At 51.4% G+C, this 144,179-nt stretch overlaps 1 protein-coding gene across 1 annotated transcript; it reads right to left on the reverse strand.

Annotated features, from left to right (window-relative positions):
* Nucleotides 1-8,084: 8,084 nt before the first annotated feature.
* On the reverse strand, nt 8,085-92,143 carry WDR18 (WD repeat domain 18). Its single transcript, XM_085639176.1, has 10 exons — nt 91,674-92,143; nt 89,762-89,872; nt 75,037-75,170; nt 52,368-52,509; nt 51,550-51,693; nt 44,211-44,275; nt 40,108-40,232; nt 29,064-29,230; nt 12,112-12,180; nt 8,085-8,899 (listed from the first exon to the last, which is right to left on the reverse strand). Exons 1-10 carry the CDS (start codon nt 91,887-91,889, stop codon nt 8,774-8,776), a joined length of 1,299 nt encoding a protein of 432 aa, XP_085495302.1. The 5' UTR covers nt 91,890-92,143; the 3' UTR covers nt 8,085-8,773.
* Between the last annotated feature and the right edge of the window lie 52,036 nt (nt 92,144-144,179).

Genomic DNA, 144,179 nt, shown 5'->3' on the forward strand with positions numbered 1-144,179 from the left:
GCTGAGACAGCCTCAAACTAGAGCGAGCAGCTGCTGAGATGCACAGCCTCTGCTACTAGAGGGAGCAGTTGCTGAGACGCACAGCCTGTTACTAGAGGGAGCGGCTGCTGAGACAGCCTCTGTTACTAGAGGGAGCAGCTGCTGAGACAGCCTCTGTTACTAGAGGGAGCAACTGCTTAGACAGCCTCTGTTACTAGAGGGAGCAACTACTGAGACAGCCTCTGCTGGTTACTAGAGGGGGCAACTGCTGAGACAGCCTCTGCTGGTTACTAGAGGTAGCAGGACATGTAACACCACTGCTGCAGATTACTAGGTAGCGGTCAATGAGACACCCACCTCTGCTGCTGATTACTAGGGGTAGCAGTCAATGAGATGTACCACTGCTGCTTGTTACTAGAGGGAGCAGTCAATGAGACACAGCCCTCTGCTCTGCTTGGTTACTAGAGGTAGCAGGACATGTGACATACCACTGCTACTGGTTACTAGAGGGAGCAGTCAATGAGAGACCACCTGGGTACTAGAAGTAGCAGTCACTGGGACACAAACCATTGCTGCCGATTAACAGAGGCAGTAGTCACTGAGGTGCTGTTTACCAGAGGTAGTCACTGGGACAAAAAACACTGCTGCTCTTTAAGAAAGGCAGTCGTCACACAAACTTGTGCTGCTGTTCAACATATTTGGGCATGCCCGCAGGACCTGGTCCACCTGGGGCCCGATTAGAAACCAACCGTGGCAGAAGGCGCTTTTTTGAATAAAGAAAAGTTATATGTATGGGATTTGCAAATCCAGCTCAACTCCTGCCAAAAATGTAAACAATTTTTTTTTCTGCCCCTGCTGAGTAACTGTGGGACACCCCATCTCCCAAGAGGCCTAGGGGGTTAGGGGGTTTCTACCTGCCACCTTTTCTTCACAAAAAATGTTTTCTAGGACTCGTAACCAAGTCATAAGATGGCTGCCAACACTTCACACCAGGAAGTGTTGGCAGCCAATCAGATCTCAGCACAAGAGGTAGCGGTCTCTATATATGCAGAACTGGAAATTTCTTTAAACTTCTCTGCAACAACTGAACGGATTTTCACCAAATCAACACAAGGCACATCCCTGAACCAACATCTACCTTCCTGCCAAATATGGTGCATTCAGCCGTTCGAGCAGCGTCTAAAGGTCCTATGGGAATTAATATGGAGAAAACATTACCCTACTTCTCACCCCCTCTTGACAGATGCAGGAAGTTTCAAGATAGCAGCTGAAGTGAGCTTTGGTGCCAAAGTTATTGGCAAAACAAAAACACTCCTTTATCTACTCTCATTCCATTTCTTCCCTCCCCTTCTCCGCCACCCTCCTCCTTCCATCTCTGCCTCCCCTCCTCCATCCTTAGCCCTCTCCTCCCCCTCCATCCTCTGCCCTCCCCTCCTCCTTCCATCCTCTGCCCTCCCCTCCCCCTTACATCCTCTGCCCTCCCCTCCCCCTTCCATCCGCTGCCCTCCCTTCCATCCGCTGCCCTCCCTTCCATCCGCTGCCCTCCCTTCCATCCTCCATCCTCTGCCCTCCCCTCCTCCCCCTCCTCCATCCTCTGCCCTCCCCTCCTCCCCCTCTTTCATCCTCAGCCCTCTCCTCCCCCTCCATCCTCAGCCCTCTCCTCCCCCTCCATCCTCCGCCCTCTCCTCCCCCTCCATCCTCTTACATCCTCAGCCCTCCCCTCCTCCATCCTCTTACATTCTCTGCCCTCCCCTCCTCCATCCTCTGCCCTCCCCTCCTCCATCCTCTTACATCCTCTGCCCTCCCCTCCTCCATCCTCTTACATCCTCTGCCCTCCCCTCCTCCATCCTCTTACATTCTCTGCCCTCCCCTCCTCCATCCTCTGCCCTCCCCTCCTCCATCCTCTTACATCCTCTGCCCTCCCCTCCTCCATCCTCTTACATCCTCTGCCCTCCCCTCCTCCATCCTCTTACATCCTCTGCCCTCCCCTCCTCCATCCTCTTACATCCTCTGCCCTCCCCTCCTCCATCCTCTTACATCCTCTTACATCCTCTGCCCTCCCCTCTGCCCTCCCCCATCCTCTGCCCTCCCTTCCATCCTCTGCCCTCCCTTCCATCCTCCGCCCTCCCCTCCTCCCCCTCTTCCATCCTCTGCCCTCTGCCCTCCCTTCCATCCTCTGCCCTCCCTTCCATCCTCTGCCCCCCCTTCCATCCTCTGCCCCCCCTTCCATCCTCTGCCCCCCCTTCCATCCTCTGCCCCCCCTTCCATCCTCTGCCCCCCCTTCCATCCTCTGCCCCCTCCTTCCATCCTCTGCCCCCTCCTTCCATCCTCTGCCCCCTCCTTCCATCCTCTGCCCCCTCCTTCCATCCTCTGCCCCCTCCTTCCATCCTCTGCCCCCTCCTTCCATCCTCTGCCCCCTCCTTCCATCCTCTGCCCCCTCCTTCCATCCTCTGCCCCCTCCTTCCATCCTCTGCCCCCTCCTTCCATCCTCTGCCCCCTCCTTCCATCCTCTGCCCCCTCCTTCCATCCTCTGCCCCCTCCTTCCCCCTTCCATCCTCTGCCCCCTCCTTCCATCCTCTGCCCCCTCCTTCCCCCTTCCATCCTCTGCCCCCTCCTTCCCCCTTCCATCCTCTGCCCCCTCCTTCCCCCTTCCATCCTCTGCCCCCCTCCTTCCCCCTTCCATCCTCTGCCCTCCCCTCCTCCTTCCATCCTCTTCCCTCCCCTCCTCCTTCCATCCTCTGCCCTCCCCTCCATCCTCTGCCCTCCCCTCCATCCTCTGCCCTCCCCTCCATCCTCTGCCCTCATCTCCATCCTCTGCCCTCATCTCCATCCTCTGCCCTCATCTCCATCCTCTGCCCTCATCTCCATCCTCTGCCCTCATCTCCATCCTCTGCCCTCATCTCCATCCTCTGCCCTCATCTCCATCCTCTGCCCTCATCTCCATCCTCTGCCCTCATCTCCATCCTCTGCCCTCATCTCCATCCTTTGCCCTCATCTCCATCCTCTGCCCCCCTCCTTCCATCCTCTGCCCCCCTCCTTCCATCCTTCCATCCTCTGCCCCCCTCCTTCCCCCTTCCATCCTCTGCCCTCCCCTCCTTCCATCCTCTGCCCTCCCCTCCTCCTTCCATCCTCTGCCCTTCCCTCCCTCCTTCCATCCTCTGCCCTCCCCTCCCTCCTTCCATCCTCTGCCCTCCCCTCCCTCCTTCCATCCTCTGCCCTCCCCTCCCTCCTTCCATCCTCTGCCCTCCCCTCCCTCCTTCCATCCTCTGCCCTCCCCTCCCTCCTTCCATCCTCTGCCCTCCCCTCCCTCCTTCCATCCTCTGCCCTCCCCTCCCTCCATCCTCTGCCCTCCCCTCCTCCTTCCATCCTCTGCCCTCCCTTCCTCCCATCCTCTGCCCTCCCTTCCTCCTTCCATCCTCTGCCCTCCCCTCCTCCTTCCATCCTCTTCCCTCCCCTCCTCCTTCCATCCTCTGCCCTCCCTTCCTCCTTCCATCCTCTGCCCTCCCTTCCTCCTTCCATCCTCTGCCCTCCCTTCCTCCTTCCATCCTCTGCCCTCCCCTCCCTCCTTCCATCCTCTGCCCTCCCTTCCTCCTTCCATCCTCTGCCCTCCCTTCCTCCTTCCATCCTCTGCCCTCCCCTCCTCCTTCCATCCTCTGCCCTCATCTCCATCCTCTGCCCTCATCTCCATCCTCTGCCCTCCCCTTCCATCCTCTGCCCTCATCTCCATCCTCTGCCCTCATCTCCATCCTCTGCCCTCCCCTTCCATCCTCTGCCCTCATCTCCATCCTCTGCCCTCATCTCCATCCTCTGCCCTCATCTCCATCCTCTGCCCTCATCTCCATCCTCTGCCCTCATCTCCATCCTCTGCCCTCCCTTCCATCCTCTGCCCTCCCTTCCATCCTCTGCCCTCCCTTCCATCCTCTGCCCCCTCCTCCCCTCCTCCTTCCATCCACTGCCCTCCCCTCCTCCTTCCATCCACTGCCCTCCCCTCCTCCTTCCATCCTCCCCTCCTCCCTTCCATCCTCTGCCCTCCCTTCCATCCTCTGCCCCCTCCTCTCCTCTCCTCTGCCCCCTCCTCTCCTCTGCCCCCTCCTCTCCTCTGCCCCCTCCTCTCCTCCTTCCATCCTCTGCCCTCCCCTCCTCCTTCCATCCTCTGCCCTCTCCTCCTCCTCCCATCCTCTGCCCTCTCCTCCTCCTTCCATCCTCTGCCCTCTCCTCCTCCCATCCTCTGCCCTCCCCTCCTCCCATCCTCTGCCCTCTCCTCCTCCTTCCATCCTCTGCCCTCCCCTCTTCCTTCCATCCTCTGCCCTCCCCTCCTCCTCCCATCCTCCCCTCCTCCCTTCCATCCTCTGCCCTCCCTTCCATCCTCTGCCCTCCTCCCTTCCATCCTCTGCCCTCCCTTCCATCCTCTGCCCTCCCTTCCATCCATCCTCTGCCCCCTCCTCTCCTCAGCCCCCTCCTCTCCTCCTTCCATCCTCTGCCCTCCCCTCCTCCTTCCATCCTCTGCCCTCCCCTCCTCCTTCCATCCTCTGCCCTCCCCTCCTCCTTCCATCCTCTGCCCCCTCCTCTGCCCCCTCTCCTCCTTCCATCCTCTGCCCTCCCCTCCTCCTCTGCCCTCTCCTCCTCCTTCCATCCTCTGCCCTCCCCTCCGCCTCCCATCCTCTGCCCTCTCCTCCTCCTTCCATCCTCTGCCCTCCCCTCCTCCTCCCATCCTCTGCCCTCTCCTCCTCCTTCCATCTTTTCCCTCCCCTCCTCCTTCCAGCTCTGCCCTCTCCTTCCAGCTCTGCCCTCTCCCTCCAGCTCTGCCCTCTCCCTCCATCGCGCCCCTCTCCAATGTTATCCTCAGCCTTCTCATCCCTCCTCCATCTCTTTCCGTCACCTCAATCAATCTCCCCCTTGCCCCCACCCTTCTCCTCCATCACTCTCTCGCGCCCTCCCTTCCATCCTCTGCCCTCCTCCCTTCCATCCTCTGCCCTCCCTTCCATCCTCTGCCCTCCCTTCCATCCATCCTCTGCCCCCTCCTCTCCTCAGCCCCCTCCTCTCCTCCTTCCATCCTCTGCCCTCCCCTCCTCCTTCCATCCTCTGCCCTCCCCTCCTCCTTCCATCCTCTGCCCTCCCCTCTTCCTTCCATCCTCTGCCCTCCCCTCCTCCTCCCATCCTCCCCTCCTCCCTTCCATCCTCTGCCCTCCCTTCCATCCTCTGCCCTCCTCCCTTCCATCCTCTGCCCTCCCTTCCATCCTCTGCCCTCCCTTCCATCCATCCTCTGCCCCCTCCTCTCCTCAGCCCCCTCCTCTCCTCCTTCCATCCTCTGCCCTCCCCTCCTCCTTCCATCCTCTGCCCTCCCCTCCTCCTTCCATCCTCTGCCCTCCCCTCCTCCTTCCATCCTCTGCCCCCTCCTCTGCCCCCTCTCCTCCTTCCATCCTCTGCCCTCCCCTCCTCCTCTGCCCTCTCCTCCTCCTTCCATCCTCTGCCCTCCCCTCCGCCTCCCATCCTCTGCCCTCTCCTCCTCCTTCCATCCTCTGCCCTCCCCTCCTCCTCCCATCCTCTGCCCTCTCCTCCTCCTTCCATCTTTTCCCTCCCCTCCTCCTTCCAGCTCTGCCCTCTCCTTCCAGCTCTGCCCTCTCCCTCCAGCTCTGCCCTCTCCCTCCATCGCGCCCCTCTCCAATGTTATCCTCAGCCTTCTCATCCCTCCTCCATCTCTTTCCGTCACCTCAATCAATCTCCCCCTTGCCCCCACCCTTCTCCTCCATCACTCTCTCGCGCCCTCCACCCTCACTCCCCATCATCTCTTGGCGGGGTCCTCCGGTTTGGCGCCTTTTACCGCCCGTGCTCCCCGGAAGAGTCAATGCAAAGGATGGATATTCATCGACGCGTCATTCATCTTGGCCCCCCCCCCCCCCCCCCTCTCCGCTGCCTTTATCCTGGAGGTTAATAAGGAGGATTTCCCTTAATGGCACCGGGGATTCAGTGCTGTCTGAAAATGGGGGTGGGGGGGGGGGGGGTATGGGGGGGGGGAGTCACTTCTTCACGATGTTGGGTCTCCACCTGTACAGCAAACCTGCTACCTAGAAGGGAGCCTGCAGGGAGAGCAGGGTACAGAGAGGGGTCTGCAGGGAGTACAGAGAGGGGAGCCTGCAGGGAGAGCAGGGTACAGAGAGGGGGTCTGCAGGGAGTACAGAGAGGGGAGCCTGCAGGGAGAGCAGGGTACAGAGAGGGTAGCCTGCAGGGAGAGAAGGGAGACTAACGTGAGAGAAAGGAGCAGGCCGGGAGGAGTGGAGTAAACACTCACTGGTGAGAGGCAGGGAGGAGAGGGGTAAGGACAGGGCTAAGGACCCACCCTGGGGAGAGGCAGGAGGAGGCAGGGAGGAGAGGGGTAAGGACCCAACCTGGGGAAAGTCAGGAGGAGGCAGGGAGGAGAGGGGGAAGGACCCACCCTGGGGAGAGGCAGGGAGGAGAGGGGTAAGGACCCGCTCTGGTGAGAGGCAGGGAGGAAAGGGGTAAGGACCCACCCTGGTGAGAGGCAGGAGCAGGCAGGGAGGAAAGGGGTATGGACCCACTCTGGTGAGAGGCAGGGAGGAAAGGGGTAAGACCCCACTCTGCCCTCTGGTGAGAGGCAGGAGGGGAGGAGAGGGGTAAGGAGCCACTCTGGGGAGAGGCAGGAGGAGGCAGGGAGGAGAGGGGTAAGGACCCACTCTGGGGAGAGGCAGGGAGGAAAGGGCTAAGGACCCACCCTGGGGAGAGGCAGGAGGAGGCAGGGAGGAGAGGGGTAAGGACCCAACCTGGGGAAAGGCAGGAGGAGGCAGGGAGGAGAGGGGGAAGGACTCACTCTGAGGAGAGGCAGGAGGAGGCAGGGAGGAGAGGGGGAAGGACCCACCCTGGGGAGAGGCAGGAGGAGAGGGGTAAAGACCTGCTCTGCACTCTGGTGAGAGGCAGGAGGTAGCAGGGAGGAGAGGGGTATGACATTTTGTAAAGTAGTAGGCGTTTTGGTTAACATGAGATTGAAAATGCAGCATTTGTGGAGAGAATAAAAATGTACTTTTTTCACCAAACAGAAATCCTTCCTAAGGTCGATGGCTTTGTTAAAGGGCTGAGACCGCGAGCCCCCCTCCCGAAGGCTGACACCATGTCACAGACACGACGCCCCCTCCAAACACAGACTGCTCTGTACAGACCCTAATAAAAAATACATTAAGTAGAAAAAGACAGGTGTGCTGGGAAGATGTGGACCAGTTGGAAAGGGCGACACGGAGCGCTCGTGGAGGAAGCAGCGTAGACAGATCCTGCAAACACGGTCTCTCATGGAGTGCTTAATGAAAAATAAACAAGTAGTCCCCTAAGAGAAGTGGAAGGATGCAAGTCACCCAATCAAAAGGATGGTAAAGGGGCTCTGCTCCAGGGGAGGGGGCAAGCATAGCATGAACAAGGAAAAGCTATTGGCTACAATGAATTCAGCCAATGGAAGCCGTGGGCGGGTTCCCAGCACACTATAAGTTCTTGGTAAGCCCAGTCTTAAACAAGCAGACAGGTATCGCCGTCTGTACGCGAGGCCTAATGATCCGTCACTCAAGTGATCATGTTTGCACTGTGGCGCTGCAGCTCGCTCTGGGGACCTCAAGGCACCTGTGCAATGTGTGCTTGGAAGCCTCAGATGACCAATTGTTTTCAGATTTCTAAACCCAGGCAGTGGATGCCTCCAGTTTGTCACATTACAGTGAATTAAAATCCTGAAAATAAAGAGAAGCCGTGCCTTTTACGTAGGCGTATAGGAAATAAGAGTTTGGAAAAAAGATTGTGTTATCGCAGGTGGAATTACTTAGCGTTCACAAATATACGCAACAACTCTTCTCTGTGTAGCTGAACAAGAGGAAGCAGCTCGCTGTTTGGATACACAGGTCAAGACTGTATCCAAACACTGCCCAGTGTATGCGAACAAGGAGGTAGCAGCCGCCGTCCATACCCATCAACTCTAGCTCGATAACAGCCCCTGTACCAAGCAGTCAAGCCCCAGCTCCCCGCAGACCATCTGAGATCAGAATACACTACAACGCGGTGTGAGCGCCGACACCCACAGTCTCCGGTCTACATCATTTTACTGCAAGGTCACATATTTTCAATTTTCCTTTATTAAAAAAAATATATATACCCATCGGTGTTTCAACAAGTGTACCAAACATTTGCTACCAACAAAAAGATGAACAAACGACATGAAAGAAAACATATCGCCAATCCAGGAACTCCCTGGAGAAGCTGCCTTTGACGGGGGGCGGTTCCAATCCAGGTCTGACGGAACGCGAGGGCAGCCGCTTGGATGGCATGAGAGGAGAGGCGAGCTCAGTGCGTGTGGGTGCGTTCACACAGGGGCGAGTACACGAATCTCCGTGAAAACTATTCATAACATATGATTAATACAAAAAGATGCCTGTGGGTAACCTGCAGAGGGACGTGTTCACAGGCGGATTCTTTCCTGGGTTGGCAACACACAAGCATAGATGACTGCGTGTATAGCTGCTACAGCAGGCAGGAGCAGGTTGAGAGCTGGCAGGTGTGTGCACGAGGTGTTACAGGCTGCAGGTAACACTCGTAAGGTCCAGCTCGGAGTAGAATCAGATGTCGGTCCACTGCCCGGCGGTAATGAAAGCTGAGCGAGAGACTGTCCACTGTCAGTTATATGAGGCCCACGACAAGTTTCCGGTACAGGAAGGCACACTGTGTGGAGGGGGCAGGTCCCATGTAGCAGTCCAGGCCTGAAGTGACGTGCTTCGAGTATCACTGGCCGTACGCAGCAGTCGTGGGATTACAGCCGGGTGATCAGGCGGGCGGAGAAGTCATACAGGTCTTTGTTAATCTTTCTTAAGGTGCTGACCTCATCCTCGAGCTCGGTCACTCGAACCTTCAGCTGCTCCGAGTCACCGAGGTCACTCTGTGAAGAAAGAGGAGGGACAGAGCTGAGCTGAGCCAGGCAGAACATCTGACGACCAAAGGAAGAGAGGGGGATGAGGAGGTGGGATCCCAAGACCAGAGGAGGGCAGTGCAAGAGGGAAGGTGGGTGCCCAGACCAGAGGAGGAAAGAGCAAGGGGGAAGGTGGGATCCCCAGACTCGAGGAGGGCAGGGCAATAGGGAAGGTGGGATCCCCAGACTCGAGGAGGGCAGGGCAAGAGGGAAGGTGGGATCCCCAGACTCGAGGAGGGCAGGGCAAGAGGGAAGGTGTGATCCCAGACCAGAGGAGGGTAGGGCAAGGGGGAAGGTGGGATCCCCAGACTCGAGGAGGAAAGAGCAAGAGGGAAGGTGGGAGCCCAGAGGAGGGTAGAGCAAGGGGGAAGGTGTGATCCAAGACCAGAGGAGGGCAAGGGGGAAGGTGGGATCCAAGACCAGAGGAGGGCAGTGCAAGAGGGAAGGTGGGTGCCCAGACCAGAGGAGGAAAGAGCAAGGGGGAAGGTGGGATCCCCAGACTCGAGGAGGGCAGGGCAAGAGGGAAGGTGGGATCCCCAGACTCGAGGAGGGCAGGGCAAGAGGGAAGGTGGGATCCCCAGACTCGAGGAGGGCAGGGCAAGAGGGAAGGTGTGATCCCAGACCAGAGGAGGGTAGGGCAAGGGGGAAGGTGGGATCCCCAGACTCGAGGAGGAAAGAGCAAGAGGGAAGGTGGGAGCCCAGAGGAGGGTAGAGCAAGGGGGAAGGTGTGATCCAAGACCAGAGGAGGGCAAGGGGGAAGGTGGGATCCAAGACCAGAGGAGGGCAGGACAAGGGGGAAGGTGGGATCCCTAGACCACAAGATGGCAGGGCAAGGGGGAAGGTGGGATCCTCAGACCCGAGGAGGGCAGGGCAAGAAGGAAGGTGTGATCCAAGACCTGAGAAGGCAGAGCAAGGTAGGATCCAAGACCTGAGAAGGACAGGAGAAGGGGGAAGGTGTGATCCGAGGAGGGTAGGGCAAGAGGGAAGGTGGGATCCCCAGACCCGAGGAGGGCAGGGCAAGGGGGAAGGTGTGATCCAAGACCCAAGGCGGGCAAGGCAAGGGGGGAGGTGTGATCCAAGACCACAGGAGGGCAGGGCAAGGGGGAAGGTGGGATCCAAGACCGGAGAAGGCGGGGGAAGGTGGGATCCAAGACCTGAGAACACAGGAGAAGGGGGAAGGTGTGATCCAAGACCAGAGGAGGTAAGGGCAAGGTGTGATACAAGACCGGAGAAGGCGGGGGAAGGTGGGATCCAAGACCCGAAGAGGGCAGGGCAAGGGGGAAGGTGGGATCCCAGACCCGAGGAGGGCAGAGCAAGGGGAAGGTGGGATCCCAAGACCACAGGAGGGCAGGGCAAGGGGGAAGCTGGGATCCCAAGACGGGAAGGTGGGATCCCCAGACCCAAGGAGGGCAGGGCAAGGGAGACAGTGGGATCCCCAGACCCGAGGGCAAGGGAGACAGTGGGATCCCCAGACCCAAGGGCAGGGCAAGGAGGAAGGTGTGATCTTACACCTGAGGAAGGCAGGGCAAGGGGGAAGGTGGGATAGAAAACCAGAGGACGGCAGGGCGAGGGGGAAGGATTGGTCCCAAAGATTGAGGTGAGAAGGGCCAGGGAGAAGGTGGGATCCAAGATCTGATGAGGGCAGGGCAAGGGGTAAGGACTGATCCTTAGAACCATGGAGGAAACCCCATGAACCACAGAGGTCAGGGCGAGGTGAAACGTTTGAGCACAAGATCCGAGGAGGGCAGGGTGAGGGGAAACGTTTGATCCCAGGGTGGGAAGGGCATGGGGTAAGGATTGATCCCAAGACCCGAGGTGGGAAGGACAAGGGACAAGGATTAATACCAAGACGTAAGTGTTAAAGTGAGTCCACAAGAGGAGAGCAGGGCAAGAGGGAAGGCGAGACCCCAAGACCCGAGAAGGAAAGAGGAAACCTCCAAAAACACAGAGGGCAGGGAACATGTGATACCAAGATCAGAGAACGGCAGGCAAGGGGAAAGGTCTGATCCCAAGACCCAAGGAGGGGAAGGCGATGGGTGAAGTCGAACAACAAGACCCACAGAGAGGAGGACGTGGAGCAAGGTGTGACCCCAAGACAAGAGAGCAGAGCGAGAGGGAAGGTGAGACCCCAGACCCCAGGGAGGTCGAGGTGCAATGAGTGATGCAAAGAAAGAGTGAGGGGGCGGCGAGACCACAAGTTCTGAAGAGGGCAGGGTGAGGGGGAACATGTGACGCTAAGACCAAAGGAGAAGAAGGCAATGGTAGGTGGGATCCCAAGACCAGAGGAGGGCAGGGAGTGGAGTAAGGTGTGGACCAGAGGAGGAAAAGGGGAAACCAAGGACCACAGAGGGCAGGGCGAGGAGGAACGTGTGAGCCCAAGTTCCTAGGAGGGCAGTGCGAGAGGATAGGTGTGATCAAGACCCGAGGTGGGAAGGGCAAGGGGTAAAGTGAGTCCACAAGAGAAGGGCAGGGCATGAGGGAGGAGTGAGACAATAAGATCTGAAGAGGGCAGAGTGAGGAGGAAGATGAGATGCCAAGACTAGAGGAGAAGAGGGCAATGGTAGGTGTGCTTCCAAGACCAGAGGAGGGCATGGCGAGGGGAAGGGGGGACCACAAGATCCGTGGTCAGAGCGAGGGGAAGATGAGATTATAAGACCAGAGGAGGGCAAGGGGAGGGGCAGTCCAAAGACCAGAGAAGGGCAGAGTGAGGGGATAGGGGATCCTGGGACCCAAGTACAGGAGGATGCCAATCAATTGTGATCATGGGGACTCCCCACTCAAGGGAAGATGCTGGGCAGGTGTCATGCTGGAACCCTATCAATTGGAGGATGATAGGACCCCATGGATGGGAGAATGCTGGGCAGGTGTGGGGGATGACTGGCAAGCTGAGTGCCGCACCCCTCGAACAGTAAGCAGGATGATGAAAGGTAGAAACCCATGGCTCCAGGAGCGATTGGAAGGACTAGTCTTGCAGATACTCATTTATTAAATGCAGCTCGGGAACTCTTCCTTACAGCTCATATTCACTCTAACAGCTTGTGCCATCAAGGCTCTGCCCTCCTCCGCCCCTGGCTCCCCATCAAAGCCTCAGCAACGCTCGTTCCTTTCGCTGTCACAGAACATGGAAGTAGAACCTCACCTAGAGTGGAAGTAGGAAGGGATGGGGCTGCAACAGTACTTACCTTATCCAGGGGGTCGCACATCAGGCCATGCAGTCGCTCTGCTTTCTGTAGGTAAGTCTCTGCCGAACCCTGAAAGAGACAAGAGATTAAATCAGGAGACGTAGAGCCAGGCTATACTAGGACCTGGGGCGAAGCACTCTGCTCCAAAGAACATGGAGCCGGTTTGCCTTAACAAAAGTCCGTTGGGTTTCAGACACCTATACCCTCTTTATTTTAACCCAATGTTCTGTTGGCCACTTGTTTCATGTATTACAGAAGACACGTTGTGTCAAGGCGTGAGAAAAGTGGACATGTGAAAGCATCCTTTGCCCCTGTCCAAGGCCTCGGCGGGTCTGTTATTTGCAGCCAGGAGATCATGTTTACAAAACTCTGATCCCACATCCAGCCCCATCACTTCATCTGGGAAGCTAGCCTTCCTTTGTGCACAGCCTAAGGAAGCTTAGCTACAATAGGGCACATATCCTTTATCCTTCCAGCATCGCCACAGGAGAAACTGTGGGCTGCAGCTTTAGTGCACACAGCCTTTATCTGGCCAGCATCGCCACGGTGAGAGGGCGACTGAGCATTCGCACCAGTGCACACAGCCTTTACCCCAGAAGCATTGCGACAGTGAGAGGGCAACTGAGCAGTCGCGCCAGTGCACACAGCCTTTATCTTGCCAGCATCGCCACGGTGAGAGGGCGACTGAGCAGTCTCACCAGTGCACACAGCCTTCACCCGGGAAGCATCGCCATGGTGAGAGGGAGACTGAACAGTTGCACCAGTGCTCACATCTTTTATCCGTCCAGCATCGACGTGGTCAGATGGAGACTGAGCAGTCGTACCGTGCACACATTCTTTACCAGACAGGCATTACCGCGGTGAGAGACTTAAAAAGCCAATGGCCTGAGTAGCCGCACTACTGCACAGCCTCTGCCACCGCTCTGTGCAGCAGATAGGATGTCCTGTGCCTCACTGAAGCAGACTGGTTCTTACGCCCAAGTTAACATGTATGACGGAAGTCAGCAGGCTGGGTCCTGCCCATCATCTAACTTGCCACTCAGTCCTGGCTGCAGCTTCTGCCAATGTGACGTGCATCAAGTAGTCTGCAGGCTGTGCACAGCCCATTTTCTGATGTGTCACTGAACCTGGCGGTGGCTTCCGCACTATGTGATGTGCATGATAGAAGTGAGCAGGCTGGAACTGCCCATGGTCTGATGGGTCACTAAACCTGCTGCAACATCTGTCAAATGTGATGTGCATCATAGAAGCCGCCAGAAGGCTGGGCACAGCCCAAGAGGGTCAGGAGTCGCAAGAGTGCTGGGCAGTGTGGGTAACTCTGGAACCTATCACAGGAAGCCCAGGAGCGACAAGACCGGTTTCAACATCAACCTCAGTGGTAATGACAACAAAGGTGCAGATTCTTGGGGTGACTGCACGTGGAAATTTACACTGCATCATCTTATCAAACTGTATCCAAGTAGATATTCTTCCTTGCAGCAGACAGCGAAGCAACGCAAGATTATCATGCGGTTAACATTCGATCACAGACTACGAAAGGATGAATGTTTCAATAAAAGATGTATACGTCCACAGTGTTCTTTACATTTTGTGGACTCTACGCTATCACCTGCAGAACTTGAACATGAAAAGTGTTTAGCAAAAATATTCTGGCTTCAATAGACAGTCATTTTTGCAAAATTAATGTAGAGATGCACACAATAGTTCAATCTGGGACATGTAAGGATACGAGGAGCATTAAACGGGACACCAAAGCAAGCTAAAGCAGAATTCCGCTTATTAACTGTAAGGAGATGCCTCTTTTTGTATGGTTACCAACACATTTTTGGACTGATGCTGCCGGTCTTTCGACTCGGAGTGCAGTGAGGTCTGCTAAACAGACGCCTGTGCCCTTACCCTTAAACTGATATGCAGAATTGGCTTTTATCCAATTGGCTGAGCTAGCTTACCTGCAATTCATTAGTAAGTGGTACCCAGGGTACCCATAAGGTCGTTCTAAAGATTGCACTGGTTTTGCCACCCAGGGTGCGACAAGTAATTCAAGACTCCCATCTACCGGCTGGAAGAGCAGTTTAACTGCTGGCCCTACTTTGCCATTTAAAGCAATAGAAAAGCCAGGTTTCCCCCACTATATGTGTACGTCACCCCTATGGCTGAGTACAACATTCCACCAGCAGAACATGTAACTTTACATGTTTTGAGCTACGAGCTGACACCTCAGCTGTGCTAACTCCAGAACAGTGCGACCCAAGGTTGGTCATCCGAGGTATCAAACTAGTTACATCAAGCCAGACTTGAGTCTCAAAACGTGATGGATGGGATGCTCGAATTAATCTTAGCCACGGGTAATTCCAACACTTTTTATATACTTTAGTGTGCCACCTTAAGTAGGACATGGGTCCAGTGCACACTCACTTAAAACAAGCTGTACCCGCCTGATGTGGCCATAACTAGAGCGAAACCAGCCCTGGATTGCTTGTGTTCTGGGAGGGCCTGGCCTGACAGTTCGGGCTGGACTGTTCCGAGCAGTGTCAAGGCTGATTTGCATATAGCTGGGTCCAAACTGAGGCGGCGTGGTGTGCAAAATAATGGACTGGGATGCGGCCAGAGTGATTACCAGCGGCTGAGATTCATTCCAGCCATCAATGTTTTGTATATTTTAGTGAGACTGGATGCTCAGGTCGACATTAAAGTAACATGTTGCAGAGGCAGCTTCAGCAAAGGTGCCTCTTTATTGTAGTCAGTCCCCTGTGCTCATGCTGGTTGCACGCGGGGTCCTGCAGGAGACATCTTTCTGCTCTCCTGGAAAGACGGGCTAATGAAAGGATACAATAAAGTCCTGCTCTGGAAGGAGGTGTCATTTCCCTTCTGCAGGAAGTCACAGGTGTTGACCCAAAAGGTGAGCTTTAAAGGAGAAGCTGCGTTTGTAAGGTCAAATGGGTAACACTTGGGGGGGGGGGGGGGGGGGGGGGAGGGGCTGCTCCATTGTTCAGACAGGCTGGCATTTGGGACAGAAGAGGGGAGGGAAACCAATTGTCAAACCAGTTTTCCAGGGTCGTGTAGCCCCTTGGGTTGGGCTAGGGAGCTTCACACACGGCAGGGGAGGGGTCCTGCCATATTGGAGTTAGGCAGAATGGAGCATCCTCGGATGCTATACTTCGCAGAAGTAGTCATCCTGGCAGTACATTGGCTACCAACCGCATCCTGCCCTGCTAGCCATTTTCTGAGCTTAAGTAGGGCACCCCAAACTCCCATCTGGAATGGGCCTGAATGAGGACTAAAGAAGGACTGTCCTGCTGCACCGTGGATCCAATAAAGAGAAGCTGCATCGGCGTGGACTGCACCTGGTGGCTATCAAAGGAGAGGTGCTGTGCCTGCTGTGTGCTGCTCAAGGACAAGTGGTCTGCAAAGCCCAGTCAAAGCCAAGAGACTACAAGGGTCAGTGAGCTGGCCTCCTATTCATAGCACAGGGACAACAGCTGAGAAACCTGCTGGGGCAAGTTGGTAGCCCGAAATCTGTAAACCCGCCAGCAACAGCTGCAGTGTAGCACCAGGAACCAACGCACAAAGTTGCATCCAAGTTCGCTGAACCCAGGAGTGTTGTCAAAGTGCAGCTGGTACCCGCCACCCTCCCCTAGAGGACAAGTTATCGACCCGGGAAGAATTGGCCTGTGACAAAGATGAGCTACCAGTAGTCCAGTGTCGGACTGGGCTTCGGTCAGTACCAAGAGGATTTCATGGGACATGGACTCTGTGACCAGGACTCCAAACACCCTTTGTAGCAAGAACCCATCGACCACATCGCATCCTTTGAGCATCTTCAGCATCCTTTATCTGTTGCATCAGGACCACTTCCATAGGAAAGCCCCGCAAAGGAGAAATGCGCCTGGAACGGACTGAAGACTGATTCATCTGCTGAGAACAGTTTCCTAGAACCTGGCTGGTCCCCCTGACTGGCTCCCCACTGGAGTTGGTTGCTTAAAGTGACTGCATTCCAACTAGCCCGAAAATGTAGGGGGGAAAGTTTCTAAATGTCAATTTAATCAAATTTACCAATTCGTGATCACGGTTGAGTGAAATAACCCAATTTACTATATCTTGTAAATGTTATATCTCTGGAATCCTCCAGTGGATCTTTTTCGTTGTCGTGTCTAAAATCACATAAAAATAGGGTTTAATTATAAATTGGTTTTAGATTTCTTCTTCAATTGTTTTGTTGCTGTTTAAATGCTTTACACTTGTTCCTCTGTATAAGCCTTTCTGTTCAGAGCCACAGCTTCCCAGGGTTGAGATGAAGATTTGACAAACGAAACCCAAGGGTCCTAAAGGGGTTGATGAGTATTACACGGTGAGGCTGGCCAACCACACCATATAATATACTCCATTTCCTCACATTGGCCAAGAAGCAACAATCAATTCAAACCTGGCTCAAAGACTTGAACCCAGACAGATTAATGACCCAACTTGCACCCAATGACAAGTCACTGTCCCACCCTGGACACCGATCTCACTGGCAAGAAACAAATCACGAAGAAAGGAGAGATAGCGGCTCTCTAGCAATAACGTCCCTCTTATCAAAGGCTAAAGAAACATGATTGCGTCACCCCACCCTGACAGAACTCCACAGGCTCCTCTGCCAGCGGACACCATCTTCAAACCCAGCAGCAACACCGGGAAAGCCATCAGGACCGGCACCCGCACTATATGGTTGGAAAGCTGTCTCCCACTCCCAAAATAAAACAGCCAACCGTTCTTCTGTTACTACATTATCTGCCTGTCAAACCAAAGAGGCACATATAATCAATAACCTAGAATAATTAAAGGAAAGGTTTTTAAAAAGAACAAAAACACATGCATTGAAAAAAATCAAACAATTCATTCATATTAAAGATTTTATTTCTGATCAGAATAAACCCTACCAAGAGTGGATTGATCATACATTTGTCAAACTGTTCTCACAATCTAAATTCAGAATGATTTTTTGCATCCCATTGAGATATATTCACTTTCATCATAAAAGTCCGTGCGCAGCCAACGCGCGCGCAGCCTCCGCCCAGAGCAGGCACCACGCGCGCAGCCTCCACACCGACCAGGCATCCTGTGCAAAGCCTCCACACCGACCAGGCATCCTGTGCAAAGCCTCCACACCGACCAGGCATCCTGTGCAAAGCCTCCACACCGACCAGGCATCCCGTGCAAAGCCTCCACACAGACAAGGCATCCTGTGCAAAGCCTCCACACAGACAAGGCATCCCGTGCAAAGCCTCCACACAGACAAGGCATACACGCCGACCAGGCATCCCGTACAAAGCCTCCACGCCGACCAGGCATCCTGTGCAAAGCCTACACACCAACCAGGCATCCCGTGCAAAGCCTACACACCGACCAGGCATCCCGTGCAAAGCCTCCACAGCCTTCATCCTACACAGCTTGCCTGAGAGCAGACACCCCTCAAACAGCCTCAGAGAGCACAGGCCACCAGAGCGCAAACTCTAGGGTCATTAATAATATGCTAATTACAGCTTTCAAAAACCTGCACAATCTGAAAACTCTCCTCTAATCAAAGAAAAATATACTTAACCTTCAACAAAGGGTGAGAGTAGAGAAAATCTAAATCCCCCGCCCAACAAAATATGGAAAAAATCTAGCAAGGAACCTCTGGGGGCAGAACAACCTGTCTCCCGCTCCCCAAGTAACAAACAGCCAAACCACCACCCCTCACCTCCCTGTGATTTCATAGAGCATGGGAGGGGAGGACGTGCATAAACACACACATCAAAGGAACTCAGAGCAGGAGAAGGAACTAACTTGTCACAGCAAATGTGAAGCACTCAAGAGGACTCCACTCGCCACTTCTTCCCAAAAAACACTCGAGATATTCCACCACAGATCCACCACCCCCCCCCCCGCTCCTCCTCCTCCTCCCAAAGACAACTACTCCAGGTCTCCTTTCATCCAAGGGAACATGCAGCGCACAGAGCGGAAGGATCCCTCCAGCCACCTAAACACACAAACCCAACCACACCCCATATAAGAAACTCAAGGAGCAAAGCAGGGAAGGATCACTACGGCCCACCTACATACATGTACACATACATGTACACATACATGAGAAAGGGCCTCTTGACATGCTAAGCCCCCAATTTTTGCCTGATGTTTGATGTGGTTTCGACTGTAGTGCACAGCATCTGTCAAACAAGCCAGTTATTAAATATTGTAAGTGCCAGGCAAGCTTTAAGGAGCACTGGGTGGTGCCAAACAGCTCCATGTAATAAATCCACAATGATGCCAGTGTGAGATTTATTAAAACTTACTCAGAAGGCACCTCAGAGGTGTCCCCTGAAAACCCACCGACCCTGGTGTGGTCACCGACTGGCTTTAGGCAGCCTGCCCCACACAGACTCTTTGGTACCAGAAACAGTGCACATTCTGTGCAGAGGTGTCACACCTACTCCCCCAAAATACGCCCGGTGTTCAAAGGGGAAGCTTCAAAGGCCTGCCACCTTTGTAATGAGGCCCCCAGCCTCTGCTGCTAGCAGCAGATGGCAGCACCCATTTTACACACCTCTGGCCACGAAAAATCATAACAATGGCACTAGACCTGCAGGTCTAAAGACAAATCTACTCGACCTATTTGTAATGCTTTTTACCCACAAACTCGTTTCAAATGATGTGATCGTGAGCAAATAATGCAATTCATTGAGCCACCATTTTCTTTAGTGTCGCATATAAGAGTTAAGCAGGTCAGCTGTATAAAACTCGTTTGATTTAATAGACAACTTTTTCATTTATGATACAAATCTAGCCACATATAGGATACACATGACCCCTGACTCGCCTCTTAGGTCAATAACAACATTTTCATCAGGGCAGGAGCAGGAATGATTCTCAAATCATGTTTAAAAACTGTCACTTTTAATTACTACATACCTAAAGCATGAAGTGGTAGCTCACCGTCATTTGTAATCAGCAGATTTTACATTGAAATGACCACAAACCTTCCTACTGACAGGCAGCGTTTCTGATAAAACTATATAGTGTACAAACAATGTTTGGAAACAGTTTTTGCAAATGTGTCATTTGCACATCAGCAAGTAAAGTGTTGTGGTTTGTTTTGCTCCTATATAACTCTGTTTGCATCACACTTCTTAATTACAAAAATAAAGCTTTTGTAATTTCTGATACATTTCGAAATATTTGTAATATTAATTTAGGTTATTTATTTAAATGTTATGCGTTAGGAGAAAAATAACTGACATCTTCAGACAGTTCACTTGACAAAAACCTCCAACTCTAGTAAGAGAAAAATAAGGAATATGCTACTTACCAGTATGCATCTGTTCTTGGCATGTAGAGCTGCAGAGTTGTACACTTAGCATAGATCGCCATCTGGTGTTGGGCCCGGATGTTTGCAGTTTGTTTTTCTTCTTGGACAGTCTTTGGAAGTCACGAGTTTGGTGACTCCTCCTTCGGTCCGTACTGCGCATGGGCTTCGGCTCCATCCTCAGATTGTTTTTCGCCAACAGGGAAATGATGAAGCTTGGTAATCACAGTGAGAAACCCATGTGTGTTGTATCTAAATAAGATGTACTGGAACGGATACAGGTAGCCGGGGAGGCGGGTGGGCGTGTACAACTCTGCAGCTCTACATGCCAAGAACAGATGCATACTGGTAAGTAGCATATTCCGTTCGAGGCATATGAGCTGCAGATTGTACACTTAGCATAGATTATATAGCAGTACCCAACCTTAGCGGCGACCACCGGTATCCGTTGCAGTGGTTTGAAATAGTGTCTTTAGTACAGCCTGGCCCACTCTAGCTTGCTGCTTGGAATGCACATCTACACAGTAATGTTTTGTGAAGGTGTGCGGTGTAGACCATGTGGCTGCTTTGCAGATGTCATCTAAGGGTATATTCCCTAGAAAGGCCATAGAAGCCCCTAACTTTCTTGTAGAATGGGCTTTAGGCGGAACAGATAATGTTCTTTTTGCCTTTTGATAGCAAATCTGTATGCATTTTACAATCCACCTAGCTATCCCTGATTTAGAAATGGGGTTGCCTTTATGTGGTGGAGAGAAGGAGACTAACAATTGTTTAGTCTTCCTGAAGGGTTGCGTTCTTTGTATGTAGTATAGCAAGGCCCTTTTTACATCGAGTGTGTGTAAGGCCCTTTCTGCAACAGATTGAGGTTGCGAGAAGAAGACCGGTAATTCCACCGATTGATTGAGATGGAAGGGGGAAATGACCTTGGGCAGGAACTTCGGATTTGTGCGAAGTATGACCTTGCTGTGATGCATTTGTATGAAGGGTTCCTGTATAGTGAACGCTTGTATTTCACCAACCCTTCTAAGGAAAGTGATAGCTACGAGAAAAGCTGTTTTCCAGGTGAGAAACTGTAGCTCGCATTTATGCATTGGTTCGAAGGGCGGACCCATTAGTCGTGTAAGAACTAAATTTAGATTCTATACAGGGGGAAGGTGGTGCCCTGGGAGGAATTACTCGTTTAAGGCCTTCCATGAAGGCTTTAATAGCGGGCACTCTGAAGAGTGATAAATGCTGTCTGTTTTGTAGATAAGCAGCGATCGCTGCTAGGTGTAGGCGTATGGATGAATATGCCAGGTTACACCTGTGAAGATGAAGCAGATAGCATATGATGTGCTGTATGGATGCATCTAAAGGGTTGATTGTATTGTTACGGCAGTAAATAACAAATCTTTTCCACTTTGCAGCATAGCATGCTCTAGTGGTAGGACGTCTGGCTTCCATGATGATGTTCATGCAATCAGGGGGAAGGTTAAGGTATCCGAATTCTAAGATTTCAGGAGCCAGATCGCCAGGTTGAGCTGAGCTGGGTCCGGGTGCCTGATTTCTCCATGGTTCTGGGTTAGGAGGCATGGGGATAGGTGCAGTTTTTGATGTGGTACCAGTTGTAGTAGCGTGGTGTACCACGGCTGCCTGGCCCACGTCGGAGCTACCAGAATGAGTGTGAGGGAGTGCTGTTGTAGCTTCCTGACCACTAATGGAATTAGTGGGAGAGGTGGAAAGGCGTATGCAAATCTGCCGGACCAGTTCATCCATATCGCATTGCCCTTGGACAATGGGTGTGGGTATCTGGCGGCGAAGCTTGGGCATTTTTTGTTTTCGTGGGTGGCGAAGAGGTCTATCTGAGGATGCCCCCACTGTTGGAAGAATGGCTGAAGAACTTGTGGATGCAGTTCCCATTCGTGTAGTTGTTGCGTTTGTCTGCTGAGCAGATCTGCCATGGTGTTTTGTACGCCTGGAACGTGTTGTGCCAGGAGAAAGATGTTTTGGGGAATTGCCCATCTCCATATGCTCTGGGCTAAGCGGGAGAACTGGGGAGAGTGTGTCCCCCCCCTGTTTTTGGATATAATACATTGCAGTCATGTTGTCTGTGCGAATGAGGACTGCTTTGCCCGAAATCTGTTTTTGGAAAGATTTTAGGGCTAGAAAGATCGCCAAGAGCTCCAGATGGTTGATGTAGAGCGATTTTTGCTGTGGCGTCCATAGACCTTGCATTGTGAGGTGTAGGAGGTGCGCTCCCCAGCTGGAGAGCGATGCGTCCGCTGTTAGAATCACCTGAGGAACCGGGTCCAGGAACGGCCGCCCTTTGGAAAGGTTTGTGGTGTTCCACCACTGCAGAGAGTGATGTGTGCGGCCGTCCACCAACACCAGATCCGTCAGCTGACCCTGGGCCTGGTTCCACTGTTGTGCTAGGCACTCTTGAAGTGGACGCATGTGGAGTCTTGCATGGGGCACTATAAAGATGCAAGACGCCATCATTCCTATGAGCTTCATGAACACTCTTGCTGGAAGAGTGTTGGGGAAGGAATGTTTTGCGTAAGGCTTGAATGCTTGTGATTCTGGCTGAGTTTGGATAGGCAATACCTTTGTAGGTGTCTATAGTGGCACCGAGATATTGCTTTGTGTGAGATGGTATGAGGTGGGACTTTTGGTAGTTCACCGTGAAGCCTAGCTGGTGGAGCAGTTGGATGGTGCTGTTTGTATGCTGCACGCATTGGTGGTAGGACGCGGCTTTTATCAGCCAGTCGTCTAAGTAAGGGAAGACGTGAATGTGTGGACGTCTGAGGTGTGCTGCTACTACCGCTAGGCATTTGGTAAACACCCGTGGTGCGGTGGTGACCCCGAAGGGGAGAACCGTGAATTGGTAATGTTGCCCGTCCACCACGAACCTGAGGTATTTCCTGTGAGAGGGGTGTATTGGAATGTGAAAGTATGCGTCTTTCAGATCCAAGGTTGTGAGAAAGTCTCCCTGACAGAGGAGCGGGAGGACTTGTTGTAGGGTGACCATATGGAAATGGTCTGAATGTATGTAGGCATTTAGAGGCCGGAGGTCCAGAATGGGCCTGAGGGTCCCGTCTTTCTTTGGTATTAAGAAATATAGGGAGTAAACCCCTAGATTTTGCTGATTGATGGGGACCTGCTCTATAGCGTGTTTTTGGAGGAGGGAGAGTACCTCCTGTTTGAGCAGTGTGGAATGTTCTTGAGACATTGGACGGTGCCTTGGTGGGATATTGGGTGGGGTAGATGTTAGCTCGAGACAGTACCCTGACCGAATGATTTGGGTCACCCATTTGTCCGATGTTATGGACTCCCATGCGTGGATAAAGTTTTGTAGTCTGCCCCCGACCGGAGTGGAATGGTCTGGGGGGAGCGGAGGGAAGTCATTGTGTGGGCGGGGTGGCAGAACGGGTGGTGTTAGTTTTGCCCCTGCCCTTATTGTTGTTGCCTCTGTAACCACCCCTTTGGTTGCCCTTTGAAAAGGTATTTTGAGGAGGGGATTTGTAGGAGGTAGAGGTGCTATCGGTGGAGAAGCCTCTGCCTGTGCCACGAAAGGAGGAGCGTCGAAAGGAACGTTTAGAGGCTTGTGTTTTGAGTGCCCCCATAGACTTCGCTGTGTCTGTGTCCTTTTTCATCTTTTCCAACGCTTCGTCTACCTTGGGCCCAAAGAGAGTTTGTTGGTCAAAGGGGTGATTGAGTATGGACGCCTGGACTTCAGGCTTAAACCCTGAGATCCTGAGCCAGGCATGGCGACGAAGCAGGACACTGGTATTTATGGCTCTAGAAGCAGTGTCGGCTGCATCGAGGGCACACTTAATGGAGGTGTTTGTAATTAGTTTACCCTCCTGTATTAGCTCATGAGCCCTACGCTTGTGTTTCTCGGGAAGGTGCTGCATAAGAGCCTCAAGTTCGTCGTAGTGTGCTCTGTCATAGCGCGCAAGTAGCGCTTGTGTGTTTGCAATGCGCCACATGTTTGCAGCTTGAGAGGCGGTGCGCTTGCCAGACGCGTCTAGGAGTTTGGATTCCTTGTCTGGCGGTGGGGCTTCTCCTGAGGACTGGGAGTTAGCCCGCTTTCTAGCTGTAGAGACAACTAGGGAATCTAAGGGAGCAGGGCCCTTAATGTATGCAGGGTCTGTGGGTGCCGCCTTATACTTTTTCTCTATTTTAGGGTTTAGTACCCTGGCCCTGACAGGGTCTTTGAACACCTCTGCGGCATGCTTGGTGACACCCTTAAGCATGGGTAAAATAGAAGTGGATTTGTCCTGTATGTCAAATGTATCCAGTAAGAAGTCGTCTTCCACTGGTTCAGTGTGCATGTCCACCCCATGGTAGTGTGCTGCTCTCTGCACTAAATGATGGAACCCTAGGGAGTCCTCTGGAGGAGACGGCCTGGATGGGTATAGGTCGTCCTGAGGTATATCGGGTACATCAGGGTTATTGTAATCCTCCCATGGGTCTGGGGTCCCCGGTGGAGTGGAATCCATTGGGGCGTCCGCCGGGTAATTGTCCGGGTCCCCGTCATCCGGATCTGGGGACGGGGTCGGAGAGTAATGAGGTAAAGGTGGCGGAGACCTGGGAGGGGGTGGAGGAGGTGGAGGAGGTAGGGGAGGTGGTAGTGGGGAGAGCACTCTGAGGGGAGAAGTAGCAGAGTCCTTCCGTTTGGGCGGTGGAGGAGGAGCCGGAGTATCAAGGCGTCTTTTCTTGATAATTAAAGTCAATAGCCCAGTCTTTGGATCTTTGGACAGAGTCTTTTGTAAAGGGTCTGGTGTAAACAGAGCCAATGGTGCCGAATCGTCCGTCGGCACCGGTGATTTCGGAACCGAGGGCTTCGATGGTTTGTGTGCGCCATGCTTTTTTGGGGCCTCCGGTTTTTTCGGCGTCGAAGGAGTTTTCGGCGCCGGAGCGTCGGTGCCGACAGATGTGTTTTTGTTTGGTCGGCACCGAGAGTCCAGGCTTCGGCACCGGTGGCTTCGGAGTCGAGCTGGATATTACTTTCTTCGGTGCCGGATGCTGTTTTTCGGCACCTGGCGTCGGCTGGCTCGATCCCGAGCTGCCGTGAGACTTTGGAGGCTTCGACACCGGGCCCGAAGGTGGGGTGATAGAAGCTTTGGTCTTGGTTTTGCCCAGGCCGGCAGGCGAGGGAGTAACCTGAGTCTCTTTGGTTTTGGGCGCGGGGGTGGGAGGGGGCACAGTACTCACGATCCGCTGCGCCGGTGTGATGTCCTCCACGTCTGAGTCGTCGGCCTCGGAAGCGCTGACGACGTCTTCCTCCTGCTGGGTGTGTATTTGCCCCGAAGCTTCGGCGCCGTCTCCGAAGATGTCCGGTGGAGCTGCAGACGATGAGTGCGCCATGGTGCGTCGAGCTTTTCGATCCCGGATGGTTTTCTTCGATCGAAAAGACTTACAGGCGGGGCAGTCTCTGGCCTCGTGTTCTGGAGAGAGGCAAAGATTACACACCTGATGGAGGTCGGTGTGGGGAAATTTAGACCCACATTTTGGGCACTTTTTGAACGGAGTCCTTTCCATCGGCCGGGACCGGAGTCGAGGAGGGCCCGAAGGCCGGTGCCGATGTACGGGATGGAGAAAGTGCCGCTTCGAGAAATGAAGATGATGATGAAGAAACTCGAAGAAACGAGGATTTTCCGTCAAGGCTGGAACCGTAGAAGTTCGAAGCCGGAGCACGAAGTATCACATCCGAGCCCGATGGCGGAAAAAAACAATCTGAGGATGGAGCCGATGCCCATGCGCAGTACGGACCGAAGGAGGAGTCACCAAACTCGTGACTTCCAAAGACTGTCCAAGAAGAAAAACAAACTGCAAACATCCGGGCCCAACACCAGATGGCGACCTATGCTAAGTGTACAATCTGCAGCTCATATGCCTCGAACACCTAATTTTCCAAGCAGCAGTTAGTACAAAGACAAACTGACATTTGACTCTTTCCTTGAACAGACAGTAAATGTGTCAAGATTTAATGGCATCTTTATTGCTCAGTCACTTTCTGAATGAGTAGAACACCTTTTCCTTTCCAGCCTAAATTCACTCTCCAGATGGGACTAGTATATGCTAAAAATAGCTCGACCTGCTAAACTTTTACTCGCAAGGGGGTGAGTGGATTTTTCTAGGCCCGCCCCTACTTTGGGTGGGAAAATGTAGAAAAGCTAGGAGGTTTGCCCACCTTGCCAACTCCACTCTCACGTGGGGGAGGCGAAGTTAAGCACACTTTACAGTCCCCTCCATTCCCCCCCCCCCCTTATTTTAACTTTATAAAACATTTTATAGACATTTAAAATAAAGCAATAACATTCAATACACTGGAATATTATGGTGTTTAAGGAGGCACAGCAGGTTCTTCAAACTTAAAATGTTGCATAGATACATTGGAGACTGATCGGTATAAGATACATTACCTAATAAACAACTGTACCACATCTGGCAAACTGTACAAGTTATATCGCGATCATTCACTAATATCTGAGATAGAATCTTCATGCGGGGGTTCACGGATTGTCCCACTGTAGGTATTCCATTATCCCCCATATCCTTGACCATTTTTGGGGCACCCTCGATGTGTAGACAAACTTTTCCGCCACCATTGCCACATCCATGTCATTACATCACTGGTGAAGGGCAGGAGTTTGCCTAGATGCCCAGTGTTGTGCTATATTTCGCTTCGCCAATGTCATGCCCAGTGTTACCCAATCTCCATCTGTATTAATCTGTATTAATTCCAGTCCCTCCATTTTGACGATGAGGGGACTCCTCCAATCAGGGCTAGATCTATGCCCCCCCAACAAGAGGGTGGCATAATAGAGGGTGTAGTCACCCCAGGTGAGGTGCCCATTGGCCCTACCTGTTACTCCCTTAAAACGCCCCCTAAATCTAGTATTTAGGAGGCTCCCTCAGAACTTGAAGTTACCTGCGACCTAAGAAGGACAATGAATAAGCCGTGCAGCGGAGCCTGAAAACGACTGATTTGGCCCCAGCTTCTAAGACCTTGCAAGAAGACGACGCCTGTCCTGCCACCAGTGGCTTCCAGAGGAAGACTGCCTGAACTTTGAAAGACCAGAACTCCAGAGGACAGCGGTTCTGTGCCCAAGAAACCAACACGAAGAACTCCGGTGCCCTGCGAATCCGCGAGTTGTGCCCACACTGCACCCAATGCCTACGGCCCGTGTCCAGGTGGCCCAACGACACAGAACAGGTTCCTCTGCGATCGTGACCTCAAGTCCAGCATTGGCTGACCCCTCCAGGACTTGACGTCTGCAGCCTGAATCCAGAGGCTCCCCCCGACTGAGACCAGCTCCGGTGAGAAGACTCAAACATCGAAAGGCACACCTGCACCCGAAGGCCCTGCGCCTCAGTGAGATAAACCTACTGGGCCCCTACGACCGCCTACATCTCTACTTAACTCGTTGGTGTCCCTCCTGCAAACTCCAGTACAACACCTGCAGCCTGTTTGTTGAAAGCAGAATCTCCTTTGAAAAGAATGGGGGGCCTAAAGCTGAATTTGCACCCTGTACCCGGCCACCCCTGTGCCGATGATGGTGTATGTTTGGTGCTGCTTTGCCGCCCTCACTCTGTTCTTGACTGAACCCCCAAAGCTTGGCCCCTGCAACCGATTTACTTACCTGCAAGCAGTGGGGCTCAAGCACCCTCAATCTCCATTGAAATGCATTGGCCCAAACTGATTTTGACCTCTGCTCCTGGTCGCCCCTGTGCCGCTGGTGGTGCAGTTTTGGTTCGCACCCGACCCCAGCACCTTGCTGACTTCTGGTACAGAAGACTGGAACTGTAAGTTGCAAACTTACCTGTTTAACTGCATTATTGTTTTCCTCCATAGGATAACAAACTGTTCAGAAATTGCACCGTGTCGACTTTTGAAAGTCGAAAGTATTTATATTTAAAAACGTACTTGCCTTATTGCATAGATCTTGGTCTTAAAGTACAAAAAAAAGCTTTTTATTAAATTGGCGTGGATCTCCTTTTTGAGTCGCGTACCCATTATGGTTCGATGTTTTACAATAAATGCCTCCAACTCCTCTGTTACACATATAAGGCTGCTCTCCCACACTACTACTAATAGAGCACTTTGGGTTTTACATTGAGCCCAGTGCACTTCTGGGGTCATCTCTGGACTCTGCACGGTATAACCACCTAGTGGCATACCATTTACAAAGCCTGCTCCCTACACCCACCAAGACCCTGAAGTTGCAGAGGAGGGAACGATCCCTCCCACCCACCCTCCTACACACCCCTCCCCAAATCTAACCAGTCACCCACCAAGAACATGAAGTTGCACAGGCGGGGAAGAATCCCTCCTGCACTCCTACACACACACACCTCCCCTAACCCAACCAGTCACCCTCCAGGAACCTGAAGGAGCAGAGGAGAGAAGGAACACACACACCCACCCACCCACACGTCCACCAATCCAACTAGTCGCCCTACAAGAACCTGAAGGTGCAAAGGATAGTAGGATCTCTCCTGCAGTCCCACACACACAGACCCACCTATCCCAACAGTCACCCACCAAGAACTTGAAGGAGCAGAGGAGGGAAGGTTTCCCACAGTCTACCCACATACAGACACCAACTCACTCAATCAACCAGGGAGAAACTCAAGGAGCAGATGAGGGAAGAACAAGCTGCCCACCTGCACACACACCAATCCTACCAGTCACCCACCAAGAACCTTAATGAGGTTGCACAGGGGTGAAGAACCCTGCTGCTTCCTCCACAAAAGGACCTTAAAAACTCCCTATGGGAAGACCAACAGACCCCACCATCACTTTCAACAAGGAAGCTGCAGAACAAAGGAGACATAGTATCACCATAAAACATAGAAAAATGCCCCTCTGCCCTCTCACCATCAGTCCGGTATAGCCTCCAACTGGGGCAAAGCTGGCAGAAACACTGTGAAAGGGATTTGAACAGGTTTTACTTCTTGTCAACCAGCTAGCCTCAACTGTCTGTTGGTGAAAAGACCAACTGTCCGCTTACATCGTGCTTAGAAAAAGCTTGCGTCATTTTGTAGGCGCAGCCTTGCATGGTGAGAGCACCTCGAATTAAAAACACAAAAGCTTAGTTTTGTTGGCGCGCGATTGCAGGGCGAGCACGCCTCTGTAAAGTAATACTTAAAACGCATCATTTTGTAAGTGCGTGCTTGCCCGGCGAGCTACAAAACGATGCAGCTATCATAGTGTTTTCATTAGACAGATGGCACAGCACTGGGGATGTACTGCAGCAGGGCTAAAAACCACTGGTAAAGCCAGCAGGCACTAAAGGCAAGACCCACTGGGTTTGCCAATGCTCGTTTTATGAGGTTATCAGCTTGGAGTATGCCAGTAACATGAGTGCCACCAACGGAGGGCTTCAGGACGCACCATGACTGGGTGGCACCAGTACCCAAGAATGGACAGCACCAGTACCCACGACTGGCCAGCTTTACTACCCAAGACCGGGTAGTGCCAGAACCCCACAGGCTGAATGATGTGGAGTTGAGGCAGTTTCATGACTATATAGAACACAGGTCCACCATCCGCCACATGCCTCGCCCCTCCACAGAAGGCCATGTCCCTCGCTCAGACTAGGTCAATTTAGTTCAATGCGCCCAGTATGCTGCCATGTACCTGCTGGTGAAGGCCAAGTCGCAAGGTCACTCCGCCATTCCCTAGTTCATCGTTGCTCTCGGCCCCCTGCAGGTGTTTGCTGAACCGTGGAAGGGGGATACAGGGCCGGCTGTCTGTGCTGAACATGCTGGCTGGAGCAGGAATGATGACGGCATTCGTCACGGGGCCTGAGGCAAAAGCAAGCATAGCCGGTCAAATGAACAGTAGCGAAGAGACACCAGGAAGAATCCAGACAGAGTGAGGCTGGAGAAGACCGTGCAGGGCAAACAGTGAAGACAGACAAGAGACTGAAGTGACACTTCAGGGCAAACAGCGAAGAAAGTCTGGAGCTGGAGATGACCATGGAGGGCAAACAGTAAAAACAGACTGAATGGAAATGACCGCACACGGCACACAGTGAAGACAGACTAGGGATTTATATGACCATGCATCGCAAACAGTGAAGACAGACTATGGCTGGAGATTATAGTGCAGGGCAAACAGTGGAGAAAGACTGCCACTGGAAAGGACTGCGCTGAAAACAGAATAGGGCTGTAGATGGCAGAGCAAGTTAGGGAAAGCATAGTGGAGGTTTCAGCAGTTCAGACACTGAAGGCAGACGGAGGACCAACACTGGTCACCTGCTTAAACATGGAAGGCCAGGCAATCTCAGAGCAGAATTGAAAGAGAAGACAGACAAGGGCTGCAGTTCATAGATCAAGACAGACATCAAATACTGTAGGTTCCAGCAGGCTAAACAGTAGATACCAGACATGGCTCCCAGGCACAGAGCGGAGCAGACACGGAAGGCATGTAACAGCAACTGCAGCCACCTACCAGCTGCCCTTCAGCGCCTCACCGCTAGACATGAATATGCTACTTACCAGTATGCATCTGTTCTTGGCATGTAGGGCTGCTGACATTCATTTCTGTGCATAGATCGCCGCCTAGTGTTGGGTCCGGATGTTTGCACGTTGTTGTCCTGGAAGAGTCTTCGAAGTATCCTGATAGGTGACTCCTCCCCTGGACCACAGTGCGCATGGGCATCCTCTCCATCCTCAGATTGTTTTTCGCCATTGTGGCAGTGATGGAGTAGATACAGTAAGTGATGACCATGCTATACAGTAATTCTGAGAGCTGCAGCTGCTACAGGCGCCGGGGAGGAGGGTGGGCGATATGAATGTCAGCAGCCCTACATGCCAAGAACAGATGCATACTGGTAAGTAGCATATTCAGTTCGAGGTATGTGGGCTGCTGAATTCATATCTGTGCATAGAATACATAGCAGTACCTCCCATTAGCGGCGGCTACCAGTGCCAGCTGCAGCGGTCTGAAAAAGAGTTTTGAGAACAGCCTGTCCTACAGCTGCCTGCTGTGTTGAGTGTACATCTACACAATAGTGTTTGGTAAATGTATGTATAGTGGACCATGTGGCTGCTCTACATACATCATGTAAAGGAATGTTTCCCAGGAAAGCCATGGAGGCCCCTAACTTACGTGTTGAGTGGGCTCGTGGGGGAATCGTTAATGTGCGTTTAGCCTTTTGATAGCAAATTTGAATACATTTAACGATCCATCTGGCTATACCTGCTTTGGAGATGGCGTTGCCTTTGTGTTGTGGGGAAAAGGCAACGAAAAGTTGTTTTGTCTTCCTAAAGGGTTTAGTTCTGTCTATATAGTACATGAGGGCTCTTTTAACATCTAGTGTATGGAGCATTCTTTCAGCGACATTTTGTGGATTCTGAAAGAAAACAGGCAGTTCAATCGTTTGATTCATGTGGAACTGCGATATAACTTTAGGCATGAATTTGGGGTTGGTACGTAGTACGACCCTGTTTGCGTGAACCTGTATGAATGGCTCTTGAATGGTTAGTGCCTGGAGTTCACGAACTCTTCTCAACGAAGTGATTGCCACTAGGAAAGCTACTTTCCAGGTGAGGAATTGAATCTCACATGAGTGGAGAAGTTCGAAGGGTGGACCCATCAGTCGGGTGAGGACCAAGTTGAGGTTCCACACTGGTGCTGGTGGGTGTCTTGGGGGAATTACTCGTTTGAGTCCCTCCAAGAAGACTTTGATGGCAGGCACTCTGAATAAAGAGGTGCTGCCTGTTTTGGAGATAGGCTGCTATTGCGGTTAAATGGATACGTATTGAGGTGTAGGCCAGATTGCATCGGTATAGGTGTAAGAGGTAACAGATTATGTTTTGAATGGATGCGTCTAGCGGGTTAATGTCATTGTTATTGCAATAAATGACAAACCTCTCCCATTTGGCTGCATAGCAAGCTCTGGTAGTGGGTCTCCTAGCTTCCTTAATGATCTCCATACAGTCCGGTGGCAGGTTTAGGTAGCCAAACTCTAGGACTTCAGGAGCCAGATCGCCAGGTTCAGCTGTTGCGGATCTGGGTGCTGAATTTCTCCATGGTTCTGCGTCAAATGCGCGGGTTTGATCCGCAGCCTTTGATGCGGCACCACGGAAAGTTCCAGAAAGGTGGTGTACCAGTGAGTGTTGTCGCAGTTTGCGCGCCACCAGCGGTATCAATGGCGCTGGGGGAAAAGCGTACGCAAATCTGCCGGACCAGTTCATCCATATCGCATTGCCCTGCGACTGTGGATGTGGGAACCTGGCGGCAAAGCTTTGGCATTTTGCGTTTTCGTTTGTGGCGAATAGGTCTATCTCTGGATGACCCCACTGTTGGAAGTACGGTTGGAGTACTGACGGGTGTATCTCCCACTCGTGCATCTGGTGGCTGTGTCTGCTGAGCAGATCCGCCATCTGGTTGTCCTTGCCGGGGAGGTGTTCCGCCATGAGGAATATGTTCCTCTGAATGGCCCACTTCCACATGCTCTGAGCCAGATGAGACAACTGTGGAGAGTGCGTTCCTCCCTGCTTCTGTATGTAGTATATGGCAGTCATGTTGTCCGTCCGGATCAACACGACTTTGTTGCACAAGTGTACCTTGAAGGCTTTCATTGCCAGGAAGATTGCCATCAGTTCTAGAAGGTTGATGTGCATCTTCTTTTGTTGTATTGTCCATAGTCCCTGCACTGTGTAATGGAGTACAGGAGCTCCCCATCCCTGGAGAGAGGCGTCCGCCGTCAGTATTATTTGTGGAACAGGCTCTTGGAACGGTCGGCCCTTGCAAAGGTTTTGTGGATTCCACCAATGCAGAGAGTTGTATGCCCGACCGCTCACCAACACTAGGTCTTTTAGTTGCCCGTGAGCCTGATTCCATTGACGTGCCAAGCACTCCTGAAGCGGGCGCATATGTAGTCTCGCGTGCGGGACTATGAAGATGCAGGAGGCCATCATGCCTATCAACTGCATGAACACTCGCGCAGGAAGGGAGTGTTGGGGTTTGAACTTGGAGATCAGCATTTGCATGCCGTTGACCCTCACTAAATTTGGCTGAGCTGTGGCTGCCAGGGTGTTTATGGTCGCACCTAGGTACTGTTGTACGTGTGCGGGTTGGAGATGTGATTTGGGGTAATTTAGTGAGAATCCCAGACTGTGAAGAAGGTGAATGGTGCGGGACATGTGGCTGGCACATTGCTGGGCTGACTTTGCCTGAACAAGCCAGTCGTCCAGGTAAGGGTAGACGTGAATGTGTTGCCTCCGTAGATGTGCAGCCACAGTAGCTAGGCACTTTGTGAAAACTCTGGGTGCTGTTGTCACGCAGAAGGGAAGGACTTTGAATTGGCAGTGCTGGCCCTGAATAGTGAACCTGAGATATTTTCTGTGTGACGGGTGTATGGGTATGTGGAAATACGCATCTTTGAGGTCGAGCGTGGCTAGGAAATCTCCCTGTCTGAGCAGCGGGAGAAACTGCTGTAGGGTGAGCATGTGGAAATGCTCTGAGAGAATGTAGTGGTTGAGGGGTCTCAGGTCTAGTATAGGTCTGAGTGACCCGTCCTTTTTTGGTATTAGAAGTACAGAGAGTACACCCCTGTCCCTTGCTGGTGGACGGGCACGACCTCTATTGTGCCTTTTTGCAGCATACTTAGCACTTCCTGCTGTAATAATGCTAAGTGCTCTGAGGACATAGGACGGTGCTTTGGCGGTATTGTGGGTGGAGTGGAGGTTAATTCGAGGCAGTAACCGTGTTGGATAACATCTTTGACCCACCTGTCCGTGGTGATGGTATTCCACGTGGACAGGAACCGCTGGAGTCTTCCCCCGACGGGTGTTATGTGGTCGGGGGGAAGGGAGAGGGCGTCACTGTTTGTTTTTGGGGGAGGACCTGGTATTGCCGTAACCCCGTCCTCTGCCCTTGGTGCTGGAGCCACGATATCCACCTCTGGTGTTTTTATCGTAGGTACTCTGTGTGCCCCCTTTATTGTAGGTTTGCTGTGACCCCTGTCCTCTACCCGCTCCTCTATTTCCGGGGCGATGAAAGGAGCCACTACGAAATGTCTGCGTTTGCAGAGCCCCCATTGACTTTGCAGTGTCTGTCTTTTTTGATCTTTTCTAGGGTGGTGTCAACTTCTGGTCCGAATAAGTAGTCGGGGTTGACAGGCTGATTGAGGATGTTATTTTGAACCTCAGGTTTGAATCCGGAGATTCGTAACCAGGCGTGTCGTAGCATGACGCTGGTGTTTATTGCTCTCGCAGCTGTGTCGGCGACATCCAGTGCACACTTAATGGATGCGTTTGTGAGAAGTTGTCCCTCCCTGATGAGGAGCTCCGCTGCCTCTTTGTACTCGTCTGGTAGATGTTGGAGTAGGGTCTCTAACGTGTCATAGTGTGAGCGATCGTAGCGAGCTAGGAGCGCCTGTGTATTGGCAATGCGCCATATGTTTGCCGCCTGGGCTGCAATCCTTTTGCCGGAGGTCTCTAGCACCTTGGACTCTTTGTCCGGGGGAGGAGCATCACCAGTTGTCTGCGAGTGTGCCCGTTTGCGAGCATTAGCAACTACGATGGAGTACAGAGGTAACTGGCCTCTAATGTACATAGGGCCCCCAGGTGCGGGCTTGTATTTTTTCTCGATCCTGGGGTTTATTACCCGTGCCCTGGTTGTTTCCTTGAAAATGTCCTTTGCTGGCTTGAGGACACCTTTCAACATGGGCAGAGTCTTTACAGTCTTCTCTGAGGATGCGAAAGTGTCCACCAAGAAATCGTCCTCGATTGTGTCTGAGTGGAGTTGCACTCCATGATTGGCTGCGGCACGTTCAATGAGGGCGTTGAATGCAGCAGTGTCCTCTGTGGGAGATGTTTTTGCGCCATAAAGCTGCGTGTCCTGGGTATCCATAGCGGCACCCGGGTCTACAGGGTCATCCCAAGCTTGATCAGGGTCCTGCTGGCCATCAGGGTCCATATCCCTGGGGCAGGTGGTGTCGTCACCCATGTAGTCCTCAAAGTGTCCGTGTCGGAGTGCGTCGGAGAGAAGGACTGTGGATCTGGGTAAGAGGTGTGGAGGCGTTCATAAAGAACTGGTTCCGATTCTGCCGGCAGTTTTTGCTTCAGCGGGATTCTGTAAGAGTCCAAAGCCTGCTCGGAAGTGATCTTCCGCTTGCGGAGCATGAGCCTGCCGGTGTCGGCGTCGATGAAGTGGGACGGTGATGTCCCAGTAGGAGAGTGTTCAGTAGATGGGGACCTTGTGTGGGTGACACGAGTTCTGATCTCGAATAGTTTGGGCGCCGTGGATGGCGGCAAACCAAAGGTGATGTTGGTTGGTGCCGAAGGTGCCTTTTGAGCCTTTTTCGGCTCGGAGCCCGACGTGGGCTGGAGGGCTGTCTTTTCTCTGATACGTTGCAAGGACGCTGCAACTTGTCGCACCGAGAACTCCGACGGTTGTTTGGCGCAGAGTGGTTCTGTAGAGGTAGGTGTGGACGTCTTTGGAGCCACAGGGTCATCGAGTCGAGGAGAGGTAGTAGCTGCCGACGGCGTCGATGATTGGACCGTAGTCGCTGCTTTCGAGGTGGATTGCGATGCAGCGGCCATTTTAACCTTGGTGGTCGGTGCCGATTGTTTCGGTGCCGGGGGCCGAGGCGCTTTGGCGGTACCGATGGCCTTTCTCTTTGGGTCGGCGCCGACATCGGCTGCAGCGAGTTTGGCACCGAAGTCCCTTTTGGTGCGGTCGGAGCCGACGGTTTTGGCTGGCGTCGAAGGTGTGGTGGTCCTCGAGCCGACCATTGTTAGTTTCACTTTCTGTTTCTGTTGAACCGGTGCGACGATTGGTTTCGGTTTCGTGGAAGGGAAACCAGTCTTTTTGGGTAATAATGGCTCTCGCTGGATGTCCGAGGCCGGGCCAGAGGGCGGGGCCGAAGAACTGCAGAATTGATCTTGGGTAAGGCCCGAAGGCGATCCCTCGACCGGAGCCGTAGACTGACGCACTGTGATATCCTCCGTTTGGACGGGTAGGCCCTGCTCGTCACCAGAGCTACCTAGCTGTGGTACTGACCATTACCCAGTAAGAGGTGAATAAAAACAAGACCATGTCCTTAATCCTCCGGACCTTGGAAGCTCTGCCATCAGCAGGTCAGTCAAGGGCGCTGGACAGCCAAGGCCGCAGGTTAGCACACTGAAAGGGGACTAGGGGGCTTCCTTCAAAGGGGCACGGGGCAGACCCAGATAAGAGTAGAGCCAAACTCAGAAGGCACGAGTGAAGCTGCAGAGGTCTACCCCAGTCATGCACCACTGAATACCAGGAGCACAGAGCTACTTCCTGCATCAGTCATTGACGTCTGAGGATCGACTCTGGTGCGGTCTAAGCAGGGGTAATGAAAGTACATGCAGCGACCAGGCCACATGTATGACCCCGTGCGCAGTGCCAGAGCGGAAAGGAGTGGACACTGGTCTGGTGGGTATGTCAAAACACTCATTGGTCTGGTGAGTATGTCTAAACACTGTCAGTGGTCTGGTGAGTATGTCAAAACACTGTCAGTGGTCTGGTGAGTATGTCAAAACACTGTCAGTGGTCTGGTGAGTATGTCAAAACACTGTCAGTGGTCTGGTGAGTATGTCAAAACACTGTCAGTGGTCTGGTGAGTATGTCAAAACACTGTCAGTGGTCTGGTGAGTATGTCAAAACACTGTCAGTGGTCTGGTGAGTATGTCAAAACACTGTCAGTGGTCTGGTGAGTATGTCAAAACACTGTCAGTGGTCTGGTGAGTATGTCTAAACACTCAGTGGTCTGGTGAGTATGTCTAAACACTCAGTGGTCTGGTGAGTATGTCTAAACACTCAGTGGTCTGGTGAGTATGTCTAAACACTCAGTGGTCTGGTGAGTATGTCTAAACACTCAGTGGTCTGGTGAGTATGTCTAAACACTCGGTGGTCTGGTGAGTATGTCTAAACACTCGGTGGTCTGGTGAGTATGTCTAAACACTCAGTGGTCTGGTGAGTAGGTCTAAACACTCAGTGGTCTGGTGAGTATGTCTAAACACTCAGTGGTCTGGTGAGTATGTCTAAACACTCAGTGGTCTGGTGAGTATGTCTAAACACTCAGTGGTCTGGTGAGTATGTCTAAACACTCAGTGGTCTGGTGAGTATGTCTAAACACTCAGTGGTCTGGTGAGTATGTCTAAACATGGTCAGTGGTCTGGTGAGTATGTCTAAACATGGTCAGTGGTCTGGTGAGTATGTCAAAACACTGTCAGTATTAAATGGTGTACGAGTGCTGTACAGAGTGCCACGAATGGCGTTCGAGGTGGTGTGCTATAACTGTGTTAGGCCTTTAATATCAAGTGGCATGAAAAAGTAGTCGCTACACCCCACGTATGTCTGTTCGGGGGAGTGGGCATAGGTGGTGGTATTCATGGCGCTTCCAGGCCGGATAGTGCAACCAGGATGAGACCATCCAAGTAATAAGGCTCTGTACAGTGCTAGGGGTGCAGTTCAGGTAGATGCACCAACAGGGCTGTGAGGTCATTGTATAGGCATGATACTCTGTGTGGGAGGCAGGACTTGGCTAAGTGGGCATTGTTCTTGGTGAGGTAGGCGCCAATGGGCTGGGTTGGCATTAAGCTCAATGTGGGGGCAGTATAGGGTCGTGTAGGCATTATGCTCAGCATGGATGGCGGTAATGGGCTGTGTATTCATTGTGTAGGAAAAATGCTCAGTGCAGGAGGAAGTACTGGGCGATCATTGTGCTCGGTGTAGTAAGCGGTACTTGCCTGTGTAATCATTGTGCTCCGTGTGGGAGGTGGTACTGGGGTGTGTAGCCATTGAGTTTGGTGTGGTAGGCGCTATTGGGCTGTGGAGGCATTCTTGGTGTGGGAAGCGTTACTGGGCTGTGTAGTCACAGTGCTTGGTGCGTTAGATGCTATTGGATTCTGTAGGCATTATGCTTTGTGTGGGAAGCGGTACAGGGCCGTGTAGCCTTTGCGCTCGGTGTGGGAAGCGGTACAGGGCCGTGTAGCCTTTGCGCTCGGTGTGGGAAGCGGTACAGGGCCGTGTAGCCTTTGCGCTCGGTGTGGGAAGCGGTACAGGGCCGTGTAGCCTTTGCGCTCGGTGTGGGAAGCGGTACAGGGCCGTGTAGCCTTTGCGCTCGGTGTGGGAAGCGGTACAGGGCCGTGTAGCCTTTGCGCTCGGTGTGGGAAGCGGTACAGGGCCGTGTAGCCTTTGCGCTCGGTGTGGGAAGCGGTACAGGGCCGTGTAGCCTTTGCGCTCGGTGTGGGAAGCGGTACAGGGCCGTGTAGCCTTTGCGCTCGGTGTGGGATGCGGTACAGGGTTGTGTAGCCTTTGCGCTCTGTGTGGGAAGCGGTACAGGGCCGTGTAGCCTTTGCGCTCGGTGTGGGAAGCGGTACAGGGCCGTGTAGCCTTTGTGTTCGGTGTGGGAAGCAGTACAGGGCCGTGTAGCCTTTGTGCTTGGTGTGGGAAGCAGTACAGGGTCGTGTAGCTTTTGTGGTCAGTGTGGGAAGCGGTACACGGTCGTGTAGCCTTTGTGCTCGGTGTGGGAAGCTGGACTGGGCTGTGTAGCTTTTGTGCTTGGTGTGGGAAGTGGTACAGGGTCGTGTATCCTTATTGCTCGGTGTGGGAAGCAGTACAGGGTTGTGTAGTCTCAGTGCTCGGTGCAGTAGGTAGTAATGGGATTAGGCTGTAGAAGGCGAGCATGCGGGCTGTATTCAGTTGTGTGGCTTTCCTCCCAGCCCCTCTGCAGCAGCAGGGCCATTCATCAGAAGCTGTGACTCAGGAGCGACAGCCATGCACTTAGGGGCTGCAGTTAATTAGAGCATTAATTACGTTGCTTTGGAGGGCATGGGGCTGGGTCTGACAGGCACAGCGCTGGAGCTCTTTACCCCACTCTCAGCCACAGTGTAACAGAGTCTTGAGAGGGGACCTTTCAGCTGGGACATATAGTGAGTCTCTCCACGTGTCTCTGGAACGCACCCATGTCCCCAGAGAGGCTGGCTTCCTTTAGAAGCGAGCTGTGGGACTCTCTCCCTGCTAATGAGAGCCACAAGACCTCTCTGCCTTGTCAAGGCAGCCAAAAGCCTCTCTACCTCCCCATGGGAGATACAAGGCCCTTCACCTCCTTAGGGGAGCCATAAGCCTACACAAGGGAGCGCCTCCCCTAGGAAGCCCCTCCACGCTCCCCAAGGGAGCAGGGCGCCCCTCCGCCCTCTCCAGGGGAGCAGGGCGCCCCTCCGCCCTCCCCAGGGGAGCAGGGCGCCCCTCTCCAATGTAGCTGCGAGGCCCTCCACCTTTGCAAGGGAGCCGCAAGCCCCACTATGTGCACTCCAAAGGCAGAGGAGCAGTTGTCTAGGTTAGCGCAGTGAGACGGTCCTCTCCAGCTACAGCCTGCACAGGAGACACGCAGAGGATGCTATCGCAGGACTCCATCCGCAGCCACCTGGGAAGGGCACTTCAGCCTGCTGGAGGCAGTGGAGACTGCTACTCCAGGCGATCTCGCATCACACGACCAGGCCAATAAGACGGTCTGTTTACACTCCGTGAAGCGCGCCGGATCCCCTCCCGCCAGTGATGCCATCGACGACACATATCCACATCCATCAGCAGTACTGTGCCCTGTGCAGGCATGGAGGAGGAACGGAGAGTATGAAGGCTGTGTGACACTGGGTCCCACTGCAGAGGCTGCACTGGGAACTCTACGTATTATTAAGGCCCTGCTCGAGCGGAGAGGGCAGCGTCACAGTCAGGGAGCGCTATCACAGGCCTCCGAGAACTGACAGCGGCCAGATACTGCCTCGGGGTGAGCAGCAGCTGAGGGGTCACTCAAAGGAAGAAGGCTTCGTCTAGAATCAGCACATGGGCACTTCTACAGTTGTTGCTCTCCAGTGGCTCTGACTTATCCCCGATCACTAACAGAGGACTTCTGAATCGCCACAGCCCAGTCCCTTTCAGAGACTGAAGCACAAAAATAATGCAAGCACTTGAGACACACACCCCTCCTCCAAAAGAGCCGGAGATGGAGGCTCCTCTTTTACTGCGGTGCAGTGGCCTCCAGGCCAAGTACAGAATCAATACACTGGCGAGAACCAACCAACCCTCAGAAAGGGCCTGAACGAGCCTCCCCTCAAGAGATACATGGAGGGGAATGAAAGGCTGCCCTCCAGCGACGGAAGGGGCAGTGCCAGGAGAAAAGGTAACTTTCAGCTAAGATGTGAAGATGGAGACCCTCCGGGAACTGTATGGATCAAAGCGCCCAGAGCGAGCAGAACATTAACCCACTTACTCATTCAGCCCCAGATCCGCGGAAGAAGCAGAACATCAGAGCCCGCCCCAGGAGCCGCTCTCCAGAACTCTGCAGGCCGGGCTCAAGGCATCAGCCAAGATGCTCCTGGAGCCAAACCGGTCGCCTCTAAAGGGACCACCACCCAGACAGCGGTGCTGCACCCTTGGAAATGCAAAGACGCCACTAACCTGCCCCGACTGCGGCAGCGTGGGTTAGTGGTCGGATGCCAGGCAGGTACAAGGTTTACACACTACCCCGGGAGCGACAGCGCCAAGCGAGGTTGTATCTCTATACTGGGTTTAGCAGAGCACCCTGTTCTTTGCAGATACACAGCTCCTTGCACCCCCAGTGACCCAAGCAAGCTCCTGTGCTCTGGCAAGGTACTACACACACACACACACCTGACGCCCCCCTGCACTCCCCATTCACCTTTGTGCGCGACAGTCCGGAGACACTGCTTGCTCTGGATGTCCCACAGTCGGACGGTCTCATCGTGAGACCCGGACAGCATCAGGTGGCCATCCATGGACACAGACAGGCACGTCACTTGGCTCCTAGGAAGAAGGAATGGCCACAGGGAGTGAGCACAACACACCAGCAGCAGGAAGGTGGGTTTACAGCGCAGACAGAAAAAGGCAGCAGAACAGATGTAAACAAAAGGAAAAAACAAAACTGGTCAGAACTCAAGGGGAGATTTTAGAAGCTGGTCTCCTCAACACCCTTCTCCCAATTCATGCCCAACAAAAGTAGCACCGTGGGCGCCTCGAAAGTGCACTACACACATGCGAGACTACAAGAGAGGAAAACCCTCAACCGCTGCAGTAAAATACCGAAGCAGACAAACGGCAGGTCACTCACATGGGCAGCGCCCACTCCCCATGGCAGTTCCAGCCTCAGAGCCTTTCCTTCAGACTGATGGGGTGTCTGGGGCAGCAGATCGGAGAGAGAAAGCTTACCTGTCATCCCAGTTAACATCGTGAGATCTTCACTGACCACTTAGAGTCTCTTTAAATGACGACAACATGGCATTTGTGAGCATAGGTCCACACTTCAGCGCCAATCTGAGGCTAAACTTCACAGAATTTGACAATTTTGTGGTCAGAGGAAAAGAACTTAAAACAACATTGCAGCACAAACCCGAAACGCGCCGTCCAATAAAAAGCAGCAGAAACAGAATGCAACAGATAGGCGAAGCGGACCACACACACCGCTCCTGTGAGGAGCCCGCCGCTTCACACCCAGGCAGGCCTTCTTCTGGAGGCTGCCCCACTGCCTCAGATGATTGGGTCTCGCCTGACCCAGCGCATGCGCTGGTCTGGCGAGACTTTTAGTGAGGGCTCAAAAAATGCTACCATGGCCAGCCTAGAGCTACAGTGCATGTGCGCAGGCGCGCGATTAGGAGTAGAGGCACCATATGGCAAACCTCATCATGCTCATTAAGCGCCAGTGATCACTTTCACTTTTGACCTCGATCACTTTTGCAGCGCCCCTTTGATGGTCTCGTTCAAAGAACATGTGTTAATGCTTTGCTGCGCCTGTTTGACTTACAATGTGCTTTCTCTTTCCACAAACTCGATGTTTGTGTTCCTTTATTTTGATATGCTTTTAGTATTACTACCACACACACACACACACACACACACCCAACCACACACACCAAGCATTGGCATAGCCAATAGGTCTTGCCTTTGGGACCTTATAAGTGTTTAGCCATGCAACAGTTGATGTGGTTGCACCAAGCATATTGTGCTGCATAACAATTCTTAGAAGGTCCCAAAAGCGAGACCTATTGGCTCTGCCAATGCTTGTTTTTATTGGCTTACTGGATCCCGGAAGGAGTACATTTTTCCACCTCACATCAACATTAGCCAGGGATGAGGGTGGACTATTAAGGAATTCCACAAAGAGACCAAAGAGCCCAATGACTAGGATTAGAAGTAACTCTCTCACCGGGAGGATCTTTGCTGAAATGAAACGTCAGAATAGATCGGCACGCTTATCCCAGCAAACCAAACAGAGATGGCAAAAGACAACATGAAAACTGGGTGTAGAATTAAAATGAACCAGAAAGGTCTCTCAAAGGAGCTGTGGCACCAGCATCTAGGGAACGAAGGTGCGACGGTCGGCAGCCAGCTCCACGTGGTCGCATTGCATATTTCACCAGTGGACGCCAAGACGAAGGGATCCCAAAATAACTCCACTTTGACCTTTTAAATAAAAAAAATCTAATATTTAAAATTGTAGTAGATTGCATTTATATATAGTGCACCTTCATAGGTGACACGTTATGGTCTGACTGTCACTAAGCAACGTCTTTAACCAGCGAGTCAAAAAGATGTTGCCAGTGGTTTGATGTGACAAATATCCAGGCACCATTATTCCAGTTTTAACAGTGACAATGAATTTTGTCACTGCCTCGAAAAAGCTCATTGGGTGATCTCCTCGAACAAACCAAGTGCCAGCTGTGCTTGAGCAGAATTACACACCCCACAACCGTGAAAGACCAAGTTTATTCTGAAAAGGAAGCTGGGCTGTAGGAGGATGAATTGGAGTAACACATGCATAGAAAGCCTCCCCCACTGGGAATCTGCATTATCGTCACTACTGGTTACGATAGAACAGTGGCCTCCGCTCATACTGATGGGACAAAGGCCACCGACGCTGCACGCAGACGTGAACAGTGGTTTCCAGCACAGGTGCCGCCATGCATGCAAGCATGCACTGGTGCAAACTGAAGGGCCACAAGCTTGGCAAACGGGAATGCTCCTAAATAGGAGAAATGGCTTCAAAAACATAATGGATGCACCAAACAGAACCTTTTCCACTTGAAAGTCATTTTCAGCATCCTCGCTCCAGACTCCTCGCGAGGCTGCGCAGAGCACGCTGTATACAATTCTACTGTCAGTCCTTGCTCGTGATCAGATGGCTTTGTTAAGTGCTCGTTCCCTGGTTTTCAAATGCCTACCTAAAGCGCCCCCCCCCCCGCCGGACTACAGGTTGCTGATCCTTGCTTTCAAGTGGCTCGAGTGTAGCCTTCCCCTGCTGGTGCCTTGCTACTACGGTTTCTGTGTTTGTTTAATGCGGTTACTTGCTAAGCTCTCTAAATGAGTGCAGGTCTTGGTTTTCACTTTGATCCCCACCCTCACCACATCAATCCCCTCCCAGCTGATGCTCCTTGGAGGCGGACAGTGATGCTCCGCATCTCATCTTTGCCCTGCCTCTCATCCTGACGCTCCTTGGAGGCGGACAGTGATGCTCCGCATCTCATCCTTCCCCTGCCTCTCATCTTGACGCTCCTCCTCGCCCTGCCGGTGGCCCCTTGGGGATACCCTGGGTGCTTTGCACTACCCAACGATGCCCTGTCCATGATGGTCACTGTCACTGGCTTCGCCAATGCCGGAGGCATTCAAACTCGGCGGGCATCGACGCAGGCAGCAGCGGCCATGGGACAAGTCTACAGAGTAAACACCACACTGTTTACATCCTTTCAAGATGGGGGCCACCTTGCATGATGCGTCGTGAACTGCGTCGGCACGTCAATGCGCGATGACGTGGAAACACCTGTCACACACCGTGGTAGCCATCTTGAAAGTAAAGAAAGCAAAACATCCAGTGCTTTCTGTACAGTTGGCCTCCCCGGCCAGACTGATGGCGCCATTCACTCAACATTGAGAAACACCAACCACCAGCTTTGCCAATGCTTTTTTTATTTTATCTTTGTGACGTCAAAATCAGTCCTGCATTCCGCCGTCTCCAATGGGCAGTGCAACTCTTCCAAGAGGAGCACGCGATGGAGCCCCCAATCACTTTCCTAGCCCCCCATGCAAGAGCCCCCAAGCACTCCTACCCACCTCTCATGCAGGAGCCCCCAAGCACACTCCTAGCCCCCCATGCAAGAGACCCCAAGCACTCCTACCCACCTCTCATGCAGGAGCCCCCAAGCACACTCCTAGCCCCCCATGCAAGAGGCCCCAAGCACTCCTACCCACCTCTCATGCAGGAGCCCCCAAGCACACTCCTAGCCCCAGTCTCCGCGCACGAGCCCCCCCCCCCAAGCACTTTCCTAGCCCCCATGCAAGAGCCCTAAACACTCCTACCCACCTCTCATGCAGGAGCCCCCCAAGCACACTCCTAGCCCCAGTCTCCGCGCAGGAGCCCCCCAAGCACACACTCCTACCCTACTCTCCCATGCAGGAGCCCCCCCAAGCACACGCCTAGCCCCACTCTCACATGCAGGAGCCGCCAAGCACACTCCTAGCCCCCCACCTCCCATGCAGGAGCCCCCCAGTACACTCCTAGCCCCACTGTCCCATGCAGCAACCCCCCAATGCACCCTTTTAGCCACACACTCCCATGCAGGAGCCGCCAAGCACACTCCTAGCCCCCCACCTCCAATGCAGGAGCCCCCCCAGTAAACTCCTAGCCCCACTGTCCCATACAGCAACCCCCCAATGCACACTTTTAGCCACACACTCCCATGCAGGAGGCCCTCAAGCACACTCCTAGCCCCACTCTCCCATGCAGGAGCCCACCTGTGGCCTTTGAACACCTTGCTGCTCTCCTTCTCGCTCTGGAAGGCTCGGTCTCGCTGCACCGGCTGCAGGATGAAGAGGACATGAAGGTTAGTGCAGAGAAGACAAAGCCAGCTCATACAGGAGCAACAGTCGCCAGAGAAGCACCTGAAAGCACCCCAGATCCGCAGAGGACCCTCGCAACAAGGGAGAGAGTCAGGGAGCCGGGCAAGAGACCCCATTAAAGGGTCCCCGCTAGGGGGGTGGATGATGCTAAGAGGGGTCTTCTGTGACAGATTGAGGGCCCCAGCAGGCAGACCCTGGGGGAAGTGGGTGGTAGTTGGGGGACAACACCTGTGCTCAAGCAGAGTAAGCTAATAGGGCCCCTTTCAACAAAGAGGGCAGCAGGGAACCCTCCCTTCAGGCAACAACCAGCTCCGGATTTCCATCATGGGGAGTCTGTTGGGGGACTCCCTAAAAAATGGAAGAGCAATAAAGTCCCTCCCACTGACAGCATGCAGTTGGACACCCCCACACAAAGCAGCTGAGAGAACCAGGGCCCTACACAATGGGGAAGGGAGCTAGCAGGCCTAGCTGCAGCAGAGGAGGAAGCTAGAGAAGGCCACCATAAAAGGGGAGGGCCTGGCTGGTGGGCTACTAGAGGGGAAAAGGCAGCAGGGAGGGGAGGCACCTGCCATAGTGGCCAAGTTTATTTTTAACTCGAGCTTCTCATTTTGCATGTATTTTAAATGAGAAAAAAATCAGCAAGCGCTATCACTAGTTAAGCGCAGCAGAGCCTTTAAGCTGCCAGAAAGCATGTGTCAGCCATGAATCTTTCAAACAGACTAAAGTGAGGTTCTCCCACCTCTGCCAAGAACAGCAGCCAGAGGCCTCGCCAGCAGCTCCCGGCAAGGGGCCACTGACGCCAGCCCAGGAGTTTCTGCTGCAGCAGTGCGGAGTGCCTGAACTGCTGCAGTCCCCACCAGTGCTCAAGCACTACTGCAGCCCCACCTCACAAGCAACACTGGCACCAAGACACTCTGCAGTCCCCACCACTGCTCAACCACTACTGCAGCCCCACCTCACAAGCAACACTGGCACCAAGACACACTGCAGTCCCCACCACTGCTCAAGCACTCTACTGCAGCCCCACCTCACAAGCAACACTGGCACCAAGACACACTGCAGTCCCCACCACTGCTCAACCACTACTGCAGCCCCACCTCACAAGCAACACTGGTACCAAGACACACTGCAGTCACCACCACTGCTCAAGCACTCTACTGCAGCCCCACCTCACAAGCAACACTGGCACCAAGACACACCGCAGTCCCCAACACTGCTCAAGCACTACTGCAGCCCCACCTGACAAGCAACACTGGCACCAAAACACACTGCAGTCACCACCACTGCTCAAGCACTCCACTGCAGCCCCACCTCACACACAACACCGGCACCAAAACACACTAGTCCCCACCACTGCTCAAGCACTACTGCAGCCCCACCTCACACGCAACACTGGCACCAAGACACACTGCAGTCACCACCACTGCTCAAGCACTACTGCAGCCCCACCTCACAAGCAACACTGGCACCAAGACAATGCAGTCACCACCACTGCTCAAGCACTCTATTGCAGCCCCACCTCAGAAGCAACACTGGCACCAAAACACCCTGCAGCAGCAGCACCCAGACACACTGCAGCAGCAGCACCCAGACACACTGCAGCAGCATCACCCAGACACACTGCAGCAGCATCACCCAGACACACTGCAGCAGCATCACCCAGACACACTGCAGCAGCATCACCCAGACACACTGCAGCAGCATCACCCAGACACACTGCAGCAGCATCACCCAGACACACTGCAGCAGCATCACCCAGACACACTGCAGCAGCATCACCCAGACACACTGCAGCAGCATCACCCAGACACACTGCAGCAGCATCACCCAGACACACTGCAGCAGCATCACCCAGACACACACACTGCAGCAGCATCACCCAGACACACACACTGCAGCAGCATCACCCAGACACACACACTGCAGGAGCAGCAGCATCACCCAGACACACACACTGCAAGAGCAGCATCACCCAGACACACACACTGCAAGAGCAGCAGCATCACCCAGACACACTGCAAGAGCAGCAGCATCACCCAGACACACTGCAAGAGCAGCAGCATCACCCAGACACACTGCAGGAGCAGCAGCATCACCCAGACACACTGCAGGAGCAGCAGCATCACCCAGACACACTGCAGGAGCAGCAGCATCACCCAGACACACTGCAGGAGCAGCAGCATCACCCAGACACACTGCTGCAGCAGCAATATCACCCAGACACACTGCTGCAGCAGCAATATCACCCAGACACACTGCTGCAGCAGCAATATCACCCAGACACACTGCTGCAGCAGCATCACCACCCAGACACACTGCTGCAGCAGCATCACCACCCAGAGACACTGCAGAAGCAGCAGCATCACCACCCAGAGACACTGCAGAAGCAGCAGCATCATCACCCAGACACTGCTGCAGCAGCAATATCACCCAGACACTGCTGCAGCAGCAATATCACCCAGACACACTGCTGCAGCAGCATCACCACCCAGACACACTGCAGAAGCAGCAGCATCATCACCCAGACACACTGCTGCAGCACAACCACGCCATGCAGCGCACATTCTTGCGACAGTCATGACGTAGCTGTGAACTTGCACTATCTTCTCATGGGCTTCCCAAGCAGGACAAAAAGGACATTTTTCTAACACTGTTTTGACCGATGCACTTTGTCTAATGCTTTTACAAGTGTGCTTTGTCCCAGGGAGATAAAGGTCTGAGGGTGAGGAAGCATTTCATCCCCTCCAAATCTTGTCTTAAGTTTGAGGAGTACCCTCACAGTACCACCTAAATAAAGGGTGTATAAAGGAAACATTACATCCAGGTAGGGAAGGTGCTGAAAGAGTACTCTGCTAAAACGTTTTGATAATCAGAGGCTTGGGGCAGTGGGGGATTTAACCAGCACGAGAGAACCCTACTCCCAGGGGCAGGTAGCGTGCTTACTGCATCACTGCGTTGGTACAAACGATTTTTTTTTTTTTAAAGTCGCTGATAAAGCCATAAGCAAGGGACGCCAAGCCCACCTCCTGTAAAAAAATAAACAGGCCCTCGAACCAGAGAGGTGCTTATATGCCCCATCTCCAGCGAGCTCTAACTGAACTGGTAACAGGAGACGTGCAGGGCTTCGGAACGAGGCCAGGCTCTAACTGAACTGGTAACAGGAGACGTGCTGGCTTGGGAACGAGGCCAGGCTCTGGCTTAACTGGTAACAGGAGACGTGCAGGGCTTGGGAACGAGGCCAGGCTCTGGCTTAACTGGTAACAGGAGACGTGCAGGGCTTGGGAACGAGGCCAGGCTCTGGCTTAACTGGTAACAGGAGACGTGCAGGGCTTGGGAACGAGGCCAGGCTCTAACTGAACTGGTAACAGGAGATGTGCAGGGCTTTGGAACGAGGCCAGGCTCTGGCTTAACTGGTAACAGGAGATGTGCAGGGCTTTGGAACGAGGCCAGGCTCTAACTGAAATGGTAATAGGAGACGTGCAGGGCTTTGGAACGAGGCCAGGCTCTAACTGAACTGGTAACAGGAGACGTGCAGGGCTTTGGAACGAGGCCAGGCTCTAACTGAACTGGTAACAGGAGACGTGCAGGGCTTTGGAACGAGGCCAGGCTCTAACTGAACTGGTAACAGGAGATGTGCAGGGCTTGGGAACAAGGCCAGGCTCCGGTTTAACTGGTAACAGGAGACGTGCTGGCTTGGGAACGAGGCCAGGCTCTGGCTTAACTGGTAATAGGAGACATGCAGGGCTTGGGAACGAGGCCAGGCTCTGGCTGAACTGGTAACAGGAGACGTGCAGGGCTTTGGAACGAGGCCAGGCTCTAGCTTAACTGGTAACAGGAGACGTGCAGGGCTTTGGAACGAGGCCAGGCTCTAGCTTAACTGGTAACAGGAGATGTGCAGGGCTTGGGAACAAGGCCAGGCTCCGGTTTAACTGGTAACAGGAGACGTGCTGGCTTGGGAACGAGGCCAGGCTCTGGCTTAACTGGTAACAGGAGATGTGCAGGGCTTTGGAACGAGGCCAGGCTCCGGTTTAACTGGTAACAGGAGACGTGCTGGCTTGGGAACGAGGCCAGGCTCTGGCTTAACTGGTAATAGGAGACGTGCAGGGCTTGGGAACGAGGCCAGGCTCTAACTGAACTGGTAACAGGAGATGTGCAGGGCTTTGGAACGAGGCCAGGCTCTGGCTTAACTGGTAACAGGAGATGTGCAGGGCTTTGGAACGAGGCCAGGCTCTGGCTTAACTGGTAACAGGAGACGTGCAGGGCTTTGGAACGAGGCCAGGCTCTAACTAAACTGGTAACAGGAGACGTGCAGGGCTTTGGAACGAGGCCAGGCTCTAACTGAACTGGTAACAGGAGACGTGCAGGGCTTTGGAACGAGGCCAGGCTCTAACTGAACTGGTAACAGGAGATGTGCAGGGCTTGGGAACAAGGCCAGGCTCCGGTTTAACTGGTAACAGGAGACGTGCTGGCTTGGGAACGAGGCCAGGCTCTGGCTTAACTGGTAATAGGAGACGTGCAGGGCTTGGGAACGAGGCCAGGCTCTGGCTTAACTGGTAACAGGAGACGTGCAGGGCTTTGGAACGAGGCCAGGCTCTGGCTTAACTGGTAACAGGAGATGTGCAGGGCTTTGGAACGAGGCCAGGCTGCGGTTTAACTGGTAACAGGAGACGTGCTGGCTTGGGAACGAGGCCAGGCTCTGGCTTAACTGGTAATAGGAGACGTGCAGGGCTTGGGAACGAGGCCAGGCTCTAACTGAACTGGTAACAGGAGATGTGCAGGGCTTTGGAACGAGGCCAGGCTCTGGCTTAACTGGTAACAGGAGATGTGCAGGGCTTTGGAACGAGGCCAGGCTCTGGCTTAACTGGTAACAGGAGACGTGCAGGGCTTGGGAACGAGGCCAGGCTCTGGCTTAACTGGTAACAGGAGACGTGCTGGCTTGGGAACGAGGCCAGGCTCTGGCTTAACTGGTAACAGGAGACGTGCTGGCTTGGGAATGAGGCCAGGCTCTAACTGAACTGGTAACAGGAGATGTGCAGGGCTTTGGAACGAGGCCAGGCTCTGGCTTAACTGGTAACAGGAGATGTGCAGGGCTTTGGAACGAGGCCAGGCTCTGGCTTAACTGGTAACAGGAGATGTGCAGGGCTTTGGAACGAGGCCAGGCTCTAACTGAACTGGTAACAGGAGACGTGCAGGGCTTTGGAACGAGGCCAGGCTCTAACTGAACTGGTAACAGGAGACGTGCAGGGCTTTGGAACGAGGCCAGGCTCTAACTGAACTGGTAACAGGAGACGTGCAGGGCTTTGGAACGAGGCCAGGCTCTAACTGAACTGGTAACAGGAGATGTGCAGGGCTTGGGAACAAGGCCAGGCTCCGGTTTAACTGGTAACAGGAGACGTGCTGGCTTGGGAACGAGGCCAGGCTCTGGCTTAACTGGTAATAGGAGACGTGCAGGGCTTGGGAACGAGGCCAGGCTCTAACTGAACTGGTAACATGAGATGTGCAGGGCTTTGGAACGAGGCCAGGCTCTGGCTTAACTGGTAACAGGAGATGTGCAGGGCTTTGGAACGAGGCCAGGCTCTGGCTTAACTGGTAACAGGAGACGTGCAGGGCTTGGGAACGAGGCCAGGCTCTGGCTTAACTGGTAACAGGAGACGTGCTGGCTTGGGAACGAGGCCAGGCTCTGGCTTAACTGGTAACAGGAGACGTGCTGGCTTGGGAACGAGGCCAGGCTCTAACTGAACTGGTAACAGGAGATGTGCAGGGCTTTGGAACGAGGCCAGGCTCTGGCTTAACTGGTAACAGGAGATGTGCAGGGCTTGGGAACGAGGCCAGGCTCGGGAACGAGGCCAGGCTCTAGCTTAACTGGTAACAGGAGACATGCAGGGCTTGGGAACAAGGCCAGGCTCCGGTTTAACTGGTAACAGGAGACGTGCTGGCTTGGGAACGAGGCCAGGCTCTGGCTTAACTGGTAATAGGAGACGTGCAGGGCTTGGGAACGAGGCCAGGCTCTGGCTTAACTGGTAACAGGAGACGTGCAGGGGTTTGGAACGAGGCCAGGCTCTAACTGAACTGGTAACAGGAGATGTGCAGGGCTTTGGAACGAGGCCAGGCTCTGGCTTAACTGGTAACAGGAGACGTGCAGGGCTTGGGAACGAGGCCAGGCTCTAGCGTAACTGGTAACAGGAGACGTGCAGGCTTGGGAACGAGGCCAGGCTCTAGCTTAACTGGTAACAGGAGACGTGCAGGGCTTGGGAACGAGGCCAGGCTCCGGTTTAACTGGTAACAGGAGACGTGCTGGCTTGGGAACGAGGCCAGGCTCTAGCGTAACTGGTAACAGGAGACGTGCAGGGCTTGGGAACGAGGCCAGGCTCTGGCTTAACTGGTAACAGGAGACGTGCTGGCTTGGGAACGAGGCCAGGCTCTGGCTTAACTGGTAATAGGAGACGTGCAGGGCTTGGGAACGAGGCCAGGCTCTAACTGAACTGGTAACAGGAGATGTGCAGGGCTTTGGAACGAGGCCAGGCTCTGGCTTAACTGGTAACAGGAGATGTGCAGGGCTTTGGAACGAGGCCAGGCTCTGGCTTAACTGGTAACAGGAGACGTGCAGGGCTTGGGAACGAGGCCAGGCTCTGGCTTAACTGGTAACAGGAGACGTGCTGGCTTGGGAACGAGGCCAGGCTCTAACTGAACTGGTAACAGGAGATGTGCAGGGCTTTGGAACAAGGCCAGGCTCTGGCTTAACTGGTAATAGGAGACGTGCAGGGCTTGGGAACGAGGCCAGGCTCGGGAACGAGGCCAGGCTCTAGCTTAACTGGTAACAGGAGACATGCAGGGCTTGGGAACGAGGCCAGGCTCTAACTGAACTGGTAACAGGAGACGTGCAGGGCTTGGGAACGAGGCCAGGCAGAGAGCCTGCCTCTAATGAATCCTGCACACAGCGGCAGCCTGGGGAACGAACCTTTAAGGAAGACTACATTCAAACAGAGCCGACTCCAGGCCATGGGGTCCGGCAGTGGAGGGCAAGGATCCTGCCCTGGGTGACTGCTCCTGGGGCTGTGCCATGCACAGACCACGTGACACTGCCATCAGCAGGCGTGCCCGCTGCGAATGACACCCTGACATGCATGTCACAGCTGATTACATCTGCAAAGGGCACAAGTCACCCCCATGACATCTGCACACCCCTTTCAGCCCTTTCCCATGATGCACAGCCACCGCACCCTAGGATACTTACCCGAGCACAGAGATCAACCTGGAATATGGAGCCATCGCTGCCCCCACAGAACATGTGGTACTCCGTGGGGTCAAGGGTCACTGCCATGATCCTCACGTCAAACAAAATGGACATCAAGAGGTCCCCGGAGGAGATGGACCAGAGCTGTAGGGAAAGGGAATTCAGAAATCACTGAGTGAGCAGAAAAAGGATGAAAAGCGGCTAAGGTAGGTACAGGACGGAGAAGCAAAGAGCAAACCATTACCAAGGCAGAGAAGACAAGAACTGAGGTGGAACAGACAAGAGGAGGAACGGGGCCACACAGGCAAGGGCTAGAGGCCGCACAGACCAGAGCCAGAGGCCACACAGACCAGAGGCAAATGAATGAAGATAAACAACAACCTTGCAACAAAAGGGGTATGACAGTGAGACTAAGGCAAAGCAAGAGAGCGAGGTACAGTTTGACTGACAGCCACAAAGGAATGTTCTGCGCTCTCACACAGAAACCCATCCCACGACTCCGATCTGTAGGTTTCAGAACCCTTTCCACCACTGCTGATTACACACGCAGCATCCCCAGATACCGGAGCACCTTAGAGATACTCTGCAGACAGACCAACAACTGTGCACAAACCATCAAGGATTCGCAGATACCCTCTCCTGGTGAAGAGGGCCAGCACATCACATGACATGACTACAAGGAAGGAAGGGATATTGTCCATCCCTTAAGCGGAGGGTTCTAGGCACTCCACGGTAAGAAAGGACATCACCAAGAGCCACCAGCCCACCGTCGTGCAGCCCTTCACTCATCACTCATCCTAAGTGCAGACACCCCTTACCTTGGCCGTCTGATCAAGAGACGATGTGGCCGCTCTTGCCAGGGCTCCACCGGAGCCACAGTGCAGGTCTGTGATGGGAAGTGTGTGTCGAGCCCAGACATGGAGGGGCTCTGCAAGCTGAGACTGCTCAGTATTCAAGACACTGCAGGAGGAGAAGAAAAGACACACGTCACAAGAACAAGATGAATTCAGCAATTGCAAAAAATGCCATCTTTGGTGGGCAAGACTGCCCACTGGGAGAAACACTATTTTATTCTATCTGAACACGCCACTTGGGAATAAGCGGGCACCCACATTGGTGTCTTCCAGACCAAACCGCAACAGAAATCTGATCCCAGTACTGTGGAGCACAGCCCAGCCCAGGGTGGGATACCTCTCGTCCCAGTACTGCAAAGCATGTTGTGTGACAAATGTTGGCAGAGTAAGGCGGAGCACAGGGTGGAATAAATCTCGTCCCAGTACTGTGGATGGAGCAGAGCAGGGGTGGATAAGTATTATGGTACTTACCCTGTAAGCATCTGTTCTTGGCATGTAGTGCTGTAGATTCACATGCTTTGCACAAGTCCACCATCTGGTGTTGGGCTCGGATGATTACAAGTTGTTTTTGTACCAAGACGTTTTCTTCGGGTTATGAGGCCAATTCCTCCTCATGGTAATACTGTGCAACGCCATCTTCAGATTGTTTTGCCCTGGGTATGTGAGAATGTAAGTATGATGTATAATATCAAAGTGATGTCCATGAAGTAGCATGATACAAGTACATAAAGTGTATGACCTGCAACCTGCACAGGGTTTTTTGGGGAGGAGGGTTAGCACATGTGAATCTACAGCACTGTATGCCAAGAACAGATGTTTACAAGGTAAGTAAACTAATCCGTTTGAGGCTTGTGCTTAGATACACATGCTTTGCAAAGACTGTAAACCAATCCCTCTCTGTAGGAAGTGGTTAACCTATGGAGGTTGCAGTGGTTTGAAAAAGAGTTCTAAGAACTGCTTGGCCAACACTGGCTTGTTGATGTGCAAAGACATCCACACAATCTTTTGTGGAAGTGTATAGCCTGGTCCATGTTGCTGCTTTGCAAATATCAGTCACAGGAATGTCCCCTAAAAAGGGCCACACAAGCTCCCATCTTCCTAATGGAGTGAGCTTTAGGAGGAACAGGTAAAAGCCTTCCAGCTTTAGCATAGTAAGTTAGGATGCATGTAACTATCCATCTTGAAAGGACAGACTTTGAAATTGCCTTTCCCATGCAAGGAGAGAACAATTGCTTTGTCTTTCTGAATGATTAAGTTCTGTTGATAAAATACATTAGAGTTCTTTTAACATCTAAAGTATGTAAATTTATTTCCGCAACGGAATCCGGGCGTGGAAAGAAAATAGGTAAATCAACTGATTGATTACTATGAAAATTTAATAACACTTCTGGAAGGAATTTAGTATTTGTTTTAAGTATTAACTTGTCCCTATGTAGTTGGAAGAGAGGTTCTTCCAGGGTTAATGCCTGAATTTCACTGGCCCTTCTAAGTGAAGTGATAGCGATTAAAAAGGCAAGATTCCATGATACGTATTGCAATTGTCAACAGTGGAGTGGTTCCAAAGGAGAACCGATGAATCTTGTTAGTACGATGTTTAAGTCCCATGCTGGTCCAGGTGGAAGCCTGGGAGGAATAAATCTTAAGTCCCTTCGGTGGCTAAATACTGGTCAGATTGGGACTCTGAATCAGAATCTTGGATAGTGATTCCACTTAAGCTGCAGAAGCTTACTCGTATTCCTCTTGTTGTCGACTCAAGATGTCCGGTACACCGTCTACTTGCCTACGCTACATTTCTTGGCATCAAGCATGTTGATTTCAGAATCTTTTATGATCGAAAGACTTCCAGGCCTCACAACTTTCCTCTCTATGATCGGGCGAGAAGCATAGGTTGCAAACAGAGTGTTGGTTGGAATGGAGAAACTTAGAGTGACACTTCAGACAGAGCGGAATGGAGCACAGCAGAGGGTGGGATAGATCTTGTCCCAGTGCTGAGAAGAGCATGGGGTGAGATAAATCTGGCCTCGGTACTCCAAAGCACGGGGTGGGATAAATTTCGTCCCAGAACTCTAGAGCAGAGGGTGGGATAAATCTTGTCCTGGTACTATGTAGCACCCCAGAGCACGGGTGAGATATATCTAGCCGCAGTACTGAGAAGAGCACAGGGTGGGATAAATTCCGTCAGTACTCTGGAGCACAGCAGAGGGTGGGAAAAATCTCGTCCCAGTACAACGGATCAGAGCACGGGTGGGATAAATCTCATCCCTGTATAGCGGAGGAGAGCACTGGGTGGGATAAATCTCATCCCTGTATAGCGGAGGAGAGCACGGGGTGGGATAAATCTCGTCCCAGGAAAACAGAGCAGAGCACAGGGTGGGATCAGTTCCATCCTGGTACTGTGTAGCACCGCAGAGCATGGGTGGGATAAATCTCGTCCCGGTACTGTGGAGCACAAGGTGGGATAAATCTTGTTGCAGTACTGAGGAGCACTGCAGAGCACGGGGTGGGATAAATCCATCAAAGTACTGAGGAACAGAGCACAGTGGAGGATAAATCTAGTCTCAGTACAGCAGAGGACAGGGTGGGGATAAAGTCCACCCCAATACTCTGGCGCAGAGGGTGGAATTAATCCTGTCACAGTACTGAGGAACAGGGCATGGGGTGAGATAAATCTTGTCCCAGTACAGCGGAGCAGAGCATGGGGGGGGATAAATCTCGTCCCAGCAAGGCAGAGCATGGAGTGGGATAAATCGCATCCCAGTACAACGGAGCAGAGCACGGAGTGGGATGGATCTAGTACAACGGATCAGAGCACGGGGTGGGAAAAATCTCGTCCCAGTACAACGGATCAGAGCACGGGATGGGATGAATCTGGTCTGTACTGCGGAGCGCGGGGTGAGATAAATCCCATCCCGGTACTATGGAGCACAATCCTGTCCCGGTACTGTGGAGCACATCGGAGCACGGGGTGATCTCCGCTATCACGATGACATCTCTATCTGAAAGCACACCTGGGCAGCCTTAGAGAAGCTGGTGGGAGCTCAGTGGACACGGACTGGCTGCTTCTCGGAGGCCGCCTGTGCCCCTAAGCCCCCCCCCCCCCCCACCACACACGACACCCCCTGCAGGCTTCTCTACACTCTTCTAGCCCCGCACTGGACCCAGAAATTCTTCTATGAGAACGCCGGCTTCTTTGCCATTCACAGGTCTCTGCCCTGTTGGTGGTCCATGCTGGACATCCTCTCTGGGTTCTAAGGACGTGAGAGCTGGACCCCGGTCCATACCCTTCAGATGCTCTTCTCTACAACCCAGGAGCCTCCCTCCATCCTGGGCGTGTTTGCTTTTCAACATCCAGACCCCAGTGCCCACGCTTCATTCAGCACCCTCTCGACCCAAAGGCCCACGGGGGCTGCCTCACTGTCCACCTTCAATACTCCAAGGCCCCTCCCCTAGAACCAAAGGCCCACGGGGCTGCCTCACTGTCCACCTTCAATACTCCAAGGCCCCTCCCCTCGAACCAAAGGCCCTCAGGGGGCTGCTTCACTGTCCACCTTAAATACTCCAAGGCCCCTCCCCGCGAACCAAAGGCCCACGGGGCTGCTTCCCTGGCCACCTTAAATACTCCAAGGCCCCTCCCCGCGAACCAAAGGCCCACGGGGCTGCTTCACTGGCCACCTTAAATACTCTAAGGCCCCTCCCCGCGAACCAAAGGCCCACGGGGCTGCTTCACTGGCCACCTTAAATACTCCAAGGCCCCTCCCCGCGAACCAAAGGCCCACGGGGCTGCTTCACTGGCCACCTTAAATACTCCAAGGCCCCTCCCCTCGAACCAAAGGCCCTGGGGGAGGGGGGGGGGCTTCACCTCACTGTCCACCTTAAATACTCCAAGGCTCTTCCTTGTAGGAGAGGTCGCATCTCAAGGCGCTGAGCGGTCCACCCCGCCCGCTCTGCTGTCCAATCCCGTCCGTCCTTACATGATTGCAGACAAACTTCTGGGTCACTGCTACATCTAAGGCTGAGGATTCACTGCGCCTCGCTGGCTCTACGCGCGCTGCCCGTGTATTAGGACACAAGGTTTCAGGCTCTGTCAAAGCCAAGAGGGCAATTCCTTAGCAAGGCTGAGCTTGCAATATTTATTGCACGTACATGCCACAAAAATGCCACTTTTACAAGTGGCTAGCAGCGGAGAGGTAGCAAGAATAATTCCAAACTAAAAAAATAACAATCACAAACAATTTTACTAGAATAATAAGGGCGCTTCCTAGAAGACAGGTGCTCTTTAACCAAGTGCAGAGGACGCTGTTAAGTTTTAATGCTCATCCAGGAAAGGAATATGCTACTTACCAGTATGCATCTGTTCTTGGCATGTAGAGCTGCAGAGTTGTACACTTAGCATAGATCGCCATCTGGTGTTGGGCCCGGATGTTTGCAGTTTGTTTTTCTTCTTGGACAGTCTTTGGAAGTCACGAGTTTGGTGACTCCTCCTTCGGTCCGTACTGCGCATGGGCTTCGGCTCCATCCTCAGATTGTTTTTCGCCAACAGGGAAATGATGGAGCTTGGTAATCACAGTGAGAAACCCATGTGTGTAGTATCTAAATAAGATGTACTGGAACGGATACAGGTAGCCGGGGAGGCGGGTGGGCGTGTACAACTCTGCAGCTCTACATGCCAAGAACAGATGCATACTGGTAAGTAGCATATTCCGTTCGAGGCATATGAGCTGCAGATTGTACACTTAGCATAGATTATATAGCAGTACCCAACCCTAGCGGCGACCACCGGTATCCGTTGCAGTGGTTTGAAATAGTGTCTTTAGTACAGCCTGGCCCACTCTAGCTTGCTGCTTGGAATGCACATCTACACAGTAATGTTTTGTGAAGGTGTGCGGTGTAGACCATGTGGCTGCTTTGCAGATGTCATCTAAGGGTATATTCCCTAGAAAGGCCATAGAAGCCCCTAACTTTCTTGTAGAATGGGCTTTAGGCGGAACAGATAATGTTCTTTTAGCCTTTTGGTAGCAAATCTGTATGCATTTTACAATCCACCTAGCTATCCCTGATTTAGAAATGGGGTTGCCTTTATGTGGTGGAGAGAAGGAGACAAACAATTGTTTAGTCTTCCTGAAGGGTTGCGTTCTTTGTATGTAGCATAGCAAGGCCCTTTTTACATCGAGTGTGTGTAAGGCTCTTTCTGCAACAGATTGAGGTTGCGAGAAGACAGGTAATTCCACCGATTGATTGAGATGGAAGGGGGAAATGACCTTGGGCAGGAACTTCGGATTTGTGCGAAGTATGACCTTGCTGTGATGTATTTGTATGAAGGGTTCCTGTATAGTGAACGCTTGTATTTCACCAACCCTTCTAAGGGAAGTGATAGCTACGAGAAAAGCTGTTTTCCAGGTGAGAAACTGTAGCTCGCATTTATGCATTGGTTCGAAGGGCGGACCCATTAGTCGTGTAAGAACTAAATTTAGATTCCATACAGGGGAAGGTGGTGCCCTGGGAGGAATTACTCGTTTAAGGCCTTCCATGAAGGCTTTAATAGCAGGCACTCTGAAAAGAGATAAATGCTGTCTGTTTTGTAGATAAGCAGCGATCGCTGCTAGGTGTAGGCGTATGGATGAATATGCCAGGTTACACCTGTGAAGATGGAGCAGATAGCATATGATGTGCTGTATGGATGCATCTAAAGGGTTGATTGTATTGTTACGGCAGTAAATAACAAATCTTTTCCACTTTGCGGCATAACATGCTCTAGTGGTAGAACGTCTGGCTTCCATGATGATGTTCCTGCAATCAGGGGGAAGGTTAAGGTATCCGAATTCTAGGATTTCAGGAGCCAGATCGCCAGGTTGAGCTGAGCTGGGTCCGGGTGCCTGATTTCTCCATGGTTCTGGGTTAGGAGGCATGGGGATAGGTGCAGTTTTTGATGTGGTACCACTGATAGTTGTAGTAGCGTGGTGTACCACGGCTGCCTGGCCCACGTCGGAGCTACCAGAATGAGTGTGAGGGAGTGCTGTTGTAGCTTCCTGACCACTAATGGAATTAGTGGGAGAGGTGGAAAGGCGTATGCAAATCTGCCTGACCAGTTCATCCATATCGCATTGCCTTTGGACAATGGGTGTGGGTATCTGGCGGCGAAGCTTGGGCATTTTTTGTTTTCGTGGGTGGCGAGGAGGTCTATCTGAGGATGCCCCCACTGTTGGAAGAATGGCTGAAGAACTTGCGGATGCAGTTCCCATTCGTGTAGTTGTTGCGTTTGTCTGCTGAGCAGATCTGCCATGGTGTTTTGTACGCCTGGAACGTGTTGTGCCAGGAGAAAGATGTTTTGGGGAATTGCCCATCTCCATATGCTCTGGGCTAAGCGGGAGAGCTGGGGAGAGTGTGTGTCCCCCTGTTTTTGGATATAATACATTGCAGTCATGTTGTCTGTGCGAATGAGGACTGCTTTGCCCGAAATCTGTTTTTGGAAAGATTTTAGGGCTAGAAAGATCGCCAAGAGCTCCAGATGGTTGATGTGGAGCAATTTTTGCTGTGGCGTCCATAGACCTTGCATTGTGAGGTGTAGGAGGTGCGCTCCCCAGCCGGAGAGCGATGCGTCCGCTGTTAGAATCACCTGAGGAACCGGGTCCAGGAACGGCCGCCCTTTGGAAAGGTTTGTGGTGTTCCACCACTGCAGAGAGTGATGTGTGCGGCCGTCCACCAACACCAGATCCGTCAGCTGACCCTGGGCCTGGTTCCACTGTTGTGCTAGGCACTCTTGAAGTGGACGCATGTGTAGTCTTGCATGGGGCACTATAAAGATGCAAGACGCCATCATTCCTATGAGCTTCATGAACACTCTTGCTGGAAGAGAGTGTTGGGGAAGAAATGTTTTGCGTAAGGCTTGAATGCTTGTGATTCTGTCTGTGTTTGGATAGGCAATACCTTTGGAGGTGTCTATAGTGGCCCCGAGATATTGCTTTGTGTGAGATGGTATGAGGTGGGACTTTTGGTAGTTCACCGTGAAGCCTAGCTGGTGGAGCAGTTGGATGGTGCTGTTTGTATGCTGCACGCATTGGTGGTAAGACGCGGCTTTTATCAGCCAGTCGTCTAAGTAAGGGAAGACGTGAATGTGTTGACGTCTGAGGTGTGCTGCTACTACCGCTAGGCATTTGGTAAACACCCGTGGTGCGGTGGTGACCCCGAAGGAGAGAACCGTGAATTGGTAATGTTGCCCGTCCACCACGAACCTGAGGTATTTCCTGTGAGAGGGGAGTATTGGAATGTGAAAGTATGCGTCTTTCAGATCCAAGGTTGTGAGAAAATGTCCCTGACAGAGGAGCGGGAGGACTTGTTGTAGGGTGACCATATGGAAATGGTCTGAATGTATGTAGGCATTTAGAGGCCGGAGGTCCAGAATGGGCCTGAGGGTCCCGTCTTTCTTTGGTATTAGGAAATATAGGGAGTAAACCCCTAGATTTTGCTGATTGATGGGGACCTGCTCTATAGCGTGTTTTTGGAGGAGGGAGAGTACCTCCTGTTTGAGCAGTGTGGAATGTTCTTGAGACATTGGGCGGTGCCTTGGTGGGATATTGGGTGGGGTAGATGTTAGCTCGAGACAGTACCCTGACCGAATGATTTGGGTCACCCATTTGTCCGATGTTATGGACTCCCATGCGTGGATAAAGTTTTGTAGTCTGCCCCCGACTGGAGTGGAATGGTCTGGGGGGAGCGGAGGGAAGTCATTGTGTGGGCGGGGTGGCAGAACGGGTGTTGTTAGTTTTGCCCCTGCCCTTATTGTTGTTGCCTCTGTAACCACCCCTTTGGTTGCCCTTTGAAAAGGTATTTTGAGGAGGGGATTTGTAGGAGGTAGAGGTGCTATCGGTGGAGAAGCCTCTGCCTGTGCCACGAAAGGAGGAGCGTCGAAAGGAACGTTTAGACGCTTGTGTTTGGAGTGCCCCCATAGACTTTGCTGTGTCTGTGTCCTTTTTCATCTTTTCCAACGCTTCATCTACCTTGGGCCCAAAGAGCGTTTGTTGGTCAAAGGGGTGATTGAGTATGGACGCCTGGACTTCAGGCTTAAACCCTGAGATCCTGAGCCAGGCATGGCGACGAAGCAGGACACTGGTATTTATGGCTCTAGAAGCAGTGTCGGCTGCATCGAGGGCACACTTAATGGAGGTGTTTGTAATGAGTTTACCCTCCTGTATTAGCTCATGAGCCCTACGCTTGTGTTTCTCGGGGAGGTGCTGCATAAGAGCCTCAAGTTCATCGTAGTGTGCTCTGTCATAGCGCGCAAGTAGCGCTTGTGTGTTTGCAATGCGCCACATGTTTGCAGCTTGAGAGGCGGTGCGCTTGCCAGACGCGTCTAGGAGTTTGGATTCCTTGTCTGGCGGTGGGGCTTCTCCTGAGGACTGGGAGTTAGCCCGCTTTCTAGCTGTAGAGACAACTAGGGAATCTAAGGGAGCAGGGCCCTTAATGTATGCAGGGTCTGTGGGTGCCGCCTTATACTCTCTCTATTCTAGGGTTTAGTACCCTGGCCCTGACAGGGTCTTTGAACACCTCTGCGGCATGCTTGGTGACACCCTTAAGCATGGGTAAGATGGAGGTGGATTTGTCCTGTATGTCGAATGTATCCAGTAAGAAGTCGTCTTCCACTGGTTCAGTGTGCATGTCCACCCCATGGTAGTGTGCTGCTCTCTGCACTAAATGATGGAACCCTAAGGAGTCCTCTGGAGGAGACGGCCTGGATGGGTATAGGTCGTCCTGAGGAATATCGGGTACATCAGGGTTATTGTAATCCTCCCACGGGTCTGGGGTCCCTGGTGGAGTGGGATCCATGGGGGCATCCGCCGGATAATTGTCCGGGTCCCCGTCGTCCGGATCTGGGGACGGGGCCGGAGAGTAGTGAGGTAAGGGTGGCGGAGACCTGGGAGGGGGTGGAGGAGGTGGAGGAGGTAGGGGAGGTGGTAGTGGGGAGAGCACTCTGAGGGGAGAAGTAGCAGAGTCCTTCCGTTTGGGTGGTGGAGGAGGAGCCGGAGTATCAAGGCGTCTTTTCTTGATAAAGTCAATAGTCCAGTCTTTGGATCTTTGGACAGAGTCTTTTGTAGAGGGTCTGGTGTAAACAGAGCCAGTGGCGTCGAATCGTCCGTCGGCACCGGTGATTTCGGAACCGAGGACTTCGATGGTTTGTGTACGCCATGCTTTTTTGGGGCCTCCTGTTTTTTCGGCGTCGAAGGAGTTTTCGGCGCCGGAGCGTCGGTGCCGACAGATTTATGTTTGTGTTTGGTCGGCACCGAGAGTCCAGGCTTCGGCACCGGTGGCTTCGGAGTCGAGCTGGATATTGCTTTCTTCGGTGCCGGATGCTGTTTTTCGGCACCGGGCGTCGGCTGGCTCGATCCCGAGCTGCCGTGAGACTTTGGATGCTTCGACACCGAGCCCGAAGGTGGGGTGATCGAAGCTTTGGTCTTGGTTTTGCCCAGGCCGGCAGGCGAGGGAGTAACCTGAGTCTCTTTGGTTTTGGGCGCGGGGGTGGGAGGGGGCACAGTACTCACGGCCCGCTGCGCCGGTGTGATGTCCTCCACGTCGGAGTCGTCGGCCTCGGAAGCGCTGACGACGTCGTCTTCCTGCTCGGTGTGTGTTTGCCCCGAAGCTTCGGCACCGTCTCCGAAGATGTCCGGTGGAGCTGCAGACGATGAGTGCGCCATGGTGCGTCGAGCTTTTCGATCCCGGATGGTTTTCTTCGATCGAAAAGACTTACAGGCGGGGCAGTCTCTGGCCTCGTGTTCTGGAGAGAGGCAAAGATTACACACCTGATGGAGGTCGGTGTGGGGAAATTTAGACCCACATTTTGGGCACTTTTTGAACGGAGTCCTTTCCATCGGCCGGGACCGGAGTCGAGGAGGGCCCGAAGGCCGGTGCCGATGTACGGGATGGAGAAAAGTGCCGCTTCGAGAGATGAAGATGATGAAGAAACTCGAAGAGACGAGGATTTTCCGTCGAGGCTGGAACCGTAGAAGTTCGAAGCCGGAGCACGAAGTATCACATCCGAGCCCGATGGCGGAAAAAAAACAATCTGAGGATGGAGCCGAAGCCCATGCGCAGCACGGACCGAAGGAGGAGTCACCAAACTCGTGACTTCCAAAGACTGTCCAAGAAGAAAAACAAACTGCAAACATCCGGGCCCAACACCAGATGGCGATCTATGCTAAGTGTACAATCTGCAGCTCATATGCCTCGAACATAAAATTCCCATTTACGCAAAGCACGTGCCCTTACATTTAAAAACTGCCCCGTAAAACAGTTTAAATACACAGGCACGAGAAAAAGGAATGAAAAGAAAAAGCATTAGCAAGGAAAGCCCTGCAACTGAAAATCACTTTTTAGACGGCTGTGCAGATGCGAGAGGGGACACCCCCCTGATTGGCAGTACAAGACAGCCAATGAGAGCGGTGGGCTGAGCCAGGACCAGATGTCTGCACGAATGTGCGTTCATTAACTTGTATTGCAAGAGACTGGAGAGCGGACCGCTGAAGAGGCCTGTGAGGAAGACCTAACAAGCATTTACAATGCAATGGTCTCGGCAATATTATAGGTAGAGCTATTGGTATTGCTCATTATTTTCTTATCATTTTTGTATCCCTAAATAAATGGCATTGTCATTTGTATTGGCATTAGCTTTTTTTGCATATGTGATACCTATTGCATTAGCAGAGAGAGAGTGAGGTAGTGAGAGAGTGAGGTAGCAAGGGAGAGGGATGTTGTGAGGTAGTGAGATAGAGAGAGAGAGAGAGAGGTAGTAAAAGAGAGAGTGAAAGTGAGTTAGTGAGATAGAAACAGTGAGGTAGTGAGATAGAGAGTGATTGAGGTAGAGAGAGAGTGAGTTAGTGAGAGAGAGTGATAGTGAGTGAGAGAGTGAGGTAGTGAGAGAGAGAGGTAGAGAGATAGTGAGGTAGTTTTAGAGAGAGAATCAACTACATAGACATATAGACCTAGTCACATAGATGTAGACATACACTGTCATTGATCTACACATACCGAGCCACCCATACACACATACAGAGCTACTCACACACATATACAGAGCCATACAGATACAGAGCCACATACATACACAGTCACCCACATACAAATACAGAGCCACCCAACATACATTATGAGGCATATGCGGAGCTGCATACAGCTTCAAATTAAACCAGATCATTTACAGGCAACCGTTAACAGCAAAGTGTACCACGGCCCAGCGGGTTCGGCTGTGGTGCGCCGTTGGGAGAGGATGTGATGGAATTCCGGCGATGGGCAATGCCGCCAGACCTGTGAAAAGGCACCTCTGGCATGTCGGCACTGCGCCTGCAGATGCTGAAGCAAGTAATTAATCAGCTTTACAGGCCAGGGCCTTACCACCCTGCATTCGCCTGATCTCGGAGCTAAGCAGGCCTGGTCCTGGCTAGTACCTGGATGGCAGACCTCCAGTTGCTCGAAGCTCGAGTTTTGGTTTCGATATTAAAGTGAGTTAATAAAGAAATGCCCGGGTCTGGATGTGCGTGCGCATGTGTCTGGTGGGGAGCCTCGGCCCGGTCTTTATGCCTCCTGTGGGGAGGGAGTGGCCCTGAGCCAGGCCTGGGAAGGAGCCAGTCCCGAGGCTCCCTGGCTGCTTGTACCTGCCCATCGTGAGGTGAGGGCGTGGCGGTTCGGCGCTCGCTGCTGACATCTGCGGTCACTGCAGGTCACACTTCAGGATCAACTCCCAGCCCTCCTGCCGGGGTCAGTATATTGAGCACCATCGCTCTGGGTCATAGTGACACCAGTTGTTCGTAGCACCTAGAAACAGCAGAGGTGCTATACCAGACGCTCTCTGTGTAATTACACAGTCTACGACCGGAAATACATGGCCACAAAAGACGTCTGCATTTCCCAAAAGGTGGTATTGACAGCCCGGGGGGTTGAAACATTACAGCCCCCTGCTGCTGATAAGGACCGGACGTCCCCGTGTCACCAGGACGCAGTGCTAAGTGATGTTTGTTTACCAGCACTGTGCATTCTGGGAGTTGTGGTTCTGCTGCGTTCGGTTGGATTAATTGAAGTAAGGTCCCTGGATCCAGTGAAAGAAATGCCCGTGTCTGGATGTGCGTGCGCATGTGTCTGGTGGTGAGGTCCCTCTCTCTCAGATATAAGTCAGGATTTAGTCGTCAACTGTTGGGGGTCACAAAAATAGGAAAGGGGTCCTAGGTACAAAGGTATTCCTTGCTTCCATCCACTCTTCCTGTGTCGCATCGGAAGCTCTGGGACGCAATGGCCCAGAATTAAGAGGTGGGCAATCCACTGAAAGTTTGGACCAGGCTCGAGCCTGAAGCTCGGCTCTGGATCGGCTTGAGGCCCTGTTGGAACCTCGAGACCACGACGAGCCGAGCTTTCATGTACCTTTTGCCACTCCCCTCCTTCTTCCTGGTCCTGGATGTTGCGGTTAGGGCCAGAGCTGCGGACTTCGGAACTTGGCAGCCAGGGTTGAGTCTCGGCAGCGCTCAACATCCTGTGATTCTGGGCAAATCACCTAACCTCCCCATCTCTATAAACAAATAATGGTGGCCACGTGTAATGTAAGTGTTGGCAATGGAAAGTACCTGCGTTTCGAGTTTTTACAAAATACAAACTACAGCAAAATGCACATAGGTGAAAACAGATCTTTAGCATAAGAGAAGACAAACAGATAGCTATTTACTGGCTGCTTTGTACAACGTGAACCCAGAAAGGGTGGATAAATCGCGGCTTCCCCTCTTAAATTGTGTGAACTTAGGCAAATATTTATTTTCACCAAAACTCTTTCCTTCATAATCACCTATTAAAGCACTTTCAAATAGGTGCGTTCAGAGTATGCTATTGTTGCTCTATAATATTCTGGGCCACGTACAATGTTTATATGACCCATATCCTGCCACTTATTTCAGGAATGGTTCATGTTTAAAAACTATCCCTCTATGTAGTTCTTGGCGCGGTTTCATAATGTGAGGTATCAATGGCAAAGTTTCTACATCTTTAAGAAATGCACTGTTTTAAATTTTGAAGGGACTTGATCACATTTTACATGATGTGTGTTGTACGAGTTACATCGCAGCCATTTTCAGGGCTGGGCTCGTGCACAGGCTCGAAGGTCCGAGCCAGAACCTTGACTCTGCTCTGGCTCGGCTCTCCCTGTTCATTTGTTGGCTCGCCCACCTCTTTCCGGAGTGCTCAAGCCTGGCCGGGTCCACGGCTATCGGTGAGTGAGACTCTCGCCTCCTCTCCCCGTTCTGCTGGCTGCCAGCGCTCCCTTTCCCAGACCACGGATGCAAGATTTTTCCAGTACTACGGCCAAGTGTGGTGTGATGGGGACCCCGCTCTTCGGAGTGTATGGTCCTCGGGGAGCCCCGCGGATGGGGCAGCTAGAAGGGCGGGGCTCAGGCTGGGAGCGTGAGAGAGGGGACACAGAGTGTGAGAAATTAGAAAGAGAGAAAGTCAGGGGGTTCGGTGGGAAGAAGAAGGAAAACAAAGACGCGTGAGAAATTAGGAAGAGAGAAAGTCAGGGGGGATTCGGAGGGAAAAAGAAAACAAGGAGCCAGAAAAGGCGGGTCAGAAAATGCAATAAGTTGGAAATGTTACACATAGTAAATGACATAAGCCACCTAAAAACACGCAGAGAACTTCACATGAGTATAAACAGTGCGTTCTGAAGGTGTTCAGGCTTACTTTTCCCACTTCCCCATGTCAACTTTCTTCTAATCAGCCCTTTCCAAGATGGCTGCGAAAATGACATCTGCTTTCTGTTTTGATTAGACACAAGCCGGTAGTGTTGGGATGGCTGCATGATTTGTTTCTTCCTGCCTGGAGTCAGCCTGTATCGTTGCAAAAATGGCAGCGCCTGTCGAAGACGGTGTGCATGCACCAATGCCAGGCAGATGTGGTTTCTAAGTGGCAAAAAAGAGCAGATTCTGCAAAATGATTGTGTCAGAAGGAAAGAGGTTATGCGGGGAGCACGCAACGCACGTAAAGGAAGTATGGAGTATTTTTAGGTTGAGTTTAATATTAATAGACAGTGCAGCTGGTTGTGAAAGACGTATTGTGAATTTACCAGTAATGTAAATAAGCTATGCAGCCCGAGCAAAGTAAAGAGGAACAAGCCGAGGGCACCGGAAGACACCACCGCCTTTCTCCGAGGCAGAGCAGAAATGCCTCGGAGAAACGCAGCGTCCTTTTCGGATTTGGGGGCGTGTTTTGCTGTTATCTCCTCCTTGAGACTTCTTGCAAAAAACACGCCCCCCGATCCGAAAAGGACGGGGCCTGATCTGAATGACTCACCTCTTCTCCAATGGCTGGCCAGCATTCAAGAGGCCAGCCAATGAAGAACAGGGGAGAAGAGGGGCGGGTTCAAGCCCCTCTTCTCCAAGTCATTAAATCTCCGACTTCCGGTTCTGCCTTTGGCAGACCGGATGGTCCCGAGACCTAAAAAGCAGAGTGTCGGCAAGATGATCAGCGGCGGAAGAAGCACCAGAGCCAGACGGGTTCAAGGGAGTTTATTCACAGTCTCCACTGCTGTCTCAACCTCGAGCTGCCTCCCAGCCCCAGCATTGTAAGGGGCCTTCAGAAGCCACAGTGGGAACAACAGGGAGGAGGGGAGGAGGGTACCAAGTGGCAAGAATGAACGGACTGCACAAAGCCAGGAAAGATAGTTCCATGAAGTTCTGCAGATGCGGGCACTGGGCTGCGTTCAGGCGCGGGCGGCATTAAACACCAGCGCCGAGGAGGGCGGCATTAAACACCGGCGCCGAGGAGAAGGGCATTAAACAACCGGCGCCGAGGACGAGGGCATTAAACACCGGCGCCGAGGACGAGGGCATTAAACACTGGCGCCGAGGACGGAATTAAACACCGGCGCCGAGGAGGAGCGCTCGGAGTTCACACGGAGACGGGACCGGCGGGAAGCGTGGCGGTCATGCGAGACCGCCCGCGTCAGGAGCACGGGAGAGGCAGCGCCTCACGCGGGGACCAGATGAACAAGTTACTTACCTTCGGTAACGCTTTTTCTGGTGGATACAGTATCTGCCTGTGGATTCCTCACCTTGTGAATATCCCCTGCGCCAGCATTCCACAGAACTTTTCTTCCCCAGTATTCCACGTCGACGTGGGCGACGTCATAATACATCGGCTCCGCTCGCGACTCCGATCGACGTCACCGGAGCCATAAGAAGCCCACGTCGGCGTGATGACGTCAGTTCCACCCATTTTTTCCCCCGTGCCTTCGAGGCGAACAGGTGGACTAACGACAGACTCAAAGTATACACAGTATACAATACACCAATGCATAGCATACAAAGGAAAAGAATGCTAAATAAACAAGCATTTCCTACAATTGCACAACAAAGCATAAAAACATATCAACAAGACCTATTTCATGGTATACAAAGGTGGACAACGGGGAGGCGGGTGGGTCAGTGAGTAATCCACAGGCAGATACTGTATCCACCAGAAAAAGCGTTACCGAAGGTAAGTAACTTGTTCTTCTGATGGATACATCTGCCAGTGGATACCTCACCTTGTGAATAGATTCCCACTGCAGTCCCCACTCCCGGAGGAGGGTGTCCACCTTCCTATACCAGAAAGTCTTGTAACACAGAGCGCGCGAAGTGGCCCTCCCTCCTCATCTCTGAGTCCAAGCAATAATGCTTTGCAAAAGTATGGGGGGAGGCCCAAGTCACAGCTTTACAAATATCTGCCACAGGAACACCCCGGGCCAAAGCAGATGTAGAGGCTTTAGCTCTAGTCGAATGCGCTCTAATGCCATCAGGAGGAGTCTTACCAGCCAGGGCGTAGAAGATCTTGATGGTCAGAATTATCTATCTTGACAGCGTGCGCTTGTGCACCGCCTTCCCCTTAGAACGACCAATGTAGCCAATAAAGAGCTGGTCATCAAGGCGATAGTTTTTATCTGGATAGAACCAAGGACTAACAGCCCTCTTCGGGTCCAAACGATGGAGTCTTTCCTCCCCTTTGGAAGGGTGAGGAAGAGGGTAGAAAACAGGGAGAGTAATGGACTGCCCCAAATGAAACGGAGTGACTACCTTTGGCAGGAAAGCAGCCCTGGTCCTGAGAACCATCCTTTCAGCATGTAAGGTAAGAAAAGGAGGTTTGGAACTAAGAGCTTGAAGCTCACTCACCCTCCTTGCCGAGGTTATGGCTACAAGAAAAACCACCTTAAATGATAACAGCCTCAAAGGACAAGTATGAAGAGGCTCAAAAGGGGACCCCATTAGAAAGGTTAAAACAAGATTAAGGTCCCACTGAGGCATTACAAATGGAGTAGGAGGAAACATGTTTGTAAGGCCCTTGATGAACCTCAGAACAACTGGAGATTTAAATAGTGAAGGTTGATCTGGGAGGCACAGAATTGCCGATAAGGCCGAAAGGTAGCCCTTAACCGTGGCCACAGCAAAGCCCTGCTGAGCCAAGGAAAGAGCAAACTGAAGCACATTGGACAGACGGGCCTTTAAAGGATCAATGGATCTCTCTCCACACCACTTTACAAACTTAGACCACCTGTAGGAGTAAATGGACTTGGTGGAGTGTCGCCTGGCCGATAAAATAACATCCACCACATCAGGTGGGAGAGAGTATGAACTCAGGTTGCCCCGTTCAATCTCCAGGCATGAAGGTGTAAGCTCTGGAGGTGGGGGTGTAGAACCTGCCCCTCCGACTGCGAGAGGAGGTCTGCCCTCAGAGGGAGACGGAGCGGAGGGCACGAGGAGAGGTGGTGAAGATCTATGTACCACACCCTTCTTGGCCAATCCGGGGCGACCAATATAACTTGGGCCCGGTCTTGGCGAATCTTCCTCAGAACCCAAGGAATCAAAGGTATGGGAGGAAACGCGTAAAGGAGTTGCGAGCCCCAACTCAACTGAAACGCGTCCCCCAACGCCCCCTGCATCGGATACCGGAGACTGCAGAATGACGGGCAGTGCGCGTTCTCACGGGTGGCAAACAGGTCCACCCGAGGTGTCCCCCACGTCCGAAAGACATGACGAACCACCTCCGGATGGAGCCTCCACTCGTGATCGGCGGAGAACTGCCGACTGAGACTGTCCGCACGTACGTTCAGCACCCCGGCCAGATGATTTGCCATCAGACAAATCTGATGGTCCTGAGCCCAGGACCATAGACGTAAGGCCTCTCTGCACAAAGAGACCCTACTCCTCCCTGTATGTTGACATATCACATCGCAGTCGTGTTGTCTGTCAGGACTAGGATCGACTGACCGCGAAGGGAAGGGAGGAAGGCCTTGAGCGCCAAACGAATCGCCCGCAATTCCAAAAGGTTGATATGAAGCAACCTTTCCTCTGGAGACCAAAGACCCTTGATCTCCAGATCCCCCAGATGAGCACCCCACCCTAGGGTGGATGCATCCGTTATCACTGTGGCCACCGATGGAGGCAGATGGAAGGGCTTTCTTGCGACAGATTGCCCTCTACGCTCCACCATGAAAGATCCGCTGCAGCTTCTCTGGAGATCTTGATTGACTCCCTGAGATCTCCGTTGTGCTGATACCACTGCTTGCGGAGGCACCACTGGAGTGCCCTCATGTGCCAGCGTGCATTGTTGACCAACAGAATGCAGGAAGCGAACAGAACGAGCAGGCGAAGGACCTTCAGAACTGGAACAACCGCTCCATTGTGGAATAAAGGGACCATCTCCTGAATGTCGAGAATTCTTTGAGGTGGAGGGAATGCTCGACACACAGTAGTGTCCAGTACCGCCCCTATGAACAGGTTGCGTTGAGAGGGCACCAGGTGAGATTTGGGCACATTGATCGAAAAACCCAAGTCGAACAACAGCTGCGATGTTACCTGCAGATGATGCTGCACCATCTCTGGGGACTCTGCCTTCAGAAGCCAGTCGTCCAGGTAGGGAAAAACCGGAATCCCCGACCTCCTGAGTTGAGCAGCCACCACTGCCATCACCTTTGTGAAGACTCGAGGTGCGGTAGTAAGACCAAACGGGAGGACCGCAAACTGGTAATGTTGCGACCCAACCGTAAAGCGGAGATACTTCCTGTGCGACTTCAGGATTGGGACATGGAAGTACGCGTCCTGCAAGTCGAGCGACACCATCCAGTCTCCTTGCTGCAACGCTTGAAGAACCTGCGCAAGGGTCAGCATCTTGAATTTCTCCTGTTTCAGGTAAAAGTTCAAGATTCTGAGGTCCAGAATCGGACGCAATCTGCCGTCCTTTTTGGGAATCAGAAAATACCGGGAGTAGCATCCCTGACCCCTTTCCCTGACCCCTTTCCCGCTCTATTGCACCCTTCTGGAGCAAGGCTAGAACTTCCTTCTGCAGGAGAAGCAGGTGGTCCTCCGAACAATAACCTTGGCAAGGAGGGTAAGGGGGAGGAAACTCCCGAAAGGGAAGGGCGTACCCAGTCTCTACGAGGTTCAAAACCCAAAAGGTCTGTTGTAACCGATTTCCAACCCCGTAGAAAGTAGGACACCCGACCCCCCACAGGCCTTACATGATCCAGGATGGGGGATCTAGGGCTGCTTCCCCGAGGCCTCATTGGGAGCAGAGGAGGAGGAAGAAGAGGGGTTGCGTCCAGAACCTCTCCGACCCCTTTGCCTCCCTCTATAGGACTTATAGAGGGGATTCTGCTGTTGGTGCTGGGGCTGCCGTTAAGAGCGAAAAGACGATCGCCCAAAGCCCCTAAATTTTCGAAAGGTCGAACCCCTTGCCGGTACTTGCAGGCCCAAGGATTTTGCAGTCAATCGGCTGTCCTTAAAACGCTGAAGGGCAGAGTCCGCTTTCTCCCCAAACTGCTTCTGACCATCAAATGGAAGATCGACCAGCGTAGCCTGAACATCCGCTGAGAAACCAGAGTTACGGAGCCAAGCCTGTCTTCTTACAGCAACAGACGACCCCATGATCCTTGCCACGGAGTCCGCAGTATCCAACCCTGACTGGATAACTTGCCTGGCAGCCGCCTGAGTGTCCGCAACAACCTCCATGAAGGATGACTTATCCCCTTCAGGCAACTTAGGAGCCAAGGACTTAATGGAATCCATTAGAGCATGCACGTAACGTCCCAGCAGGCATGTAGCATTAGTCGATTTCAACGCCATGCTTCCTGTCGAAAAGGTCTTTTTGGCTGCCTGATCAGCTTTTTTTTAGACTCCCTGTCAGCTGGAGACTGAGGAAAGGCACCGGAAGCATGCTTGGAGCATGAAGCCTGCACAACCAAACTGTCCGGGGACGGATGAGTGGATAAAAAGTCAGGATCCCCTGGTGCAACCTTGTACCTACTTGCCACCTGTCTACACACTGCAGGAGATGAAAGGGGCTTCTTCCATACCTCTAATACCGGCTCCAATATGGCCTCATTGAAAGGCAACAAGGGCTCTGATGTCGAAGTCGGAGAATGTAACACTTCTGTGAGCAGGTTGGATTTGTACTCCACAGAAGGCAGCTGTAAATCCAGAAGCTCTGCTGCTTTCTTTATCACTACGTGATAGGGAGCCAACTCATGAGGTGGAGAAGACCTGGCAGATGCATATTCCCACTCTGGGGTCGTATCCAGCCCACTGGCTTCCTCAATGCCATTGAACTAGTCCGAAGAAGAATCAACCTCACCTTCTTCCACCTCTCGATATCTTCTTTCCTCCAACACCCTCTGGGCTTCCCTCCTCGACCGGATTCGGGGAACCGACGTCGGCGACATCGTACGCGGCGTCGGAGGAACCAGAGGAACCGGCGTCGACGGCGCCAGACACGGCGCCGATGGAGTCAGCCTCGGCGTCGATGGAGTCGGTTTCGGCGTCGATGGAGCCAGTCCCGGCGTCTAAGGAGGCTCCGAAGCCTGCCGGACCTTCCGAGGTCGAATCGGATCCCCAGACGGCGCCGGAAACTGCCAAGAAGGCACCATCGGCATAAAGGGCATAAAGGGGGCCTGAGCATACTGCTGTGGCACCCCCATTGTAAAGGCCATCGGACCCACGGGACCAGTTGGTGCTCCGGATGGGTAGGCCGCCCTATTAAAAATGCCATACATAGCATTTAAGAAATTAGCCGAATCCGTACCTGGGGCCGGGAACTGAGGCAAAGGAACCTCTTGTGGGGCCTCCGGCACCGGCTCCGCAGTATCCTCCACTGGAGCCTCAGAATCTTCAGGTACTGGAACAGACTCTTCCTGCACCTCATGCATAGAATCATCCGACTCAACACGAACCGGAGTCGACGTCTTAGACGGAGCCGAAGACCTCGTCGGAGACTGAATCGGAGTCTGCTTCCTCGAAGGAGAACCTTCCGGTGACCTCGAAGGTGAAGGAGAAGGAGACAAACCTTTGCTCCGACGTCGATGAGACGAAGCCGACCTCTACTTCTTGGACTTCGATGATCGACGTCTAGAATGTTTACTTTTTTTATGGTGTTTCTTCGACCTCGACGACCTCGAAGTTGATGACTCTTCGATCTCTCCTTCTTCCTCCCTCTTTTCTCCTCACCGATCTTCTTCATGAAGAGCTTGGTCTTCCTTTCCTTGAGAGCCTTCGGGTTCATGCTTTTACAGCATCCGCACTCCTCCATATCATGTTCCGAGGAGAGGCACCATAAACAATTCTGGTGTGGATCCGTTATCGACATCAGGCCTCCACACTCCCTACAGGGCTTAAAGCCCGACTTCCTAGTCGAAGACATAGCCGAATAAACAGAGATACACGACCAAACTACAAAGTAGCACTGGAGAAAAACCGTTGCGCGTCAAAGGCGCGGAAAAAAGGGAACTGACGTCATCACGCCGACGTGGGCTTCTTATGGCTCCGGTGACGTCGATCGGAGTCGCGAGCGGAGCCGATGTATTACGACGTCGCCCACGTCGACGTGGAATGCTGGGGAAGAAAAGTTCCGTGGAATGCTGGCGCAGGGGATATTCACAAGGTGAGGAATCCACTGGCAGATGTATCCATCAGAAGCGCTTTTACGAGGGGGGTAGGAGGCGCAGCAAGGAGAGCAGATGGCCCGGAGCGGGGCGCAGGAGCAGCGCTGCCTTGGGGAGACCGCGATGCACGAAGACCCCACAGGGAGCGGCCCGCACCGGTCCACAGCTCCTCGCTTCGCGGCACACATGGCAGACCTCTGGTGCCGGCAGGTGAACCCACCCGTCTGCCTGCTGCACCTTGCCTCAAAGTCTCTGCACGTACTGGGGGCGCCCACCAGAGATGTGGTTGGCACAGAGCTCGTGGCTTTGTGAGCTGTGCCAGGCACACGTGGCCACACCCCTCAGATCAGCTTAGCAATCTGCCAGCCATTGAAATGCTCCTCCTTTTAACAGTAGTTTCGAACAGGTACACCCAAAGTGTAATGTCTGAGCAGTGCCCCTTGTTTCCATGCCCACCTGGGCGAGGCTGTCCCATCTCCGACTAGGGTCGTGGGTGGGTTTCGGCTACGAGAAGGGCGCATTTGTAAAATAAAAATACTTCATATCTGGAATAAAGAAGAGGGTGCATTTACTGACGAGGCGCTGGGCCCCTCGCACAAGACTTCGGCGGCAGCCGCACGGGGACTCTAGTGTTAAGAATGGGTTGGCCGTGCAGGTCACAAGCAGGGAGTCCGCAGCACCCGCTGAGCACAAGGGACAACCTGGGCAACAACTCCTACAGCACAAGCGCTCCGAAGCAAGTCTAGAGGGGCGAGGGCGCGGCCTAAGAGCCGGTCAGGCCGACGGACGAGGGGGTCACGGCTTGAACGGAGTCCAGCAAGGGGGGGGAGGGGCAGAGCTTGCCATAAGTGCATCTTTAAGAGATGGTCCTTGAAGTGCACTCAGTGCAGGGGGTGTTTACCCAAGCAGGGGGGGGGGGGGTGGGTGCAGGTTCGGACCCAGAGCTTGGCATCAGTGCACCTTTAAGAGATGCGCCTTTAAGTCACACTAGCTGCTGGCAGACAGTCGCTCTAGGATGGTATCTAGTCAGACTAGCTGCTGGCAGTCGCTCTCGGGTGGTATCTAGTCAGACTAATTGCTGGCAGACAGTCGCTATTGGTAGTATCTAGTCAGACTAGCTGCTGGTAGACAGTCACTCTCGGGTGGTGTTTAGTCAGACTAGCTGCTGGCAGACAGTCACTCTCGGGTGGTATCTAGTCAGACTAGCTGCTGGCAGATAGTCGCTCTTGGGTGGTATCTAGTCAGACTAGCTGCTGGCAGACAGTCGCTCTCGGGTGGTATCTAGTCAGACTAGCTGCTGGCAGACAGTCGCTCTCAGGTGGTATCTAGTCAGACCAGCTGCTGGCAGTCACTCTTGGGTGGTATCTAGTCAGACTAGCTGCTGGCAGACAGTCGCTCTCGGGTGGTATCTAGTCAGATAGTCGCTCTTGGGTGGTATCTAGTCAGATAGTCGCTCTTGGGTGGTATCTAGTCAGAGGGCCCAGAGGCTGACACTACTTTGTGAATGGTATCTAGTCAGATGGCCTACTACCACAAAAAAAAATTCCAGAGTGTACCAAGTGGGCAAGCAACATGCACATTTTCACCTGTGGCCCAAACTGATGGCGCCACATGAACCATCAGAATTATTTTCCCCGTATCTCACCCAGTGCAAACTAGCGTAGCCCGTCCCACAACTCCCAAATAATAAGGTCTTTGCTCATTTACCTGTAGAGGCTCCAGACTAGTGCCAGGCTATCTTTGGCCCCAGACAGGAAGTGGCTGCTGTCATCAGAGAAACAGAGGCAAGTCAGGTCCTGGTAGTGTCTGCTCAGAATGGCCAGGAGTGCCCCGGAAGAGACCTGCATGGAAAGACAGAAGAATACACATGAATAGGACCCTGCTGCAGGTCAGAGATAGGTGCTGAAGGACAGAGCGAGGACAGCACAGAAATATTCCACCCATGTATGCCAACACGCATCGAACGCGAGCCCACACCAAGATGCTTAGTACTCAGGAAGCCAGAGATGCAAGCAGGGGTCGTTTCATTTCAAACTGACAAAGGGGCTGGAATCTGAAAAAGCGAAAACAGCTATATGGAGATATGAAAACATCGGTGTTGATGACCTGGTACTTTCAACTCCAGGCCTTACGTGTGCGCCATCACCACACAGCTCAGGAAGTCACCTATCAACATCACAACATTGGAGACAATCGTTGGGCCAATCCCAGTCATGGTCAACTCAGCACAATGCAGGGTCTCCGACCCTCTGCTAATCTGAGCCGCGCTCAGCTCAGCACACTGCAGGGTCTCCGTCCCTCCGCCAATCTCAGCTGCACTCAGCACATTGCCGGGTCTCTGTCCCCCTGCTAATCTCAGCTGCACACTGCAGGGTCTCCGTCCCTCTACTCTCAGCCGGGCTCAGTACACTGCAGGGTACATGTCCTCCTGCTAATCTCAGCCGCGCACAGCACATTGTTTGCACTATAATCGTATGCCAGTCCATGAACACCTACAGCACACTGTCAGCTGTATCTGTCTACCAATCTCAGTGGTGTTTCAGAACACTGACTGCTCTGTCTGCCAATCCCTGGAAACACTCCCCACAGGGCAGACATTGCCTGCTGTAAATCCCCGGACCCATCAGTTCTCTATCTCTGCCACCTGCTGAACAATGGCTCTGTATCCCTCCGCAAGTTATCTGCTCAACACAATTCCAGGTACTATATATCGTTCTGCTAATCCCTGCCTTGCAGGCGAAGCCCTCGGCCAGTCCCTGCAGCCGCTCAGCAGACTGTATACTTCCACCAATCCCTGCAGTGCAGGCAGAGCCCGCGGCCAGTCCCTGCAGCCGCTCAGCATACTGCAGACTGTATCCTTCCACCACTCCCTGCGGTGCAGGCTGAGCCCTCGGCTAGTCCCTGCAGCCGCTCAGCATACTGCAGAATGTGTGTGAGGAAGCACACATTTTGCAGGTTTGAGGCCCACTTTATGCCTCCATTGTGACTACTAGGACCTGGTGTAATGGCTCAAAAATGCTGAGCCTGCTAAACAGGACTCGGGCATGTGCTCGGACCCTTAAAATGGTGCATGGTTGATTGGCTTCTCTCCAATTAACATGGCCTAACTTACTTGTAAATCCCTAATATATGGTACTGGGGTTCCCAGGACCTGTAAGTTAGAGTGACTCTCGTGGACTGCAGCACTTTTTGTGCCCTCACAAGAACGACAAGGTAAAACGTGGCTCCCAGTCTACCACAGCAGACTGGAAGGGCAGTTCAAAATTGCCAACTTGATTCTGCGATTTTAAATAATGGAAAAGCCAAAATATCCCTTTTTAATGTATGTAAGGCACCCTTATGGCAGGCCTAACAAGCCCTAAGGCAGGGTGCTGTATGTTAAAGTGGAACATGTACTTTTACATTTTCCAACAGTAAAAATGCTCAATTGTTTTCACTGTGTAAAGGCTCGTAGCCCATTGGCAAGTGCAGAGTTACAGGCTAGCGCCCCAGCCCTGCTAACCTCTGAATGGGACTACTGTTTGGTACCAATGAATCCATGCATTAAATCGGTTCAATTGAATTTTGTGTCGCTGGTGAACAAAGTGCAACTTTAGAAGTTGCCACTTCAGGTGCTGAAGGTTTCCAGGGCCCATTTACTGAAGTACACGGGGACTCTCCTGCAGACAGCTTTCCGCAGCGTTGAGGAGCAAGACCCGACACAACGTTGCACCAGAGTGCACTGAGCCTGGTGTCATGTGGTCACATTAAGCCTGGACAGGAACACCACAATTTTACAGGTTTACGTTTAAAGTTGACATCTTTTCTTGAACGTTGACATATGACACATTTGCTTGTATGGATAATATTACATCAAATAACTTTGCTAACATTTGCACAGCTGCGTAGGCATTTTATTAGAGCCTTGAACATTCTGTATGAAAGCCACATTTCACTAAGCAAAATGATGAGGTTTATTATTGTTCGCTCGGCAACAACTTTGTCAGGATAGGGTGGGCATCCAATGAAGGCAAATGGAAATCTCTGTTGCACAAAATGGCTGCAGGCTCGACCCAGGAGGCTAGACGAAGCTGACCAACAGCTGGGAGCGTGAGTAGATGTGTTGATGGATGCCTGCGCACCGTCAGCAGGGCTCCCCAAAGTCAGGCAGAGGATGCAGGGGAGCCTTTTGGTGTTGGATTTTTAACTGGAGCCGGTCGCAGATGAGGCTGTAGGCGTCTTTGTGGAGTCCAGGAGAGGTCATCCACCGATGTACGAGGTCAGGATCGCAAGTGAGATTTCACTGGACAGGTGAGCCACTTTTGCCGTGGTCGTAAGTGCAGAGTGGGCAGGAGACGTTGATCCGGCTGGATCAGGAGTCCCTGTAGTTGGATTCTTCTGGACAGGTCCGCTGTCCTCGGGAGATCTGGTCTGTTGAAAGGTGGCAGCCTTCCTCTGGTTTCTGGAAGTCACAGTCCACGTGTCGTCTTCCTCACACGTTCTTAAGGCTGGAGACAGGCCAGTAGGGCTGGCGCCAAGTCAGTGGGCATCTTAGGCTTTGCTGCACGGCATCTTATTTGTAGGTTACAGGAATCGGAGGATCAAGGTTCAGGGGTGCCCTTAAATACTGAATTTATGGGTGTTAGTCACTGGCAGATGTTAGCCAATGGGGTACTTGCCTTTCAAGGGGACTACACCCTTTGGATAGCACCAATCTTTCGGGAGGGGGCATCCCCTAACCTGATTGGCTAAAATCCATCCACTCAAGATGGGTTTTCTAAGGAGGGGGTCACCTTGGGGGTGGTCCTCGCAAAGATGGGACACACCTCTCCTGACTACTAACTTTCATGCCAACCTTTCTGCCAAGGTCGTGGTTGGGGGGGGGGGGCTCTACTAGTTGAAGATGCCCTGACTAGCATAACAAAGGGCAGGAAGCCTTTGAGGCTCACTGCCCTGAATGCTGTTCCTGCTTAGGGGTAGGTGAAGAACACCTCAGCCACAAGCAGCCTTTGTCCCTGATCCACGAGAGCACAAGGGCTCCCACCTCAGGGGGTCAGAAACAAGCATGTGTGTGGGGCAAGCTGGTGTAGAACGATCAGCTGGACACGAGGGAGTTGGTTGTTTTTCAGGGGGCATCTCTAAGATGCCCTCTCAGTGCATGTTACAATAAATCCATCACTGGCATCAGTGTGGGTTTATAATGCTGAGAAGTTTGATGCCAAACTTCCAAGCATTCAGTAAAGCCACCATGGAGCAGTGGAGTTCGTAGTGACAAACTCCCAGCCCATGTACTCAGTATGGCTTCACTGCACTTACAATGTCTAAGAATGGACATAGACGCTGTAGGGGCACATTGCTCATGCAGCTATGCCCTCGCCTGTGGTATAGTGCACTCTGCCTTAGGGTTGTGAGGCCTGCTAGAGGGGTGACTTACCTATATGCCACAGACCATGTTCTGTGGGCATGGCTCACAGGGATGTGTGCCATGCCGACTCTGTGTTTTGGTGCTTACAAAACCTGTCTGCAAACACAGTGTATGTTTGGCGAGGGGTCTCTTGAGGGTGGCACAATACAGGCTGCACCCCTTACTGACCCTTCCTGGTCACAAGGCCTTTGGTACCACTGGTACCTTTTACAAGCGAATTATAGGTGGGCCAGAGGCGAGCCAATTGTGGAAACAAAGATACAGATTTCTGTAAAGAACACAGGAAACCTGATTGGCAGGGACCCAGTGCACATTCATTCAAAGTCGGATATAGGGTAAAAAGCGGGGGGGTAAACATGAAAAAAGGGACAGTTTCCTGCAAGTGCAGACTTACAAGAAGTCCTCTCTGCTGAGGGCGACAGCACACAGGGTAAGCATTAAAGACATTCTTATGTTCTGCGGATTGTATATAGTGCTCGTTAAACTTCTTGGCGCTGTTTGCAGCCTTAAGAGACACCGTGCTCTCAGGAACTCGTGGTGTAGGAGGTTGCGGCTGGGAGGAGCCTGTGGTTGAGGCGAGCATACCTAGTCTACTGGGGAATCTTGCTGCTAGTGGGAGACTGACGAAGATGCAGGGAAGCCGTTTCGATGGACACTATGAAGGCAGGACGAGAACTGCCGCTTTACAAGAAGGCCCGAGGCCCCACCGAAGGGTGACCCTCTGAGGCACAGACACGCCAGAGCAGACCCTTCCGAGTCTCTTTCCTCTAATGAGGGCGCAGTCTTTGGACACCTGCTCTGGGGACCCCAGTAGGCGTCATGACCCTGGGGGGGCCTGCAGGCCATCGAGAGGCCAGACTAGCTACTCCCACCTGACAAGGGCACGTCCAGCCCTAGTACAGATAACCATCCTTCACAGACACTGCCTGGGAGTGGTACGGCCGCACACTCCAGCAGGAGAGGAGCGCCACCGCGTGGACACAAGAGAACAAGGCAGACACTGTATGACAGCCTTACATCCAACTAGAGCTACAGCACACTCCTGCAGGAGAGGAGCGCCACCATGTGGACACAAGAGAACAAGGGGGACAATGCAGGACAGTCTCACTTCCACCTACCACCACACGTGAGAACAAGGCAAAATCTGCAGGACAACCTGACATCCAGTTACCATCGCACACTCCTGCAGAGATAGAGGGAAGAGCGCCACCAAGTGGACATGAGAGAAGGCAGCCGTTGATGGCCAGATATTGAAGTTCTCCTGTCTAAGCACGTAACAGCATTCACATGGGCGACAGGCAATAGAGTAACCCATTCTTTAACATATAGGCTGGGCTTTTGCTGCACCTCATATGAACACAATCGTCACACTATTTTTTTCATCCCATGTAAGCATCCTACACAGAAAGTAGTCATGTTTGTTTCTTTTCATTGTTGCAAGGTTTCGAATCAGAGCTTAAAATTGAAGCCCAACCGATTGGTTTGCCAATGCTAGTTCTTCGTATATCCACTGAAAAGGGTGATGTTGCCCCGAGGACGAGCTTCTCACGCCAGGCAAAGGACTAAGTTGGTCGAGGTGACAATCCGACGATAAAGGACATAGGCCCAATTTGTTTACTGCAAAACGTCAAGGCAAAGGCAGTAGCCCTGACGTATTTACTATGAAAACCACTTATGTCCAAGTCCATAGGCAACGAGGGGGGGGGGGGGGGGTTGTGTTTACACTGTTTTGAGGACTGTAGCGGCATTTTGTTACCTAGAATGTCACAGACCACTGTAGACGTTACAGGTTTTGGTGCTGGTTACCCCCGGAACAAGCCATGGGCGTAACAATGCTTCCCACACCATCCTCGGAGACGGTGCCTATGGTTTTGTCAATCGTGGTCATGCATATATTTGTAATTTCATGCCTATTTCTGACGGCTGTCTTGTGACAACAGATATGCCCAGTGCAGCAGGCCTGGTGTTCAACTGGAGATTTGCAAAGCCCAGCAAATCCCCTGTGAGGGCCTCGAGGCGAGGGGGCTGCAGCCAGCTCTGAGGTGATCCAGGTCTGGAATCCTTTCCTTAATTACTGGAGCTGTTAGGTGGTCCCCAGGAGCAGGGGGAAGGTCGTTGCAAGCTTTGGTTTCCAAGTGTGAGAAGGAGCGACCCGTGTTGCTTCGGCAGATCTGGGGGTACGGGTGTCTGGAGAAAGAGGGAGGCGAATCGTAGCGGTCTGGTTGGTTTGTGGAAGGTCGTGTGTTTATGGATGTGTGCTGGTGCGTCGTTGTGCAGGGCTTTGTATGCGCGGGTCAACATCTTGAACTGGCATCTCTTCTGGATCCTAAGGTGGGGAGTGACGTGGGTTAGTCTGAGGTGGATTGTTGAGGAGGAGTCTGGCCGCTGAGTTTTGTGTTGTCTGTAATCTCTTCAGGAGGCGTGCAGTGAATCCTACATAAAGCGTGTTACCATAGTCCAGCCTGCGTGACGGTGGTGACTGGGAGCCACCAGAAGATCTTGTGGAGCACGCATAGGGTATGGAGGCAGGCGGATGGGACTGTATTTACCTGTCTCTTCATAGATAGCTTGCTAAGATGATTCAGAGGTTGCATGCTTGGTCTGTCGGGGATGGGCCCAGTTCAGCAGGCCATCATACGTCGTTCCATGGAGAGGTGTTATTCCAGAAGATGAGCACTTCCATCTTGTCCGTGTTGAGTTTGAGACAGTTGTTGGTTAAGGTGACGGACCAATGTTAAGGTTCTAGGATTGATTAGTTCAGTGAAAAGTTTTACAGATGCTGCTGGACTGGTCTATTTATTATGAGATAGTGTTTAGTTTGTTGAAGAATAAGTGCTGGTGCACAAAGCTTTGCTCAGAGGCCTGCGGCCAGCACTCGCACACAGAACACCAGGGCTGCATAGTCTGGAATCATCCTCAGGCCTCATTTAACCACCAACTTCCAGACCCTCCCTGCCACTTCCTCTCTCTTGCAGGTTCCCGCTTTTTTACATCTATCCCTTGGTGACCCCCACGGACAACCCGCGGCTCAAATTAAGCACTGAGAAAAGTTACAACACAGGTAGTACGTCTTGTATTTTTTGCAAAAAGCACATGCTAAAGAGCTTTAACGATGCATTGCTATTGTACTGTGTTCTAAAAAAAATTTTATTTTGTTACGTGGGACCTCACAGGTTTGTATATTAGGAATGAGTTCAGTGTTGGTTACTTCCACTCACAAAGCTTTGGGGTACAAGCTCTGCACTCCGATAATACTGGTAAGGCCCTCTAAAGGGTGGTTCAGATTGTTTTGCCAAGTATAATTCTGTATGTGCTGCAGCCCCCTTTCCTACTCTAGTAGGAAAAACCAAGCACCGCTCTGACAACGCAACCGGACTTCAAGCGCCAGACACCAGGGTTGTTCTTTAGGAGGATAGACACAGCCATGCCATTTGTTATGCTTTATTTGACATACAATCATAAAAGCAGATATCAAAATATTCAAACATTACACAAAAACCCAGTTCATATGGTACTATTAATACATATGTCGACTTTTGTTAAAACTAAGCATTTAAAATCTCCATAGATAATAAAAAAGGATTTTTAAAAAACCTGACAATTCTAATTAGGATAGTTACGCCCGATTTTAAACTGGGTGGTCAACAAGGGTAACCTCTTCTTGTAGACCTAAAGGCTCAAACTCGAAGAAAAAACCAGATGCCAGGTAACTAGAATTAGTTGCAACACGAGATCAGTATTTACAGATAGTGCAAGTTTTATAATGGCATTAATTTTGACCTTATTGCCCACGCCCACCCAAGCTATTTCGCAACAGCTGTTAAGATGGTGGATGAAGTGCTTGTGCGTATAATCCTTTCGACTTCTGCGCTTCTACGAATGCCTAGCAGCTTACATAGTGGTCTCAGCCAAACCGGGCGGAGAATTGCATAGGCTGGGCAGGCAAAAAGCAAGTGTGCTACTGTTTCTTTGTGGGCCGGGCAGGTAGGGCACTTATCCGTAGGATTAGACCACCTTGACGTGAAGGACTAAGCGTAGCGAGCCTGCCCTTAACTGGAAATACAATTTCCTATCTAGCGGCTTTTCCACTATGTCCCAGTATGGTTCGATGTATGTAATATGTTTGAATTCTAGAAATGTGCCTGTCAACGTGGCTGATTCACTATATCTCAAGGTATTGAGTGATCCTCTCCCAGTAAGTTTCCTATAAGTTTTTTTTAGAAGGAAAACTGCCCGCAGACATCATCCCAGAGCATTTTCAGACCAAGGTCACCCAGAATGTCTAACACCCTGGAGCCATCTAATCTTATGGAAACTGTCTGATTTAATTATGTCCATGAAGCTTGAGGAATAAACTTTAAATTCCATTGTTGTCCACAGCCTGCGCCAATATAATACTGGACATAATTTTACAATGTCTAATAGAAACTTTCTTCCAAGATCATAGTGTAGCTGGCACAATGGTGTACTTTGAGGGAGGTTGGTGATTCTACGTAGAAACCGGTTTTCGGACACAGTCAGTTCCTTCGTACTCTCAAACCCCCATAGCTCAGCACCATAGAGCGATGAGCTGACCACTTACGTGTCATAAACCTGGAGCACTGGTCTTATGGGTTTAGTGAGTGACTTCTTATGCGCCAGACATAACGCTCTCGCCAACTGCCAGTGCTCGAGTGTTGCCAGATCAATTTGCTGGTTCCACTTTAGGTTACTCTGTACGTGGACCCCCAGATATGTGAATGCTCCTACCTGTTCCAATGTACGATTGTTCATGTATATTCTGCCTTTAAAAAACCTATGCGGGTTGAAAGCCATAAATTTAGTCTCCGACACATTGACCTCGAGACCACGATCAGAACAAAACTTTAAAAAAATTCATAGGGCACGTTGAAGCCCACTCGGGGTCTTCGAGATAATCAATGTGTCGTCGGCAAATATCAAGATTGGTATTTTAACACCTGCTAAAAATCGGGGCATCAGTATTCACGGGTGTCATGCAATCAACTATTCCATTAATGAACAGGGAAAATAAGGTAGGGGCCATGGCACACCCCTGACGTACCCCTTGTTCTATTGGGAACAGGCTGGTGACCATGCCCTGGCTGCCCCAACGAATTTTGGTATAGTTATTCTCATGGAGTCTCATTAGTGTGAGAAGTTCTTTGGGAAACCCCATCTCCTGCAACTTTACCCACAGACCGGAGCGAGGAACAAGATCAAACGCAGACTTTACGTCTACAAAGGCAACATCTATACTGCCTTTGCCCAGGACCACTGTTTCCCAGTATAATAATATGAACCAAAAAACCCGATCGATGGTGCTCATATAGGCCCTGAACCCAGCCTGCAGGGGGGACAGCATACTATACTCGTCTATCCAGTCATTGATCTTATTAATACTCATTCTACCCACAATTCTTTGCAGAACATCTATCAAACTAATGAGACGGTAATTACCCGGTAATGATTTGTCGCCTTTTTTGTACACGGGAATCATTTCGGCTCCTTTCCAGGAGTCCGGTACTGGGTCACCTTGGGCAACTGCGTTAGCAACTATGGCAATATATCCTCCCCATCTTAGTTTGTCATAAAAAAAACATCAGCAGGGATGCCATCAGGGCCAGGCGCTCTCCCGCCGGTTACTGCGTCGAGAGCTAGAGCCACCTCGTTAATGTTAAAAACGTCTTTAAATAAATTACGTGGCTGGGGTCAGAAATACTGCTCGGTAGCTGGATTAGCTCATATTGTGGTTTCAAATGTTTGACCCAGTCTTCCTTCATGGCATCCTTTTGGGTTTGTTCGGGTTGTCCTCCACGATCCCATTTTAGGATACTCCAGAACAATTTGCTGTTCAGGGTGCTGGCCTCTTTAAGGTCCTGCCAGTGTTTCTCGTCCCAGGAGCGTTTGGCTTTGTACATGGCACTCTTGTATGCCTGCCTGGCTCTCCTTACCAACGCACGGTCTCCGTCTTTTATTGCCTGCCCTAGGAGCACTCTTGCCTGTCTACATTCATTATTGTACCAGCGGCAGAGCTTCTGCCATAGTGGTTTCTTTGGCTTGCAACGCGTAAAGTAGGCGCTTAGGTGCTTAAAGAAGCTTTCATCGGACTGAGTGACGAGCTCCATTGGGACTTTGGTGGACAGTATTTTCCCTGGCTCTAAAAGGGCACTGTCGACGTCGTCGTAAATACAATCCAGGGTCTCTGGATTTTCTACTAGTCTTTCCCACTTAAGACGTCTCATGTCATTGGTGGGGACTATGTCATGAGGGTGCAATTTGACCTCGTCCCCGTGCATTCGCTTGCACTTCCACCATCTGAGGGATACGCACAGAGGGTTGTGGTCACTTTCAGGATGGTCTCCACCGTCCATATCGATTGAGTGCCAATATTTTAGGTTCATAAGGATATAGTCTATCCTACTCCTGCTATATCCATTGTTGAACGTATTCGCCCCCTGTCTGTCTTGTTGTGTCCTGCCATTTAGTGCACTAAGCCCATACTCTAAGCAAATTGAGTTTATCTGGACTACTATCTCCGACCACCTTTTTACAGGATCAAGTTCAATTTTAGAATTTCCCACTGGGTGTCTTCTTCGGCAGAAAATTGCCAATCTCCCTTTAAAAGTGGTTCGAAGATTGAATTAAAATCGCCTGCAACCATTGCATTGGTGTCCAATGAGTTCTTCGAGGAGTTCGTCCAAAGCCTCTAAAACTTGGGAATTCCCTCCTCTAGTTCCCCTCACATAAATAGAGACAACAATGCTCTCGAGTGGGCATAATTTTAGCCTTAGTGTCTGTACGTCATTGCTTTTTGTGGTAATCTCCTTTATGCTAACGTCCAGGCCTTGACGAACCCATATGGTCAAGCCTCCTGATGGCCTTACCTTTGGCTCCTTTTGTTGTCGGTATACGATAGTTTAAGTACCCTACACAATGTTGTGGTGCCAACAGCCATGTCTCCTGAAAGAGATATGTCGAAGCAATTAATGAAGGCCAGCCAATCTGGGGATGTAAATTTGGAGCTCAACCCGGCAATGTTCCATGATATCAACAAACATTGGCTAGCGATGCATACTTGATAGGCCATGTAACTCCACTGATGCGGTTTTGATAGGCTCAATCTGGCCCACTGACTGGGGAGACAGTGGGCTTGCCACTTGGATGGACTTAGTAGATATATTAGAGCAATTAGGGTCCCTGCCTCTGTAACTGCCCTTGGGAACTATCGTGCTACCAATACTTCCAGACACATAACATAAGGTTACTGGTCCCTTTAGCTCCACTGGAGTGTTTTGGCTATGCTCCTGCGGACTCACTAGCTTTGTTGGTGATACTACTGTTACTGTTGGAATTCCTAACTGTGTGCCTACCCTTGGAGACTGTTAGGTGACCAGTACAACCATGATACAGGCCAGGCTCACCCAGCAGTCAATCGATACCTTCTAATGTGGAACTACCCATCCTACCTAATGTGGAACTACCCATCCTACCTATATGTGGCTGCCCCACGTGATTGCTTTTCAGGCTCACAGTCGGGGACCTCCTAAGTTGGATAGATGAGTGTTCAGGGGAGCTGGTTCGAAATTCAAGGGCAAATAGATTATCAGCCAGCTCCTCACTCTGCATAGTTAGTTCCAAGGGGTTGAAAGGAGAGGTGAGTCTGTGCACCTTGGTAATATCTTCTCTGATCACTGAACGACATCCCCTTACGTGCCGTATCCAGTGGATTGCCTTGTTGGTTAACGACTCCACACTTACAAAGTTTTTACTATGGACCAGCTGTGGGACATTCACCATGTAAATTCTATGGCTATTGTATGCTCTGGTAGTACTCCGATCCCACCCCCCTTCTTGTGTACTGTATTTGTTATTTGTATATGCAGGCGTAATAATGTTAGTACTCCTGTTGATGCTCCTATTAACCAGTGGGCGCCCATTTGCTATATCAGTGTTGTGAACTCTAGCAGTGGTGCGAGTAAGAGGGGGTGCATTATTTGTACTGGGACACGCTAATGAAGAAATTTTCCTCTTGGCCACCTCGCTAAAGGATAGGGTAACGTTCTTCTGGCTACCAACGAACTGTGGGGCGCTAAGTTCTGCCTGGGCTGGGAATAGGCTAGATGGTGATGACTTGGTAACCCCATTGGATACACGGCTTATTTCGGGGGTCCCTCCTACTGTCAAGAGCCCAACCACCACAGTCAGATTATCGTTGACTTCAAAGACCCAATTTCATCACGAAGCGAGCATACCACTAAGTATATCCTGCAGTTCCGATGATTCCCGATGATTCTTTAACTACTGGCTCTGTGGTGACACCTGGAATTAATGCGGGGGCTGGATAATTCACTCCCCTGGATGTTTGACAGTATGGCATATCTATTGGAACAAGAAACTGTAGGCTCAAGAATTTGGGGATGGTTGTCCTCTGGTTCAACTTGGCTAGCAGCGGAAACAACCTTCCTAGTTGTATTTATTCGACTCTCTCCCCTAGTATTGCGATTTTTCTTGCGCGTAGTAAACATGGTTGGAATAGCTGGGCCATTTACAGAGCCAGCACACAAGGTTTGAACATTACCAGAGGGAAGCTTGGGCCTATGCATGCTGGGATTTGTGTCTGGTGTTAAAATATCCTCACATTCTTCAAATAGCTCATCTATACGGTCCATTACACAGTTATTACCAGACTGCTTGGTTACCTTCCTGGCCTTTTTCCTTTTGACGCTTCTACCAGCGTTACCTCCCTCCCCCCTCCGCCGCTTTCCATCAGCTTTCTTTTTCCCATAACCGGGGTGATGATTTACAGTTGCAAGAGTTGGCTCTTCCACCTGTCCTGGTGCTAGATCGGTCAAAATGTACCATAGGAGGTTCGGTCTCTTCGGTCTTTCTTATTGGTCGGGGCACCAGGCAGGGGTGCCCCCTGTCACCTTATCTGTTTGCCCTGGCAATGGAGCCCCTAGCTGCATGGGTTCGTATTGATGCACAGGTGTCGGGGCTCGAATGGGCAAATGGACTGTCGGATCGCATCGCTCTCTACGCGGACAATGTACTATTCTTTCTTACTCAGCTGGATAGGACTGGCCCGCGGTTGCTGCGCATTATGCAGGTGTTTGGGGAGACTACGGGTTTATATATGAATGAGAAGAAATCTACGTTGTGGGTCCTGGGCGGAGGGGCTGACCCGGGCGCTTGGGCTTCCGCGGTGCAGGAGGGGCTGAAGTACTTGGGTGTGTTTCTTTCAGACGTGAGGTCGGTCTCCTGGGAGAAGGACCTGGTGCCGGGGTGGAACAGGGTGCGTGAGGACCTCCGGGTATGGTCCCACATGCCCCTATCCATTTATGGCCGGTCGGCCATATTTAAGATGGTCTCTCTTCCTCGCCTGCTGTATCAGCTGCAAAACCATCCATTTCCCATCCCCCCAGGTTGGTTCCGGCATTGAGTCAGTTTCTCTGGGGCGGGGGTGTTAGGGTGGCTCTCCGCACCTGCTTTAAATCCACGTACTGTGGGGGACTTGCAACTTCGGACGTTCTCTCGTACTATATGGCCTCACATTTGTTGGTTCTCAACGAATGGTGGTATGGCGACAGGTCGGATCCAGCGTATGCCTTGGAGCGCCATTTGATGGGTGACCACACATGACACACGCTTCTTTACTCTGCGCCACTGCGGCGTTCCCTGCCGAATGAGACACAGTTGGTGTTTCGGGTCTGGAGACTGGCGTTGCGGAGGATGGGCTGGTGGAATCGCCTGACGGGCGAGACGCCGCTTTGGCACAATGGGCGCCTGCCACAGTTGGCGACTTTGCCGGGCTTCCATGACAGGGATGCGATTGGAATCTCTACTCTGGGCGATGTCATGAGGGGGTCTATCCTGAAGTCGTTTCAGGATTTGCAAAAGGAATTTCACATGCCGCGTACACAATTTTTTAAATACCTACAGTTCCGGCATGCTCTTTCTCCTAGTTTGGTGGGTCTGGTGGAACACACGCGCGCTGGGTGGCATGGTGTCGCCTAAACATGTTACACGGCGAGAGTAGAGCTGCAGTTCCGATCATACCTGCGGATGTTGTTGGGCTGGTTGTGCGATGGGGGGGGGGTTCGTTTCACTGGGCTATATTTCATATGCATGGCACTTCTGTACTCTTCTGTTATTATATGAGAAAATTGTCAAAATCAGGATTTGGTCCATGGATGCTACGGATGCCTCTGGGGTACAGAGCTCTGCTGATTGTACGTTTGACTAATAAAATCTGTTTACAAAAAAAAAATGTACCATAGGGTCACTGCAATACAGGGGGGACCTTGCACTAGCCTTCGTCCCGTGCAGTGGACTTACAAATCCTAGAGCTACTGTGATACGTCTCGGTGTCCTTGGCTTGTGCTAAGAGCCTGGGGTTTCAGGTGCCCGGCTCAGGCTGCACACAACTGTTAATGCGCCTAAATCCTGACAAGCGGCACGCCCTGCTAGGCCAGTACTAGGACCCACTGTGCCTCAGTCCTGAGCTCCCATCACCCCGCTGCTGTTCCATTACTGAGATGCACAGAGTCCTGCCAATGCACCTCAACCCAGAGCTTCACACGCCTGCTATTTTCAGAGGTCTCAAAGCTCAGCTGCACCAAAACTCCTCAATACTGAGCTGCACACAACACCTACTACTACTCCAAGAGTGTGGTTTGGATCAGTTCACTTCTGCTGCACCTGCAAGCAAGGAGCCACTGAAAGTTACCCAAGAAACCCAGCTAAACCGGTCAGAGAAGTCTTTCACATGTGGGGGTGGTCAATTGTCCCTGCTCGGCCAATTGGTATTTTCAATACAAATGTTACGTTATAACAAAGCTATAAGCAGACCGTACTCACATGTCTAGCTTGGACCCAGCACCCCCGCCAGGGACACCCACTTCAGCAGGGTGCACGAGCAGATGACCTAGCGTCCATCCACCCAGACCTAGCAGCCTCCACCTGCTGTTAAACACCCCTCAATGCCGCTGGTGCTCCAGGGCGGCCACCTTCAGCCAGGCGCCTCCTTACCTCCCACAGGTAGATGCTTTCAGCCATGCCTGCTGCCAGGTAGAGGCCATTAGGAGAAGCCGCCAGGCAGTGCACGGGCCCGGGGCAGACGATCTTCTGCTGCAGCTGCTCCTGTGGACACAAGGGCACGGTCACTGCTGCTGCAGGGGGGCCCCCAACGCACCACAATGGCTGCAGCGACCCCCAGGCAATCGTTTTATAGACCAGTCGTACCACACTTCCACACCCCGCCTACCACCACTGCGCCCCCGGCCCCACCACACGCCATCTCCCAGCACAACCCCTACCGTCCCAGGGCGCACAATCTCCTCTGACAATGCATCATCGTTCCTACATACACCACCTCACCCCAGTGTCTCATCCCCTCCCTTCAGGCCACCTAATACCGTCCCATAACACCTGCCCTCAGTATCCCTGCCACCACTGCCTTGAGTACCCTACGCACCACCTGTCCGGTGTACCACAGAAACCTGCAGCCACCGGTACACATACACCTCTATCCCCAGTACCCAACAACACCTGTCTTGTGTACCCTACACACCTCTATCCACCAGTACACTACGGATCACATGTCCAGTGTCCCACATGCACCTGCAAGTACATGACACCTATATTCATAGTACCCCACATACCATCTGTCCTATGTAGCCCAGACCTCTCCAGTCACCAGTACAATGACATCTATCCCCAGTACACCACCTACCCTCAACATCCCAGCCACAACTGCCCCGAGTACCTAAATACTTCCAGAGTACCCCACACATACCCCTCCGGTGTACCCGACACCTCGATCCTCTAGTACCCGACACCTCTATTCCCAGTACACCACATACCACCTGTTTTATGTACCCCAGACTCCTTTATCCTCAAGTACAGCACATACCACCTGCCCTGTGTACCCGACACCTCTACCCTCCAGTACAGCACATACCACCTGCTCTGTGCACCCCAGACACATCTACCCTCCAGTACACCACGTACCACCTGTCCAGTGTAAACCAGACACCTCAACCCTCCAGTACACAAGTGGTCCAGTGTAACCCAGACACCTCTACTCCCCAGCACATTCCACCAGTCTTGTGTACCACAGCCACCAGTACACCGACACCTCTATCCCCAGACACCACCTGCCCTGTGTGCGCCTAACATCTATCCTCCAGTACACTACAGACCACCTGTCCCGTGTACCCGACGCCTCTATCCCCAGTACCCCACATACCACCTGTCCTAAGTATCCCAGCCACCACTGCCCTGAGTACCCATACGTATACCTGCCCCATACCCCACACAAGACCCGTCCAGTGTACCAGACACCTGCAGCCACCAGCACCCGACACCTCTATCCCTATTCCCCACATAGCACTTGTCCCGTGTACCCCAGACACCTCTACCCCCCAGAACAGCACACTCCACCTGCCCTGTTTACCAGACACATCCAGTCACCAGCACCCGACACCTCGACCCTCCAGTACCCCCATATACCACCCGTTCTGTGTATCCCAGACACCTCTACCGTCCAGTACCCCCACATACAACCTGCTCTGTGCACCCCAGACTCCTTTATCCTCAAGTACAGCACATACCACCTGCCCGGTGCACCCCAGACACCTCTACCCTCCAGTACAGCACATACCACCTGCTCTGTACACCCCGACACCTCCTGCGCCTGACACTTACATCCCCAATACCCCACATATCACCTGTACTGTGTACCCCAAACACACATACCCTCCAGTACCCCACAGACCACGTCTCCTGTGTACCCCACACATCTCTACCCTCCAGTACACCACATACCACCTGCCTCATATACCAGACACCTTTATTCTATCCTCAAATACAGCACGCACCCCCCCCCCCCGTACTCCGCCCTGGGGTGGTGTGAGCCCCCTAACCCGGGGTGGGGGCTCACCGGCCGGCGCAGCTCCCACACGTTGATGCAGCTCTTGCCCGGCTGCGCCCCCAGCAGATGCTCCCCGCCGAGCAGCGCCAGGGCCCGGGGCCCCGAGCCCGCCCCGCGGAACGAGCCGAGCGCCGAGCCCGACTGGAGCTCCCAGGCCGCGCAGGCCGAGAGCGGGAGCCCGGCGTCCGAGGAGAGGGCCAGCTCCGGGCCCGGGGGCGCCGGCATGGTGCCCGGGGAGGGGCGCGTAAGGGGGCACGGGAGAGTAGGGTGTGAGGGGGCGCCGGAAATAAACAGGGGGAAGGGGCAAGAGACCACCGGGAAAGCGAGGCACAGCACCGGGCCCAGCGAGAGGCCGGGAGGATAGACTGTACGCACAGAACCAGCGAGAGGGCGGGGGAAGAAGCTAGAGTGTACAACCGGAACCAGCGAGAGATGGGGGGAGCTAGAATATACTGCAGCAAGGAGGAGGAGGCTAGAGTGTAGTACTACTACAATCAGAGAGAGGGCGGGTTCCGGCCTAGACCGTACCACCAGCACAGCGCTAGAGTGTAGTACTGGAGGACCAGAGAGCCGCGGGGTATGGAGCGTAGAACTGAGGGCAACGAGATGACTGAGAGCTAGAGTGTCTTGCAGGCACACCGCGCCCATTAGAAGTGTGAGCACCAATACTAGCAAACCAGAAAGTCAAGGCAGAGTCAGCCAAGGATATGGCTCGGCTCGAACAGCCCGTACACGAGCCGAGCCACGAAAATATTTAGCATGCACATAATTAAACAAATATGAGAAAAGTCTCCTCAACATAAAAAAGTGTATTTATTTTAACATGCAGAAGTCAGCTGATGCGATATCCACTATAGGTTTATAATAAAATGATGTAAAAGTAGACTCATTAGACCAATCCGCAGTGCTCATGATGTCGGATAGGGTCACCCCTAAGGAAAAAGACTTAGACGCCATTGCACCCCGCACAGAATGTGCACCAAACTGAGACACATTAATGCCTGCTTCATTCATGAGCCAACGCACCCAACGCGCCAAAGTAGCTGATGACACTGGGCGAAAAGGCTTTTGCAATGCAATGAACAGCGGACCCTGCATATCAGAACGGAAGCTAGCTGTACTTACCTCGTACGCTTTGACACATAGCACCACACATAATTTGGGATTATCCGGAAAAACCGGATAAGTCACTGAAGTGGAATTGGTTTTGGTTCGTCTGGAGATAGAGAAAGTCACCCCTTCTGGGGCGAACTTACGCCCCGCTAGATCTAAAGCTCTGATATCAGAAACTCTCTTGCACGAGACCAAACATAATAGCATCGCCAGTTTGGCGGAAAGTTGTTTCCGTGACAGGAGCTCGTTCGGTGGCCAAGATTCCAAAAAACGGAGGACCACCGTCACATCCCACAAAAAAGAGTATTTTGGACACGGGGGCTTGACCATCCGGATACCCTAAGCAGTTTACACACCAGAGGATGTTCTCCAATTGGCTTACCCTCCAAAGGAGCATGCCCAGCGGAAATAGCGGATCTAAAATTGTTTACTGTCCTATATGCAAAACCAGATGACGCCAGCGAAGCAAGGAAATTCATGACCATGGAGACATTAGCCGTAGTGGGATCGACGTCCCGTTGAACACACCAGCTACACCACCTGTTCCATGCTGATGAATACCGCTTATGGGTATTATCGGACCATGCCTGCTTGATGAAGTTGGAAGCGTCTGCCGAAAGGCCTGGGACCTTCCATCTGTCCCTGAAACTCGCCACGCCACTAGAGGTAGTTGGCCTGAGATCACTAACGGATGAGGAGCCTTGAGAGGATCTAGCAAGAGGTTCCATCTCTGAGGAAGGAGAACTGGTGCTGCACAGGACATTTCCAGCACAATCGGAAACCAAGCCTGAGCTCTCCACAAGGGTGTTATCAGCACCATCTCCGTCCGCTGGCGTCTGGCTTGGGCCAGGACCCTGGGAATCATGACAAACGGCGGGAAGGCATAGCAAAGGACTGGTGGCCAGGTTTAAAGAAACGCATCCGAGGCTAGTGCCTCCGGATCCGGACGCCAGCTGTAGAAATCCGGAAGTTGCTTGTTCAGTCGGGATGCGAACAGGTCCAACTGACAGGGACCCCATAGGAGGTTCAGCATCCGAAAGACTCGAGGATGCAAGCGCCAATCGCTGTAATCCCGGAGATACCGGGAATGCCAGTCGGCCACCTCGTTCTTCCGGCCCGGAAGGTACTCCGCTACTACTGACAGATTGTACTGAAGGCAGTAATGCCAAAAATCCTTGGCAATCTCCGCTAGGATGCGAGATCGAGTACCCCCTAGCTTGTTCACGTACCGGACTGCCGATATGTTGTCCATTCTTAGAAGAATGCAGCAGTTCATCGTCTGCGGAGAGAGGCTGCGAATTGCGAACGAGCCCGCCAGCAACTCCAGACAATTGATGTGAAGGGAGAGTTCTTCCGGCGACCAACGACCCCCCGTCAAGATCGGACCGCAGCGGGCTCCCCAGCCCCAACAGCTGGCGTCCGACTCTATCACTACCTCTGGATTGAACCCGAAAATGGCCCTGCCATTCCACGATTCCATGTGGTCGAGCCACCACAACATTTCCCACCTCGCTTCCTCTGAAAGAGGGATCTGATCGGTATAGCTGAGGCCTTTGCGGAATCTTTAATCTTTGGAGAGCTCGGTAGTGAAGGGGTCCCGGAAATATGGCCTGAATCGAGGAGGCCAACAAGCCCACTACCCGGGCTATGGACCGTAAGGACACAATCTGCTTGTTCATGATCGATCTCAATTCTCTCTTGATCGTTTTGATCTTGGGTGCGGGAAGGAGAAGCTGGCAGGTACGAGAATCCACCTGAAAGCCCAGAAACTCTATAGATTGCGTGGGTACCAGAACTGATTTCTGAGAATTCACAATGAAACCCAGATTTTGAAGGAGAAGAATGGACCACTCCAGATGAGTCATCACTAGACGCGGACATTGCGCCATGATAATGACGTCGTCCAGATAGACGATCAGCCTCACTCCGCGCGAACGCAGTGACTCCATGACTGGACGAAGGAGTTTCGTGAAGCACCATGGTGCTGACGAAAGTCCGAAAGGAAGAACAGTGTACTCGTAACAGACGCCTTGCCACAGAAATTGAAGAAACCGGCGGTGAGGGGCGTAAATGGGTACGGCTAGGTAGGCGTCTTTCAGGTCCAGACGGACCATCCAATCGCCCTCCTGCAGCAGATCGCGCAGAAGATGGACGCCTTCCATTTTGAAATGGCGATACACGATCCATCCATTGAACTCTTTGAGGTTCAGAACCAATCTGTGCCCGCCCCCTTTCTTCTCGACCAGGAACACGTTGCTGAGGAAACCGTGGGAGTGGAGGCGAGACTCGACAATCGCCCCTTTCCGTAAAAGAGAGTGTATTTCTCCTGCGATAAAACTCTGATCGAGTTGGGAAAAAAGGATGGGACGGGGAGGGGAATGTTGGACGGGAGTGTTGTACATCTCCAATTTGTAACCTTGAACTGTTTTCAGGATCCAGGGATCCTGCGAGAGCGTCTGCCAAGCCTGCAGAAAAAATTTAATGCGACCCCCCAACTGTACCTCCGAACAAAGGATAAGTCTCACCTGCAGATCCTGACTCCTGGTGGTTTCCTTGGTTGCCACCGAACCTGCCTCTGCGGAAACGGTTCCGCGCTCGTCTGGAGGGGTAGAAGTTGGAACTTCCGGCGTAATTTTCTTGGTAGCCTCCTCTGTTGTGGTGTTGACCACGCTGGGCGCCTTGGGGATGACCTCGGCCGAACGACCGCCCGCGATTTTGTCCGGCCCTGGCGAAAACCGGACGGAAGGCTCGTCGCAGCGACTCCTGCGCTTTATCCAGGCCGCTGAAAGTAGCCACGAATTTAGTGAGCTCTTTCAGAAAGGGTTGTCCGAAAAGGAGACCCTGGGCTACTGGACCTGCCTCCGAGGAAGACAATTCCGCCAATTTCGGGGCGAGCTTAAGGAGGATCGATCTGCGACGTTCACTCGACATGGCACAGTTGGCATTGCCCAACAAGCACACCGCACGCTGCGCCCAACCAATGAGTTCATCGGGATCGACCGGGGACCCTGAATCCTTTGCTTGGAGGCCCAACTCCAGAATTTTCGCCAATGGCCCTGACAAATCTAGAAGTTTATCTTGGCATGAGCGCCAAGCGCGGTCAATGCCTTTCTTCGGATCTTTAGAATATTTTTTAAGATAGGTCATCATGGTCGGGTCCACCTCTGGAGTTTCCGCCACACGGGCTGCCAGGTTAGGCCGGGGGCACTCAGACCTAAGGCGGGCTCTTATGTCCTTTTCAAAAGGGCGTCGGAGGTTTGACTGAAGGTAATCCGCCACTTCCTGCAAGGGGGTCCATGCCGTAGAATTGGGGTGGATGATGTAGGAGAGTAGGGTCTGCTTTCTATGTTCACCCCCACTTTTTGCTTTTGCTTTACTGGTTTTCGACTTAGATGTGGCTGTGGGCCTGCTAATCAGACCCACAGCCCTGCTGTTCTCTCTCTAAATTAATACTATGTACTTTAGGTGCATAACCCATTTGGATAGGATCACCTTATTGGCCCCTGTACAGTGTACCCTAGGTACCCAGGGCATAGGTGTACCCTAGGCCTACCAGGGGCTGCAGCATGTATTATGCCACCCCTGGCCTGGCCTTCCATTCTGACACAACTGGCTGATCACTCAGCTGGGGCAAGGTCGTGTAAACACCCCTTGCTTAGGTGTAGTATTCCTATACCTAACTTACATATAGACACATGTGTACCTATCAGTCACTCCTATGGCAGGCCTTAACAATCCTGGAGGCAGAGTGCTTGGTAACATGTGAGATGGTGCTCTAGCATGAGCTGAGCCTTTCTGCAGCTTTCGGAACCAAGTCCTTATAGCTGTTCTATGATATAGCCTACCATATACTCTTAAAGTGCCTTATAATCTTAGACGGATATGGTAACTATGGTTTGGCTTTATCGAAACATGTCGTGTAAGGTGTCTAACACTGTGGAATAATACCCCCATGCCATTTCTGGACATGAAGATATTATTCCCCCCTTCTAGAGGGAAAGACATGTTAAAATCATACTTCACTGTTAGCCTCTGACCAAAGCCTCAGCATCACAAAATGGATGCTGCTGCCACGATACAAGTCTGACCTCCTGCAGCTGGGAGTGATCCCAGCCAGGGAGGCCTGGACAATAGGTTTCCTGCTTGGGGAGGTGCTAGCACCTCCCCAGACAGCCTTTAGTGTATTGGGGCAGGGTGGGCTGAAATGAATGAGACATGCCTGGGGCACACAAGGTGTTCCTTGCATAGTCCAGTTCAAACCGGCGCTGGGGCACTCCAGCCCCAGCTCTGGCGCGAAACTGGACAAAGGGAAGTGGGTGTAACCACCCCCTCCCAGGTCCCACCCATAAGGCGTGACCTAGCAGGTATCCCAGCCCCCCAGATTAGTATAAGAGTGGGAGTTGGGCCTCAAGACTTTAGATTATCCTGAACCTGCAAACTTGAACAGAAACTCTGGACCTTCGACTTTCGACGAAAGAAGAAGACTGAAGAATCTCCCTTGTGGCCAAGGAGTGGCTACCCTGTGCAAACAGGCACCATCAAGAGACTACCCTTTGCTTTGCCCACGTTCTACGAGGAACCGACTGCAGAGCCCGACCAGAGCCTTGACTTCCAGACTTCTCCGACCCTGATCCACATCCACAGCAAAGCTGAGATCCGTGGAGGCGACGAGCGACGTGGGACCGGCTACCTGGGAAAAGTGGCTAGTAACTTCAAGCGCAGCTTCTGAGGCACCCTCGAAGTTGTGCACCGGGGATTGAGAAGCCCCAACCCCAAGCACCATCTGCACCGAAGATCAGCCCCCCACACTCCACGAGTCCTGCGTGGGGCCCTTCTGCATTTTCCTGCTTGCCGCGTCTGTCCGGTTGCTTGCCCGCTGGCTAGTGGCCTTTGTGACGACGCACCCTGAAATCTTCTGCGCTGGTTTGGCTCCTCCAGACTGGCTCCCGCTTCTCTGCAAATAAGAAGCACCCCAGACCTTCCTGGTCTGCACCAGAAGCAAGTCCTCCGTTCTTCGTGGGTTCCGCTTGCCAAGGCTTGGTGAGTCCTAGTCCAACTTCGACGCCGCCGACAGCAAGAGCCTTCGCGGGACAGCTCGCCTCCTGGTCCTGGTCGTCCTCGACGCTTCCTGGTCCTCCTGGCTGCAGCGACAAGCTTCACCTTCACCTGCAATCTTCACGACATCGCCTGGTTCCTTCCTGGTTCCATGTGGTCACTGGCTAGTGACCTTGACTCTGTCCCTTCTGCTTGCAGGTCTCCTCTCTTCTTGATCCCAGCCTTGGGATCCACCGGACACTCTTCACTGACTGCCTGTCAGCATCTTTCTTCAGGCATCCATAGGAGTCGACGACGAAAACCGACGCAACTTCACCCCTATGCACCCGCAGCCTGTGGGCTAGGTAACTTGGGTACTCCGGTGCTCATCAGGATAGTGACTATCCTAGTGTCTAGTTTTCCAGTCTCGACTTCCTAGCTACTCCGGAAGTGTCCTAAATCTATCGTTTTCTAAACTGTACTATTGCTAGTGACTTTTACGCATTACGCGTGAGTGTTTCCACTCTGCACACGAATCCCGTGGGCCGCCCACTTCCTAACTAACGCTAGTGTAGTGTAGCCCCAGCGATTCCCTAGGTCTAGGCCTATTCTATTTCCGTGACAGTGGTCCTTATACCACTTACTTAGTATATGGTTTGCGTGGCCCCTAGGCCCAACTGTATTACTTACCTGTGTGACTTAATGTATGCTTAAATAAGACTGTGTTGTACTTACCTCTAATCTCATAAAGAGTGCTGAGGGTTTGACTAGAATAAATACACTTTATTTTATATATATATATCTGTTGTGGTGTCCTTTCATTTGGTATTCAAGGGATTATATATGGTATCACAGCTGGCTTCACATGCCATTCAGAGTTTAGCCTAAGACTGCTCTTGTCCATGCTACCACTAGGATAGCTGGTCTATAAGGTTGACTTTACAACCAATCACCATAAGGGTATTTGGACTGATATAAGGTGTACACTAGAACTAGTGACATCATACATCAGGCCAACGTCTCACAGATGATATCTGACGGGTCGAAGGTCAGGTGTCTAGGCGGTGCCGTGGGCTCAGTATGATGCTCCTTCCTAGACTTTTTAGCAGGCTGCGCGCATTCCTCTAGATCGGATTCCTCGTCCGTCGCGGAATCCCCCTTGTCTTCATGAGAAGACTCATTCTGGTCCGAGCTCGCCAAATAAGTGTGATCATTCGCAAGGGCTCTGGAAAGCCGCGCGAAGTCCTCAGCGTGGGGGTTAGAAGCCTTCTTACTAGTTGGCTTGGGGTGGGTACTTGCAGCTGGAAGCCATCCCTGCTGTCGTGCGTAATCATTTAAATGTCGTTTCAGGGGCGCAATCGCCCTTACCAGCGTTGAGCTGACAGAATGCTGCACCCCAGCATCCAAGGCTTCAACGAGCTCTTGCTCAAAGGAACCCGCAGGTTCCAACTCATAATACTCCTCCTCATAAGTGTATTCAGCCATGGTGTTGGTAACACGTATTCCTTAGAGCACAGCTATGGTGCGATGGGAGGAGTAAATCAGGGGGACAGGAACAACCCCAAGCAGGCCAGGCACAAAAATGTCACCAAAACTTAATTTTAACAGTGGAGGGAGGGCCTGCTACCTCTCTCGGCATAGCCTATGCAACAATTATACAGCCCGAGGTTTAATTGTTCCTGGGCGTCAGTCGGGGCACAAAATACGGGCTTTGAAATTTGAAAACGAGCGTTTCCCGCTCCGACAATCACTCCGATCGGACCGCGATCGGAAAATGGCCGCCGCGCATGCGCGGAGACGGCCGCCCGTGAAAGAGAGAAATAGGACGCGCGCGAGTAGAGACGCGCCGTCCTCAGGCCCCAGATACTCCCGCTCCACACAGAATCAGGCCGCAGGCGCCGAGCGCCTGGCCGGGGAGGCCGAAGCGCTCCCAGTGAAACAGCACTGACGCGAGCGCTCTCACGAGCAGCGGGCAGCGGGACGGTAAGAAAGGGAATAACGTTGAAAACCAGCGCGTCAGGAAAATAAATAGGCAAACGCTCTAGCGGAGCGAAATCTCAACAATACAGTATATAAGCATCACAGCAAGCGCGCTACATATAATCAAAAATATCGTATACAGTGCGCATCCAACCCATACACCACCCACATAAGAAAGCAGTAAGGGAGAGGCACTTAACTGGCTGCGGAGCAGCAAAGAAAGAGGAGGTGTCTGCCTCGACGGGACCTTATATGGTTATAGTCTCTATGGTATCATGACACTTTGGATTCATGGGATTTGTAGTTTGTAATAAAAAAGGTTTTTTTATTGGCTGCTGTGTAGAATAAAGCAAAGAATGAGAAGCATAATCGGAGCCTCCGGTCCTGACATAGAATCAGCGAGAGGGCGGGTTCCGGCCTAGACCGTACCACCAGCACAGCGCTAGAGTGTAGTACTGGAGGACCAGAGAGCCGCGGGGGATAGAACGTAGAACTGAGGGCAACGAGATGACTGAGAGCTAGAGTGTCTTGCAGGCACACAGCGCCCATTAGAAGTGTGAGCACCAATACTAGCAAACCAGAAAGTCAAGGCAGAGTCAGCCAAGGATCTGGCTCGGCTCGAACAGCCCGTACACGAGCCGAGCCACGAAAATATTTAGCATGCACATAATTAAACAAATATGAGAAAAGTCTCCTCAACATAAAAAAGTGTATTTATTTTAACATGCAGAAGTCAGCTTAGAATATTACGATTTTTTTTATCTCAGCCCATCATACTTTTGCTCACCACGCCAACTCAGTTCGAACCCAGCCACATGGAAATCAGTCTTAACCCTGCTCCACTAAGCACAGTCCAGCACAAACGAGATTAAATCAAGCATTGCATTCATCACTTTTTGGTATACTTCAGTTTGACAGCCTAACTGCTTTGCAATATATTAGTACTCCTCCACCAGCTCAGAGGTGTGACTGCCTGTATCTTTCCCAATCATGTTGTTTTGCCCTACTTGTCTCCCTCGTATTTGTTCCTGATGGAGCAGGTAAAACAACATTTTGTATACCTCCTCTAAATTGCATGAAATTAATTACGTAACCATTCTAAAATGAACTTGCAAAAACCCGTTTGCAGGGAAATTTTACTAATCAACTTTTGCACCTTGATAAACACGATACACACATGGGACTAAAATGCTAATTGCATAGCAGAATAATTAATTATGGTACGCAAACTAACCTTAGATTGTGGTGAAATAGAAAATTGCATGATTTATGTTGCTTTGTGATTGTTTGTGCTTTCAAGACTATAAAATGGTGAGTATTATCGCTTTATATGTTGCTACAGCTAGAGAAATACTATTATACATTGGGATTAGTGTGGGTTTAAACATTAGAATCTCCATTTCTATATTTTAATTACTATTATGTATGTTTTTGCTTAAATTGGCATTCGGGCCTACTAGGCCGCAGTACCCAAGATGGAGTCTCTGAAGAAGCTGCCACCATGTGAGCGCGATGATTTCTGCGCAGAATCGGATGGCTCTGGAGATATCCAAATCTGTGACACCGTGTTCCTTGTCAAGGATAGGAACTCGTTTGCCTGCCAACTGACGATGGTATGGAAACGGCGGAAAACACAATACCGAACCTGTGGAGAAATTACTTCTCTTCCTCTAAATGTTACTTTTGCCTGGGAGCTAAAAGAACATTATAAAATTTGCATCTTCCTATGCCAAATCTTCATGAAGAACCAGTTTACCCTGGGAAACTTTTAGAAAACTTACTGATAAGCCCGAACTGTCCAATCAGAACATTTCTCTACCCCTAAATTGTTGCATGTTAAAATGAAGTAAGAGGGAAAAAAGGGTATATAAAGCCCTCATCCGCCAAAGGGGGGTGCACATCGTGTTGACCTTTCATGGCGTTGGGTCTGCATTAAGCTGGTGACGATTTCAATGGTTTGCCTTGGGTTTCTTTGGTTTTCGGGAGAGAAGTTTGCAGTGTATCTTATATTTCGTCTGATGGTTTGATCTTTACTGTGGGTCGGACAGCCTATCCTAGAAATTGTACCAGAGAATGTGGATAACTATGTTTACTCAGAGAGCCGTCGTTGTTTGCTAATTGGTAACTACTTAACTGCGTTTCTAAAATCATGCTTATTTTCTAAATGTCTGATTTCTCTTTTAAATAAAACTGAATTTATATTATGAACTGTAGTGAATAAATGCTAACGTAGAGAATTATTATTAGATAAATAAAGTTGAAATAATACGAAATGAGTTTGTGGTTCTTTAATTGATTATTGAAAATGCCAAATGTCTCCTAGGCTTTAATTGTGTTTTAGCTGGTTCTAATTCACCATCAACCAGTCCAACTAATTGGTCCATCGACCAAGTGGTGGAGTGCCTTGATGTTAAGGTCAGGATTCTGTAAGTGTATATGTATATAATGTAAAGAAAATTAATTCTGATAGGTAATAAGGTACCCACATGTCCAGTGCTTTTCTCCTATGTACGGATTCGAGTGAGAGTTATTGAATGACAAGTGCGTGTTGGTGTTATGGGCCCCACCAATGAAAGAGTGTATGGATGAGTTATTGTGATTACGAATCTGTAACGTAGGGAGAATATGTAAAGTTTGCCCCGTGCGCTGCATCATTCCTGACTATTTGTAAAGCACTCCGATACTCTCTGGGGTCATATTTCTGCTATATAAACAAGTGGGACAGGTATGCCCAGACGTGGCTCCCGTGCACACTGTGTCACTGTAGCCAAACTATACTAGGCTCATGAGCCCTAACTAGGGCAAAACCAGCTCTAGGTTGCTTATGTTTAAATAAAGGAGGGCATGGCGTGGCAGCTCAGGCTGGACTGTTTCCATTGGAGCAGAGTCAAGACTGATATGGCATGGTGAGAAAAATAATGATGGCCTAGAATGCGGCCTGAGTAATTACCAGTGGCTGAGATGGATTCAAGCATTCCATCAATCACTCTCTCTATATAGTTCAGAGTGTTCTATGATGGCTTCACAGTGGAATTAGATTCTGTTGGAAGAGGATGCGTCCAAAGGCTACTGGGATTCATAGTCGGAGACGGCTAGAGCACCTTCATACCATGCTATACCCTGACTGATGATTGGCATAGCTACCAAGGTCCATGTGCGCCTAGCTGCTCCAAGCCAAGTGGAGGGGGTTAACTTTGCATTCTGCGACTAGGACAGAAATACCATGGCTTGATACATTGTTTTTAAATGTCTGGCACCTCTGCCCCATTCACTGCTAGGGAGAAAACAAACAGCAGTAAACATATCTTTTCAAGGCTGTGGACAACATACAAAGAATCCACCAAGGATAACACTGGTATTAAAGCGTTTTCTGGGCCCACTACTCACCACTGGGCCTCAGACAGACCTTTTAGATTCGACTGAGAGTTGATGGGAAGTTAGCATTTACATTCAATCACATTTCAATTATCAGTGCAACCAGTTTGGCTACACAATGAGGGCCAGGAATCGGTAGCCAAGTTCAAAAAGGTTTATTATAAATGAATAATCAAGTTCAAATACACTACCCTAAAGCCCATGCTGTAAAGGTACAGAAAAACAACTTGGAGTCCTAGCCTCCTAAAGAAATTGAGGCGGACTAGAATCGAACAAACAAGCTCATCTGTGATCACCATGCAAAATAACATCAATATTTTATGCTGAGAAAATAGTCTAAGAGTCTCTCGCCTGTACATTAGTAATCAGAGGGAAGCATTGAGGGAAGCATTGAGGTCTAAACCTTATAATTCATTCAAGTAGTAGAGAATCAGGGAAGGTGTCTACAAGGAATTTGCAAAAGAGATCTGCAGATGGGGTTCTAAAACGCAGTCCAGGAAGGGATCCGAAAGGGCCTCAGGAGGGATCTGCAAAGCATCTCTGAAGTTATTCTAGAGGGAATAGTTACAGTAAAGTGCAAAGTCCACTCGGTATCACGCCATTAGGCGTCTATTGTACTCGTCAAGTTTCCAGGTTGCAGACTGCAACATCAATGGTTTATCCCACACTGGACATGGGAACAACATCTCCTTCTCAGACACACATAGATTGAAACGTGTTAAAATGATCTATTCAGTTAGCGTTCTGGCTCTCCATGTACCTTCGGTAACTACTTCTTCTCAGGTTCTTTCCCCTATCGCTAGTACACTAATGTATCTATTCTAAGTTAACAGTGCATGTGAATACCTGCAAGAAAAGCCACGTTCGCAGAAAATGGAAAACAGTATTTTATGCACTGCAGCATGGCGAAATACAAACCTAACTTGTTAAGTCAAGATAAACATTGAATTCAATGGTGCACATTTAATATGTGTGCACACATTTAAACACAACATGAATATACACTTCTAGTGCATTATATTAAACTCACACTACATATAACATACAGTAAACCTTACATTTAATCAAGCGTAAGTATGGCATTTAGATGCATACACATGTAACATTAATGCACTCATTACATACGTTTTGCGGTTTGCAGTAAAATCACATTCTACATGTGTAAGGATGGTTTTAACCAAACCTCTAAGTCATTATGTTTTAATCATGCATTATAGCTCATGTTTATGAAAGGTGAATTTCTTCAAAGTACATTCAGTATTAAACTAGGATAGTTGTATTTCATCAAGCCAATTTAATTAGCATGGTTAAATACACTTGTGAGTGGAGTCTCTAATTCTACAGTAAATGCACTCTTTCATAATATTGTCGAATACAATATTTTCATTAATCATGGAATCAAGTAAGAAAAATGTTATGTGCACGTTCATGTCACATATCCTATAACATTTTATGTTGTAAAGTGGGGGCAAGTTTGCGCTTAACTACTGCCCATGGCCCCCTTTGTTTACATTCTAGCGCCTACAATGCAAGCCCTCTAAGAGTGCTAGCGGTCACATACTTGCCCCAAGGAGGCCGGCACTCCTGCGTACACCGGAATTTTCAAAAATTTCTATTGTGATAGCACTGACTGGCCATCAGTCTATGGAGCATTAAGGACGGTGTATCTGACCTTTTAACCCTCCCAGTCAGACAGGGGTGGTGAAGGTGAGAGTTTCTGGCGTGAGGTCTCCCCCCGTTGGGGGCGTTGCAGGGTCCCCTGGCCTGGCAGGTGTGAATGTCTCTCACTGCTCGCGCCCTCCTGCCTCTGGCCTCCTCGGGGCCCTGTGCAGAATCTCCTCCCTCCTCCCTCCTGAGGCTGCTACCATTTCACACTAGGTGCTTCCCTCGCGGGTTCCTGCAGTGGGGAAGCGGAGGCTGCTCGTCACAGAGAGCACTTCTGTTAGGGAGGAGGCGGTCCTGACAGTGAGGCCACCGCAAGATCCCAATGGCTGCGAACTGGGATGCTATCCTACAGGTTCTCCAGGCTGAGCCATCACAGAATGTGCATCAGGCGCACAACACCCATTGGACTCAAAGGGCTTCAGCCCCCCCCCCTCCCCCCCTCGTGTGTGGCCGCCCGGAATGAGACAGCTTCCCGGGCACACACACAGCCGCACCGAGCACTTCACAGGTCTTTAAAAGACCATTTGCATGTTAATGAGGCCTCGCTGGTGTTTCACCCCTTCTAAGAGCCCCTGCAGCTCCACTCTGCCTATTGCGTAAAGATACATTCTCCCCCCTCCCCGGAAATCAGCTCCACTCTGCCGCTTGCTTAAAGGTTCAGCCCCCCCGAATTTTTTCTTAGCCCCCCCCCCCCCCCGAAATTTGGCTCTAGTTGCGCCTCTGATGTGCATGCTCCCATGATCTCCTTCCGTCATGACTCTGTGCGGTGAGCCCCGCCCCCCCCCTGCATAGTTTAAGTAGGCGCTGCAGTGGAGTGAATGTTTTGCTGACAACCTTCTCCTTCACTGGTCTCGCAGGCCCTGTCGCAGACTCCGCGTACAACCAAGAGGAGTCGACTTTCAGGCCTCCCCTTCCTGCCGCATGCTGGTCGGCTGCAAAGGGCTGATCTTGGGTCGTTTCTCTCCTAGGTACAGTACACATGTCCTTTTGTGGCTGCAAGGCGCACAAGCTCGTGATTGGCTGGCTGAAGCATCAGGCCCACAGAAGCACAGCGCAGCGCAGCAGGTGCGTGTGCCAGCGGTGCTACCCACTGGGATGGGGTGTAGCTACGTCTGGTGAGTGTTAAGGCCAGTGATGGGCTCCATGGCAGGAAAAACGAAAGTGACTATTTTATGAACAAACAGCTGTGTGTCAAGCATGAGGTCAGGGAGTTACTGCAGCTGCCTTGGGGGCAAGAGAGGCCGTAAGCAATAGCCCTGCCACAGTACCACAACATGCACAGTGAGAGAGCGAGTCTGTGTGTGTGTGACACAGTGTGATGCGGCGCCGCAACAGAGGCCCAGCCACAGGGTTTCCCATCAGTGCTGGACACACTACCCTTCATTTATTACTAGTGGTATCAATAACATTTTATAACATCGGTGCTATTGGATAGCCTCTGATTTTACGAGTTTAATTTAGAAGCATTTTATACCAGTCACCTCCCAGGCTCCTCAACATAGCGGTGTCTGACAGGGCTCTGGACAGCAGGGGGCAGCAGAGAGCTACTGCTGGGAGAGACTTGTCTGAAGTTCACAGAGGAGAAGGTGATCACCTCCCCTCTGGAGCAGGAGTGGGAGGCTGAACTGGGGAGAGCCCTGTCACTGCAGGATCTGGGAGCCCCCCTGAAACTGCCAGAGCTGGGAAGAGCCCCCGTCACTGCCAGAGCTGTGGGGCCCCTGTCACTGCCACAGCTGGGAGACCCCCCCCCCCCCGTCACTGCCAGAGCTGGGAGACCACCCCCCCCCGTCACTGTCAGAGCTGGGAGACCCCCCCCCCCCCCTGTCACTGCCGGAGCTGGTAAGAGCCCCCGTCACTGCCAGAGCTGTGGGGCCCCCATCACTGTCAGAGCTGGGAGACCCCCCCCCCCCGTCACTGCCAGAGCTGGGAGACCCCCCCCCCGTCACTGTCAGAGCTGGGAGACCCCCCCCCCCTGTCACTGCCGGAGCTGGGAAGAGCCCCCGTCACTGCCAGAGCTGTAGGGCCCCCATCACTGTCAGAGCTGGGAGACCCCCCCCCCCCGTCACTGCCAGAGTTGGGAAGAGCCCCCTGTCACTTCCATGTCCCTCTCTTTGATGGCACTGATTGTCATGGGTCACGCCCACAGACACCCCTACCCTCCTTTGTTGACGGTAGTTATCTTAGCTAGCAGCCCTCTCCCTCACAGGTAACCAGCGCCCCTCCCTTTGATGGGACTAGTTATCTTGGCTAGCAACCCCCCAATCCCCACAGACAACCAGTGCCCCCCCATTGATGGGACTAGTTATCTTGGCTAGCAGCCCCCCTCCCCCACAGACAGCCAGTGACCCTCCTTCTGGTGGAACTAGTTATCCAGGCTAGCAGCCCCTCCCTTTCATGTGAGTAGTTATCTAGACTAGCAGCCCCCTCCCCCACTGACAGCGCCCCTCCCTTTGATGTGACTAGTTATCTTGGCTAGCGGCCCCCTCCCCCACAGACAGCCAGTGCCCCTCCCTTTGATGTGACTAGTTATCTTGGCTAGCGCCCCCCTCCCCCCACAGGCAACCAGCGGCCCTACCTTTGATGCGAGTGGTTATCTAGACTAGCAGCCCCCACAGACAGCGCCCCTCCCTTTGATGTGACTAGTTATCTTGGCTAGCAGCCCCCCTCCATTTGATGTGACTTGTTAGCAGCCCCTACAGACAGCGCCCCCTCCCTTTGATGGGACTAGTTATCTTGGCTAGCAGCCCCCTCCCCCACAGGCAGCGGCCCTCCCTTTGATGGGACTAGTTATCTTGGCTAGCAGCCCCCTCCCCCACAGGCAGCGACCCTCCCTTTGATGGGACTAGTTATCTTGGCTAGCACCCCCCTCCCCCACAGACAGCCACCGCCCTTCCCTTTGATGCGAGTAGATATCTCCCCCGCAGCCCCCCTCCTCCTCCTCACCCTCCCTCCCTCACACCCCCAGGCCAAGGCACGGGGGTAGCGCCGGAATGAGCCCCGGCCGGTCCAGGCGCCTGGAGCCGACTTTCAGTTTTGACACAAACACGGGGGTTGTGAAAGGTGCACAGAGATCACTTCCTCCTCACACCAACCGCCGGCGAGTCTGTCACGCGATGGAGGGGGTGGGGGCACGGGGGTGTGAGCAGTGCAACACCAGCCAAAGCGTCCCTCACGCACAGTCCATGCAAGGCGCCCTCAGAGAGAGAGGGGGGGGCACGGCGGCAGCGGTGCAAGCTTCACACACACACACACACACAGAGGCCTAGTGAAAGGGACAGCAGAGAGCGCATCAGAGCAAGACAGACACACAAACAGGCACAGCGGCCACACGCAGGGTTCCTCTCCCCACACACCGAAGACAGGAGCCCTCGCACACACCAGGAACAGCAGCCACACTCTCACATGCCCATCCACAACCGAACAATAGGACTAGTACACACACACACATTGTATCTCTCACACACCTTGAACAGCAGGTACATTATTTCCCTTCCATGCACTAAACAGCAGGCACATGGTCTCCCTCTTTCTCTCCCCCATGCACTGAACAGCAGGCACATGCAGTGTCTCTTTCTCCCACATGCACTAAACAACAGGCACGTTGTCTCTCTCTCCCCCATGCACTAAACAGCAGGCACATGCAGTGTCTCTTTCTCTCTCCCATGAACTAAACAGCAGGTACATGCAGTCTCTCTCTCCCCATGCACTAAACAGCAGGCACATGCAGTGTCTCTCTCTCCTATGCACTAAACAGCAGGCACGTGCAGTGTCTCTGTGTCTCTCTCTCTCCCCATGCACTAAACAGCAGGTACATACAGTGTCTCTCTCTCTTATACACTAAACAGCAGGTACATGCAGTGTCTCTCTCTCTTATACACTAAACAGCAGGCACATGCAGTGTCTCTCTCTCCTATGCACTAAACAGCAGGTACATGCAGTGTCTCTCTCTCTCTCTCTCCTATACACTAAACAGCAGGCACATGCAGTGTCTCTCTCTCTCACTCCCCATGTACTAAACAGCAGGTACATGCAGTGGCTTTCTCTTCCCCCATGCACTAAACAGCCGGCACATGCAGTGTATCTCTCTCTCTCCTATGCACTAAACAGCAGGTACATGCAGTGTCTCTCTCTCCCATACACTAAACAGCAGGCACATGCAGTGTCTCTCTCTCTCACTCCCCATGTACTAAACAGCAGGTACATGCAGTGTCTTTCTCTTCCCCCATGCACTAAGCAGCAGGCACATGCAGTGTCTCTCTCTCCCACGCACTAAACAGCAGGCACATGCAGTGTCTCTCCCACGCACTAAACAGCAGGCACACACTCAGTCTCTCTCTCTCTCTCTCTCTCTCTCTCTCTCTCTCTCTCTCTTCCATGCACTAAACAACATGCACATGCAGGGTCTCTCTCCCTCATGCACTAAACAGCAGGCACATGCAGTGTCTCTCTCTCCCATGCACTAAACAGCAGGCACATGCAGTGTCTCTCTCCCATGCACTAAACAGCAAGCACATGCAGAGTCTCTCTCCCATGCACTAAACAGCAAGCACATGCATATTCGCTCTCTCACAGACACAGAACAGCAGCAACACACACCCTCTCTCACAGACACAAGGAGCAGCAGCCACACAGCGCAGTACAAGATTCCTTCACATGTACAACAGGAAGAGCAAGGCAGGCGTGGCAGGTTTAAAGGTATACACACAGAAAAGAAACAACAGACAGCTTTACAGCAGCAGCAACAATACAAGCTTCCTCCACACAGAGAAGAGGTAGAGCACAGCCAGCACCACTGCAAGCTTCCTTCACACAGAGAAGAGGTAGAGCACAGCCAGCACCACAGCAAGCTTCCTCCACACAGAGAAAAGGCACAGCACAGCCAGCACCACTGCGAGCTTCCTCCACACAGAGAAAAGGTACAGCACAGCCAGCACCACTGCAAGCTTCCTCCACACAGAGAAGAGGTAGAGCACAGCCAGCACAACTGCAAGCTTCCTTCACACAGAATATGTACCAAACATTCACCAGCATGCTTTGCTCATGTCTCTGGCTGCCGGGGCAGCTCCAGTACAAATATAACCTCTGCCCATAAAAATATGGATGATCCTAGACCTCTGCTGTCAGCAGCACCTGCCCGTATCTTGAAGCAGTAGAGGATGGGCGTGACCATATAAACATCTTTGAACAGGTTACTTATCTTCGGTAACGCCTTATCTGGTAGAGACTCTATCTAGCCGCAGATTCCTTACCTTGGAATTATCCCCAGGCGTCAGACTGGATCTGGATATTTTTCATGAGCAGTAATCCCGCATCCACGCAGGAAGTGATGTCTGCAGTTCCTATATAGGCGCCACCTTCGCGTGCTGACGGCAGTTACTCTTCATGACTTTCCACATCGGAGGCGCAGAGCCATCAAGTGCACTGACCCCTAGTGTGGACAACACGGGCCCTTAAACGATGACTCGGTTTGCTTGGGGGGGAATAATTTCTATTAAAGGGCATTTTTAAAGCATGTGGAGCATCCGGACTTCCCGAGTCACTTTTTTCTCAGCTGCCTCGGCACTTGCAGAACACCGTGTTCAGTGCATGTGTGTCTCCACTTCCATTTTGGGCCGCCACCTTTGGGCAGTTGAGGTCGAAAATTGCTGCTGAGGGATGTCCTCTAGGGCCGGTGTGCAGACGCGACCAGCTGGCACGCCTAAGGCAAGTCCGTCCACGCTTGTTCCGCGCTCAGTGCCAGCCATGCTGGTCAAACCTCTCATCAGCAAGGCCTGGGTAGCAGGTACGCTCCTGCGAGATCTTAGCCTTGAATGCTGGTGTTTATGTCCGGAGAGACTGGAGCTGTTTTGGCACTCACTTGCTCTTGGTATTCCTTTAAATTGCATGACGGTTGGCAGCTGGTGAATGCCTTTTGGGCCAAAAGCCCCCTTAAGGCCACTAATCTTTGTGCCAATATGCGAAGGATCCAGGTCGCATTAATAAACATTCGGCCGTTCTTTCCATAGGAATGCGCTGTACATATCCGAGCGTCTCACGGAGGAACATATGGATATGTTATTCCTCACTGAGACATGGGTGAGGGACGGTCCTGCCCCGGATTCTGCTCCTGCAGTCCCTGCGAGTGGTAAGAGGGGTGGGACGCAGTCATAATCACTCTCTTAAACGAACCTCTTTTCAGCCTCCTGAACTCTGCGGGCGGAATCCTTCAGCTTTTGTTTTTCTCCTTCAGCTAAGAAATCTGTGTCTGGAATATTAATTTATCACCCGCCCGGTCTGGCTACCACTTTTCTGTCCTCATTGGATGACTGTCTGTCCAGCTACCTGTAAAATATTCCAATCTCTCGAAATTGGACGATCTGAATATGCATTTGGACATCATGCCAAAGGGCCATCATGCCTCCCTTCTCTCGGACATTAAGTCCGCTTGGAACATGAAGCAACTCATGAATAAACCTGCCCACTCTGCGGGTCATCTGCTCGATTCCATCTTTTCCAATGGCTATATCAAGGTTGAGCACCACTCGTCGGATCATTGTACCATGTATTTCTGCTGGTCATTGGAGCATGGCCCCAGATGCAGGCGGTCTAACGTTGCACTTCCTTACTGTAACTGGGCAAGGGTAAGACTGAGGAAACTATCTCTATCCTTATTAATACTGCTCCGGTGCTCTCTGGTAATATCGAAGCAGATGCACTGGTAGATAATACCTGGCTAGGTAATATGGCGGACCAGGTGGTACCCATTAGATCAGGTTGGGGGCGGGGTCAGCGACAGCCATCAGCCCCTTGGTTTAATCAAAACCATAAACTAATGGAGCAAAATTGCAAAAAGCTCAAGAGAGCTTGCCGCAAGCTTTATCTGCCCATGGAAAAGGAGCACTACAAACAGGTGCTATCTATCACGAGGCATAAAAAATACCCAAGCAAAGTACTTCACTGATGAAATTACCAGGTCTAATAATCTATCTAAAGAGGATTTTCAAAATCACTGAGTTTACCAATCCACAGACGCGCTCTCTCTGCCCCTAGAAGCCTCACCAAAATTCTGTTCTCAACTCAGACGTTTTTGAGAGCAAGATTCCGGGTATAGTTGGGCCCTTAAAAGCTGCCGGTACTAACAGCAGCATCGATGCTTATGGGTCAGACGGCAAAGGAATACCTACTGCCATTAGTAGCAGTGGGTCAGTCTGGCCTCTAGACCGGCCTTTGACAGACCCTCTTCCATTATCTTGCTCCCTTACAGTGTTCCAAGGATTCTGAGCATGCCCTTAGAGCCTGTGTGTCAGGGTCCTCCGAAGACCCTGTCCTCCCCGAATCTTGGATGCTAATGCAGAAGCAATAAACCCACCCTAATGTGTTGATCAACAACTCATTGAGCTAGGCCTCTGTTCCCAGTTGCTGAAAGAACGCTAGCCTGATCCCACTGCTCAAAAAACCTTCAGCAGATTTGTCCGTTGTGCGAAGTTGGCCGGGCATATGCTGACCACTAAAGTGGGCACCTTGCACCAGGCCAAACAACCCTCATTGATGATAGGTTTAAAGACAACCTTTATTGAAAGCTATCCTAGTGGTAGCTATGGAGAGCAGCCTTCAGGCTAAGTCTCGAAGGAATGTAAAGCAGCTTGGTTTCCCAGATTATAACCTCTTGAATAACTAAATGAAAGGAGAACCACACAAGGTATATATATATAAAATATATGCATTTATTTCTAAACACTCTCTACTAACCTCTTTCTGAAGTTAGAGAGCAAGGCACACAATAACACAGTTATTAAACGACAGTAAATAGCACCATATACAATGGGCCCCAGGGGGAGACCGAACCATATATTAAGAAAGTGGTATAAGAACCACGACTTGACTAGACACAGTGCCTAGAGCACGTAAAATCGCTGGGTCCCCAAGGAACCACCCAAGGCAGTGACACAGGGGACCCACAGGGGACGTGTGCAGTGTGAGAACACAGCTGCGAGCCCCGTACAATTCGATAGGAAAGTCGCGGTTGGAATTTTAAAGAATAAGGACACTTAGGAATGGACTTTGAGCAAACCCCTTTAGACTTGGAGGGTTCTAGGGCCAGCACCCAAGGGAGCACCGGAGTACGTGTGTCACCTCACCCAGGGAGGCCGGGTGCATAGGAGTCAAATGGCGTCAGGAATCGTCGTTGATTTCAATGGCAAAGTGCTGCTGCCGTGGACAGGAGAAGTGTCCGTTGTGATCCAAGCCTGGATAGAAGATGTGAAGAACCTGAAAGCAGAGGGGGAAGAGTCTGGGTCACTTGCGAGTGACCAGGGGCACGATAGATGAATGCCCACGGATGTCCGATGTTTCAGGTGCGAAGAGGTGAAGCTTGACTCCACTGCCACGGGGACCAGGAGGCGTCAACAATGACCACAGTCCGCAGGCGAGCTGTCCCACGAAGGATGTCGAGTGCTGGGGAGACAGTTGCCTGATTGGAGACCAACAAGCCTTGGCAACAGCAACCCACGCGGTGAGAGAAAAATGGCTTCGGTGTGGACCAGCAAGGTCCTGTGGACTCCCCAAGCAATGGAGAGTCAGGGCACATCTGGAGCAACCAGGAAAGCCCATTGAAATTCAAAGTACCCTTCTCAGGGACCCACAAGTCGACGGACCAGGGATCGCTAAGGGACCTCGAGAGGAATCACTAGATACCAGCCCACTAGTCACTCGAGGAGTGTAGGCCAGCAATCTTCAGTGGAATCACTGCTCGGGGTCTGGACTACAAGTAGCCCAAAGCACAGCATCAGGGATCACCAAGAGGCATATGCTGCTGCAAATGGTCGCGGTGTCCAGGGGTATGGGTTGCACGGTCCCCACGAGGGCTTTGGATCTCAGAGTTGCTGAGAGCACGGATCGGCCTCGGGGAAACTTGGAAACCCAGCTCCTGTGTTGCAAAATCATCGGGAATATCGTTGATGCAAACCGGACAGATGCGTCTTTGGTGCCTGCCTTGCAGGGGAGTAACTCCTTTACTCCAAGGGAGATTCTTCGGTCTTCCAACATCGTGTAGAAGTTCTGGGATTCTGTAGCAGAGTTTTGTCCAGAAAATCTAAAGTCCTGTAGTACGGGGTTCCTACTTTATACCCAAGGATGGGGTGGGAAAACTCTGGGAACCCACCTATTGGGAGGGCCAGGACAGAGGGGTGGCTACACCCATGTCCTTTGTCCAGTTTCGCGCCAGAGCAGGGGCTGAGTGCCCCTTGCAACCAGTTTGAGCTGGACTATGCACAGAGACACCAAATGTGCCCCCAGTGCAGACATCAAAGCACTCTTGGAGTGCACCCACCCAGTTCCAATACACTAAAGACTGTCTGGGAGGTGGTTACACCTCCCTGTGACAGGAAACCTATTGTCCAGGCCCCCCCTGCCGGAGTTTCGTCCAGCAGCAGGAGGGCAGACTCGTGTCTGTGGCTGGCAGCATCCATTTTGTGATGCCAGGGCCCTGTTAGCTAGTACCGGGTATACCGGTGGTGCCATGTTTCTCCCTCTAGTAGGGTGGAATCATACCTCCCACACCAGTTACTGGCATGGAGGTATGATTCCAAGGTGTTTGACACCAAACACGACATGTTTCCATGCAGCCATTCCAAAGTTAGCATTTATTGCGAGGTTATAATGCACTTAAGAGTATATGGTTTGGCTGCATCACAGACAGCCCCAGAATAAAGGTTCCAAAAGCTGCAGAGGGCTCTGCTTATGCATGGGCAACCTCTCACATGAAACCCAGCACCCTGCCTTCAGGATTGTTAAAGCCTGCCATAGGGGTGAATGATAGGTTTATATGTGCAGTGATATGGATAGATACAGGTAACCTATATCTCAGTAAGGGGTGCATACACCACCTTACACAGGCTGATGTAGCAGACCTGTTGTGTCATTTTGAATGGCTTCCCAGGGGTGGAATAATACATGCTTCAGCCCCTGGTAGGCCTCTGTGGTACCTATGCCCTGGGTACATAATATACTAGGGACTTATAAGGGTACCCCAGAATCCAATCTGGAGTGTACCTAAAGTACATGGAATCAATTTAGAGGGGAAAGCAGATAGACTGGGGTCCTGATTAGCAGGGCCACAGCCAGACTAAGTCGAAAACCAGCAAAACACCAGGACAAAAGTGGGGGCAACCATGCATTCACCTTCCTACATCCGTCCTGGCCAATTACAAGCAGATTTCCATGTTACCAGCTTTAGCTAAGATCATTGAAAAATTAGTCAATATCCAACTTTTCTGTTATCTCGATGCTTAGCCGTGTCCTTCACAATCAGGCGTTCGCTCGGGCCTTTTCACTCAGTCTGCTTTGGTTGAGGCTGTGGACAATGGAAAGAAAGTAGCCTGATGCAATGCTTGCGGGACATCGTGGTGGGTGGGACCGACCTGGCCTGGCTGCATTCCTATTTATTGAACAGAGATCAGTCAGTGTGGGTCCCGCCATTTGCTTCAGACTCTAAGTCCATAGAGTTTGGGGTTGCCCAGGGCTCTGCCTTGAGCCCAACATTGTTCAATGTATATATGTCTCCTCTGGCAACTCTGGTGGAATCCTTTGGAGTGCAGACCATCTCTTACGCTGACGGCCTGCAGGTTATTCTAACTTGGGACAGGAACACCTCTGGGGCCCAAGGCAGATTTGAAGCGTGTCTGTCAGCGGTGTTTCAATGGATGTGCCGGAGTAACCTCCAGTGCAATACGAGCAAAACAGAGGTATTGGATTTGCCCCCCGCCTTGCAAGGTGGTGAGGTTTGGCCTAGTTCTGGTCCCTCTCCCCGATTCCAACTATGGTGGTTAAGAATCTGGGAGTAAAGTTCAATAGCAACCTGTCCTTTAAACCACAAGTTTTTGTTCATTTTTCCGGTTCCTTGATGGAAGTTGAAGCCCTCATAACATCTCGGCTGGACTACACTAATGCATTATGCTGGGTCCACCCCCTGTACCTGCTTAAGAGGATCCAGTTGGTGCAGAACGCTGCAGCTAGCCTGCTGCTCAACATTCTTAGGAATGTTTCTATTCAGCATCATCTCAAGGCTTCCCATACGGGCAAAGAGTGAAGTTTAAGGGACGGGTGCTTGCCCATAGAGCATTCAACTGTGTACGCCCTAAATATCTATCCAAGAGACTCTGCCATTATCATCATTCTAGAACACTGAGTACGGCCAACGCTTTCTTGGATGCTGTGCCGAAGACGAAGTGGAAGAAATGGGGAGGCACTTCCTCATCGGCGTTAGCTGCTGCTAATTGGAATGCCATTCCCTTGCGTCCTCGGGCGACCAGGGATGAAGGCTTTTTTAATCGTAGCCTGAAAATGTGGCTGTTTAATGATGCCTTTTAGATGTTATCCATTCTGTGGCAAAATCTAGGGTGTATTGCATCAGTAGAACTGGGACACTCTACAGAGCAGCTGCATGCTTTACAAGCTCTATTTGATTTGACAGAAGTATTTGGTAAACGTTTTCAGGGTAGCCCACTTTGCTGTCTGGCAGATGTCCAGGATGGGAACTCCGCGAGCTAACGCAATTGTTGCAGCTTTAGCTCCGGTGGAACGAGCTTGCAAACCCTCAGGGGGCTGCTTCTTAGCCAATGCGTAGCAGATTTTGATACAGAGAAAGATCCATCATGAGATGGTCCTCTTCTGTACAGCGCACCCTTTCTTCGCTCTAACATACCACAAAGAGTTGGTTGTCCACCCAGAACTCTTGTGTATGGTCATGGTATAACTACAACGCTCTTTTTGGGTTCAGACGCTGAAGTTGCTCCTCTTCCTTGGAGGGATGATGCAGAGCGTAAAAAGTAGGCAGTGATGGTTTGGCCTACATGAAACGGATTGGCCCTAGAGTTTATAGTGACGAGTTGCTGTGGGGTGCGCATCTCTGACTTTTGCTTGCACCGACTGTTCCTTGGAGTTCTAGGTGTCCCAGTGTTGCTACGGGATATTTGTCTCCAACCCTAGTCTTGCTTGTCCCGGCTGTTCCTTTGTGTAGTAGGCATCACATGGTTGCAGTGGGAATTGTTTTTAAGCTTTTTTTGACCGCCTTAATCTCCCCTGGCATAGTGCAGGTTTCCACGTTTTTGCCTGCAGTTGCTCTCCTTCGCCCAGAATGTTTCTCCCCCAGTCAAGATCCCTTGACTGGGGGTGAATGTTTTGATTTGTTCTGCATTCCGTCCATCAATTGTGTGTCTTTTGCTTTTTCACCCTAAGTGCGCCGGGTATGCCCAGACATGGTTCCCGGGCTCACTGTGCCACTGGAATCAAGCTATCCTGGCTGAAGAGGGGTGAAACCCAGAAACCGGTCCTCGGAAGCTTGTTTCTGGTCCAGGGAGGACCTGGCTTGGCAGTTCGGGCTGGACTGTTCCCATGAGGCACAGGGTCAAGACTGATTTGCATATGGCCAAGTCTAAACTGGGGTGGCATGGTGAGCAAAAGAATGATGGCTTTAACCCAGATCCCTTGACTGGGGGTTAATGTTTTGATTTGTTCTGCATTCCGTCCATCAATTGGGTGCCTTTGGTTTCTGTGTTCTAGGCTGTCCTGGCCTGCTTCTGTGACGCTGATCTCATCTTCTCATCATGCTTCCCAACACTCTACGAGTGGATTGGAACGTGTTGTTCGTAGGGACTAGATGTTTTTCCCCCTCACTTTTAACCTGTGTTCTAGATTTCAAGGGATCACTCAGGTCTTCTTACGAGCTTCTCATTTTCCCATCATTTTTCTCAATTATAGCTTGGCTCTCGGTTCTGTTTCTCCAGGATTCAGTCCTGTTTGAAGGGTTGTGTGGTTATAAGGATCCCAATAGGGTTCGTATCGAACCAGTTTTCTACAGTCTTCTCCTTGTTATGGAAGTTGACCAGATCTATTTTGTTCAAGTCAGGTCCTTTTTTGGCACCCTTGTTCCCTAGGAGACCTGTCTTATGATCCCTAAAGGTTACACAGGGTTTTGTCTTGGGGCTGGTGTGGTTCTTTCTTCACTAAGGCTGTTGCCATTTTTTCAGAACCCCCTCAAGCCGTTAAAGAGACTGGCTGGGATGCTTTTCCTCTTCAGGCAGGTTTTGTTTATGTCGATGGTGGGTCTGGTATCAGGAAAGATTCACACGGATGCTTTCGAAGCACTTCTCGGTCCCCGAGCACTTTATGCTTTGTGAATAATTCATGACTACATTGAGCTATAAGTGTGCAACACGAGTGTGTCTCCACTTTTAATAACCAGCAATAAAAACAGTTTGAAAAATGAGTCTTGGACAGGGAGGTTGAGTGGATAGTGCTTCGCAATCTCCTAACTGGAGCTCTAGGCGCATCCCAATGGGTGAGATCACTCAAGCACTCATACGGCTCCTCGCCAGTCATGGGACCAGCATGAATAAATGATAGCGCCTTTATTGCAGCTGTGTTATATGACCACACCACTGTCTGCACAGGTGGAGAGATAGGGAACAAAAAGTGGGCTGCAGGGAAGAAGTAGCAGAGGTGGGGCTACAGAAAGATAAAAAGGAGAGAGACGCAGGAGAACTGCTAAAGAGGGATGGATGGAAAGAGCGCCTGGACAGAGGGATGCGGGGGGAGGGATACAGAGTTAGGTGCAAAGAGCAGGGAAGAGGCACAGGAGACAGATGGAAAGGAATCAGGGAAGACACACACGAGTAGGGATAATGTGATGGGCCGTAAAGTGCGAAGAAGCGAGACCCAGGATAGCAGTAAAAAGACAGACGGAAGAAATGGTGGGTAAAAGACATGGGTAGATGTAAAGACACAGACAAATTGGTGAGTGAGAGAGGTAGGGCCGAAGAAGGAGTCGCAAAAGAAAGAATGGGGCACGGGTGGCAGACGGCGGACCCCTTCCAATCCTAATGGTCAGTATCCCTTTCCTGCCCAGGACCCACAGCATAGAGGGTTTCTGCTCCTGTGTGTCGTGGGTAAGAGCTGCTAGTGTCTGATCTCTCTCCACTGCAGCCTAAACCAAACTCTGAGCAGCAGAAAGATACAAGTCATCCAATCAAAAGGATCGTGAGATGCTCTGCTCAGGGGAGAGAGCCAGAAGAGGAAGAAAAGCCACTGTATCCCTCAGGGAAGAGCTACCAGTGTCTGATCTCTTCACACTGCTGTCTGAAACACAGGACTCTGTGAGCAGCACAAGGATACAAGTCGTCCAATCAAAAGGATCGCGAAGAGGCTGCGCTCTAGCGGAGGGACGAAGAAGGAGGGAAGCCATTGAATAAGCAGCAAGCAAATGGTAGCACTTTGTCAACACGACGGCCTGCTCTCGCATCCAGTCCCACAAGAGCCCCATCGGGACAGCTCCCACAGTGGCAATGGTGACCTAGTAATGAAGGCGCCCTATCGATTTAAGGCATCGTGGACCCCCTTTCCCCCGCCCCCAAGAGCGGCAACAGGAAGATAATGCAAGGGGGGGGGGGGCGTAGTAGCCACCGCCTGCTACCTGCTACTGAAAGTCATTATGAGCCAAGTCAAATAAGGAAAATGCTATGTACCCAGGAAGCATCTGTTCATGGTATGTACTGCTTTAGTTTCAAATGATATGCATAAACCTTCCATCTAGGGTTGGGCTCGTATGTGTGCAAGCTGTTTTGCTTCTATACAAAAAAAAAAGTCAGCGACTCCTCCGCTTGCTCGTAATGCACGTGGTCATCGACTCCACTGTTAGATTGCTTTCCCACACGGCTGGTGAGGATGGAATGTAAAGCGAAGCGGTACACAGCGAGATGTCCACGCATAGAAAGAGGAGAGTGAGATTAACGAACAAGTTACTTACCTTTGGTAAGAATGTATCTGTATGAAACATACATTAGTTATAGATTCCTTACCTTAGAGTTACCAGCAGGCGTCAGACTGGATCCGGAGACATTTTTTCATAGCAGTACCCCTGCGCGTCGGTAAGTGGCGACGGTCGACTCCGCGTTAGTCGTCGGCATCGTGGCTGCAGGGATGAAGTTGCGGTGTCTACTTAGACGCCGCCCCTGCGTGCTGACGTCAGTTCTGACACGACTTTCCACGCCAGAACCACAGAGCCATGCAAGACACTGACTACTGGTGCACAAAACTAGTGCCCTGTAAGGGAGTCCCTATCCCTAGAAGTCAGTTCGCACAACGGGGAGGTTGGGTGGGGCGGTAAGGAAAATAGACCTACATATGTCTCTAACAGATACATCGTTACCGAAGGTAACTAGTTCATCTGAAAGAGACAGTTAGTTATAGATTCCTTACCTTAGAACAGATACCCCAGAAATACCATCCCCGGAGGAGGGTCTGCGAACCAATATCACAACAGAAAGTCCTGGAGAACAGAACGGCCAAAGAAGCCATCTCTCCAGACTGTAAACGCAGAAGTGTTTCATAAATGTGTGCAACAAAGCTCACGTAGCTGCCTGACTGATGTCATTAAGAGGAACGCCTCGTCCCAGAGCAGTAGTTGCTGCCGTCGCCCTGGTGGAATGGGCACACAGCCCCACTTGAGGCTCCTTCTCTGCCAAAGAATAACAGGCTTTGATACACAAAATGACCCATCAGGAAATAGTCCGCTTGTGTAGTCTGGCCTTTCTTGGCGCCCACGTACCCAACAAAGAGCTGGTCATCCACGCGGAACTGTTTGGTGCGGTCCAAATAAAAGGAGAGCGCATGTTTTGAGTCCAGACGGTGGAGCCTCTTCTCCCCTTTCGAAGGATACAGAGACGGAAAGGAAATGGGCAAGGTGATGGTCTGCCCGATGTGAAAGGCAGTGACAGCCTCGGGCAGGAAGGATGGAAGAGTCCTGAGAACTACCTTGTTTGGATGGACAGAGAGGAAAGGAGGCTTAGATGAAAGAGCCTGGAGCTCACTCACTCATCTGGCAGATGTGATGGCTACCAGGAATGCAGTTTTAAGCGTCAGAAATCTCAAAGGACAGTTGAGAAGCGGCTCAAAGGGAGTGCACATTAAATAAGTCAAAACTAGATTCAAGTCTCACTGAGGCATAACAAAGGGAATAGGAGGAAAGAGATGTTATGCCTTTCAAGAAAGGATTTACAACCGGCGACTTGAAAAGAGAAAGTTGATCTGGAAGCCGAAGGAAGGCAGAGATGGCCAAGAGATAGCCCTTCATAGTGCCCAGAGCAGAGCCCTGCTGGGCCAAAGAAAAAAGGAACAAGAGATCCTCAGAAAGAGGGCCAGAGAGGTGATCCACAGCCTTTGCTGTGCACCATGCCACAAATTTGTTCCACCGGCAGGCATATACCGTCTTTGTGGAGGGACGCCTGGCTGCCAAGGTTACATCATAAACTTCGGGAGGCAGGTCAAAAGACGTCAACTGCCGCCGCTCAATCTCCACACAAGGAGGTGGAGGCTGGACAGGTTCGGGTGGATGACCATCCCCTGTTGCTGCGACAGAAGATCCTCCCGAAGAGGCAGATGGGTCGGAGGATCGATGGCCATGTTGAGCAGCTCGGGATACCAGACTCTTCGTGCCCAATCCAGAGCCACAAGGAAGACCTGGGCACAGGTGTGCCTGATCTTCAGCACTCTGGGCAGAAGTATGGTATAGGCGGAAAGGCTTACAACAGACCGCAAGTCCACTTGCGGAGAAAAGCATCGACTAGCGATTGCCGCCTTGGAAATTCCAATGCGCAGAAATGCTGACATTGTGCATTCTGTTCACTGGCGAATCGATCTAACCAAGGCTCTTCCCACTGTCGAAAGAGACCTTGCACCACTTCCGAGTGAAGACGCCATTCGGGATCCATCATGCACCTTCGGCTGAGTTCTTCGGCCCTGGCGTTCAGTAAACCTGCCAGGTGTTGAACCACCAGGGATATGCCCTGATGTTCCAGCCATGTCCCAAGCTGGCGGAAGAAAAAAATCTTCTTTCCAAGATGATCCAGCTTCTTGGATTCCCTCTCCGGTGGAGCGGTAGGGAAGGCGCTCTTTGAAGAGGAGGCTTGGACCACCAAGTTCTCCGGGGTGGGGTGTTGAGAGAGGAAAGTGGGGTCGCCGCGAGCCGGGCGGTGGTGTCAGGCAATCATCCTAACCACGGGATCCCCCGTGTTGGGCCTTGACCAGGTGCCCAAAAGGACGTCTGCGTCAGGAGGTTAGTCCTGACCGCCACCGTAGGAAGCTCGAGGTTGAGAGCCTTGGCCACTCCCTCCTCCGTAGCCATGGTAAGAGGAGACAACATGCCAAGGTCAGGGGAGGTGTCTAGACCACTAGCATCCCGCAGGTCCCCTCTCCAGTCCTGCTCAGATTCTAGCTAATTAGTCAGAGGGTCACCAGACCCCTTCCAGTCCTACTCATCATCTTCTGGGTGCCAATCTGTCCGAAAAGGAACCCCAGGAGTGAACAGGGGCAGAAAAACCCAGATCCGGCGTCGGGCGACACCGGTCCGGGTCCACATCTGGATGGAGGATGGGGTCAACGCCGGCCGGGGGCACGACCGGCGTCGGTTGCGGTAGCAGTGCCGGAGGAAGCAGCTCCGGTAGAGGTGTTATCAGGTCAACCGGCCTGGATCCAAGTGGGGCTGGCGGCGAAGGCCTAGGGCCCCCTACCGAGTCTGCGTGGCCGGAAGGCACGCCGGCGGGTTCGGCCTGCCTAAAGATGGCATGCATTGCCTCGTAAAGTTTACGAAGCTGGGCAGGAGTCACCCCAGGTCCCAGTAAGGAAGGGAATCCTGGAGTCAACTCTTCAGGCTCCGCGCGCAGAGCAGCAGGAGGGGCACTGCCCACATCCCTTGTCGCCTCAGCCGACCGACGGGGAAAAGTCAAAGAGCTACTATGTTTCTTCGACTTCATCTTGTCCTTCGACTTACCCGACCCAGAGTGCAAAGACTGATGGTGGCTCAGTGACCGGTCCCTCGACCTCCCTCGGGACCTCGAATGGCGTGGAGCCAACTGCCGGCACTCAAGAAGCTTTCGGGACGCTCCTGCAAAGCCTTCAGGGCCATGGACCGGCAGTTAGAGCACGACTTGGGGTCTTGGTCGCGCTTCAGGCAAAAGAGACACACGCGGTGCGGATCCGTAACCAACATCAGTCGACTACAGGAACCACATGGCTTGAAGTTGGGCATCCCTACGTGCACCAGGAGTCGTAGACTCAAAAACGACGTCAAGAAAAGTCGCTCAAAAAAGTCAGTCAAAAAGTGACTGGAGGTACCGCTCTCTCCGGATCTGCACTGGCTGGCGCGGAAAAAGAAAGAACAGATGTCAGCGCGCGAGAGCGGCATCAAAGTAGCTCCTGCGACGTCATCCCAGTGACCATGACGCCAACGACAGACACGGAGCCAACCGACGCCACCTTCGGGTACGCAGAGGGGTACTGCTGACGAAAAACTTTCCGGATCCCGTCTGGGGGGTAATTCCAAGTTATAGATTTCTTAGCTAACATGTTTCTTTCAGATTAATAGGTCACAAGTGGGAGAGTGTTTAGCTGGCAGGCAAACACGCGGGCAGGAAATGCTTGATCAATCCCACAAATAGGTGGAGTGACATCACAGTGGTCAGGGGAGATCGCCCCCAATAAAGCACACAAGAACCGAGGGGCAACGCTTGCCTCGAAAAACACTATAAAGTCAGATGCTACATGAGTTATGAACGCATAGCCAATCAGGACCTACCACACGTACTGATCACGCCTGACATCTGGAAACATTCACCATTGGTCACATTATGTCCACGCATGGTCAAGACCCACGTGTAGTAACATTTGACCATTTATTTATGACTAATGCAGCAATCAACATTCTTCACCTTATATCGGATTCCAGATGCATTTATGGCTTGTTGAGAAAAAAGCATATAAACCGAACGCAAACCCAATGTAAATTGAGACGGTCCTCGAGCCTGTCTCCTCCGGGCCGCATTGATTTGATGATTTGAGAATGCGAGCTGACAACGGACAATCGGTCTTATTAGTGCTGCTAGATAGGTCAGCAGCATTCGATACGGTGAACCCTAGCATTCTGCTAAAAAGACTTAGAAACATTGGAGTTAAAGGTCAAGCATTAAAATGGATTCAGTCCTATCTATCGGACAGGACACAGGCAGTGAGTATTCAACCTTTCACAACTCCGAAAACATATGTCCAACATGGTGTCCCGCAGGGTTCAGCAATTAGCCCGATTTTATTTAATATATACCTGCGTCCACTTATTCCGATCATCAAGGCCTTTAGAGTAGAACTGACGATACACAGCTTGTGTTTGCTGGAATAGAATCAAACAATCCCCATGGACAACTTTCATAAGTGCATGGAAAGTACCACAAACTGGCTTAGAAACAACTTCCTCCAATTCAATGGAGATAAAACAGAAGTTTATACAGCACTACGAGTAAAATAGCTCGTCCCCTTCCTGTTGACTACCGGCTCACCCCCACAGATACTCCGCTAATCCCAGCCAACACAGTACGTAATCTGGGGGTGTTTATGGATAATAATATTCAACTGGACCAGCGTTTTTCAACCACTGTTCCGCGGCACACTAGTGAGCCGCGAGATGTTGCCTGGTGTGCCGTGGGAAAACGTGGGAAAATGGAAGCAATCGAAAGATTTTTTTTTTAAAATGTCAAATTTTCCCCCACTAGGCCGGGCGGCGCCGGACTGTATCCTGGGTATGGGGGGGGGTGGGGTTTTTGATTGGCGCTCCTCCACCTTTCTGATGTCCGGGCTGTGATTGGTCCAGACTCCAGCCTGGACCTATCACAGAGCAGTATCTCCCGCCCGAGCGCAGTGTGCGCAGCAGCGGAGAGAAGAAGACGTCGCGACTCGAGTCACCAGGACTCCCAGGAGGACCGGAGCAGGAGCAGGAGGAGACGGACGGAGACCAGGACTCAGCACTGCAGACTCAGAGAGACCGCATCCGGATCCAGACCAGGCCGCAGGTGCAGCGCGAGGTGAGTCTCACTCATTTGCACCCTCATTGAATGTACGCGCGCCTGGGAGGTGGCCGCACGCAGCGCTCCGATGATCTGGAAGTCTTATTTTTTGTTTCTAATTTCAACAGAATGAAAGATTTTTGCCAGTAGAGTAGACAACACGAGTATCAAGTGCTCCCCAAGTTCCCATTTATCACCCTTGGCTATCTGCATCTGTGTATTTAATTGCTGACGACTGATTCTTGGTGATAAATCACTTTATATCGAGGAGGGAGTTGCGAGCCCTTCTATGAAAATGAGGGCATGATACCGTCAGCTGATAGGCATTGATGTGAATCGCATAACTGTGCAACAAAAGCCTGCCCGGATGTGCTCGCTGCACAAACAGCCCGTTGTTTCCAACAGTGCCAGTTGTCTCTATTAATGTCAAGAGGAATGCAATTTTATTAGTATGTGAGAAAGGCGTACTCAGTCTCTGACGTAGGACTCTTGTAAACTTCTTTCATCCGCTCTCTTAGCAATCCTTCTTACCATCCCTGAGCCCCTGCTGTACATAGGTGCAATCAGTCGCTACGGATGTTAAACGTATATTTAATTTAAACACATATTAAACACTGCAACAGTCTAATAATATTACAGAGGGGCTGCGTAAGAGGTACAGAGTTAAATTTTCTAACATTTTCTAACATTTTCTAATGGTGGTGTGCCTCGTGATTTTTTTCATGAAACAAGTGTGCCTTGGCTGAAAAAGGTTGAAAAACACTGAACTGGACTCACAAGTAAACAATACAGTTGGCACCTGCTTTTCTCCGACTAGAGCTTTACGCAAGTTTTTCCCACTATTGTGAGTCTCTGCCAGAATACAAGTAGTGAAGAGCGTTATTCTGAGCAGGTTGGACTATTTTAACTCCTTGTGTCTTGGAGTTTCAAATTTCTTGATACTGAAGTTGCAAAGAATCCAAACAATAGCAGCAAAGCTAGCTTTAAACCGGCAGCGCGGGTCCTCTGCATCTCTGGCCCCAAGAGATCTTCATTGGTTGCCGATTCGGCAGTGGATGCATTTTAAATCTCTCTGCATCGTTTTTAAGGCAGTACATGGTCTGGGTCCTAGACCACTGCGGAGAAAATTCATGTGGTATACTCCCCCCCCAAGAAACCTCCATTCGTCAACAGTAAATTTGGTTCACACCACAAAATTTATAAGAGCTAGGACAGGAGGGAGAGCCTTCAGCTCCGTGGCCTCACGACTGTGGAATGAACTTCCCACTGACATCAGGCAAAGTGAGAATTTAATGCAATTCAGGAAGAAGCTGAAGACTTGGTTGTTCCAGAGGGAGGCGTAATACATAGATGTAGTGTCACCGATCCATCCTGCGGTCTCACTTTGGTTCCCTCCCTCCCTCCCCTTAATTTTTCATCTGTATGCCTAATTTTAGGGTGGCCGATCAACTACGCCATACAACAAGGTACTCTCTCAGTGCCAGGATACCCGTTGGGTGATAGTGCGCTATATAAATCTAGTTTACATGACATTGTTCCCGTTTTGCCAAACGCCTCTTGCTTTCTGTTTTTACTAAGGTATTCAAACCTGAGCAACAAAGGCTGGATATTGTGCTCGAGCACAGCTATACGTTTGCTGCGACTGAAGTGTGCAGTTCAGTTATGTGGGCACGATAGCCACACTTGCAGACTTACCATAATTCCCACATCAAACAGAGGACTAGAAGGTGTAATGTTGTATGGCCTATTTGTATGTTAGAGGTTTTCCTTACTGAGTGCATTCAGAAGCAGCGCAGGTGTAACACATAGGACTCTAGGTGAAGGATATAGGATAGGGTATATGTCTATAGAGGGCTCGAATGCCGAGGCGTCTTGGCGCTAATGTAAATGGCAGTGGTGCAGCCTACTTCTGATGGATACATCTGCCAGTGGATTCCTCACCTTGTGAATTTCCCCCGCGCCAGCATTCCACAGAACTTTTTTCCCCAGCTCTCTACGCCGACGTGGAGGACGTCATAATGCATCGGCTCCGCTTGCGACTCCGTATGACGTCACCGGAGCCATAAGAGAGCCACGTCGGCATGATGACGTCAGTTCCCTTTTTTCCACGCCGTCGACGCGCAACGGTTTTCCAGCACTCTCCTGCTACTTTGTAGTCGTGTAGTGTGTTACTGTTGGAGCAAATTGTCATGTCTTCGACTAGGAAGTCGGGTTTTAAACCCTGTAGGGAATGTGGGGGCCACATGTCAATGACACACCCCCATGAAGATTGTTTGTGGTGCCTTTCATCTGACCACGACGTGGAAGATTGTTCCAGCTGCAGAAGGATGAATCCCAAGGCCTTGAAATAAAGGGAGGCGATTCGATACATTTTTTAAATGCGATGTATGAGATTTTCCAACGGGCTGCCTTCCCATCCGGCGCACCTACTGGTCCCGTGGGTCCTATGGCATATACTCTGGGAGTGCCGCAGCATTATGCTCAGGCCCCGTTTATGCCCTTTCTGCCGATGGCGCCTTCGTGGCAGTTTCCGGCGCCGTCTGGGGATCCATCTAGGCTTCGATTGGATCGACCTTCTTCGGAGCCTTCCTCAACGCCGTTGCCGACTCCTTTGGCGCCGCATCCGGCACCGCCGACTCCAGCGCCGCCGACCCCGACACCTACGGCTTCACGTTCGGTTCCACCGACTCCACGTACGGCACTGCCGACTCCTCGGATCCGTTCAAGCAGAGAGGCCCAGAGGGTCTTGGAAGAGGAGCGTTATAGAGTGGAGGTGGAAGAAGGTGAGGTGGATACATCTTCCGACGAATTTGAAGGGATTCAAGAGGCTAGTGGCCTGGATACGACTCCGGAGTGGGAGCATTCTTCCTCTAGGTCCTCTCCACCGCAAGAACTGGCTCCTTACCATCTTGTGATAAAGAAGGCCGCAGAGTTGCTGGACTTGCAGTTGCCCTCTGCGGAGTATAGACCTAACCTTCTGACGGAGGTGTTACATTCGCCTACCTCGACCAGTGAGCCTTTGCTGCCTTTTAATGAGGCTATTTTGAAGCCAGTTATGGACGTCTGGCGTAAGCCACTCTCTTCGACGGCAGTCTCCAGGCAGGTGGCGAGAAGATATAGGGTGGCACCTGGGGATCCAGGTTTTCTATCTTCACACCCTTCTCCAGAAAGTCTGGTGGTACAGGCGTCATGCTCGAAGCATGCTTCAGGAGCTTTTCCTCAGACTCCTGCGGATAGGGAGTCTAAGAAGGCGGATCAGGCGGCTAAAAAGACCTTTTCTTCTGGGAGCATGGCGCTTAAGTCCACTAATGCCACCTGCTTGCTAGGGCGCTATGTTCATGCTCTTATGGACTCAATGAAATCTTTAGCCCCTAAGTTGCCAGAAGGTGATAAGGCGTCCTTTATGGAAGTGGTCACGGACACTCAGGCTGCTGCAAGGCAGGTGATTCAGTCGGAGCTTGATACGGCTGATTCGGTGGCAAGGATAATGGGGTCATCTATAGTCACTAGGAGGCAAGCGTGGCTTCGTTCGTCTGGCTTCTCTACGGACGTTCAGGCCACATTGGTGGATTTGCCTTTTGACGGACAGAGACTTTTTGGTGAAAAGGCTGATTCCGCCTTGCAGAGATTTAAAGAGAGCAGGGTGACGACGAAATCTTTAGGTCTGCAGGCTCCTGCTAAAGGATTTGGGCTAAGGTTCAGAGGTTTTGGAAGGTCTTCATTTCGCTCCTTCCAGCAGCCTCAGCAGCAGCAGCAGAATCCCCTCTATAGGTCCTATAGAGGGAGGCAAAGAGGTCGGAGAGGTTCTGGCTGCAACCCCTCTTCATCTTCTACCTCCTCTGCTCCCAATGAAGCTTCAAGGAAGTAGCCCTAGATCCCCCATCCTGGCTCATATAAGACCTGTGGGGGTCAGGTGTCCCACTTTCTGCAAGGTTGGAAATCCGACCTTTGGGTTTTAAACCTCGTGGAGACTGGGTACGTCCTTCCCTTTTAGGACTTTCCTCCCCCTTACCCTCCTTGCCAGGGTTACTGCTCAGAGGACCATCTACTTCTTCTGCAGAAGGAGGCGCTAGCATTGATTCAAAAGGGTGCAATAGAAGTGGTTCCGGAGCAGGAAAGGGGTCAGGGATGCTACTCCCGGTATTTCCTGATTCCCAAAAAGGACGGCAGATTGCATCCGATACTGGACCTCAGAGTCTTGAACTTTTACCTGAAACAGGAGAAATTCTAGATGCTGACCCTTGCGCAGGTTCTTCAAGCGTTGCAGCAAGGAGACTGGATGGTGTCGCTCGACTTGCAGGACGCGTACTTCCATGTCCCAATCCTGAAGTCGCACAGGAAGTATCAGCGTTTTACGGTTGGGTCGCAACATTACCAGTTTGCGGTCCTCCCGTTTGGTCTTACTACCGCACCTCGAGTCTTCACGAAGGTGATGGCAGTGGTGGCAGCCCATCTCAGGAGGTCGGGGATTCCGGTTTTCCCCTACCTGGATGATTGGCTTCTGAAGGCAGAGTCCCTAGAGAGGGTGCAACATCATCTGCAGGTAACATCTCAGCTGTTATTCGACTTGGGTTTTCGATCAATGTGCCCAAATCTCACCGGGTGTCCTCTCAACGCAACCTGTTCATAGGGGCAGTACTGGACACTACTGTGTGTCGAGCACTTCCTCCACCTCAAAGAATTCTCGACATTCAGGTGATGGTCCCTTTATTCCACAATGGAGCGGTTGTTCCAGTTCTGAAGGTCCTTCGCCTGCTTGGTCTGTTCGCCTCCTGCATTCTGTTGGTCAACCATGCACGCTGGCACATGAGGGCGCTCCAGTGGTGCCTCCGCAGGCAGTGGTATCAGCACAACGGAGATCTCAGGGAGTCAATCAGGATCTCCAGAGAAGCTGCAGCGGATCTATCTTGGTGGAGCGTGGAGGGCAATCTGTCCCAAGGGAAGCCCTTCCATCTACCTCCATCGGTGGCCACAGTGATAACAGATGCATCCACTTTAGGATGGGGTGCGCATCTGGGGGATCTGGAGATCAAAGGACTTTGGTCTCCAGAGGAAAGGTTGCTTCACATCAACCTTCTGGAATTGCGGGCGATTAGTTTGGCACTCAAGGCCTTCCTCCCTTCCCTTCGCGGTCAGTCTGTTCAAGTCCTGACGGACAACACTACCGCGATCTGGTATGTCAACAAGCAGGGAGAAGTGGGGTCGCATTGTCTCTGCAGAGAGGCTCTGCGTCTCTGGTCCTGGGCTTAGGACCATCAGATTTGTCTGATGGCAAATCATCTGGCCGGGGTGCTGAACGTACTTGCGGACAGTCTCAGTCGGCAGTTCTCTGCCGACCACGAGTGGAGGCTCCATCCAGAGGTGGTTTGTTACGTCTTTCGGATGTGGGGGAACTCCTCGGGTGGACCTGTTCGCCACCCGCGAGAACGCGCACTGCCCGTCGTTCTGCAGTCTCCAGTATCCGATGCAGGGGGCGTTGGGGACGCGTTTCAGCTGAGTTGGGGCTCGCAGCTCCTTTACGCGTTACCTCCAATACCCTTGATTCCTCGGGTTCTGAGGAAGATTCGCCAAGACCGGGCCCAAGTTATTTTGGTCGCCCCGGATTGGCCAAGAAGGGTGTGGTATACAGATCTTCTCCACCTCTCCTCGTGCCCTCCGCTCCGTCTCCCTCTGAGGGCAGACCTCCTCTCACAGTCGGAGGGGCAGGTTCTTCACCCCCATCTCCAGAGCTTACACCTTCATGCCTGGAGATTGAACGGGGCAACCTGAATTCCTTCTCTCTCCCGCCTGATGTGGTGGATGTTATTTTATCGGCCAGGCGACACTCCACCAAGTCCGTTTACTCATATAGGTGGTCTAAGTTTGTTAAATGGTGTGGAGAGAGATCCATTGACCCTTTAAAAGCCCATCTTTCTGATGTGCTTCAGTTTGCTCTTTCCCTGGCTCAGCAGAGCTGTGCCGTGGCCACGGTCAAGGGCTATCTTTCGGCTTTTCTAGGTCTTCCTGATCAACCGTCATTATTTAAATCTCCGAATGTACTAAGGTTTATCAAGGGCCTTACAAACAAGTTTCCTCCTACTCCTTTTGTAATGCCACAGTGGGACCTTAATCTGGTCTTAACTTTTCTGATGGGGTCTCCGTTTGAGCCTCTTCATAGCTGTCCTATGAGGCTGTTGTCCTTTAAGACGGTCTTTCTTGTAGCCATAACCTCGGCAAAGAGGGTGAGTGAGCTTCAGGCTCTTAGTTCTAAACCCCCGTTTTTAACATTACATGCTGAAAGGATGGTACTCAGGACCAGGGCTGCTTTCCTACCTAAAGTAGTTACTCAGTTTCATTTGGGGCAGTCTATTACTCTCCCTGTTTTTTATCCACCTCCTCATCCCTCCAAAGAGGAGGAAAGACTTCTTTGCCTGGACCCAAAGAGAGCTGTGAGCTTTTACTAGGACAGAACGAAGGACTTTCGTCTGGACGAAAAGCTCTTTGTGGGTTATGTTGGTCGTTCTAAAGGAAGAGCGGTGCACAAGCGCATTTTATCGAGATGGATCATCCTTGCCATCAAGATCTGCTATGCCCTGGCTGGTAAGGTTCCTCCTGAGGGTATTAGGGCTCATTCAACTAGAGCTAAATCAACTACATCTGCTTTGGCCAGGGGTGCTCCTGTGGCAGATATTTGTAAAGCCGCGACTTGGACCTCCCTCCATCCAAAGCATTATTGCTTGGACTCTGAGATGAGGAGGGAGGGCCACTTCGCGTGCTCTGTCTTGCAAGACTTATTGGTATAGGAAGGTGGACACCCTCCTCCAGGAGTGGGACTGCTGTGGGAATCTATTCACAAGGTGAGGAATCCACTGGCAGATAGTCTTCTGATGGATACAAGTTACTTACCTTTGGTAACGCTTTTTCTGGTGGATACAGTATCTGCCTGTGGATTCCTCACTGGACCACCCGCCTCCCCGTTGTCCACCTCTGTATACCTTAAAAGTTGTCTTGTTTGAGATGTTATGCTTTCTGGTACATTGGTAGGAAATGCTTGTTTTATTTATCTTTTCTTTTGTTTATGTACTATGTATATTTGATTGTATGTTGTATACTTTGAATCTGTCGTTGGTCCACCTGTGCGCCTCAGGGGCATGGAAAAAATGGGTGGAACTGATGTCATCACGCCGACGTGGCTCTCTTATGGTTCCAGTGACATCATACGGAGTCGCGAGCGGAGCCGATGCATTATGACGTCGTCCACGTCGGCGTAGAGAGCTGGGGAAAAAAGTTCTGTGGAATGCTGGCGCAGGGGATATTCACAAGATGAGGAATCCACAGGCAGATACTGTATCCACCAGAAAAAGCCTTACCGAAGGTAAGTAACTTGTTCGTTACAAAGTCTATGTTGCGGCGAACAGCCAGGTCTTTAGTTCTTTCCTAAAGGATGGTCTGTTAGACTGGAATCGCGTGGCTGTTGGCATTTTATTCCACAGCTTTGCTGCACAATTAGAAAAGGTTCTTCCACCCCATCTCACTCTCCTAATCCTATCAATGTGGAGAAGACCCAAAGTGCTGGATCTTAGGGAATGGGCTGGGGTATAGGGCCTGAACATTTTTGGGATATCTTTAGCTTCCCCACCATAAAATGTTTTGTGGACCAGACAGTGCCTTAAATTCCACCCGTTGCTGAATGGGAAGCCAGTGGAGAGCTCGGATTCCAGCAGTGGTTGGTTGGCCTCTAGGTATATTTAATAGCAACCTCGCAGCGGCATTCTGCAATGACTGCAGCCTACTCATCTGGGTTTTGTTAATCCCCAGCAGCAGGCCATTACAGTAATCAAGCTTGGATAGTTTGTAATTCCTGCCCATTGAAAGGAAAGATTTTTTTTCAGAGCTTTTATTAAAAAGAAGCAGGAGGAGGTAAGGCTATTTACCTGAGCGGAGAAATTTAGTTGGCAATCAAAAGTAACTCTGAGGTTTCTAACCTTAGAGACAGGACTGGGGCATTCTCCTGCTCTCACTGGCCACCAGGAATCGTCCCACAGGGGTCACACCCCTGACATCCGTCTTTTCAGTATTGATTTTTATGAAGCTATGGTTCATCCAGGTCATAATCTCAACAAGGCACGCATGAAACCTGATGGCCGTTGGCTATCGGGGATTATAAGCTGGGAATAATCTGCGTATGACATCAGGGCAAAACCATGCTTCCTGGCCAGGGGCATAACGTAGATGTTAAACATTGTTGGTGACAACGCCGATCCCTGTGGGGTTCCACAGGGCAGATGGAAAGGGTCTGTAGGTTCCACCCAGAAGCAGTGCAGGAGACACACAGACCCCTCAGTGAAGCGCCGGTGAGGTCCATCCAGAAGCAGTGCTGGTGTGGTGCACGCACATCCCGGAAAAGTTGCTGTGATGTTAGTTCAGGTTCAACACAGACCCTGTAAGATCCCAAAGCAATGAAGGTGTAACACAGACCCCTACCTGAAGGGTTTGTGGGGTCCATCCACTATCATTGTTGGTGAAGGGTCTGGTGTTCTGTGGCATCAAAGACCTCTCATTAACCACGTTCTGGTCACAGAGTACGGTCTGTCGCAAAGCCGTCAAGGTGTTAAACCTGAATGATGCAGAACTGATGTATGCACACATTAAGTCGCCTTTCCACCCATCTTATTGCATAGTTCTGTGGATGATTCCTCCACGCCTGACCAAGGATGAGCTGCTTTATCACCTCAGGCTCTTGACTTTGCTGTGGGAATTCTTTGTAACTGGCCTTGAACCAGTCCCAGACAAAAAGCATTGGCTTCACCAGACTCTAAAGAGGTCTGCTCAGTCTGTCCTCGCAGGAACACTTCTCATCTCAGGCTTGCACCCCTCATCCTGCATTTTGGAATGGTGCGCCTGACACTTCTCTCCAGAGGCCCTTAATCGGCAACGGCTAAGAGCCTCAAAGACACCTTCTCACTGGTTCTACACCATGCGGAGTACCTCCATCTTCCTGAGACTGCATTTACAGTGCCTCAAGTGGGATAGTGCTCTAAACCTGTAGGCTGTACCTTTGTTTCATACTCACGACCATGCTCACCTTGTCCCTTTTAAATGAACTAGAAGGTGGTAAAGTGGTCTGTCCGACTCAAGCCACCCTTTATATAGCCGTTTTCAATCATTCTTCAGAGGAAACAGTGTTTGAAACACCCTATTTACATCTTCGTTCTGTAAAGGAAACACAACAGTAACACGTGGAGCAGTGTGCCGGTCTTCTGGAAACGTTATAAGGTGGAGCAGTCTGCTCCAAGCCCACTCTAAGGGACCTTGCTCTGAAACTCTAAAATGTATCTAGCTTACACCAGCAGGCCTAGGTTGCCCTAGTGAAATATCACAGCAGGAAATGTCAGATTCCTGTAGGTGGCACTGCATGAAGAACCTGGTTGTATGTCACAGCCTGCGCTGTCCAGTTTGCTTAAGACATCTTGGGGACATTCAGAAAGCTTCCCTTCAAATGCATTCCACCCATTGCTTAGCATTAGCTTTGTGGTTTGTAAGTCACATTTTCTGGCTTTGTTTGCTTTAGGCTGTCCGGCTCGAGATCGTCCCTCCGGTTACCCATACCATGATTACTGTATTTTCTGTGAAGCCACTTTCTGTAAACAGGCCTTTATATCTTGTTTTTAATCTTGTCACAATTGCTGGGCATTCAAAGACAGAAGTCAAATGTCAGACTGCATCTTCCAGGGAGCTTGGTGTTTATTTTTCTCTCTCTGAGTTCAAAGTGAGAGGATTTATCTGGGGGGGGGGGGGGGGGGGATCATGCTGGCTATTTGGGGGGGGGGGATTGTTTGAGGAAGGCTGTGCAATTCTTGTTTGTCTAGCACACAACACAATTTAATTGCCTGCATATGAACTGTGCCGATGATTACATCAAGCCATTGGGTGAGGACCTTTTTACACAATCGTTTATGGAGAAAAGTTTGTTCACAGGTAGCCAGTGGAGCTTCAGAATCCCACTGAAACTGATCGAGATTTAGTAACATCAAGAATCAATGCTGCCACCGCATTTTGGACCAACTGCAGTTTGGCTATTAGCCTCTTGTTGGTATCCAGGTGGAGCATGTTGCAGTAGAGTAACCCGGATGAGATCAGTGCCAAAGCCACTTGCTTACATGCCAGGAGGGAGATGTAAGGAAACACTTTCCTAAGAGCTCTGATCATCTAAAAACAGATACACCGTCCGATTAACCTCAAGGTCAAATGATTGGAGTAAAACTTGACAAACCCCTAAGTTCTTTAGAGTCTGTTGGGGTGGGTAGTGTACCCAGCATATCTGTCCACCAAGATGGGTCCATATGGATGGTTTACTGCCAACGATTAGTGCCTGCATCTTAACTACAATAAGTCGCAGGTTGTTTTTCCCAATCAGATGGCCACCACTTAGATGGAGAAGTTGGTGGCAATTGCCTCCATGCCCTTAGCGATAGTCACAATTGTGTGTCATCGGCATATGACAGTGCTTCAAGCCAAAAGGACCTTATAGGATTCACCAGTGGGGAACCCGAAGTTAAATATTGTAGAGCTTAAGAGCCCGGAGTGATGGACTCTCAACAGAACGTATCCACAACGACTGAGACCCATCACCCAAAAGGATGCTTGGAGCTTCGGGGCAGAGTCTGAACACCCCCACCCCCGTTCCTGCAGTCGATCACCTAGCAGGGTAGGGGCGATGGTATCAAGGACTGCAGACAGATCAAAAGGATCAGGGCCGCAGCCTCCCCTCCATCCACAATCGATCGGATGCTAATGACTGGTGATACCAATGCAGTCTCTGTCCCACGAGTACTCCTAAACCCAGCCAATGTAGTCGCAGTCCCATGGTTACTCCTGAACCCAAACTGCGAGGCATCCAGCACTTCATCAGCTGGGTATTCGGGCATTTGTCAAAATTCTAGTTGACAGACAACAGGGAAGTAGGCCAATAAGATTTTTATCAGGGGGTCCTGAATAGGTTGAAGAGGCCTAACAGTGGTTTGCTAAGGCTAGCAGCCAGAAGTAACTGCTTTAATTCAGGGTTACTGAAAAATGGGGGGACAATGATAATCGCTCCTAGCTGCAGGATTGGGCGAGTACAAGGTTCAAGAGGAGAGCCCGATTTCATGCTGGAGATGGAGCGCCCTCAGGTCATGTGAGACAAGTAAAAAAAAGAGCCGTCTGGCTGTCTCTGGTGATCAGCGTCTGAGACTGAACTCTACATTGATGTCCAACTGGGAGGGAAACTTTTTATTGCAAGACTCCTGGGAACCCTCGATGCTGGAAGGCAGTGAGGGCGCGGATAAAAGATTAAGATCAAGATGATTTTGCTGTTGCCAGCTTGTTGGAACATGAGACTATTTCTTGATGGAGACTTTATATTCTGCCAGAATAGCCTCGTATGCGGCTCGGAGGATCACAGCATCTCTGCCGGGCCCCTTCTTGACGACAGTCCTGTCTCAGCAGTCCAAGTCTCTCTGGAATCCACAGGCGGGTGGCATTCTTCTACAGGTAGGCGTCTTTAAGAAAGGAGGACTATTAATGGTGAAGTAAATCAGGAGGAGAAATATACGGTGACTAGTTCTGTATCCTCATAATCTATCCAACTACTAAGAGCATGGGTTCAGGATTCTTTACTAAGCCCTTTCCAGTTTTTGGGAAACTATTTGTTCCACTGTTGGAAATCTCCTGTGTAATAGGCCAGGAGTGACTGCTGGAAGGGAACAGCATAATGGTCAGAGCAACTGAAGGGCAGGGGCTCAGAGACCTTAACACAAAGACTAGGAAAAATGGCACCCAAATTATGGCCTGCTCCACGTGTAGGTGGCATTACTAATTGAGAGTCCACAACATCTTCACTGGCGTCCGGGGTCTCACTCCACATATTTTCCAAGTGGAAATTAAAGACCCCCCCCGTGTGGTATTGCGTTTACCCAAGTAGTGTTCTATTAGGGGTGCCAACTGCCGAATAAACGCAGACAGACCCAGGAGGTCAGTAAACAAATCCCTTCAAATGAGTTGTAGGCAGTCTTTTTAGAGATTGTCAGAGGGGGCCCATAGTGTGAAGAGGTTCCAAGAGGGATGTGTGTGTGTGTTTTAACTGCCAACCCTCCGCCTATCCCATCAGGTTTACTAATGGTGTTTCCTGAGGGGATGTCGTCTACCAGGTCAGGACCGGAGGACTCATTAGCCCAGGTCTCCGTCACAAAGACGGACAGGCTGAGAGGTCGTGATGAACTCCGCAAACTACAAGCTTAGTCTACTAAAGACTCCTGATGAAGCCAACTCGGTCACACACCATGCGTACCAGCATACCACCACCAACGCAACACCACTGGACGACGATGCAGCAAGAAACAGAATTTAACAAATATCCCCCTAGCAGTATTAACACTGAAGCCGTGGAAGTCTTAGAAGCCCTAAGTAGCATGAGCAGATAAAGTCCAATAGAACTACAGTAGTAATGCTCTCAACACCCCCCCCCCCCCCCCCTCAAAAGGGGGACCTATGCCTGGGCACAAGCACACAGCTTGGTGCGTTGCCCACACCCCGCACACATTTAAAGTGACTTACACTATAGCTTGCTCTGCTTTACCCGCCGCATCTTTAGGCCACTTGTGCCAATGAGGCATCTATGCTACATATTGCGCTTCCTCCCTTACCTCAACTGACCCATGGCAGACAGCAAAGGACAGTTTCCATGCATGTGTCCAGGCTGCCACATGCCAGCCTAAGCAGGTTTGATTCCAGCATTCCCAGAAAACATTAGAAGTAGATTCACAAGGGGAGGAAGACCGAGAACCTACTGCATCACCTACGTATATAGGAAGGACTCGAGTCCTAGCTTGGCCTACAGATCAGGTGTTCATGTAATTAACTCTAATTCTACTATCAAGGGAGGAACAATAAACGGTATGGTTAGTCTCTCCTACTAAGCGACTGCAATTACTCAGTGACAGGAATGAAGCCATTTGTAAAGGTAGAGCTGCATGGGCCCCTACCAGCGGCACTGCTGGACAGGATCTTGTGGGGTGTTGTGGTAGCGTCACCTGGAGGATCTAGTCTGTAAGGAAAGGGTCAAGTCTGCTCCCCCACCCCTCCCATCCACACATTCTAATACTAAGCTAGCGTTGGAAGAAACTTCTGGGAGATGCAGGTTTGTAAAGTTGGGCACTAAGAAAGACCTGAATACTATTTGCAGACCATCGACCCATAGGAGAGCCCCTCTGAGGAAACCTTGATCACGCTTCCCCTTCTCAGAATTAACAAACACAATAATTCAGGTCAACACTTTATTTTGCAATAATGTGAAGCTGTGAAATGAAACAAGGGCTGGCCACCAAAGATTTCCTCCAAGAGGCTTCCTGTGGGAGGAGCGTCACCTACAAGAAAACAAGAGGAAGAACGTGAGGGAGGAGAGCTACTGCCACCAGAGATGTTCAAGCATCCAAACCCAGGCTAACAGATTCTACACAAGTTTACGCCAACCGGCTCTGCTGTAAACCAAACAGGTAAGTTTACTCCTTCAACCTACAGTGGAGCGAACGCACCCTCAAGCATGCCAGAATATACAAGGGAAGTAGAAACATGGAGTATGCATAGGTCACTGCGTTGGGAGCTGGTTATAAATCTACGTTTTAACACATACCTTCACCTCACCCCCTTAGGGAGCTGAATCATCCTTACACGCAGACATGCACCATTTAAGATACATGGGAGTCTTAATCCATGGAAGGCATTTCCCAGCTTGGGACCACGTTTAAAGTTCCCCTTTCCTCCTTGAAGGTGTAGCATGCTTTGTATTCACCCTTTGAGCCTCATATTGCCAGTTTCCTCACTTTCCTGCAGCCCCAGTTAGAGCTCCAGCCATGTGATGCAGAGCAAGTGACAGACTTGTGCCAACAGTTAATATCCCCACCCCTCCTGGGTAAATCCTCAAAAGGTGACAGTTCCCCACCGGACAGTTCCATAGTCTGGACCATTAAACCCTTTAGATTTACCCTCCAATCCACACCCTATTGCAAAACAGTAGGATCTGCCGGTCAGACCTGGTAGAGCACATCTGTTCTCACAATTACTCATGGCACACTAAAGTACTCTTATCTCTCTATTCCCCAAGTCCCCTCCACCTCCAGCCCTCACGGTAAGATACTCAGACTACATTCCACCACCTTGTAGAAGGCGGTGATCCAAACTACTGCAACAAGTTTAATCACATGCGTAACATACTTCAGTACAGTGCATGTTACATACACACAACTTACCTTTCACCGTGCAGGCCAAGGCAGATGCATAAAAACAAGCTTCACACAGCAGAGTGGACAACTGAGCAACACCAGGTCAGCGGCAGAAGCCTGTGGAACAGCAAAACAGTCTGAATGCACACTATTCAGTTCAGCTTGAAACGATAAATGGTAAAGAACATGGGCAGATAACCCTCCATGTAAAGAGGGTGAAAATGTAGCAAGAACCAAAAGACCCTTCAGTCTTGAAGGCTCCAGTCATTGCCCCACTCCAAGGGTGTCACTGCTGGTTGTATGGAGTACACTTCACTGTACGGTCTCTCGAAAGGCTCTATGATTTTAGAGAACGAGCAGCGAGAGGGCGATACACTTTAACAGTGGACACATGCTACAGCCCCCTCCCCCAATATGTCAAACACCCTTTTAGGTCAGGTTAATGTATATTCTATTGACCATAACACCATTCAACACAATATTGCTTAGTGAATTCAGTTTATTTTATGTTAAGTTGAACTACATTTCTTTAAAAGTGGATTTCCATGATTTAGTTACCTCAGTTTTCACCCATTAATGGACATACATCATATACGCTATGACTTACCCATACTGCAACCCAATTTGGATAGGTTCAATGCAGACATGTGAGCAACTTCACCATCTGTGCTTCAGGAATCGGTGCAGCACAGGAACGCAGCAGACTGCTTCTAAAGCTGGGGAAACTGAAATAGATAGCAAGGACACATGGTACAATGCTCAAGTGGAGAAAGCAATAATAAATGTGGAAAGTGACCTAAAGATGATTTGGGCATACGGTACCAGCAATAAGGCCTTCCAGCATCAACGGTAGAAGCTTCTGCATAAGGGTTTCTCCTCCAGTGACTGGAGTAGATTTCACTGCGAGATGCCCGAATAGAGGCGTTCTGTACGGCCCTTGGGTGCCACAATTCAGGCTATCTCGAGAGAGGTGACAGACCGGGCCCGATCTCTGTCAGCTCTCAGTTGACGTCAGCACTGCAGCCGGTTCACCCAGTGGGACACCCCAAATTGTAAAACGGGGGCCCACATGGGGTCCCGGCTGCAGTGCTGAGGTCGGGCTTAAATTAAAGCCACTTTTTTTAATTTAGTCATCACATAATAGAAATAGGAGGTAAGAAATGAGAAAGTAGAAAAAGTGGGAAAACAAAGGATAGGAAAGACAAGAGGCTGAATAATTGCCATTATGTACTGGCCGGTAGCTGCAGTAGCCCCTCCCCCGCAAACACTGTGTGCCTGTTATTTAATGCAACTTTGAGGACCCCTGGGACCTAGGGCGTAGGTACTACAGAGTCCTTAAGACCCGCAGCATTTATTGTGTCACTCTAAGGGATTCTGCACCACACCCATGCAGACTGCATGCCATGGTGCTCTAAAAAGTGAAGACACGACATGGCACACCAGTCCATGTAATGTTGGTAAGTCACTCCTACAGCAGCCCGTATTATATTAATGTGAGGAGATCCCCGTATGAGCCACACTGATGCCAGTGTCATTTGGTAATCCATGCACCCAGAGCGCACATTAGAGGTGCCCCCTGAAAACCTACCAGTTACTGGTGTGCCAACTGGTTTGCCAGCCTGCCACCCAAGAAGGGTTTGACTGCCAAGTGTGAGGGTCTTTTGCTCTCTAGGGGCCATAAACGGAGTCTGCCTGGGCACACAGGATGACCTGTGGATAGGCATCGCAGGCCTGGGGAGCTTCTAAGAGGCACAAATCTAGCTTCTCAGAAGAGGAAACCAACCCCACTTCATCCAGCGCCCTTTGGCACATGGAGAGGCAGGAAGGTTAGCTAAGCAAGTGTGTCCACCCTCAGGCAAGTTATCTTAGGAACAAGCGTTCGCATGGAACTCATTCTTAGCAAGGTCTTTGTTCACAGATCTTTGTGTAGAATAAATCTTTACTGTTGATTGAATCACACGTTATAATCTTCGATAAAGAATTGAGATTCCAGCACAGCCTTTGTGAACTGGGGTTCAGCCGAACAGAGTTTTATTAGACAAAAATGAATAATGGGGAGCGGTTTCTCAAATGAATAAATAAAGTACACCCCAGGTGAAGCAGCAAACCGAAATCAAAGACAGGAGAGTGAAGTGCAATGTAAACATACACTGTATATAGGTGGCTTTATATTCAACTACAGCAGTTTAAATTCAGTACACTTTAAGACACAGGGAATTAATCATTGCATCACCATTATGAAAAACAGTCTGCCTTTGCACATATGCGGACGGCGTTTCGACCCTTGGAGCTCCTTAGAGATCCCCTCTTTGCGGATCAGGCTTCCACTACCTCCGCCAGTGTCTTTTCTTGCTTTTACCTTCATTGCAATCCATGTCCACATGACTGTTAATATATGCCACTCTCCCCCCCCCCCCCCCAGGCACTTTTAGTCCTGATGAGACCTTTTCATTCTTCCAAGGGTCGAAACGCTGTCAACATATGTAAAGTCATGTGCACATGGATTGGAATGGAGGTTAAAGTAAGAGACATAATGGCGGGGGTAGTGGAAGACCGATCTGCAAGGAGGGGCCCACTAAGGAGTTCCAAGGGTGGAAACAGTCAACATATGTACAAAGACAGACTGGTTTTCAAAAGTTCGATACAATGGTTAATTCCCTGCGTCTTCAAATGTCTGAATTTAAACTGCTGTCTTTTGACATAAAGCAACCAAAACGCCACGCACGTCCACACTGTACTTCATCTTTGGTTTTGTCTTTTCACCTGGGCTGAACTCACTTTTACTTTCTCATTTGAGAGACAGACAAAATATTTAGGAAAGCTATGTGTAACAAAACTCGTTTCAACTGAACCTCAATTCAGATATACTGGCTGAGCTGAATCTCTCAAGATTCTTTATTCAAGATTACTGGCGATTGAATCACACATGCTACGAGGATTTATTCTACACAGAAAGATCTGTGAACAAAAACATTCCTAATAAGGCGTTCCAAGTGAACGCTTGTTCTAAGGATAGCTTACTACCCCTTTCACATGTTCTTGTGAAATACAACCTCCGGCAAGTAGCACTCCCTAAATGTGCTTCCAAGTTGATGTGACTTATCAGAAGTAACCACCTTGATGATGGTAAATTTAGTGTCTTTGGGAAAGGGTAATACCCACTTCTCTGAGGAAGTGGTCATATAGGGGGCACAGAGACCACAGGGTTAAGTAGCCCATTGGCTAATACAATATACTGCTCTAAAATTAGGATTTGGGGAACATGGCACCAGGAAACCTGATGCCATACAGAGGACAACACTGAAGAGATATGAAAGCAGAAGACTGAAAAGCCACTGGCTTGGCACAAGGCCTGCCAGCCTTTCTGCTGTTCCGTCAAAACTGCACTAAAGTCTAGCCCTACAGCTGCTGTGCCTCTAAAGCCTGCAAGGACTGTCTGCCTTCACTAAAGAACAGAGACCTGGAGCAGTGGAGCCGATTTCCTGCATCCACCCCAAAGAAGACCGTGCTCCGGAGCACAAAAATCTGCCACTAAATACTGCTGTACCCTTGCTTCCTAGCCCGAGTTGAAGCAGTCCAACGGTGCCTGTGAGGTCTTCTAGAGACAAAACCCACCTTGGTTTTGCCCACTATGGACTTCCAGACACTGCCGCAGCCTTGGTTTGCAGCATCCCTCTACAGCGAGCGATCCCAGTGATGGAAATCTGACACCTAAAGACACCTTTACACCCACTGCCTCTGGAGAGGACGACTAAAGGTGCCCGGGCATCACAAGTTAAGCCCTCACCTGCTGGTTCAGCCCGACTGGTCCCTCAGTCCAATGCCCAAAGACTTGAATGGGGCACCAATGCTGGAAGGCACCTCTGCACCCGGCCACCCCAGTGCTGCCAAGGAGTGAACTGGGGCTGCTGCCTTGGACCTTGCCCCATACTCACCTTAATTCCAGAAGACTGGGCCCGCAAGTCACTGTGAAGTGCCCGAACGCAATACAGGTTTTACCTCCAGAAGATATTACCCGTCGCTGAAAAACCCCTCTGCACCAAATGCCCCAGTGCCTCCCAAAGAGACCTGCTGGTGCCGCCTTAGACCTTGCCCCATACTCACCATAAGTCCCGGGGAAGAGTCCAGTAAGTCATGTACGCAGCATAGGTTTTCTTCGCAAGTTAACATGGCCATGAAGTACTTCAATTGGGCTTTAAATTATCAAAAGCCTTTTTTCTTCAAAACTGCCATTTTAATAGTACTTGCAGGTCAATAATGGTAGTGCCTAAAGTTAAGTGTTAATTTTTTTTAATTGGTTGGGGGGGGAAGGGCGTATCGGAGTTGTGTGCATCATTTATTGGCATTGTGTGTGCACAGATGGCTCACACTCCGATACGCCCAAGGCTGCTCGACCACACTACCCCCTTGAAGAGCACCTTGGGATTGCTGGAGAAAGTCCCCGTCCACTCGTAAGGGAATACCTGGACTCTGCACGGTATACCTCTTTTTGGTGTAACATGTATAGAGACCGCTTCCTACACAGTTGTAGTAAACGTGACTAAGGGTGCGATTTGTGCCTCTTGGTTAGAAGGTCAGCTTCAGCCAGTAATTGAGTCCAGACCCTGCACCCAAGGGCAAGGCCGTAGATACAGCAACAAGGCGGCAATGGCTGGAACAGACGGCTCCAAGGGCCCCCAACGGCACTAGTGCAAGTTGGTAGGAGTTCTAACTCTGCAAACAGAATCAGAGGCTAGGATCCCGTGTAAAGACAGACTCTAGAGACCACAGAACTGGTAAAGGACTACACTGGTAGTCACCAATTTCACTTGTGACTTCACCATTTACAGGTCCAGTTATGCAGAAGGACTGCATCTGTACCCACGAGTGCCTCTTGGTACTCAAATGGTAAAGAAAATACTTCAACTGCAGAAAAGAAAAGCAGCAGTTGGAGGTGTGTGGTGGGCGCAAAGAAGAAGCGAGCCAATCTATCACCAGCTGCTGAGGAGCGGTCACTCGAGGAGTCCTGTGAGCTGGTTCTCTAGTGGGTCGCGCCCGTCAAGTACTCCATGACAGAGACTTCCATCAAGAGACTGGCAGCGAGAGAAATGGAAAGGCTTGAATTGCACAAACTATGCCACCGCGTACCAACGTGTTCCGCTGCAGCTCGGCAACAACCTGAAAAAGAGAAAAACAAGAAGTTAAAGCAAACTGAAGCCCAACCAGCAGCCCTTCAAAGCAGACCACTCCGTTTGGGAATATTTGCACAA

The sequence above is a fragment of the Triturus cristatus genome, chromosome 12 (assembly GCF_964204655.1).
Source record: "Triturus cristatus chromosome 12, aTriCri1.1, whole genome shotgun sequence".
NCBI lineage: Eukaryota > Metazoa > Chordata > Amphibia > Caudata > Salamandridae > Triturus > Triturus cristatus.

Excerpts from the sequence above, each read along its gene's own strand:
- WDR18 (XM_085639176.1), bottom strand. The coding sequence starts at position 91,889 with ATGCCGGCGCCCCCGGGCCCGGAGCTGGCCCTCTCCTCGGACGCCGGG. Across the intron at positions 40,233-44,210 it reads AAGGTGTTCAAAGGCCACAG|GAGCCAAGTGACGTGCCTGT; the intron begins GTGGGCTCCTGC and ends CCTTCTTCCTAG. Across the intron at positions 8,900-12,111 it reads TGTGCGACCCCCTGGATAAG|AGTGACCTCGGTGACTCGGA; the intron begins GTAAGTACTGTT and ends CTTTCTTCACAG.